The following is a 122,543-nucleotide window of genomic DNA, read 5'->3' on the forward strand; positions in this document are numbered from 1 at the left end:
ATAATCAGACAGCCCTGACTTACAGCAAAGAAGCTTTATCAATAAAATAGCACTGAGGGTCAGAGGTAAAAATGTCTGTTTGATAGTCTGGACGGTCTTAAATGATTAATTCCGAAGATCATTGAGTCATTATTGCTGGTATGTTTTGCACAAATATAAACACATTATTTTCTGTTTTCCGTAGCTATTGGCTCTCCATTCAAGCCCATTGAAAGCTACCAGTACTCAGGTGAGATGGTGATGCTAGACAGTAAGATCTGTTCCATGTTTGTATCTATTAATATTTTTATTAAAATCAGTACTAAAATGTAGGTGAAAAGTGTAACCGAGACAAAGTATTTTCTGTAGTTTTACTTCAGCTCACTCCTCTACTGCTGCTGTACATGGTGTATGTTCATGTGTACTTTTCCTCTTGTAGCTGTGGAGCGGAACAACTTGATGCGGCTGTCTCAAAGCATCCCCTTCACCCCTGTGCCACCTAGAGGTAAGAACAGTACTTCACAAGGTGAAAATCCCAGCCGAAAGCTTGATGCAGGCAGTTGCAGAATGAGGAAGTATCAAGACGGAACATCACAGATCTGCTTTCAGTATTGTTTGTGCTTTTTTTCCTCACCCTATATCTGCAGCTGGGTCAGCAATAGCTGTCGTTTGATCGTGAAGCAAATAAGTGTACTTGTGTGTGTTGTTCATTTTGACTTCTCGATTGTCACGAGATTGTCACTACGTCCATCTCGTTATACCTACAGTGTACCCATCTGCTGATGGTTGCTCCAGCAAGATAACCCACCATGTCACAAAGCTCAAATCATCTGAAACTGGTTTCTTGAACATGACCATTAATTCACTGTACTCAGATGGTCTCTGCAGTCACCAGCTCTCAATCCAGTAGAGCAACTTTGTTTTTGAATCTGTCTCTCAAAGAATGAATGGGGGCAAAAGGAAGTCCAAGCTGGTGTTATTCGTGAACCTAATAAAGTGGCCTGTGAGTGTATGTAGTAGAGTTAGATGTGTTATATGGGTAAGAGGCATGCTGCCAGTTACTAATCAAATTTCAGAAATAAAATCTGGTTAAGTTCTATGTGAATTAGTGCTGTAACAGCTGTAAGAGTTGGCCCAAATCACGTTTGACTATTCTTTCAAAGAACATTTAAATATGTTTTACACGCACAGCTTCTCTGTCAGAAGTCCAGCTCCAGTCTGTGCTGCTCAGAGCACAAAGAAATGCTTCTTTTTTTTTTTTACCCCCGTAATCAAATCTAGAATATTTGTTAACAGTCCTAGTATGAACACCTCCAGGATGCAGCACGACAGCCAAATGAGTCTGTATGGTCTTTTAACCTTTAACCATTACTCTAGTCCTATTCTAATCTCTAATCTAATGCCAAATATGTTTTATTTTTGTTTTCTTGTTGTTGTTTTTTTTATTATTCTCCCAAATCAGCCAGTGAAAGAAAATAATCACATAAAAAACTACTACTAGGTTTCACAAAACATCGAGCCTCAAGGCTCACATTACCAGACTGTATGAATTTATTTCCATGTCCTGTTCAGAGGCTTGTTGGTTGATCAATATCTGTTAAATTTATGTGATCAAATTGCTAAACTAATGATTCCTTCTTTTTTTTTTTTAATCAATCCGTCACTACAGTTGAATTTTTACCTCTGTTTTGTTGTTCTGCATGTTGGCTTTGTATGGAGATACTGGTACAAACTAAATGTAAATACTGGTTCTTAGAGAAGTGGATGTAAACTCTAAGTGGCCTAAGAGCATTCAAGAACCTGCAGTTCTTGTTACACCTGGATTTACTGGGTGTTGTTTCCTGAGCCCTTGTCTGCTCCTAATGAGGAAGAGGAAGAGGAAGAGTGGAACAAAGGGTTTTCAGGCTCTCACTGACACACCCAGAGGAGCTCTGTGCCAATTTTCCAATGCACGAGTTGGAAAAAACCCCGACTCATTCAGTAGAATAAGTTTGATAAGTCCCTGACGAGGATGCATCTTGTAACTGCACTGACTTCAGTTAAAGTCCAGCCCGAAGACATTGTTTGTTTGCCTTCTTTGATATAAATGTCCCAAGAATAATCAATCGAAAAGTGACTTAAAGTATTCAAATACAGAACAGGGAAGAGAAATGTGTAGCAAATATGCATCCCTTATTTATCCAGGTGAAAATCTATTAAAGTGGTAGCAGAGATTGACAAAACTTTTGCAACTCATGCACCAGATTGCGCCCCCCCCCCCCCCCCCCCCCCCAAAAAAAAAGGGTGCATTGACATGGAGCAAGAGTATTACTGTCAAACAAAGTGGGAACAGTGGCCTGTACATTTTACACATGTACAGTCAGAATATGTTAGTTTGTCCAATGATCTTTTAGCATCTGAAAATTGGGCCTTTATATTAAAATGGCTGTAAGTGGTACTTTTTTTTTTTTCTTCTTTTTTTTCTTTGCATTAATGGAAATTATGCCATTTACAAAAAGATTTGACTCAAGTAAAAATCCACAAATATTATGGTGAAAACTCAAACAATTAGAAAATTTGGAAAAATGAGCATAGAGCCTAACTAGCTGCTCGACCCGCAGCTACTGTAGTTAAAGACACATTGAATCAAATCTGTCGAAAATAAGCGCCTGTCACTATTAGACCAATACGCCTGCATGAATGAGTTTTAAAGCTACTGTTTATTTTAAGGTCGTGACAGTGTGAGGTGTAATCATCACCCGCTGCTCTGTGTTCCTTTAGGGGAGCCGGTGACCGTTTACCGTCTGGAGGAGAGCTCCCCGAACACGATCAACAACAGCATGTCTTCCTGGGCTCAGCGGGGCCTCTGTGCAAAAATAGAGTTTCTCAGCAAGGAGGAGATGGGCGGAGGACTCAGACGGGCCCTCAAGGTGCTCTGTACCTGGTCAGAGTACGACATCCTGAAACCAGGACACCTGTATATAGTCAAATCCTTCCTTCCTGAGGTGGTCCAAACATGGCAGAGTATCTACAAGGAGGACACTGTGCTCCATCTTTGTCTCAGGGTAAATATTTTGACCTGTGGATTACTCTGGCATATTGGGGGTAGCAAAATAATGTCATTTATGGCAATATTTTAACATTTTTATTCGTTTATCACTGTTGGCAACCCTCACATGCACTGCTTTGTGTAACGTTGCGTTATGAAGGTTATTTGAAGCTTTTCATCCAGTGCTGCTTTGTGTCACTGCAGGAAATTCAACAACAACGAGCTGCTCAGAAACTGACATTTGCTTTCAACCAAATCAGGCCGAAGACAATCCCCTATTCACCGAGGTGAGTGTGCCTGACACAGAAATCCCATTCAACCATAAAGTACAGAACCACTTTCAGGCTTTATTTTTCATATCCTACCATTCCTCTTATTTCTGTCAGTCATTCACTTGGGTGTACAACATCCTACATCAACTTTGATGAGCATGTCTGTCACTGTGTTATCACTGGGTACTAGTATCAGTTCTTTAAAAATCTAATTATATTTCCATACAAATATTTTTGAGACCTTGACTACAAGCTTGTTCAAGTTTTCCATCTGCGACATGAACTTTAAGTTGTTCATGAGCCTTGTTGATCGTGCGTCATGGTGACAATTTTTATTTACACTTTTACAACCACTGAAAAACACCCCTGTACATCTACATAATAAAAATAGTCTGTTGGAAGATGGTGGCTAGATAAAGCCATTATATTCATCCTCTGTTCTTATTTACTGTCATAGTCTGAACTACAGGCCAGTCGACATTCCTTTATTTGTTAAGCAAATGAACCCTTACTATTCATCTGTATCAGTTTTGCAGGCCTCAATTTCCAGGACTTAAAGCATAAAACTCAAAGATTTCACTTCCTTTTTTTAAAAGTTTGTTACAGCTTTAACAGTTCTGGTCAGCTGGACAAACTCTTGGTTTTTTTATTAAAGCATTAAAGCCACAGTCAGCCTCTTTTTCCATCACAATGTGTGTAATCTGATATCATTCTGGTCATCGCAGCAGTCACAATAATTCAAACCAATGTCTAAAAATGACCACTGATGAGTCATAGCAACAACAACCAGACCAGTATTTCCTGAGTCCACTTCAAAATAAAAGTCAGCTTATATTAATCCAGTGCAGTGCTTTCACAAAACAGGAAGAGTTTCGTTTGCACTGGCAGTGAGTAGAGTTTGTGTGCGTCTTTTGATCTGTTTGCTTTTTCTTTCTTGTACAGTGCTGCTGTTGTTCTCATGTGATGTGCTCCGTGAGGGCTAAAAGTCTTTGTTAAAATGTTTTTAACATAGATATTGCTTTATTTTATGGGTTCAGTCACCAGCGTCACATCATTCAGTTATTTGGTGGTATTTTCATATCATTTTTTTGAGATCCAACCATTTACTGAGCTTGATATTTCTTGTGTTATTGCAGTTCACCTGGCTTGGCTGCTTTCCAAATTAAAATGCAAAGCAGCTGCCACATTTCTGCTGTTAATATTTGCATTTTAAGAAGGCAAACTAATGTTTCCTGGAGCACCAAAGACTTTCTGTCATTTGAAATGTTTTTGGGGGGGGGGGTTGTTTAACTTTAGATGCAGTTCATTTTTCAACTAATACCAAGTCTCCATAATGAAAACTTAATGCATGATATATTTTGTTGCGTCCTTTCCAACAACTTCAAACTGCTTTTGAATGAAGCCTGTTCTGCTATATGCTTTCAGGTTCCTGGAGGTCTTTTTGCTGTATTGCCACTCTGCTGGACAGTGGTTCGCTATAGAGGAGTGCATTACCGGCGAGTTCAGGAAGTTCAACAACAACAATGGTGATGAGATCGTCCCCACCAATCTCCTGGAGGAAACCATGCTGGCCTTCAGCCACTGGACCTACGAGTACACCCGGGGAGAGCTACTGGTGCTCGACTTGCAGGGTAAAATGTCTTCACACACCCTCAGGACATGTGATGGGTCCCACCTAATACAACTACAACTCATCTTTCAATGCCTCAAAAACTGTCAAGTTCATTTATTTAACAATAGGATCCATCACTTTCAGTACATGGATCCATCAATAATCAGTTATGGAGTTCAAGACAAAGGGCTCGTTTAGAAATGATGACATCTGTATTTGTAGTTGACAAACGTGAGCAGTTAGCTGAGGTGTTCTCATCTTCTTTACTCTGTCAGCTGTGAAACAAATCTTGTGCCTCCTGTAGGTGTCGGGGAGATTTTGACGGATCCTTCAGTTATAAAGAGCGGTGAGAAGGGGTGAGTGCTCCATTTCTCACATAAATCAGTCGCCCTTTTAATCTGTGATGTTATTTCAGAATTAGAATACTTTATTTTTCTCAGAGGAAATGTAAGAAGAGCAACTAGCAAGTTAAAGTTAAATAGTACAGTATATTACAAAATAGCTCTAATTTGTCTTCATATTTAATTCAGTTTTAACATTACTGTCAGTTTGTCCTAAATGATGTCTCCGTGCCTGCTGCAGATCTTACGATATGATATTTGGACCCGCAAACCTGGGAGACGATGCTATTCGAAACTTCCGTACAAAACACCACTGCAACTCCTGCTGTCGGAAACTCAAACTTCCTGGTGAGAGAGATTTAATTGTTGCTTTAGTTAGATTAATTTTCACTTTAATCTTACACGAAATGAGTGGTTCGCAAACAGTGGGGCCTGCAGCCATTACAGGTGGAGTCCAGGGGATTGTAGTCCAATTTAACTTGATCTGCTTCTGAGGTGGGAAATCCTAAGAAAAAATCCAAAGCCCAGCTGATACATGATTTTATTGACATAAAGTATTTTTTTTTTCTGCTGGCCAGACATTGTGGATCATGGAAGGTGGATGAGTGCTATTGTAATGGGTGTACACCGACCCCCTGCTGCCACACAGTCATCAGTAATATCACAGGAGCTACCACAGAAGTTGTATCTAAACCTTGCAGTATTTCACAAAACAGCTGTTCTCACATTAGAAAAAGATGCTTTGTTCCACATTTAGCTTCTTGCATATTTCCATTCCTAGTCTCTGGGCTGGAATATGTAACACTAAATGGGTTATAAACAAAAAGCAAACGCATATCAGGCATACAAGTTCCAGTCATAATCAAATGCACATGCAAACCTTCAACCCTTACATCACCTCTCCACCCACGGAAGATACTACTGTGAAACCACACACGTCAATTTGTGCGTACACATCCTTTCATTGGTCGCGTTATAACGTCAACAGAATAAAATTGGTGACAAACAGGGTTGCTTACTGGCCACTGACTCATGGTTGTTTTTGTTTTTTTTAAAAACCCTCACACCTGATGATGATAATATTAATATTATTAATATTTATTTACATTCTCATTTTATTTCGACTTTATTTTCATTTACGCATCCGTAGATTTTTAATTGTTATGTATTTAATGTACTCTTATTCTGCTTATAAGCCAATTAAATTTCTACTTTAAAAAAAATTTATTCTACATTATTGCATACATGTTTCGTTATTAGGTTGCCACTTATCTGTGAAGCTTTTTGCCTGCGTGAATTCTGATTTATTGACCACACTTTAACTTTGTTCCCATTTTTCATGTTCATCAGATCTGAAGAGGAACGACTACACACCAGATAAGGTGACATTCCCACAAGAAGAACCTCCGAGCGCCGGGGGTGGCGTTAAAGAGTCCCGCCAATCAATGAGGCTGATGCTGTGATGCGTGCGAGGAGACACTAACCTGATTCATTATAGTCATAGCCAAGGAGCAGGAAGGTGCAATGAACTGGAATAGCTATGTTTCAATCGAAACTGGTGCATGCAGACTGTGTCATGTTTTTCTGTCCCACCCACCAAAATGCTGTGTGAACATAAATCAACCATCTTACTCTTTGTTTTTGTTTTTTTTTAGTATATACATGGGAAGGGTGTGGAGAAGGTTTTAAAATATTTTGTACAATTTTATGAATATATATATATATATATGTAAACTGGATATATCAACAGGTACAGTGTCATTGCAAAGGATTTATTTATTAAGAAGTCTGAAAAGTTGCCTTGTTTTACCAAAAAAAGAAGAAAAAAAAAGAACAAATCTAAGTGCATTGTATATCTGTTACAGCAGCTTCAGAAGAGATCGCTTGCTGAAACCGAGTCACTGCTACACGGCGGATTGCCACCAGATCATTTTTACAGACTTGTATCAAACGTTTTGTCTCTTAGTTATTGAAAACATATACACGATTAAAGATCATGTAAAGTATGGGCAGATTGCAATGCAACTTTTACAGAACAATGTATGTAATTTTATTGTATTGAAAGTGTGTCCAGCAAAATATCGATAATAGTTTTTATTGTTACAAAGGTACTATTGCTATATCTTTGTCATCAACTATTGTATGAGCAAATTACAGTCTAGTGTATCTTATAGATACTGTTACCTGGCATGAGCTAAACAGATAAAAATATTTTATTCAGGGGAAGTGACAAACATAAGGGTATTACTGTATACATTTTGTACTGGATATCATTTTAAACAAATAAAATGTTAAAGTTTTAGCAACATCGCCCAAGTCTTAAAATAATCATTGTGTTAACATTTGTGGTCTCTATTCAGATTCTAACTCTTATGTTTCTGCCTGCAGCTCTTACAGTAAGTACACATCAATATTTTGCTCTTTTTTTTTTTAATTCTAAGTTATGATATTATTATTTTTCAACCAAAATAATTATGAACATGGGGATTTTGTGCTTATTCTGAAAAAACAAATCTAAATATATTCAGGGTTTAGACAGATGGTTTGTTAAAACGCACTTTAAAACGCCGTTAGTGACGGCCAGTCAGGTGCATGGAGAAATGACCTTAACGAACCTTAACATTTTATGATCAAACCTAAAAAGAAAGGTAACAGCTTAACCAGAAAGCAAAATTTAATTTACAAATTATATTAATTGATCGTCATCAATAATACGAAAAAATAAAAGTGAAACCGCTAGTTAAAATTATAACTTAACAGTTGAAAATTATTAACAAGATTTAGGTTAGCCAACTGTAGTGGTTAGCTAAGGCTGAGTAGTAAAATGTTAATTAAAAGCTGGAAATTATTAGCCACTGCTAGGTTAGCTTATGGAAACTGTTCAAACTCGTATATAATAGTATCGGAGACACTGAATCGTTAGCAAACATTGTACATTAACGGTTATTAAAGCTGTCTAAAATTAGCAATAAGCTAGAAATTATTAACTCACGGTATTGACTTCAGAGTTAATGTAGCTAATTAGTAAAACGTTGGATAATTATTAGCCAATATTATAGCCAGCAGCTAAAATTCTTGAAGTGGAAGCTGATTAAATTATTATGTAATTAATGGCCAATTTATTGGGTACATTTTGCTAGTACAGGGTTGGGCTCGCTTTCAGAACTGCCTTAATTCTTTATGAGACAGTCAATAAGGTGCTGAAAACATAAACCCAAAGATGCTAAAGTTATTAGACTTAGATGTTACGGCTGGAGACTATTTGAGTAAACTAAACTCATCGTCATGCTCATGGAACCAGTTTGAGACGATTTGTGGTGCCGTGTGTTATTCTGCAGCCATCAGAAGATGGATACACTGTGGTTATGATGGACATGGCATCAACAATACTCTGGTAGGCTGTGGTGTTTAAGTGATGCTCTGTTGGTGCTAAGAGGTTTAAAGTGTGTCAAGTACAACATCTCCCCGCGTCATTATGCCAGCAACAGCCTGAACTAGTGATACAAGGTGGGTGTATTCCTTCATGTAGTGTAAACCACAATCTACCCGCTAAATGTTGCAGCAGAAATGGAGACTCACGGGGCCAAGTAATATTGTTTTCTCAATCTTGTGTTGTCCAGTTTTGATGTGAATGCACCGCTTCTTGTTCTGAGCTGACAGGAGTGCGGTTCCCACCTGTTGAAATTTTAACTGATAGTGTGAATAAAGGAGTTTGTTGCCAAAAAATGGACAAACCGCTGAAAGTGTCTATAAAACATAACTAAAAGGAGTGGAATATTGAAATAGTTGTCCTGAACTAATAACTGGGAATGTGTAAGTGTTTGGAGCTACTGACATAAGTATATTTCTACTCTAAGAAATACAACAAGCCAAATTCAGTTTTGTAACCTTTTCTAGATAAAGTGAAAATGATTAGTTCCCATGATAAAGTCTGCCACCTGACATTTAGTTATATTCCAAGCATGCACATCTAACCAACACGGGTTAAATTACTCTTGAAATATTGCCGGTGCGCTCAAGCTACCAGCAGCCCTGCCTGCAGATGAAAGGCATAGAAATACTTGATTGTCATTCTGCAAAAGGAAACAGTAGCTGTGCTGTTTTCACAGATTCCTGAGGTGAGAAGCGGCTGCTTGTTATCAAGTCCGCACACAGAGAAACCTCTGTGTAGCTGCCTCTGGTCACACTCACCTGTGCCATAATTTGATACTTGAAAGGAGAACTTTGACTGCAGATAACTGGAAGATTTGCATTTTTTACATTCTTAGCTGAACCTTTATCCCCACAAGTCGGACATCAGGTGTGGCTGCAGTCATTACAGGACAGAGAGTCACTTGAAAACTGTATGAAAGAAAGAAGTCTCATCCACCCTCCCACTGGGTGTGGTTTGCTTCTAATATAGTCGACTGTGATCGTGACTAGGCGTTTCACTTCTTGAAGCTGAGCACTGAGTTTACATCTCAGCAGCTGCAAACCATGGCCACCGTCACTGTTGAATACTGGTAAGTCTAATGTATTCTGTGCACACGGTATCAGCACGCTTGCTTTTCTTTCTACTTATTCATTATGCTTTTAAGATGTAACTTTACTTTGAGATGATTTTTTGTTTTTAAATGCATCATTTCATTTATCATTTATGTTGCTTATTTTTTTCTGTATTTCAAACTAGAGCTTAAAGGTGTGGTAAATGTTGATGTTGATGTTCCCTTGTTGTTGGTTTGTGGCACAGTAAAGGATGAAGTTATGCTTTTCGCTACCGGGATCTAGCTGGTCTCCTCCGGCAGGTTCCTGGTGTGAAACTAACAGGACTCACAGGAGAAGACAGTAAGCTGCTCTGGTCTTTATGTCATACATTGTCTGTGGAAATCCACTCATGCCATTTCAATTACAGACATATTTCACTGTCGCTTTTTAAGTTTCGTGCGGGGGAAAAAAGTGTACATATACAGTTTTCTTTTATTATTATTTACTTATTTCTACCTACCCATGAAACATGTCACAGATCTGTATTTTGGTGGTAGATGGAATAAATCAGTATTTCAACGTGGCATCCTCCCCCCACACAAAAACAAACAGTTTAGCCAGCAGTCATGCTGACAGTATGTGTGTGAAATGATATGAACACAGTTTCATTTTTGTGAATTTCTCACCCCATCGCAGACAGTTTTGAGGTGTCAGTGAACGGTGAGCTAATCTACTCCAAGCTGGAGACGGGAGAGTTTCCTGATAATGAAGAGGTTAGTGAAATGTAGATCTACATCTTATTCAGACTGTAGTGTCCCTTTTTTCAACTGAATTTATGTTAATTTGAACACTGTGCTGTTCAAAAACAAAGCCAGCTAAGTACAGTTTTCTTTTCAAGCTGAACAAACACATGATTTTCATGAACATAAATTAGCTTCCTTTTTTTTTTTTAGTGGCACGTGTTTTCAAGCCAACTTTTGGCATGTCATTCTAACAAGGAAGTACCTGGGCTCTGTTTACGAAAGCAGGTTTATCAAACAAACTCTGAGTTTGGCACTGAAATCTGGATTGAATAACCCTGAGATGAGGACACAGCAGATCAGAATTGCTTCAAAACCATTAGTTATTAATTGGGTTAGTGTTTGTCTTAGGCAACTTGCACACGAGTTATTTTTAAAATTTTGATTTTGCGCTTTCTTTTTGAAAAACATATCTGTCCGCATTAAAATGCAATAAATGATAAGTGTTGTTTAGATCAGAGGTGGGCAATTCATTTTCTCATGGGGCCACATGAGAAACTTGGGACTGTTGTAGACGGTGGAACATTTTATCCCTTTATAAACTGATTAGTGCAGCAATATAATCTTAATTGTATAGAAGTGTTGGCCAATCAGACGTCTAGAAACAACAGCACAGCATCGTTTGGCCTCATAAAAAAGACAAAGATGGTTTCTGAAGGTTTTTAAAAGCTCACTAATCTAAAACACTGTTTAGATGTGAACCAAAGCTACTTGTAGAAAAGGCTCCATTTACCAAAACAGCCATGTATGTGTGCAGAAGGCTTTAGCCACGTGTTATAATGAGGCACATTTTCAGAAACTAGAAGATGTGTTTTCACTTAGGCAGCAGAGCTTTGTTCTACATGTCTATGTTTGTTCTGATTAAGGGAAAAAGTCTACATTAAGCAGAGACATTAACCTAACCCCTAACAAAGATTAAGTGATTGCTAAAGCGATGAAATGTTTAGAGATGGCACGATACCACTTTTTTATGTCCGATACCGATACCGATATCATAAATTTGGATATCTGCCGATACCGATATGAATCCGATATAGTGTTTTTTAATCAACAAAACTGTTTTTTTAAATATCTTGCTGCATTTTGTATAAGTTCATACTCAAGTTTAAAACAACAACTACACTAAAGCTATTCTGTTATACCTGTATGCAAAAAAAAAAATATTTCATAGTTCAGCAATACTGATCAATCTAATAAACTTCAACCTACACCATCCTCCCTATTCTGGTATTTTAAAGAGTACTTAGCATAAATATTAAGCAACCTAACTAATAGGGTTCCAACTCCCAGCAACAACAAAAATAAATAAATAAAAAATAGGGAACCACCCCTCACGCTCCACCTCATGATGCTTAATCGACGTAATCAACCTTAATTTGATGCAGTGTGGAAAAAATGCACAGAAATCAATTATTTTTCAAGAAATATTAAATAGATTCAACATCTTTCTTCAACAAAATTGCAGACTGCACAGATGGTACCTTCCCAAAGGAAAAAGTACTATAGCTTACTAGGGTATATATTAGACTTAATAGTCACTATATACAGTAATTGACTTCTATTCATTTTACATCAAATTAAAACTTTGGGTGTCAGATAATTATTTATTAAAAGCTCGACATTTTAAATGAGAATAAGAAAGAAAAGTATGTCTTTGTGCCCCCTTTTCCCTGTTAATGCCCTATCGGCCCCCCTGGCTAAACTTTGCTAGATCCGCCCCTGCACAGTTACCAGCCGTCAGCTATGTAGAAAAAGATCCTGGTGTAGAAAGTAATATTAAATAAATTCTAACAACAGCTGATCAAGCTTAAATGTGCTGCTATTGTTCAGCCGCTGGTTTCCTCTTTCTGGTGCAAAGTGGGCCAAGAGCAAACAAGAGACACGGACTCGAGACAGAAAAGCCGATCAGCTGATCATTAAGCAGTTTCATGATTGAAGTAGCAGCAAGAAGAGGCAGTCGCTTGTTAAGCTTAACGCAGGAATGCTTTACAAACATTCAGAGATGGACTTACACACTTGCTTTACTTCTCTCGGGGATAACTTTGTCGGAGATGAAATGTCGGGTTGCTAGCGAAGCTCCAAATGCTATCCAGACCACCGACAGGTCCCGCATGCCACAGCCGCTCTATCACGTGATGCATACTGCTCCGACGTGCTAACGTTCTGAGGTGAGTTACGGCGTGTTGCAAGTTTTGTGAGGTGCTTTCGTGATATTTAATGGATCGGATTACATTTTTTATTTTTCTCCGATATCCGATCCAGTAATTTAGGTCAGTATCGGACCGATACCGATACGTAATATCGGATCGGTCCATCTCTAGAAATGTTTGAGTGCAGAGCAACCTAATAACACTTGACAGCTGCCTCACAGTCCACAGAAAGATGTCGATTATATTCTAAGATGAAAACAAGTCCACAATGATTGCTCTGTTCTCATGCTGATAACAGACTGGTTAAAAAAAAGAAATGTAACAAATAGCAAATACATAACTGGATAACTGGGTTTACAGTTTGTGGAGGTGTTAAGCCTCAACGGAAGAAGCTAATTTGGTCAACAGTAAATAGCACTGTCCTACTCTACTTGCGCACTCAATGCACTTTAAATATAAATATTTTTAGCGACTATCATTCTGCTCAATATTAATTTTATCCCTCGTTCTGTTCACATTTATCACACTTGTTACTTTGTTTCTATATGAGAGAGATTCTGAAATGGTTTTGACTTATTTCTATTAAAAGAGATTTTAAAACCCACACAAATGTACATTCATCTCTGTAATCCTCGTAGTTTTTTCTTATTTTAAAAATGTAGATTTTAAAATTGTTCTGAGTTATGTATTGCAGTAATAGAGGCCCTTTGTTGCTGCCTGCAAACTTATAATACTTTATAATAATTTGATTAACAACAAACTAATAGCTTTTTATTTTATCATATTTATGTTTCGACTTTTTGAATTCTTCACCCTTTTGTAGTTTCTGTTGAACTCTTCACCCCTTAAAAGCCTACAGGGCGTAACCCTTCAAGTTTTTGTCCTGAACTGAGGAGTTTCTGTCATATTTCTGCTTATAGAGTTGCATTAAAAGTTAGTAAGTAGGGTGTATGCCTTTGCAGCTGCCCTTGAAAAAACTTGGAACTATTTGAATGATTATCAAACCACACTTTCATTAAGATTTCCGGAGATGTCAGAGCTCGTCATCATGGGTACAGGGAGGTCATCAGATGTCAGTTAACTGAACTCCCTCTTCAGTGTGTTTTCTTCTATGATATTGTTTTTTTGTTTTTATTTTATTTAACCAACTCGTATATTATGTTTTAGCTGCAATAACACACAACCGTCCCGACTCTTTAGTTAAAAAACTTGCTCACAATGAAACAAAATTTAAACGAAATAAACTTTTTTCTTTTTCTTTTTTTTACAACTTCTGTAAAATGTTGCAGGCAAAGTAGGCTGACAAATCAACTGTAGCGCTGCATTTGTAGATACTCGACTGGGGTCACAAATGAACCCCCAGCTGTGTGAACTTTGATGTCGACTGTATGATTGAGGAAGTGAAGCTGTGTCAGTCATCTGCAGGAAGGGAGGGCTTAGAGAGAAACTCAGGCTTTGTTGAAGTGAGCAGACGAGCGTCACAGACTCTGTTACTGTGGTAACTGACCCATGGGTTATTTCTGGAACTGAAAACCAAGAGGTTTTTTCTCATAATCAGGGTTAACAAACTCAGAGTTCTCACTAAACCTGCTTTCTAGAACAGGATGTGTTGAATTACTAACTTGATGGGGCACGTTGACAGCTCACCACACATCAATGTTAAATATCTTTGTGTTCAACCAGCTGACAGAGAAGGTGAGAGCGATGGTCCCAAAAACGAAAGGAACGAAAAAGAACTGGAAACAGAGATGCTCTACCCAATAGGAGGATGGATGGAGGATGAAATGCCAGCTGTATTTGCACTGACTGTATTTGACCGATGTTCTTATTTGTTCGTGTGTTTCCCTATTCTCTATCCAAACAAATTAACATAAGCATCAAAGAAAGGGACATTAACACATTTTCTTAATTAAAAGTGTCACAGATCAGACAACTTGTTTGCTGTGAATGCACACGCAGATGAGATGCTGATGGGAGCCCATCAGAGGACCTGACTGCTGAGCTGCACTCCTGTTTATGAATGCACACACTAAAAACTGCATGTGGTGTGTGCACGATGCCACTGGAGAAGCTTTTCAGTTGACCCTGGCCTGAAGATGTGCTCTCATCAGGTCTGTGTAGCGCAGGTTATTATGAAACATATCTAAGTTTAGTTTACATTCATCATTTGGATTTTCCCTTTTTAGATAACAAAAAACATTGTTTCTGTGCCTTGAATAGAATAATTGTGAATGAGGAGACTGATGTCACTCTCATGTATCTGCCTTAGGATAGCTCACACAGGTGAACAGCAGTCCTTGTTAGCCCCTTGATTATTATGCTTGTTTAATAGAAACCGTCGGTTTATGGAATAAACGAGTATCATGTTTTAACTACGAGCTGCACGTCAGCTGTGACAAAATGGTTTTTTGAACACTGTCGAATACTCGCAGACTGTTTTAATTCAGATCTGCTGCTGTGGTCTCTGCACACTTCCTGTCGTCTGTGGTGCTCTGCATATATTCCTGAAGCGCTATGTAGTAAATGTGTCAAGCAAACAGGAAGTGCAGGGAGTTTTAAATAGTTTTGAAGTGTAGCTGAAAAAACCAAACACATTTTATCACATCTTTGAAACGTGCACAAAGATCTGATCATCACTTTTGTGCCTCACAGTGTATTGTGTGAAAAAAAACAAACAAACCTGAATGATGGGTTACAAATGGACTCTTTCGACACAAATGAAATATAAGATGTTGATTATGGTATGTTTTTGTGATTTCCTGTCCTCTCTATGTTACGCTGATAAACTAACTAGCGGCTGGCTGCAGCTTCATATTGATGGTGCAGACATGAGAGTGACATCCATCTTTTAATCCAGTGGGTCTCAAGCCTCTTTCTACTGTGCCACAAATCCCACAAAAGTTTAACGTTCATTAAGAATAAGAAATATCTACGCTGAATTTGACTTAAAATAAGCTTCAGATTAGCATTTGTAGCATTAGCAACTTCAGCAACACTTTATAATAATGTCACACTATTAAGCATTAATATAGCAAATTCATCATTTATATAGCATTATCTGCCTTGGTATGTCATTTATATACACAAATGTTTATCCTTCTGTTACTGTTACCCTTGTATAGCTAACACTGTTACCACATACATCACTGCTAACAATAATCACAGTCATAATAATATGTGTATTTATAAATGGCATACTAAGTAATGCTTCATAAATGATGAATTAAGCACTTGCTAATACCTTAATAATGCTTAATAGTGCAACATTATTATTAAGTGCTACCACAAACTGTCTGTTTATCCCCTCCCCCTCTCAACTGGCCACTCTAGTGCCCTGCCCCACTGTTTGAGAAACACTGTAACATTAGCTGATAAGCAAAAGAAGTTACAAGAGTCTAATAGTTTTTCTTTTTTATCTTTCTTTTATTTAGTGAGCCTTGCATTGTAACATTTTTAAAGAAGCTAAGACAACATCAGATACTTTGTGAACTTTTTTTTCTAGGAGGTATTTTTTATTTTAATATGTGGTGTATATGTTTTATGCTTTGCCACACATAAAAAAATCACATGGGACTGTTATTTTGATAGACCTGTGTGGTGAGTGCACTGTCATCTGATCTTTTTAAAGGTTTAGACAGATTTTGAATTAGTGACACATATTTAATATATGTTTCAAACACGTTAGCTTTTTTGTTCATGTTTGCAGCTCTTTTTTTCAAAAATGAAATAAAAACAAAGAAATCACTGTTGAATCTCTGATTTGCTCGATTGAAGCGATTTTCACACCCGGGCTGATGTCATCCGCAGGATAATATTATCAGTCACTGTAATGAAAGGAAAAACTTTCTCAACTGATTGTCATATCTGATAAATGATATTAGTCTAAATATACACAAGCTGTGTTATATGATATATTTGTTTATATATGATACAACAAACAAATATATATTCAAATATTTTATGACTTTTTAAAAATCTTATTGTATCATACACCTTCAACCCTGAAATGAAGCATTATCAAAGTAAAGTCTCACTGTTGTCATTTGTTTAAATGGAGTCTGTGTTTTCCACTGTGTGAAAGGATTAAATCTAAAGCTTCGCCTCTCTGCTGTGTAACAAGTTTTTCTTTAATTAAACATGCATCACAATGACGCACCAGATTGATGTGGTGTTTCCTATTGTCACTGAACCACTCCAACTTGCTATTGTTTGCTATTGTTTCTACAGTTCAGAAATTCAACAGCTATGTCCTGTTGAGGCATTTCTAAAACCAGGAACAAAAAAAGGCGCATTAGCTGGAAACTATTTTCCTTGATGGAGTATTTGGTGTTTGGTGGAACTGGGAGAGGCTGACATACAATAAACTACAACTGAATAAAAGGCATTAATGAATTCCTGAAAAATACAACATTTTAAACTAAAATATATCATTATTTCCTCCAATTTTACCTTATTTCAGCTATTTTCTTATAGTATGTGTTGATTGTTTTGTGTGCAGTAACACAGTACGTGCCCATCATTTATATTTTATCTATAAAAAAACAAATTTAATGCACAGAAAGAATAACCAGACACCATCTTTTAAAGGACATCAGACAGCTGAAACAATGCAAAGCCATGGCCCTGTTTGGTCTACTTTCAGAGCACTTATAGAGGTCGCCATCTGTGTAATCTTTGTAGCTTATAATCCATAAAATAAACAGATCATGATAATAACTGAGGATTTGTAAGCAGCTGCTTGAATGCTCGGGTTCACTGGAAGACTAAAAAAACTATCAACAGGAAGCATAAAACCACATCAGAGGGTCAGGGTTTTCTGTTTCACAAACAGTGCGACTGCATGTATGTCATGGCTGTAACGGAGAAACATGCACATACTACACTGAGAGCAGAGTTTCGGTGCCCCATTAATGCTCTATTGTTAACGCTGTAATTGTGTGTCTCTCAGCAGAGACATCCGCATCTTATTTATAACAGACAAGTTGGTCTTTATCTGTTTTCTGTGATTTCTATAAACGCTGTCATTCTCTGCTGCTGGCCAGTTCCACTCTGTTAAGCCTAAACTCTCCACGTCTTTGATCCTGTTGTTTGTGATTGCTCCTGTAAGCTGCTTTAGCTGGTAAATGTTTACTGACTGTTAAATGGCTGCGATAATGTGGAGGAACCTCTTTAACGCTGAAGCTTGTTGAGTAAAGCAAAGTTTTGGGGAGCTTCAGGCATCTTCAAGCTTCAGCCTGCTGATTGGTTGGGCTTCTTCTGTGTTCCTACAAGGAGTCTGCAAGCTTTCCTGACGGGTTTCTCCCACAGTCCAAACAGATACATGTTTGGTGACCTGGTTATTCTAAACTGAGATGAATAATTGCAGATTTTTTTTCCTAGTGATTATGATGGTTGAAAGAGCTTGCGATATCACAACAATGGCCATATAAATAATTGTCCTTGTGCAAAATGAATGAAGTTCAGAATACAACAGGGCAAATATTACTGTAAATAATACAAATACAGTCAGATTTTGTGTTGAATTACAGGATGTGGGCAAGTTTGGTTTCTGGAGAAAGGAATAGGTACTTTTATGATCAAACCTGAAAGTCAGAGCTTGATCAGATGAGCTTGAACCATCCCTTAGTTTTGCTGCCTTTAGCGTCAGAATGATGGGGTACTTCCCATGATGCACTGAGCATTTTTTCTCTAGTCTCTGCAGTGTTGTAGAGGTCAGATCAGACCTTGGGCAACTTCATGAAGTAATCCATGGCTGCAAAAGATGCAACTTTTGCTGGAGTTGGTGACTGACAAAAGTCCCAAAAGGTGTCCTTTGGCGCTCAGACACTCTTGCTGCAGATATATCTGACACTGAGAGACAGACAGCAAAGTCCTTGTGAGGAGGTTGGAGGAGTGATGGTGGCATAAGTTCTTGATGGGTCAGGAGAATCTTAAACTAAAATATTTCTAAAAGTCATTCAGGCATAAAAAAGGAAATCATAAGCACAACTGCAAGAAAGAAATGGACTATTTTGCCTGCAGGATCATTTTTCACACACACAAAAAAAGTCACTGCTCCCCCCCCCACACACACACACACCCACTCAAAGTGTCACAGTCGTCTTGTGTTCAGTGCAGTATCCTCATCTGCTGGCCGACACTCAAATTATCCACTGAGACCTTTCGTGACTGGGCACCGCGGTGGTTAGCACTGTTACCTCACAGCAAGCAGGTCCTTGTTTCAAATCCACGGGGTCTTTCTGTGTGGCGTTTGCAGTTCCTGCTTGTTTCTGTTCCACTGCGTCACAGAGATTAAACTGGTGAAACGTTGCTCTTGAATGCAATCATGCTCTCAGTTAAAGAATAATTCTGAACAACATCAGAGTTGATGGCGAAAACTGATTTGGATGCAGTTTTAACAGAGCTTTTTTTTCATACTTAAAAATGTCATGTGGATATCTTCTGTTCTTATGACGTTACAAAAAAATTATGAAAATTATTTCTTGGTATGAAGGTAAAATTTTGCATGGCTTCAATAAATACACTAAAGGTATTGTACAGAAAAAAAGCGACAGATTCTGAGGGACTTTTTCTAGATTTGGTTTATTTTATTTTGAATTAACGTACAGTGATTTGCCATAAAAAAAAAACACATCAATTCATGTGCAGGCCAAGTTTCGGTTTCAGTCTGGTCAAACTGTCACGCTGCGCTAGCCCTGTTTAGTCAGTATACAGCTAATTCACTGGAGGTCTCCATCTCCTGAGAGCGTAACACACCCACAGTTTAATATTTTTGGGTTTGATACACTTTCCATGATTGCCTCGCTGTTATGTATCTAGGTTAACAGCAGGATGTACTCACAAACACAGCCAGATTTTACCAGAAATCTGGAGTGTATGTGGTTTACATCTTTCTATTTTCACTCATTTACTAAGAAAAGCTCATGTATAGCTATGGCCTCAGCCCACCACAAGCCTTTGACCTGATTTCCCTTCCTGGGAAATGGATTTGGTGAATTCTGTATCTGTGTTGAAGTTGCTGTTTCTCATGGCAATAATGCTTTTTTTGTCACATGATGAAGTGGTCACATTTGGTCCAACTCCCAGTTCCCACGAAACCATTTCAGGGGCCGTGTTCTGCTCCCTTGAAAGCCTTCGATCTTCAGATTAGACACTGAGAAAGCCTCGCACAGTTTAGAAAAAGAAATTGACCTCTGACATTTTCTCTAACTTCTTATGTTTCCCACGAACGCAATCATACCCAGAAAGCATGTTTTGCTAAAATCTTGAGAGGGCCTTACTGGTATAAACAGAGTTGGTGGGGGGCAAATTCTCCTACCTCCTCCTTCTGCATTTTAGCAACGAGACATGTTTCATGACAAACTGGGGTTGATTGTCTGTTCCTGTTGAATCAGAAACCTGGCCATGCTTTTCTATACAAACCTAAGTTTTAAGAAATATGTAAACAAGGCTTGCAGTTTCTGCTGCTACCATTTCAGAGGTATTGCAATAAAAATTCAATTTTAAGATTTTATTTGTCAATCTTTGGTCGTACCAATTGTTTTGGCATAACTTTTTCCCGCTTTCTGTGTCAACATCACAAAGCTTTGAGTTTTTGATTCCTAAAACAGAGTTTTGTTATCTTCTGCTGTCTTAATCACAGTCGCATTTTACTGTGAGATGGCATCGTTCAGTCTGTTTGTGGAGATTTAAAAAAAAAGGTATTTTCTGGTCTTTTTTTCCTTACCGGGAGCGTTCTCTCTACATGCACAATTTATACATTGTACATGAGGAATTATTGCCCTTTTTCACCTGGCGCTTCTCTTGCTGTAGCAGGAAATATAGTTTTGACACAAATTACCACAGAAAGCAGAGTTCATGAACTACTATTAGCACTGAGACGCTGTTGTTCCTTTACCAACCAGCGTGCATCCTGAGATCCTGAGGCAGGAATCTGCTCAATGGTCCCGCCTCACTAAAGTCGACTCAGTTTTTTTCTGTTAGGGTTTTTTTCCGTCTTCTTCTAATTTGGTAATGGCCCAGACACACTAGAGCAGAAATAAGATGGCAGTGTCTTTGACACCATGACTAACTTGGTTGGCCAGTGAGTGCACTGAATCTCAACTAATCACTTGGTGGCTTGGGGTGGTTTTGATCACAAGGCAGTTGCTAAAATGCATGCGTCTCTTTTTTGTACGCACTTCTGTAATCTACATGTGCACTAAAAGCACTTTTCCGATTTTAAACTGCAATCACCCACATTTAGTATCTTGTGCACTTGTGCAGATGCTGAGGATGACCTGCTTTACCTTCAAGGCACAGCTGCCCCATTGATTTGTATATTTTTATTGTCCTACTTTAATATTTTATTTAATGACATTTAATAGTTTTACTTATTTTACATTTATTTTGATTTAAATAATTAATTAATTAATTTTCCCTTACTGAAACATTTGCTACAGGTTTAATGTTTTGCTGCTGAGCATTTTAGATTTTTCGGCTATTTAAAATTTGTTCTTGATCATTTAGTGACACTGTTTATTCTTGATGCTTTAAATTTAAATTGCTTTGTATATTATAATTGATCCTTTTTGCAGGTCTGAATCTTCATTTAACTATTTATTTGCCACTTTGGTGTTTTTGTAAAGCACTTTGTAATGCTAATTCTTATAAGTGTTGTCCAAAAAACTTTATTGTGGAACTGAAAAATAAGATAACCCTTTAAACTTGCTGCGATGTCTCTGCATGATTTGTTTTGCACTGAAAGCTTCTTTCATTACATGTGGTTTTCACAGCTATAGCTTCCTGATGCAAATATCACACCTGAAAAGATCTCCAGATGTCTTATCTACCTAACTTATGAATGTCATTTGAATTATTTTTGTCAAATTACATTTGAGCCTCATTGCAGATCATCTCCATGTGTTCAGTGATTCCTTCAGGTGTTTGTGAACCTGGCTTTGAAGACAGTGGATGTGCTTATTATGTTGTGTAAACAGATGAAGCAATGAAAGCTGGCAATGTAATTTCCTGCAAAACATTAATAAAGGATCTAAGTTGATAATATGCAAACCTACAATTTCCTTCCTTATTTAGAGTGATAAGAGCATCACTTTGCAGCAGCCTCTCACTGCTAAGTGGCAACAGTCACACCCAGAACATCTACTTTGAACACAACATGGCAACTAAGCAGCCTCTCGTTTTGTATAGCTTAACTTTGAATTAGGATACTTATACATTTTAATTGATGACATATATGAAGTAAAAAGAAGGCCTTGGTGTACACCTATACATCTACACGTGATCGTGAAATCAACTATTTATACTGTCTGGATTCAACTTCTGTCCCTCTGGTCATTACTATTACTTCTTTCTCCTAACAATACAGAGAGTAGTCACTTTACTAAAATGTTGTTTTTTTAATTTCTCTTTATTCAGTGCTGCACTAAAACATTTTTTAGTGCAGCACAACAGGATTTGAGTTTGAGCGTCCACCAGTGGAGGAGCACAGGAGAGACGGCAGGATATATCTTATTTATGAAAATGTGTCTGCACATGAAAGGAGGGACTGTCATTTACATTTCCCTGTCACGCTCCTGACCTCCGGCACAGACATTCAGGGGAGGAAAAAAATAAAACATGACAACATTTAATAAACACTTTTATTTAAAAAAGCAAAATAAATTAGAAACAATGTAAAAATATAATTTGGAGGAATTTTATTTTTTTCCCAGGAGTAATCTATTTGTATTCAGAATGGTCCCTGCTTTTTGGTAAGTTGACAAAGAAATGTTTTATCTAGCACCGTTGCATGGGAGTACAGAACAGCGTTGCTGATCTTGCAAAAATTATACAGTTCATATGAATTCAGGACAAACGGCAGACTGCAGTGTACTGGTTTCATATAAATACAATATATTAAATTTTACATTTTACTCTGGAATGCCTCTATACCATAAAAAAAGAGGGGCAGAGGATCATGAAATCAAAATCTGAAGCTTTTTACCTTCACTGCAAGAAAAAGAAAAGAAAAAAGAAAAAAAAAAAAATCAGCCAGGATATGTAAACTGATCTCACTCACTGCAACATTTCCAAAGGCATTCAAATTGGTTTTACAATCTTTAGGGGCAAGCGACGAATGTCAGTTTTAAGGGGCTCCGAGACTGTGCAAACATTACCGTAACATCGTGAAATAACGTTCTTTCACTACAGAGGGCCCTTTTTTGCAGAGTGGTCGCCGGACGTTGTCCAACGTTTACGAAATCGTGCCGAATTTTAAAATATGTGGATGCATCAAGTGTGGAGAATGCCAGCTAGCGCACCAAGAGGAAGGTAAGCCCAGCAAGGCCGACACCGGCGGCAGCAAACAGCGCTTTCTTCATGGATGAGTCCTGGCTCACTTCTCTGGCACTGCGGGAGAACTTACAGAAGCCTTCCTACAAGAAGACAAACAGAAACAACATGTTCAGTATTATTACGAGTGCTGCTTCCAGTTATCCCCCCAATGCACTGTTTTAGAGAAAGCAGCTACACCTCTGTACCCCCCCCCTCACACACACACACAAAGACTGTATATAAAAGATGGAGGTAGCCACCACGCTGTAAACAATTGGTTTGTTAAGTCTTGTTATGAGCAATACTGCTGGGTCTTTACCAGACAGTACAAAGGAACTGCTGTTGTGATTTGTCGCTATATAAACAAACCTAAACTGAAGCCTCGAGCTGAGTGTTTTCATCATTATGTTTTTAAAGCAGACACAACAAACAGGGTGCAGATCTGTCTGCCAAACCACACACCATTGAGCACACCTGGATTTAATTACCCAAATTTACAAAATGAACTCCATGTTCATAATGCGGGTTTAAAAGCACGTCCGTGTCACTGGTTTACTGGTCAGACATCCAACTTTAATACCATCGACATCATTTCATTTGTTAATGTTTTATGATGATTGTTATGGTACATTAAAACTAAAACTAGGTGTGAAAACTAGAACAACTTGAATCAGGAGGCTTTGTGATGTTTGTGACACAAAATTTACCAGCTGCATCAATTTTGTTCTGGCTAAATGTTGGCCAAGGCCAAAGTCTTCAAAATCGATTCATTTTTGTTTGTTTGTTTCCCCAGGAGCAAAGAGGACATAAAAAAAATGTATAAAATAAATGTATTTTTAATCTATTGGCTGATTTGTTTTTGCCTAAGTATCAATGTCGACCCTAAATTCCTATTATGTTAATTATGAACAAATTTAGGCATAAACAATGATAAATATTGGCTACTGCCATCAGTAGAAGTCATCTTAATTGTTTGGGCTGATATCAGTACATCTTTGTGTATAAAACTCAAATAAATGTACAACAACAGAAGTAGTATGTTGGAATTTGAATTTTTCCATCTCTCCATCGTGTTTTCAGACTGAAGACATACATTCTGACCAGCGAGTGCACCTGCTCTCAGCTCCAGGTGTTCTCGCTGCCCGACAGCTGCTTGTTTTTCTAGTCATACCACGCTAACTTTCAATACAGCTAAAGCCAAACTCAACACACACACAAGCTTTGACTGTTACTACAAAAAGTCCATCTGGCTGTGTCTGTTGAAACCAGCTGCCAGCCAAAGAAAGGAGGGGTGTGTGTGTGTGGGTGTGTGTTGGGTAAGCCCATTCATAAAAGCCAGCATCTGATGTTCAGTTGAGGCTTTTGGGACTCAGCCAGAGGGCATTATAGTTCACGTTTTTCCAGTAAATAAGCAGCCTCCCAGCAGGTTTAACCCTGCTAAGTCATCATCTGTGATCACCCTAACCTTCTGCTACTGGAACATGTTTTATATTTTTCTTTTTTTTTTTTTTTTTAATTTTCCTCCAAGTCTAATCCTTCTAAGTTGCCTTAATTACTCTTTTTCTCCACTTTAAAATCTTTTAGATTTCTTGGCGAGACAAACTTTACCTACCACCATTATTGAGATCTTGTTGTTTTAGCATAAATTCCCCAGCATGTTGTCTACAATTACTTTGTAATTCCCAGAATCACAGTAGTCTCAACACTCATTGTGATGCCAAACAAAGTAATAAACAAGAAAGAATCTAAGAGATTTGTCCCTGGTTGTATCTTATGGCATAAACCTAAACAACAGATCAATCTATCAGACTGGTGATTTCCAGTGACAGTAATTCAAAGAAAAACAAAACACAAAAATCCCCCAGACAACTACCACTTTGAATCCACTGTTTTGCTCTTGACATAATCAAAGCCTCCCATATCTTCAGTTTTTGTGTTGACTCAGTTTCAGGGAACACCTACCCATCCATCATTATCCAACAGCCAGTCTTTCTTCTCTTCTCCCAGGTAATCAGCTATGGTCTCTGCCAGCCTTCTGCAGCTCATGGGCTCCTGTCCCAGTTCCTGCTGTTGACGAGGGTCCAGCCCCGGCTTCTGCTCCAGGATCTTTCTGGCCAGCACTCCAGTAAAGGCGAAAAGAGAAACAACCCTCCCCCAGTTCAAGTGTCCATCTCCAACCAGCTCCTTCATCACCTTTCTGAGGCTGAGGCAGTGGTCCGGTCCACACTGCACCAGGAAGGTCTGAGCGAGGTTGTCGAAGCGAGCTTGGTGCTGTCTTTCGATGTCCCAGCCTAGACGCCTCATGGCAGCGGCTGATTCGCTGGGAGGTGGAGGGGCTTGATGTGGACTCGTGCAGCAAAAGGACAGGTAGTCCTCGGCCAAAACCAGGGTCTCTTTCCACAGCCCACAGAATTTCATTTTCTACAAGTGAGGGGAAAAGAAGACGAGCTTAAGGAACTTGCCAATCAAGACACTGAACTACTATGAAGAACAAATGCTGATGATCTGGTTTTATCATCAGTAAATCTGCCGACTGCTTCCTAAACTGTGTGTTTGGTTCTGTATAATTAACAACTACAAAGCCTCACGGTTATCCCAACCCTGGATAACTGGGAGGGTTATATCAGGAAGGGCATCTGATCTGCCATGCTGTGGCAACTCCCTTGAGAAATATGGAAGCAACTGAAAGTACCTTCTTCATTTGAAAAGTGAAAATGTGACACTGGTTTTTCCCGGCATTTAAAACAAGGTGCTAACACTCACCTTCTGGCAAAGGGAAACAAACACGATCATTTTTTCCTTTTAAAAAAATGTGTATAAAAGCTACCAAAAAATATGGTAAAATGATTCAAACAACCACGATGACATGGTCAAATTACCAAACTGTCTTCTTTGTACTGTATTCCCTCTCTGTACTACAGTAACTAAACGGTTTTAAAGCCTTTTAGCTCTGAACTGATGTCATATAAATAATGAATACTGGCTGCTGACATCTCCCAGAGTCATCTTAACTGATTACAGCCTCTGTATAAAACCTAAATATAAAATTATGAAGGCAAAATCCTTTAGCTTTCGCCTCCAGCTACCTCAATCGTGTGATTAACAACAGACGGTCTTTCAAACTAGTTTCATCAGCTTTGCTTTTGCACCCGCAGCTGTTTTCATATTAACACCGGCCAACCTAACGTAAGGGTTTTTCCATTCTCGACATAAAAATGCGTAAAAGTCAAACACTATGACCTGTGAGTCGGCTTCGGTTTCCGCGTCAGGTGTCGTTAAACGCAGGCAAAGAGAAACTGTGGTGTTAGCAGAGTATTTCCGTAGGCTGTGCTGCGGTTTAGCTTTAGCTTTCTGTTAACGGAAGCCACAGCGATGCTGAAGACGCACAGCTATCTCCACTTAAAGAGTAACGAACGGACACGCAGATCAAACAGATTGTAGTTTGGGAGTGGGGTCACTTTACGTGACCGTTTACTGTAGCAGCTAGCCGTCGGCCGGGTTGTTGGCTTTAGCTTCGCTGAGTAATCGTTGATCTGTCACCAGAGCAATGGAGGACACAAAGGAGCGCTCGCGAACGGAGAGCGAGCTCAGCTACGACAGCCACGTCTACGCAGTAAAAGCCGGTTTAAACCGACCAAAAAAAGACACTCCAGTGTGGACATTTTCCTGTAGCTCTCTAACAAGACACAAATTAGCAAAATAAACACGTTTTTCTTAAATATATTAAACAAAGACTCACCCTCCCAGCGATATCAGACTGCTCTCTGCACATACAGACGGCGGAAGGAGAGCGTCGGTACAGTTGAGTCTTCCCTTCAGCTGATGCAGAATGCGTGACTCCGCCTCTCGACATGATTTTTGTGCTGGGAACGTCGTGTGGACTGTGGAAAGAAGACACCACCGCCACGGAATAACCAGCGGAAGTGTGGTCATGGTTTGGTATGGTACAAAAAATGGTGACAAATAATCCATAAATCATTGTTTTACGTTAAGTAGTTGTCATGAAAGATGTCTTTGTGCCTAGGTATTTTTTAAATTTACATTGCCACAAATGGAGACCATGGATACAATGTAGAAAGTTATTGTAAAAACAAAACAAAACTGGATGGTTAACTTGTTTGGTGTTGTGTTTTACCAGACGAGAAAACACTTGACATGATCAGAACATAAAAGGATCATTCTACAATTCGGGGACAATTTAGGCTTTCAAATGTTGTTTGTTTGTTTTTTAATTAACCCTATGTTTTAACATTTTCTGCTGTCCGTTAAGAAACTCAAATAATAAACCATCAAAGTGACATTTTTTTGAGATGCCATACTACAGAACCTTATAAAGTAGAGTTTAAAAATATAGTTTAATATAATCTTGACCGTTAATTTAAAGGAAGTTACCATCATACTGAATACTCAGTTTTAGATAAAACTTGTTTTATATCAACGTTTGAAAACAAGCTAGCACAAATTAACATGGATGAATAGATATATAATCTAGCATTATTTATCATAATTTACACAAGTGTATAATACTTGTTTTATGTGCATGGTAACAGGGTGTGTAGATAGCAGTGTTACAAATCAGTGCGATCAGTAAGTCTTGGTGTTTTCTCAGAGAAAGGTTGAGCTGAAAGTAAATAAATAAGTGTAGTTATATAAATAAAGGAAGGAAACTGAATTTAATGTCTTCTGGACACCAAGTATTACAAACTATGCCAAAGAGAACTGACCTCAGAGAACTGCCACTAGCACATGACTTATGTCACTTCCTTTTTCCAAGTTTTTTCTCTTCCGTTTCCCAACTAGATAGGTTTCATTAGAGAACAGTAATTATATACTGCAAGTTATATCCCACAACACTTGTGGACTTCTGTTAAAGTATATTGATGATTAAAATATCACTTAATAATTGTAAAAGACATGTCAACAAAATTTAAAAAAAAAAAAAGCAAAAAAGTGGATTCATAGTTTATTTTAACTGTTATACTTAACATGCAATTTGGTTATCAAGTGTATGGATTTTCAGGGAGTCCAGGACTTCTGACTTGTAGCTTTCAATTATTAAATCATTTACTAGCAGGGACTTAACAGAGGGGATTTAATGTCTATCAGAGAGATCAGCAAGTAAAAAAATTAACAATTTTACTTTTTGGTGAAGTCGAGGATGTTATATTGTTCTTTCTTCAGTGTGTACGCCCTATAGCTTACAGATTGCTTCTTAGATGCAATGGACGGTGGATGTCGTATATTGTGTCTAAAAAAAACAATGGACATCCCTGCACAGGCTCTTTAAAAATTGGTATGTCCTCTGAGCTTTCACCTTCCTGCTCTAATGTCTGGAGCTCCTCCATCTCATCTGCTGACAGCAGGAAGTCTTTCTTTCCTTCAAGAATTCTGTGAAAATTCCTTTCTGCATCACTCAGTCCTCTGCCTCCTGAAGTGGTTGAAAACAGGAGTTGGTAAATCCTGCTCTCCACCAAATAAAATATTATAATATTTCTGAAATCCTATGAAATTGAAGTTACGAGTCTCATTGGACTTTTTGGACCCTTGTTGACATAAAACGTGGAAGCTGCAGTCCCCGTCATTAAAAAAAAAGTCAATGTTGCCTGTTAGTCAAACCCCCTCATTATGCTGTCATTAAAAATCCCAGGATATCATAAACTGTGATGACACAGAGGCCACAAAACTCATTTTCCTTAGCTTGGTTTGTCTTTTGGCTTAAAAAGTCCAGGTAAATCTACAGGTGTAATTTTGATAGCAAGGATTAATTAAGTTAATTGTTAACATTTCCCACGGCTCAGAAAGCAAACTTGCGGTTTATGGACATTTCTTTTTCGCCACTAAACAGTGACATCTGTTACTCGTTCCAAATCCATGAACAGCATGAGGAAGTGAAACATACAGAGGATATGCATATAATCACTATGATGATAAACTCAGTGTTAATTTTAGGGACTTTCACTTCATGGTAATACCCGTTGTATGCTTGTCCTTCAATCTCCGTTTCACCTTCCCTACATCATGGCCTTTCTCTGTCTACACTGGTGTTTCCCCCTGGGTGATTCCCACTATAAATTTATGACAATCTGAATGCAGGCTAGCAACGAAAGTGAAAAAAACACACGTAAAACAGAGCAACCTAATCCCCAGAGTGCATGTTTTCTATGACATAAGTTCAATCATCTGAAATGCAAAGTTAGTGGCTTTCGGAGAAGGTCGATGTCACAGAAACACAGTGATGCAGCTGTTATGTTATTAAAGTTGGATGCTGCCCTTCCTACAGCAGAAATACCACCCCCCCGCTGTACTGACTGGACTTAGTGGCATTGTGGTAAACATGTCGCTAGATACATAAAGTGATGATGTGGATAGGGTGGCCGACCTTTGACCTTTGTTTAGAAAAAACAGAGACGTGTAAGAACGGCATCAACAATGCTTTGAGGTCAGAGACTGAACAAACAGTAGAGGGTCATGACATGAAAAGTCAGTGAGCGTCTCCCACCTGACGCCCTCAGAATCAGCTTATTCTTTGTCTCTTAGGCTATTTAATGAAGCCATGCAAGGCTTTGATGCATAAACTTGGAGGGATGGATAAAAATTTGGGGCTTTTTGATTCATTTGATATTTCTCAGAATTTGAGCCCTCCTAATAAGCACAGGAGATTACCACAGGGCGATTTTATATGGAAACAATATGTTTGCTTCCTTCAGGGGAATAATGTCACTGTTACAAAATGCTGTTTAAACGTTATCGTTCTGACGTAAAAGTTCTTTTTTTTTCCTTCTAAAATTATGTACACTTTACGTCATCGTGGACCTTTGCACATGCTTCCTGCATTACAGCATTTGTTTCCCTACCATACAGAGAACCATTGTTCACCCTTCATCGTCATAGTCCATGAAAATCAAATATCAGAAACAGGAAGAGATGTGTGAATCTAGAAATGCCTCGATAATAAAAAAAAACAAACAAACCACCAGATGAAAATTTAACTTAACAGTTTTAACTGGGATTCCAATAAGAAAGGAAACCCAACTTTACAAAGACTCTCATATAAGACCATAAAAAAGCTTCCATGTGTGCTTATTGTTTTACTTAGCAAGGGAGTCAGGAATGTTACATTCAAAATAAAATATATATTTGGCTTTCACATACCAATACCAAACCAGTAACTTAAAGTTAAAGTAACTAAAGTTAGTGTATCTTTTTTGGTGAGATGGTTAACATTTGTTTTGTTCTGTGTTCATTATATTCTTTGGTGTTTATTTTGGTCAAATCCAGATATAAAAGCGTTGCAGTTTAGATGGAGTTGTTTAAAAAGGGTAGATGTGCTAGGCTAAAACTACAGCTTTCACATTTTTAGTCAGTAGCTTGTGTTATTTTCCAGCTGTTTTTGCAGTTTGTATGACACTAAAGATAAGATTTAGCACTATGTTAAAATTTCAAACATCCTGTCAGCATTAGTAATGTCCTGCTTTGACCTCCCCTCTAGCATACGTTTTGCTTCCCATTTACTTTTTTGATATATGGTCACCTTATTCACAAACAAAGTCAAGTGTCGAATCTTTTTTTTATCTCCATATCCTCTGCAGAGCCAGACAGTTTTATGTTTACTGTGGATCAGTTACGTAATTCAACAAGCTCAGTGCCTGTTAACTGATTGTCAGACAATCATAAAATGTCTGGTATGTGGAAAAAAATAAAATAAGGTAAATAAAACAGACAATATAAATCAGTGCATTCAAACAGATTGTGTACTATAAAGCAATCTGGCATGGTATGTGAGTAGGAATAATTGTGATAACAAGTACCCGACTGAAATGGTCCAACAAGGTTTGAGAATTCAAACAAAACCCTGTCCTGATCTTTAGCACAGGGAACCAATATCTTTTTCTTTCAGGAACTGTTATGAAATCATTCATTAATTTATATTAAAAAAAAAAAGAAGAAACAAAAAGCAAAAAAAAAAAAAAGCCAACAAAAACGTTTTACTGAGCTTTTCATTGCTGCACTACCCTCTTTCTGCTGGGATACAGTGTAAACGCCCCCTAGTGCCACTAAATGGAACCAAAGAAGACCGCATTTTCTTCTGTCTACTTCCTTCTCATTTTCTCTCTACTAACTTTCCCAAAAAAAATCATACTTGGGGATTTAAAGGCTTCAGTGATTTCACCAATTATAACCTTGCAATAAAAGATTTGTGAGATCTCCGCTTATTTACATCTCTCCCCTTCCCAGAACAGAAGAAATGCAAATTTCAGCCACTGGAACCGAATCTAGGTCATCCTGAATGCCGGGAGGCTGAAGTTGAATGCAGCTTGAGAGGCACAATCAGTTAAAATGAGGGGATTTACAAAAGTCTTTACATGCTGCTGTATGCTTTGTTAAGCCATATCAGGTCAACCTTATATGCTTTTGCATTTGCATCTTCAGAGTGTGGTTAGACATGAGTGCATTAAAAGGATATATATAGTATCCTGTGTGTCAAGTAGGGGCCAGGGTAGAAGTGGCTGTAGCCTACATGAAAATTTGTATTTTCCCCACAATAAAATATGCATTTTGAAATAAGAAAACTGAGGTTCTATTCAAATTTCTTTTCTTGTGTTTAATCATGACATCAGCTACAGCAAAATACCAAAAAAGTAGAGACAATATACACAACACATTTAACAGCATGTGCAACTACAGCTTCTTAAGAAAAGTGACAGTGGGCATTATTTACATGACAATCGGTAATATTGTTTGCAGTATGACACACAAGTTTGATCATGCAGATGATTTCTAAAGGTTATTTGGCTCTTTACAGGAATACATATTTCACACTATGTTAAAAAATAACATATTTATTTAGCATCAGTCATCAGGGTAACAATAACAAAGACTGGGAATACCAACTTCTGCTTAAACAAATATCCACTTTATAGATATTATTGAATATTTTCATTCAGAGACATCTGAGGGCTTGGCTGACTGAAGGTTTCTTCAATACACACCTGAAATAGTGCTAATATTTCAGGCTGGGCTTTGGGATTATTGGCCATCAAATGTAGATACCTTTGTTGGAAACTACCACGATAAAAACTCTAGGCCCAAACCTGCATGAGACAGAAGTGCAGAGTTAAAAACATAAATTTTTATGTCAGTAGCTACATTAAAAAAAAAATAAATTAACCAGCCACTTTATTAGATACCCATTCAACTACTTGTTAACACATATATCTAATCGGCCAATCACCTGGCAGCAACATTTAGGCATGTAGACATGCTTTGACCAAGCACTTGAATGGGGAAGAAAGATGGTTTAAGTCTGAGTATTTCAGAAACTGCTGATTTATTGGGACTTTCCACAGAATCATATCAATTGTTTACTGAGAAAGGTCCAGAAGAGAAAATATCCGGTGATCAGCGGTTTTCTGGGTGAAAATCCCTTGTTGATAGGTCAGAGGAGAATGGTCAGACTACTTCCAGCTGATAGGAAGTTAACACTAACTCAAATAATAACTTGAAAAAGAGTATCTTTGAGTGCAAATATGATGAGCCTTGAAGCAGATGGGCTACCGAGGACCACAGAGAATGCTCCTGTCATCTAAGGACCGGCAACTGAGGCTACAATTCACAAAGGGTGACCAAACTTGGAAAAATGTTGCCTGGTTTGATGAGTCTTAATTTCTGTTAGATGGTGCGATCAGAATTTAGCATAAATAACATGAAACCACGGATCCATCCTGACTCGTTTCAACAGTTCAGGTTGCTGGTGATGGTGTGACAGTGTTTAGGATATTTTCTTGGCACATTTTGTGTCCCTCGCTATCAACTGAATATCATTTAAGCACCACAACTTAACCTGAGTTTTCTTGCTGACTATGTCCATCTCTTTATAACTACAGTGTACCCATCTTTTGATGGTTACTTCTAGCAGGATAACACACCATGTTACAAAGCTCTAATCATCTCACAAAGAATTGAAGAAGTTCTGAGAGCAAATGAATGTCCAATCCAGTATTAGCAAGGTGTGCCTAATAAAGTGGCTAGTGAATTTATAAAATGACTCATTCACTAACGGAACATGAAGTATATTTTTAAATTAAAAAGCCACAGTAAATTCCAAAACAAGCCTACTGTTTACCCAAAACAAAAATATAATTTGATCCTGTTGAGAAACTCCAGCTCACCCGTAAAGTGCTATCCCAGGAAGCTGAACAGAGCGCTGTGCCATCAGGTGACACTCTCACTCTGCTAACACGGTTCTCGTGACCAAACAATATGGTGGCACGAGTCCCCTTCAAAACATCCCATACATTGATAGCGTAGTCATTATAACCAGCAAAGAGCAGACGGCCTGAGGGTGGAAGAAAGAGAAAGATATGGTGGAGACATAGATGAAAAGGAAGTGGGAAAACCAGGGAAGCAGACACTCACAAATTATAAGGTGAAATTCCTTTTGAATCTAAATTTGAGACAGAACAGAGAACCAAAGCGTTCTCAAGCTTTCTTGAGCCAAAACGTACTGAACACATTTGTTACAGCAATTTAAAGAGTGTTTGACTGACTCCTCACCGCTCAGAGAGAAGTCACAGGTGGAAGCGCCAAATATGATGCTGTCCTTCTGGTAGACTGCCACTTCACGGTCAGCTCTCAAGTCATAGAAACGGCACTTTGGAAAACCAGAAAACATAGAAACAACCAGTATGTAAAAACATACCAAGGTGGTTATTCCGGTAAATGGCCTACAGTGCAGATTATCAGAGTAAATCACAGCAACGAGGCTGAGGTTGCTTTTAGAGCTAAACTGATGTTGCCGTTGTTTCTGCCACGCCCTAATTAATGTGACCAATCAAATTACAGGGAGACAGGAAAAATAATGAACACTTAACCTAAATCCAACCTGAGAGGTAGCATAAAACTAAACATGTCTCATGACACAGACTACACATGTCTGTACATGTACATGGGACAACTGTTAGTAAAAATGTAACACATGTTTAATGTTTGTAAAAGGACCTTCTTCGTCTCAAAAAAAAAACTCCCTCAAAATGCAACTTAAAGATGAAAAAAAAGGAAATTCGAAATTGGAAAATAAGTCACCTAAGTTTAAAAAAAACAATCTCAACAACGACTATTGTTCAGAGACAATAACTCCAGTCTCCCAAGGGAAATGGATCCATTAATCTGGGACAATCTGCTCTTTATTGTGACCTCGTTGCACTTTATATTATCTCGCCTGACGTCTTAAAGTCTTCCTGCTTTAAGGTTTTTCTGCCAGAAAGCACTGAAGGAAAATTTCTCCCATCAATGGCTTTTTCCTTTCGTCTCAGCCACTTGTCTGCTAATATAAAACCTAATGTAGTTGTACAATTTTATCCAGGTGTAAGCTTTGAACCACAGGTCAGAGTATCAGTGCAGTCCTGCTTTCTTCCATAAACATGAAGTCTCTCACGCTTTCCAGGTTTAAGGAGGAATCATTTCATCCCAGTCCCAGCTTGAGTCCCAGTTTGTTTTAGAAAGAATTTTACTGATGACAATAAGTCTTTATACTAAGGTAATTAATCGATAATAACAATTTTACATCTTAATAAGTCTAAATAAGTGCTGATAATAAGATCACAAACAATCCTTACAGGATTTGTATGTTTTTTTTTTTGTTACTTTAATGATATTACCACATTTTTAAAAATGTATTTAATAACAGTTAACTATGCACTTTAAAACTGACCTACACATTTTTTCCCTAAAAATACCTTATTATGGGTAATAAAGCTATTAATAACTAATGTGCTTTTTAAAACTCTAGGTGTCTGGCTTGAGTACTACATGGTGTCGAGACTGAAAAAAACAAACAAACTAAAGTACAATATTTTAGTGCAATAACATCTCAATGTCTTTTGTTGTCATTGCTTTTAGTCTCTTATTGATAGTTCTGTATTGATTTTCTGCATTTGGTATGTTTCTGTTTTTTTACTTCTATTTTAATGTCATCCTTAAGGTTAAGCTTATACTCAGTTTTATCTTGTTTTGTACTCTTAATGTATCTATTCTGTAGCGTTGCTTTTAAAGCACCTTTCTAATAAATAAAACTATTAATGTTGTTATAAATGCCTTGATAAGAAAAAGCGAATCACAGAGTTCACAATAAAGCTTAATAATGTTCCAAAAATAAATCAGAGGGAGCTCTGTGACTCAATATTACTGCTCCACGCAGGAACTGAGACAGTCATTTATCGTATTGTATCACTGATGGCACAGAGTGACATGAGCTCATCGAAACAAACAGATGAGCAGGTTACATGACAGGACTCACCGTCGCATCATCAGAGGCAGATGCAAATGCATCTCCACTGGGGTAGTACCTATGCACAAATAGACAAAAGCAGGTTTAGAAATGATGCGGTAATGATGTATTTTCCATTGAAGAGGAAATTGACAGATTCTGTTTTTAATTTAAGCTTTTCTTTTGAAGTAAGTAAATTATTTTGGTGCATGATCTGCATCACAGAGCTCAGTCTGTATGACCAACACAAGAACACAAACAAGTCTTCTAAATGAAAAATGTGTTGGTTTCTCAATACTCTCCTTTTGTTCACACACTCAAAAAATATCTATAAGAAAATACAAAAATGTAAAAATAATGTCTCAGAAATAAATTAAAACTATTATATTTATTTTTGTTGAATTGTTTTTCTCTCAACATCAAAAGGCAGCAGCTGTCTTCACTCAATGTGTGAACATACTGTATGTGGTTTTGCTCTTCATGGATTTTGATTTATTCAATTTGCTCCCTTTGGCTACAGCTTTTTAATGTCTGTCAAAGAAATGATCCATTTTTCATTTGTAAAATCAAGAAACTGTGATTCACTTAAGCTTTTTAAAAGAGTAGGACCCACTTCACGCAGTTGATGTCAGACTCGTGGCTCTCGAAAGATTGAATGTTCTGTCCAGAGCGCATGTCCCACACATTGGCCTTCATATCACAGCCCTGACAACACAAACACACACATACAGATAAACAGACACACACAGGCGCACAAAGAAAATATTGTTGTTCTCCAGTAAAATCCCAGTTTCTTCATCATAGTTCAATGAAAACCAAACACAAAGAAGTGAATTACAGGGTTTCCCCTGAAGAAGACCACATAAATCTCAAACCAATCCACAGAATATTTCTCTCTCTCTCTTTCGCTCTCACCCCAGAGACAAAAGTGTTTCCAGTCTCAGATGGGGCGAGGTCCAGGGACAGGACATCAGCTGTGTGACCGTGGAAACTCTGCAGCAGCTGCCCGCTCTCCACATCCCACAATGCACATGTGCCATCGCCACTGGAGGTCAGGAGCTAGCAGACACAAATGTACAGAGATACATGAATATAAGAGCAAGGCCATGCATCTTCTTTATATATACAACACTTTTTATCACTCATGCCTGTTTGTTTAACCCTTAAGCAACCCAACTACTTTAGCAGCTAAAATGATAAGCATCATTTATGACCCAATCATATTTTATGGAAACTTCAACTAAAAGCACAAACTGCAGAACTAAATAATTTAGACAATTGCCATTTTACAAAACAATTTTTTTAACCCAAAGGTATATTTCAGTGAATTGTGTAGTACAATTGTGTATTTTTACATGCTAGTATAATTTTAACACCAAAATATGACACCATCGTCAGTGTGTTTTTTCCATCCTGTTCTAACTATACACAAAGCTCTGATTGTTGATGTGTAATATTATAAAACACTGAAATATAACTAAATGTTAGCAGTCAGAAATAAATACAGTCCTTTCCACAGCATTGGGGAGTTCCTGTAAAAACTCGGAGAAGCAGATTGAAGTAATCATGGCATGAAACGTCACAAAGGCACGTTCCAATATCTGATTGAGGTTAGAAATGATTTTTAGGGAAATGTTTTTAAATATCTTTGCCCAATCGAGAACCTTGAAGCTAGTGAAACCCAGACCATAGAAACTAAACAAAAAGGAAGCTTAGAAATATTAAAATAGTTTGGAAAGCCTATTTTTTGGTTGAAACTGGGATACACAACAGAACAATGATCCCAAGCACACCAGCGAATCTACAGCAGAATGGCTGAAAAATAAAATAATCAAGGTGCTGTCCTTGCAGCACCTTGATTATTTTTGATTTTTTTTTTTGCTGCGAAATGTGGTTCTAAAAACTACTGAATCATGAGGCGTCCATTTTCACATGACTGTTAACTCTAGCACTTGATTAATTCAGAGAAGTGAAGGTTTCTTTACCCTAAACACCCACACAGACATATGATTAGTGGTTTTATCTTTGCTGGGTTTTTTTCCTCCTTCTTTAAAAGTATTTTTAGCTGCTTGGTTTCATTTCTCAGTTCAATTACGTAGAAATGAAACAGATAATACACTAGATAGTGTGCTCCTAATCATTACGCAATTATGGTCAAATAAAGTACTTTTTTAAAAATTAAGCGTTCGGCTTGTTTTATTCTGCTTTTATAGATGGATTGCTCTGAGGGGTTGTCAGTTAATTTGCCAGGAAATCTGACCTAAAGAGGAACCTTTGCCTATTTATTAGTCAAGGCAGGTTTTTTTTCTATAGCACAGTTCATGCACAAGACAAATCAAAAGGCTTTACATAAACATTAAAAGGACATTAATAATAAAAACCTAAAAAAATAAATACATGAATGAAATAAAATTAAAAACAAAACAAAATATCGAGAAACCGTCATCAGAATACATGAAGTGAGTTGCATATGATACAAACAGGCAACGTGGGGAAGAAGAGTACATCCTCTCTGTTACAAAAACTCTTACTATGTATCTGAATACAAAGAAGCAGACAAAATGTCAACAAATCCTCTAATGAAAACAGATTACGGGCACTTAGAGACACATGCAGACATCTGAGGTCCCTGCCGGCTGGTGGATTAGAGAGCTCCTGCTGGATGACCCCAGGCACAAAAAACACCACACATCCTGCCTGCACCAAGCGGTAACTCCAGTTTCAACACGAATATAATTATCAGTAAGCCACAATTACTCCCACACACAGATGGAAATCTCAGCGATCTGACGGAGAGCCTTTGCATCACTTTACGCACCACCAGCCTGACCTTAAAACTTCCATGGTTGGTTCGTTATTACTCAGTGAAACCACACAACAGCACCAGCTGAAAACCTGAGCTAACACACGGATATACACAAATACTACACGATCAAAGCATGTAATCTAGACTTTAAGGGATTTTAAAGCTGCTCAATTGAGTCTCCTACACACTGCTGCAGTAAAATATACGGGAACTTAAAAAATATAAAGACTGGCATGCGTGACAGTGTGTTGAAGGGAGAAAAAAGACGACAGACAGGAAGACGACATGCATGTGTGTATTTTTGTGTTAAATGTTCTGCCCTCAAGTCACTGTGCTCCACTCTTCTTTAGATAAAAGCCACTCAGCGTCTATTAATACACCCATGAGAGAGGATCATACCTTCCCCCCCCCCCTCGTCTCTTTCCGGCCCCTCCTCATCCCTGCCACCCATCTCCTTTCTCCTCTCCTTCCCTGCCCTCATTTTACCTCCACTCCCACTGTGTTCCTGTGCCTCACCGAGGGCCAAAGTGAAGTAAATTATTAATGCCAGATATTTCAGGTCGTCTCCTTCATGTTCCCTTTTTGATTCTCTTCCTCTCCCTACCTGTACAGAAAAGACCCCTAACTTTCAACATATGGAAGCCAGTATTTAAAAGAAAAATGAAGAAGATAACCGTCACTATTCCTTGAAAAAACAAGACTGATTAGATGTAATGAAGGAGGGATGGAGGTGGAAGGGAAACATTCATACGATGAGCAGCTTGATCGGGTAATTATGCCATGTTTTTTCTTTATATTTAGCAGTGCTACAAAAGCTTTTCTCGCTATCATGGCTCAAAGTAAAGAAAAATCCTTGTTGCACTCGTTGGCTGCATTGAATATGCTACCATGTACTTCTACTGGCTATTTGAGAAGCCTGGAGGACCACATCCCCTAAAAGCTCCACCAGCTGATGCGCCGCTCACCTGCATGTCAGAGTTGGTGAAGGAGCAGCCTGACACATAGTTGGTGTGCATAGCAACCGACTTCTTCTTCGCAGCCAAGTTCTCATTTTTGTCCAGAGACAACGGGATGACTGAGCACTTGTTATCCAGGCCACTTTGGGAGAAAGCAAATGTTCAGTAATGGGTTTCACCCCAGTTACAGCGACAAAGTAGTCACCGATAACCATTCATGATTAAACACAAAGATCTTTCCCCCTACCCGCATGCTATAGCACAGCCCGAGGGGGCATAAGCACACGCCAGCACCCACGTGCACGGCAGGGGAACTCCATGCTCCTGTGGGCAACAGAGAACGTAATAAACACACATACGCAAAGAAAAAAAATGGTTATTATGGTTAAAAAAAACACATATCTTCTTTTTTAACATAAAAACAAGCAAGGCAGCTTGTGCACAGCTGTGGTTTAATCTGGATGTGGTGTGTATTAATGAGGATTAAATTCAGTGTACTTATGCCTCCTCGTCACGAGGCATAACGGCTAGAAAAGCTGAATCCTGGCTATCATTTAAGGCCGGACACATACACTGAGTGATTATGGGGGACAGATGGATAGATAATATTTGAATTCATATTTCCATATAGTCGTGTCAAGTCCTCTTTCTCTCTCTTTGAGGATATAGGATGGCCCACTCACACCCTCAACACCAGCACATATGGTGATGGAACATGCATCTGAGCATTCAGAGGAAGAGAAAAATCACTCAGACTTACATAACAGACGGAGATTGATTCTGATCTTTTTTATGTTGAGGGAAATTATTAAGGTAGACTGAAAACATGAGCATTAGCATTAATGCAAGAGCACTAATGGTGCTGTAACAGTATGCATTATATGTTATATTTACTCAAAAAATTAAACTTGTTATTTTTAAACTTGGGACAAGGTTCCTGTAATGTAATTTTTGCTGCAACTTGAGATGAATTTGGACTGAAGCGTGAAAGATTCACAGCAGCAGATTGTCATATTTTGCAAGCCCCTGACGTAAAATGTTCCTCTTTTCCTTTCCAGAAATTTGCAAGGAGAGGAAAAGCACATGATGTTTCCAAGTTCCCAAATTTCATAGACATGAAATTCATAGTTTTTTTTGTAATTTTGCAAGAATAATAAAAAATGCACTAAAAGTTCAAGGAATTCTTACACATACAAAAACGCCACATAAAGGTTTACACACCTTATTAAGAGTGAATGCATCCCAGACGATCACTTTTCCGTCCTAGGATAGAGAAATGAAGTCTTTTAATGGAAAAATAAACGCACAAAAACAAATAGGCCAACACAGAATAACAGACACACTGTTGTGTCATAGAAACAACACAATATTTATCTTTAGATACTACATCTTGTGTATGGATGTATGTGTGTGTGTGTGAGCAGGTGCATACCTGTGATGAGCTGACCATGCGTCGCTTGTCTTTGCACCAGTCCATACACAGCACCTTGTTCCCGTGACCCTTCAGTACACGTCTGGTCTTTATGGAGAGAGCACTCAGCACCTCAACCTTCTCTGCCACCTGGTGCACTGAGGTGTAAAACACACGCGCACACACACACACACACACACGCACGCACGCACAATTTACCAGTGAAAAGGAAGTGAAAACATTAGCAAAACAAGTGGTTTTTATGAATGTAGAAATCTGTGCATTTTGCTGTTTTTTCTAACAATTTCATAATCAAAATAATCTTTATCTAAAAAAAGATAAAGATATTTTTTATATTTCTCAACTGCTAATGCTCTGTTGTTGTACATTTCACTTAAATGCACATTAGCCTGTTATTAAATATCAATGATCTGATGCTCTCACTCTGCCAGTGAACATCACTGTCGATAGGCGATGCTTTTATCAGATAGATATTTAGTAAACTTGGCTTTCAAAACTGCTGTCATGTAATGTTTTTGTAGTTCAAATATGCTTGTTATTAGATCATTGCTAGCTCTGCCAGTAAATTACAGCATTAGTGGGCATAACGCTAAAGAGTTTGTCCTTGCAGGCGCACTGTTGCCTCTGCATGTCAGCTTCATAGACTGTAGCCCTAAATTATTATGATTATTATATATAAAGGCAGTTGTAACATTCAAGTGACAAAAAAACATTAATAATTCTGATCTGCCAAATAAAGTTTTTCATTCCCCAGCACTTTTAACTAACAGCCGTATATTTCCAGTGTTTTCTATACCAGACTTATTCATGATCAAATATCCCCCCCCCCCCCCCCTCTTTTTTTAAGGTTCCCATGCTTTGCCCCTCAATTAAAATAACAAATCCTGGAAACGCCCCTGCACAAAACCTCTCCTTTGCCACCCCATGTAAAATTTCAGAGACAAGTCCAACAGCTGGCAGCTGCATATTTTAAGCAGATAAGAAAATGTTTCATTAGAAAACGAGAAGCAGAGTGCTTGAAGCTCGTTTTGCTGTTTGTTTAATTCATCACTTACACTCCACGTCGTTCAGCTTGTTTCGCTCCTCCTCCAGCTTCTTCTTCAGAGTCTCGCTCTCCCTCTTCAGTGACTCCAGGGTTTCCCCTTTTTGGAGCCCCTGACAAGCCATCTTCGAGAGCAGAGAAAAGAGGAGAGCAGAGGGAGGAAGGGAGCGGGAAACAAGGGAGAATTGGGAGAAGCGGGTGGTTGGCGGTTAGAGGTTTGTTTAAATAGTCCTCGAGCGCGACTGTGATGCTGTTGCGCGTGCTGCACTCCGCTGCTCTGCTCAGCCTCCTCCCCCTCTCTGCTCCCTGCACCGCTGTTCACCGGGAGCTCCTCAGTCTCCACCTTTTGTCTTATTCCCATATTCCAGTTATGGCATGACAGCTGCTTTCAAAACGCGTTGTTATTTAACATAAAAATTTATGCAAGAAAATTTATATGAGAAAATATTAAGATGTTTAAATAATGATGAGGCATTATATATGAGAAAGCTGACAATCTTCAGTTTAAGTTTGTGGGACAATTCTGAAAAGGTAGGTCTAAATCCTATTTTGAGTTTTTAGTTTTTCATCAGTTTTTTTCTGGAAAATGTTAATTAAAGTTAATTTAGACAGTCCGATTGAAGGACTGTCTAAATTCACATTAACATATCTAAAAAATTCGAAGTATATTATACATAATTGTGACTATATAAACTGCTATTGTAAATCTATCCAAGCGCCTGCTTATAAAAAATAAAATTAAAAACCACCACAATCTTAGAAAATGTTGCTATACTTTATTTGTTATTTTTTGTGGTGGAAAATTGAAAGAAATAAAATTGTGAGCCTCTATATGTCTTATATGTTATTTACTGAAATGTCTGCAGAGGGACCAACTCATCACAGAAGGTAAGACAGTCTGCAAACGAGTGGCCACGAACAAAGAAATGATTCAATATTTAAAGCTTGATTCTCACGCATGCATGCTGGCTGGAGTCTAACAGAGTGAAGCCAGATTGACCTAAACAAAGATGCAAGATGCATAAACCAGAGCTGCTCTGCTCGCCTTGAGGCACATGCAAAGGGTCACTGCTTATACACTCCCATTTACGTTAACCTGTGTGCAGACAAACAAAGCTTTCACAGTAAAACAAAGAACAAAGTAAAACAGTTACAGCTCTTATTTTTCTTCTACACTTCTCAGCACCAGTGCTGGAAGTGAGTCGCTCTTCTTGCATCACTTTGCCACTACTGGAGATTCCAGGCTCTGGTTGCCTAGGTAACCCTTTACCATATTGCCGCCCCGCACCCTGACACATGGCTCAGTGGTTCGCTTCGCTCTTACTGATGCTAAAAAAAGTTTTATATTTCTTTTAGTTTGTTTATCATATTCTCTCTGGAGACGTCATCTTTCAGGCTGCTTTTAAATAAAAGGTTAAATGGGTAAAATTATTACTGGTCAGTTTGTTTCCTGCGCCATCTTTAGGTAATAAATGGTATTACATGAAAGTATAGCCCAGCCCTTGTTTAACTTTGCCTGATGTCTCTTCAGCACAATAAAGAGATTTCTATGACTTGAGCTCAGAGCAGCTGTTTCTTCACATTCTGTTAATAGCTTTTTTAGTAGAATTTAATGAGTGGTGGTGATGATTGTGCACTACCACTTAAATGAATTTAATCATTGTTTTTATTTATTTTACTAAGTTTAAACCCATAGCGGTAGCACCTATACATTCATTTAACAACAGCAGCAGGACACATAAAGCTTGATGAATTACCTAGCAGGTGATGATACAGCATGTCTAAACATGCTGCAGTTTCAATACTGTGCCATGTTGATAGTGATTAACATGTTTGTGTGTCCTTTTCTGCAAGTGAATATCAAATAAAATTGACAATTTTTCCCACACTGGCCATTCAAATGTTATTTAACATAATCATTACATCAAACCTCAATAGAATCAAAGTAGGCAGTTTGATCCTTTGTTACAGATCTATTGTTTGTTTAATTGAAGCAGATATGTTAATATTATGTAAAGTACATGTTAGGAAGTGTATTTCTGTCCTTGTTTGGAGATGATCACAGGGGACACTGGTGTCAAGTGAGCTGAGAGCCACTTCCTGTGTGTGTGTGTGTGTGTGTGTGTGTGTGTGTGTGTGTGTGTGTGTGTGTGTGTGTGTACATGTCAAAAGGTGCTGATGAGCGATGGGTCATTAGTTAAACACATGCTGCACAAAGTGTGAGTGTCTTCAAACTAAAGATGTACCTCACATGTAGAAGCACGTCCTGATTTTACCACTAACCCTAACACTAAGCCACAGGAAGAAATATATATTTTTTAAAAAACAGCAAGGAAATTGTTTTACAGACAAGTGCAAATAATTTGTTTACACCCATCTGCTACTACAGCTTTAATATTGTGATAAAATTAAAATACATATTAGAATAGTAGCATTTCTTTCCAGCATGGAAGTACAGTAACTTGGACAGGTGAGCTAACCTGATTTCCACCTGTCAAAACTACGAACACTGGCATTTAGCTCTGTAAAGTGAATAATTTCAAAGTAATAAAATTGTTTCGATATTTAACAAACAAAAAATCTCCAGTTCATCTGCAGAATGAGGCAACTAAATTAATAAAATGGAGCAAGCTACCAAGCTCAAACAGAGCTAAACAATATTTATGTGTTCCCTAAATGCAGATAATACTTGACTCACACATTTTTTTACATTTAAAGGGGAGTAGCAGAATATCTGCCTTCAGATATGCAAGGTTGTAGCATTCATGTTAGTGATGCTGGAGGCAACGAACATTAGTGACAAAAACATCCTGCAGCACTGTTGAGCATACCAAGCTGTCCATATTATCCCTCGATTGGTGAGTTAGGAACACTCCGGGCATTTTTTGCCAGTATTGGAGAAACAGACGTCTCATCATGTGAATTGTTAGGTGGTAGCTGCTCAAGTATAAAGCTTTTAAATCAGGGACAGAGGACTTTTTTTTCACAAGGGCTACACATGACATCTATGCTTATGTTCAATTTAATAAATTTAATAGACATGGTTGATTAGCTTAAAGGCTATTTGCCGGCCCTGAAGGGCGAAGACCTTTTCTCTAAAAACAACAACCTTCTGTTAGAAAATGTTGACTGCTTAGGTATAAATTTGTTGCACAATCATAAGATTACTTACATAAATGCAGTATCAGCTTTTAAATTAGGCTACATCTTGTTAATTGGTATGCATCGCATGAGCCAATAATGAATGATTATGTTATGAACATGGACTCGGGCTGTTTTTATATAATGGTAATGAATAATTCGAGACTGCCACAACAATCATAAGTGGTGCATGCTCTGTTGTATTTCAGGTAAACAGCAGTACACACTCATTGCAATCATTCACAATGGTATTCATTAGCATAATGCTGCCTTTTGTTTGATTTTTGAGGGGAGGTGTAGCGATGAAAATGAAAGGAGAACATTACCATTTCCACACAGAGGGAGCAGTAGTTGGTGGCCTCGTTCTTAACGTAGATGTTCATCAGAGGACTCGGTTTACTGCAGCTGTCGCAGGGGCCAAAAGTGGCCGCCACGAAAGTCTGGTCACACATGGCTGCAGAGGATCACCAGCACACCTGCAGAAACCCACAAGACACACACATAAAGATGACTTTAATCATCAGGATTACATGTTGGAGGGTTTTCTTTGTGGCTCTTCTGGTTTCTTTTCTCAGCTCTGACCACTTGTCTTGTTTTGCGTTTGTGTGTGTGGAGCTGTACAGAAGATAAGCAGCTGGTAATCTACTCCAGCCTGATCCTCCTCTGAGGAGAGAAGCTATTCTGGGAACCACACACATCCAGCAACACCGAGTTCACAGCAGTGCATGATAAAGGACTTCCAAATCTGAACTAAATATGGTCATCCAAAATATGGATCAACATTTTATCGCTTCCCTACACAATTATATACATTTAAACTGAAACTCAAACAGTTTCCCTCATTTATAATGAATTATCATTTCATGTCATTGGCTTTCCATGACAGTATAACTCATATAATGAGTAAATAATGTATATATAGAACAGCATAGTGTCATATTGGTAGATTGCATTGAGAAGTTTGCACACAAACTCAAAAAAGTTAGTTTTCATTTGAACTTCTTACTGTCCTTTGATGTGTGATGTAATCACATATCAACTTTCTGTTTAAGTTGTCCTCATATGATCTTTTGTATCAAGTGTCTTAATCATTTGGATACATTTAAATACCCAACACTGTCTTTGATGATTTTATCTAAACTGCAGAGTCAAACATCTAAAACACCAGCTTCCAGTCAGTCCACACAGATAGCTGCCATATCAACAAATAACAATAAATCTTACCTTACAAAATACTTTTTCCCCTCTGTAGAGCAGCTGCTTGTCTCTGGAGATCTAAGTGGATGTTTTCTAGTGAAGAGGATTGTCAGTGAGGGACAGAGAGGGAATGGTAAGCTTCTTAGTGAAGCATTTAAGCCCCAACTCTGCTCTGCTTTTACCACCATGCTTTATACACTCCTGCAGCATTACCTGTAAGGCCTGGGAGGTTACTTTTACTGTGTAACCCCAGTGCATTAGTCTTTTGGATCACCACCAGCTGCACAATTACTTTATGGCACCAATTTACCAGTTATAAGCACAACCGGATTTGCAGAGGGTTTTACAGAAAAAGTGAAAATATTTCAGTGAGCAGCACTTCTGTGGGTGAAAATGTCTCATTAATGTCAGAGGACAATAGCTGGAGTGCTTCCAGCTGATAGGAAGGCAACAGTAACTCAAACAACCACATGTTACAACTAAGGTATGCAGAAGAGCACGTCTGAATGTTCAATGTGTTGAACTTTGAAGCAGAAGGGGCCCTCAGTATCAGCTGGTATCAGTTGGCCATCATTTAAACCCACAGTCTGATCACTTATTTCAGAGTGAAAACACACCTTCTGATGACTGCTTCCAGAAGGTTGACTCACCATGTCATGAAGCTCAAATCATTTAAAAGTGTTTTTAGACTGTGACAGGGAGTTCAGTGTACTCAAATGGGCTCCGAAGTCACAAGATCTCAGTCCAGTAGAGCACTTTTTGGGAACCGATTTGCACCACGGGTCAGCTGACATCTGCAGTAAATTGTGTGTGATGATGTGATGCCATCATGTCGATATCAAACAAACTCTGAGGAACGTTTTCAGCAGCTTGTTGAAACGGTGCCACAGAGAATTAACACCAAGCCAAGTGGGTACTAGCGAGGTGTAACTAATGAAATCTGCTGTTCAGCAAAATATTGATTTGAGTTTAAGCATAATAAACATTTTTGTTCATCAAAAGCTCAGAAAGTACAGTACCCTCAACAGATTAAAGGCAATGACATCTAAATGAAATCAGGGAAACTGTGTGTAAACCTTCCAATTTTCAGGTTTTGTGCTTTACCTCAGAAATCAGACTGCTTCACCCCCCAAAAGAAAAAACAAAAATTCCACATCTTATTTTGTTTCATGATTACGCTTTCCTAAAACAACCCAAAACTCTCAAAAATAAGAAACACGGAAACCCAAACAGTGCGGAATTCTTTTATTTTACTTTTACAGATTTGACAATTTATTCCAAGTTTCTTAACAGTGAACACATTCACTAAGCACAGCTACCAGAAACTACAAACAGTCCAGTTTTTCCAAATGTACACATGGGATCGGAGAGGAAACATCATGCTTCAGCATGTTCACACCAGTACCTCAAGAGCTGGGGAGGGGATGTATCTCTTTTTAAGTTAGTTTTGAACATTTCTTTAAAACGGCACAATTTATGCTAGTGCTGATGAGAACAATGGTAATTTATAATGTCTGAGTCATATCATACAGCCGATTCTCTCTTTAGTATGGAAATGCAGAGTGAATGAATGACATTTCTCTCCTGTTTGAGAGCCCAAGAGAAGCCCAGGGGAACAAGATGCTGCAGCAGCTCTGCTCAACTAAGAAAGTAACACGAACCACTGAATGAATGAAGATGCTTTTTGTTTTTACTCTGAAACTAGCTAATCCTTTGCAGTGTCCTCTGACTCTGAGCTTCATCTCTGACACCTGTGCCACACATCAACTTATAATGTTAACAAAGAGATGTTAGTCAGTCAGGACATTACCTAGAGGAAGGTCAACAGGCTGCACTTGTGTGAAAAGAACGGGGAAGTTTGATGGATTTCTTTTTACAGTCCATACCCATCTATCGTTTATCAGATTTCCTCTGCAGTGTTGAAAAAAAGTTCATTTTGATGTCTGTGACACCAACTGCAGGACCGAATGACACGCAATCAAAATAAAAAACACATTTCTATTCATTTTACAGTGAAAGAAAAAAAAAATACTGCACTGACAGAACAAAACAATGCCATAATGTTCGTTGATCATGTGTGTAAGTCATTCAGATAGCAAGTGATTCAGATAAGGCTTGGTCTACAATGTGCAGCTAAAAATCATGATACACTTCAACGTTTTTAAACATTCATATAATTGATTAACTCCTTCAGTAACCATCTTTCTTACGATTACAAGATATGTTCTCTTTGCACACAACATACACTAAACCAACTACAAATCCAACCAATATAACAAAAACATGGTCCCAGGAAAGTGCAACACAAAATAGCTTTACATAATTACTCCACTTAAAATTAGAGTTTGGCATTCGTACGTCACCTTGATAGTTTTTTCCCCCCCTCTGAATGTAAATTTTACATCCTTGAAAAGGTTTGAAAAATTTAAATCAAAACTGCAGAATCCAGTTCATGTGTGTAAGGAGAAAATATTCCATCAAAGTGAAATGTGTTTTTTGAAAGGGTAAGGTCACCGCGCAAAATAAGGTTCACATCAAGGCGAGAGGCAGCCTAATACTAACGGTACAACAAGAAGTAAACTAGAAGTGCCAAAAGACGAGGCAGCGAACAAAGGAAAAGCTGTTTTCACACACAAACTCTGAATAATGGCTGGTGAATCGGGTCACTGCATCCTTTTACTTCTTTTCCACTGTGCCCAGTCTAAACTGGTTTTATACATTTTCTCAAAAAGCACTTGTGCCCAACCCCAACCAGTGATGTCAGTGAATATAGGAGGGGCTATCACAAGAAACTGACCAATGACTGGCCTGATTTCTTCACATGGAAATGACCCAAAATCTGCTGGTAACACTGCATAATAACGGTTTCTCACACCTGCTGAAATGTGAGCTTATTCTCGGAACTGTTTTCACATCAGCACTGGTTCCAGTACTGCTGCCCACGTAAGTGGGAAAAGGGGATTTTGTTTAGGTGAGGATGCCACCTGGGTAATGTAGGAGGTTGGACATGATACACCCATTTAGCTCCTTTTTTTAACGTGAGCTGGCAGGTTAAATATATTAAATATCTCATGCAACTCTTCTCACAAATCCAGCAGATGCATGTGTGAAAACTACTTCAATCCCAACATGGGCAGATTACCAGACACTCGTCCGACACTTCACCTGTGCCTGGGTTTCTCTTCTTTAAAATAAAAAGCATGCACTTGGATTTTGCCAAACCCATGCAGTTTAAGTGGGGGCAGCAGGAGTAGCAGTGCATGCAAGCAAACAATCTGAGCTGAAAGAACATGTGCACCAACAACAAAATGACAAAAAACAAAACTTCTTTGTCACCCTTAACCCAGCTGTGAAACTGAGAAGAGGAATAAATGAACACATTCTGTTTTTCTGGTAATAAAAGTCCACGTTGGGACATGCTGAGTGAAGGTGGACGGGTAGGAGATGTAAGAGGAGTCGAACAGAGCTGTGTTTGTGAGAGGATGCAGCAGAGGGAATGTAAAGCTCAACAGATTTTTGCAGCCTTTTGCATCTATTCTGCTCAGTAATACATGGCTTTAGATTATCTTAAGAAAATAACAATACTGAACAAAGTAAATAATCACACAATGACAACAGTAAAACATTTTTATGGCTCTGAGCCAGATGACATGAAAAAAAAAACAGTAAGCAGAGTGTAAGGTTGGTACTCATACAGTATGTGTTCATGTCAGTGTTTCCTGTGACGCTCGGCTTTGGTCACAGCTGTAAACGGTGCAGACTGTCGCAGGTTAAACCCTTTGCAGAGTTTGAACCTTAAACCTTCTCAATCTGTCCTCGCCTATAAAACCTGTGCTACACTTCATCTGCCAGACATGCAGGCTAAACATGACAAAAAAAATATCTCAAGGTTTAAGACGCGACCTAACAAATAATTATCTGTGCCGGCACTCATTAAAGATACTACATATTTACCTGATATTGACATAATAGCCAAGGAAGCAACTAAAACTGTCTCTAAGAAGCTGTTTGCCGTGGGAAAGAGTGGTCCCATCCTTCACTTCGGACACATTCGCTGCAAGGGGGAAGCTTCTAATCTTAAAAAGGGATGTAGCTATAAGTGCAATAAATAAAATACAGGATATATATTATTCATATTTATATAGATATTTATTTATGTATAAATAATATAGTACAGATGATGAATTTTGTCTTGGCTTGACGTGTTCAGAGAATAAAACGTACAAAGTGAAATCTGCTCAGTGGTCACCTCAACACGGGGTGGAGAGAGCGCTGACTTTTTCACCTCATCATTCAGCTGCCCTCACACAGGAGCTCAGAATTTACCCGACATGAGGGCGGACTGCTAGACTGACAAATCATAACTTGTTTTGAGGCTTCAGCTCCACCTGGTGGGCCTGCTCTCGTGTATCGAGACAATAACAACAACAACAACAACAACTATCTTAACGATTACTGGAAACGCAGATGAAGGATCGATGGCGAGTACTGGAGGCATTGATCTGGTCCTGTGGCTTCTCTAAGAGGCGGGCGTTTTGTACAAGCAGCGGATGATGCTCAGGGCTTACGGCCAGATTTAAACCAGCGGAAATAACCACATGTGTGCGTATCTGTGCGTTCGTGAAAGAGAGAAGGCGAGTGTGCGTCTGTACGTTCGGAGGATGAAAGTACTTTACAGATGTGACGTGTCTGCATTTTTCATGTATGTGCGTGCATGTCTGAGTTTAAACTAGAGAAACTGCTGAACCCTTTCACCCGTTTATTTAAACATGACTTCAAATCGTGTTAACGTGAGTGAAATTTGCGAGTGTTTGTGGTGTTTTAAATTTTTCGGGGAGACGGTGACTTGCAAATCCGACTGTGGCCACTAAGACAAATTCGCCGCAGGGCTCAGAGTGCTCTGGTGGGCTCGCATTAGACACGGGTGAGGAAGGCCAAGTTAAGCGAGCTGGGGATCTGGATGGTTTCCAGTGCGAGGCAAGAAGGGTTAAACGGGAAGGTGACGGGATAGATCATCTTCGTGTCCATCAACAGCTGGGGACTCTCACAGCGGTCCCGCAAGCGAGTCTGGAGAGAGAGATGATGGAAAAAGTTCATGTGCATTAAAAAAAAAAAAAAAAAGGTAGTAGACAGAAAATATATTAAGCCAGTCTGTTTGAAGACTCGACAAGTAAGAAAAGTTATCTTGGTGCAGAATCGATTGCATGAACTTTAGTTCGTAAATACCGATCAGTGCAGTGACTCAGATCTGAGAGGACCCTTGAGCTCAACATAGTGCCTATGGGAAGTGTCAGGGAACTGTACTTGTTATCAAATTTACAGCTCTCTTATTACAAGATAGCTACCACTAAAAAGTAACCTGTTACTTTAAAAATAAATTATATAAACACCGTCTTTGCAATTATCTATCCAGCTACTGTACATCGACTTTACTACACTTCACAGTGAGTCGATCTTGGCAGCACCCCCTCCACCACATAAACAAGCGCATTCATTTCCATCAGAGCGACGGCTTTAGGCAAAGCCAAAGCTAGCAGTTGTGGTTTTGGAGCTGTAGCTACATATCGTTCTCTTCCTCACCAGCATTGTTGCGAATGTAGTTTTAACTTGACGTTACTTCTGACATATTTCTCTCACATGACATATATTAGCACAAAGGAAACTGAATATAAAAGCCATCCCCATCCAATGCTGACCTTAACATGCACGCTGACACTGGATGCATTCATCTCTGCAGCTGTGTTGCTTGGCGTTTCAGTTACTCAAGCAGAACAGAAGTTTCTGTTTATCAGATGCCCAGAAACGCCAGAAAAATGCTGATGTTTTTCAAAGCAGCACACATTCATTGCCTTTACGGTACATGCACTAGTTAACAACAACAGGTGTCTCAAAGACCTCACAATATTAGTGACAAAACCCAAACAATCAGACAGTTTTCTACGAGTGACCGCTTTGAGGAAGAACTTCCTTTTAACAGGAAGATAACCCGGGCAGAGCCAGCCTCACTCAGCTGCAGCTTGCCTGGAACCAGAAAAAAAATGACCCCAAAACACTGAAGATAAAGCAGTATAGACTTGATTTAGCCAAAAAAGAAATTACCTGTATGGTTCGTATGAATGCGACTGACACTCTCTCCTCAAACTCGTTGACGGGGGTGTAGAGGTTCAGGACTTTTACGATCTGAAAGACATAAGACAGAAAAGTTAAAAACACAGAAAGAGAAAGGTTTTAGCTGAAGCTTTAGCTGATAATAATTTTAAAAATATTTTACCTGAGCAGTGGTGAGAGCGTGGCACATGGAGCAGATGGCCTCTGCATCCTCGTCAGTCTTCTTCTTCACCTGCAGCAGCTGAGCGGCCTGGATCAGAGGCTCCAGCGTCTCTTTGGCTCCGCAGGTCATCAGACCTTTGTCTCTGAGCCACTCCTCCAGCTGACTCACATTGTACCTGCAAACACGCATGATGAGATAACGCATCCGGCCTCACTCTGGAGATCTTCTCTGAGCAGCGACACCTCATACCTGATCTGCATGCCTTTGCTCCAGGAGCACATGTCTTTGCGTAGCAGCAGGTTGTTGAGTGTGACAGCGCCGATGATGTAAAACTGCTGCTTCACCACCTGCTTGATGAGCTCAGGGTCGGTGCCGTGCTGGCACATGGTGGAGTGGAAGGCGCTGAGCTGACGCAGGATGGAGTCCAGGGTGTAGGTGCCCTCGTCGGCAATGCTTGACGTCCGTTTACGCAGACCCGTGGGCTTAACTCCTGACACGCCCTGAATGGTCTCGTGCTCCAACATGCCAGAGACTGAGGAAACACACGCACACAGGAGGTGTATAAGTACATGTGCTCTACCCGCTTGTTAAATGATGACCAACCGACCCTGATTATAAGTTCAACCCTCTCAGCATGTACTTACTTCTTTTGCATCGAGTCTTGTGAAAACTATATGTCAGCCCAACTACATCTCTGTAGCTAGCTGTGGGTGCCTGAACATTTTATGGCAACTTCCTAACTTCACCAACCATCTAAAATCTTACTATTTTTAAATCCTCGTCTATAATTACATTTATAGCAGTAAAATTATAGTATCACATGGATTTATTTCAGAAATTCCTCAGCTAGAATTTAGCATTTTTTCTTTATTTTGATAGCTTACAGTTATGGCTAACTCCTAACTGCACCTCGTAAATCCTCTTTTTCATGGATGCGCAACTGTAACATCAGTAAGAGCAGATACAGTGAGTACTTTGGACCATATTGAACTGTCAAAGGTGTCTTAAAGCTTGTTTGCATAAAAGAACCAAAGGAGCAGGAAATTACTTATCAAGTGACACACACACATCACATGTACAGGGACAAACCTATCATGGGCTGGAGGATGTTCTCCATGCATTTGATCAGCTGCTGGTAGATCTGGATGGCCAGGTCGCTGATCACTTGTCTGTACTCTGCGAGGTCGAAGTTGGACAGACAGTGCTCGTTCTGCCTCGACGTGTTGTGTTTCATGAATTGCTGAGACAAGCACAGAAAACAATGTGTCAGAGAAGGTGAACGATGTCAATATTAATCCACGACACAGTCGGTCAATACAAAAAACAAACAAACAATCAAAACAACAGCTTGTTACGTCAAGCTTTATATTTTTTGTCCTTTTGGTCATTTTTAACAGATTAGTATATAAAGGACTGTAACAGCAAGATAATAAAAGAGATTCCTTCTTTCCCGAATATCTAAATACAGTGATACCAGATGTCTTATTGAACTGACTAGAAAAACCTTGTATGTACTGGAATGGGACATTTTCTGTGTTTTGTGTATTGTTGTTGGCCTCACTTCGTCTCCGCTGTACTGTTTCAAACAGTGCAGGAAGCGGCAGGTGTTGGCCAGCCAGAAAGAGACGGTCTCAAAATCATCTCCTCGTTTCTGATGAAGAAGAAAACATCAGCAGAAGTTTGTGTTCACTGCAGAACCTTTTTTAGTTATCTAACGCAAAAAAACATCCAAAAATGTAATTTAAGAACAAAGGAGCTGGAAACGCAAAATGTGAACTTCATTCAAATATTAAAAGCATACGTACCTTTAAGATCTTTTTAATGCTGTTGATGGTTGACGTGAGCAGAGTGCGGACCTTCTGGTCATCGTTGACGTAGTCTGCATGTCTCAGACACATGAACAGGATGTAGGCTGGCAGACCTGGGATCAGATTCACTGCTACACCACGAGGTTTTAGTTCTGGAGAGATGGAGGAGGGGTGAGTTTATTTGTAGATTTTATTTTGTGCAAACCGTGAATTGAGGCTTCAGTTTCCAGGGAGTTTCAGTAATTTCAGGACTCCTTTCCATCTACTTTAATGCTTTAGATAGTGGACTATATCATTAATTCTAAATTCTTACCCAGGATGAGGTTCTTAACCAGTTTCATTTCATCCTCCTTCTTGTACTCTAGCATTCCCTGGAAGTCTTTCTCCCTGCGAGGAATGTTGACAGGGTGGATCGGCTCATCCACCATCTGTCCCGGAGATGTCTGGCCTTCGGTTTGACCGGCTGGAAGAAGCATGGCATGTGACAGTCAGCTGACATGTGGTGGAAACGAGCATATATGAATAGAGATTTTCAGGCTTCGGTTTTTCTCGCTTTACCTCCCATCTCTCCAATCCTCTTGGAGTAAACTTTCAGCTGCTTCTTGAGCTTTCGGATTGTTCTGTCCTGCTTCTCTAGCTGCTCCATTAGATCCTAAAAACACAGCGAGGGACACAGAGGAGAGAATAGTGAGGACTAACAGACAGCATCATCAGACACAGACCGCTTTGCAATGTCGCCCTCCAGTGGCTACAAGGAGGAATCCTACTCTTCTGTTAGTGGCTTTGCAGTGGACATCAGCTCAAACACGGAAATCAAAAGGTTAGAAGATGAAGAGAAAAGAATTTAAAAACTTCCTTGGTGTGATTTATAAATCAACGTTAGTGCTGCCGTACTGGTTTTTGTTTTGGGGTTTTTTTCAGAGGAAGATTGCAGGATTTTTTGGCTGTTAGGAAAAAGAAGAAGGCGCAGTGCTGCTCCGCTGTGAGTTACAAGACACTGTTGCAGAGAATTAGAGCGACACCCTGCAGCATTTCATTCAGAACAATCTCAGTTAGTCAGAAACGTGCAAACACGCAGGCAAACACACACGCGGTCTCTACATACAACCATCCGCCGTAAAATGACGACTCGAGCCTCTCGGGATGCCGTGGGGTCGTCTGCCATGAGTTCCTGTCAGGTGACACCATCCACACAAATGAGTGTGTGGGACGCAGCTCTGTAGCGGCTGGTTTAGTTTGTGTATGTATGGCCATGAAAGTGACTCAAATCACACAGTCGAAATGCTGTTATTCACATTTCTACCACTGGAAGAGTTTTTAGCCGTGGTCTTATTATTAGTGATGTAACGTATTAGTCAAATGAGCTGTGGCCATCTTTACGGATAGTGTAATATCCACACTGTTGACCGTCCCCCAAAGTCTTCGTAGTCCCAGTTTTCTCAAACGTGGGGTGGAATGATTATTTCAGAAGCGTTGGTTGGGGGTGTGACCTTTTCTCAGTGGTGTGTGGTAATGTATTTACAGCAAATTAAAATTACTCTGTGGGTTTTTGGCCTGTTAATAATAAATAATGTGATTGCAGATTTAATATGAGTGTAAGATATACAAATTGTCTGTAGCTGTCAGTAGTTATATGGATATATATCAAGAAAAGTTTGTGTATACACACACCTAAAATCCATTCTTAGGTGTGTGTATAAGTGTGTTGTTTTTATTTTTATCATTTAAAAATTATGCTGAATTTGTGAGACAAAGTTTAGCTCCTCCCCGCATCTATGTGTGGAAGCTGCAGCGTACCAGGTTCTCGTTGGTGAGCCGGGTGATCTCGTGTTGCAGACTGGCTTCGATTCTGGCCTCTGGAGGCAGCTGCAGATTCTGGGCTAAGAGCTGCTGCTGCCGGTTGTTCTCCTCCTTGACGTTCTGCAGCTCGCTGCGCAACGACTCCACCTCATTATCATAAGTCCTCCGCTGAGTCTGCAGCTGGTGCTCCAGTAGCCTGAGAGAGGTAAGAGAGAAAGAGACAGAAATCAGCATCATACTGTGAGGGGGAGAAAGGCAGTGAGACGCCCAGTGCAGAAGGGAAAGAGAAGCTGTAGTTTCCACCAGAAAGTGGTGATTGAGGACAGCAGCAGCATGCTGTGCAGACACTACCAGCAGCCCAGAGTCCGGCCTTTCTGAACAACGCTCATTCATTCTCCTCCTCTCTTCAGAGTAAAAGTTTCTCTGAGGAAAACTGAACCGAGCCAAATCAGTACTCAGAGATCAGGCTCAGGAACAGAGCAGGTAGAGCTGACAGAGGTTCAGTTTTCATTCAACAACCAACATGCAGTATTTCTATCTTTTTATGAAAACTACAGTAGCAGTTAGTACAACAGGAGCACTTCATACACTTTATTAAAAAAGAACTTTGACTGCCTTTCTTGGTGGATAGACATTGTTTTTCTGTTTTTCCATCAATTTCTCTGATGCAATCCTTTCTTGCTGATGCCTTTTAGGGATCAGTCATTTTATGTACTATAGTTTATACAATGACTTCTATTCTTTTACTAGTTTTTATGATCCAATTGTTTTTCTGCATGCATAAATCATTTTATAATACATCTGTACGAAGATGATTAGCAGATATTTCTTCTTGAGAGTTTGTCCAACCAGTCTACATGTGTTGACTGGTTGGAGAAGACATTCGCCCACATTCCTCGAGGTGTCCTGTGCTTTGGGAATATGGGGCTATCGGCTGTGGTGGGGATTGAACTCGTGTGCAGCCGCCTGTTTGTCACTGATCCTAAACCGTTTTTAAGGTTATAGTAGTCTGGGTTTTATTTCTAAAACTTGTTAAAATATTCCTCTGGATGTGTTTGAACTCTTTATTATGTATTTAAAGTACTGCACGCACACACATCACAGTGCAACCCCCTCAGAGAAAAATAACTGCTCCATGACACTACCAGACCTCTCAAGATTTAAAGGCAAACACTGTAAAAAATAAAAAGCATGCAGAAAGTGATTAACCTCAGTCAATGTCTGTGAACAACACTTAAGAGTTTTTTCACAGCTTTTTAACGATAGTAAGCAGTTATTGAGGAAACACTTGAGTGGATAAAAATTTCAGCCCATCTAACTTCACAAGCCGAAGGCATCACAGCATAAAAGGAAGAAAAATTCCAAGGTCACCTGACATTTAACAAGCTTTCATAGCTGCATAAAACATGGTTAGTACAGTACGAAGACACATCCTGCTTCACTGTCAGAAATAAATCTAGAAACTCAAACCAAAGCTTTGCATCAGTGACTGTACATTACACAACACCTAAAGAAAGTTTTACATTATAGCACCCTGCGAAGTGTGTGGCAGAAACAATAAGGAAGACAAATAATCAGAAGGCAGTCAAAATAAACAGACTGATGTGAGAGAAATGAAGTGTGAGAGAGAAACGTGAGCGAAGAAAACCAACGGGTCACATCCTTTCCCGTGAAAAAAGGCAAACGTGTCATGCTCAAAAACACTGTTAAACCTGATGGTCTCCTTCAAGCCCTGATTAACCAGCCACAGCTCTCCGTCCTCATTCAGCTTATGTAAGTCTGGAGCAGCAGATCTGACCGACACACAACACAAAGCAACATGAACATTACAATGGCACAAAGAAACGTGATCGGGTGAGCGGGACCACATGAGCAAGAATATTTATCTGAGGTGTGATAACATCCTGCATCTGGTCTTCAACACAAAATAACAATAATACTAATTTGTGTGATGTCATAAAGTTAAAGGAAGAAAACCTGTAAAACCTGATGTACTGATGATGTGTGAAGTCCTATTTCTGACTCAATGCATTTCAGTAATACATTAAAGTGCACCTATTCCGCTCGTTTCTAACCCCTTCTGTCTTTTACAACAGCTGCATCAATCTTGCCGCCTCATTAACAAGGTTAGAACAGCAGGTGGCGCTTCTCTGCCTGAAATGACCAAATTAGAGATAACTACTTTCACAGGGATCACAAAGAGTAAAAAAGACAAAGGAACATCTGGAACAGAGCCTTTAGTGTCAAACCTGAGATTATGGTTGACAGAGATGAGATGGACATATGCAGACCTCATTACTGTAACAGTATGTGCACAACAGAAAATAAAGAAAAAGTCCACTTTAATCATTTATTCAACCACTGCAGGTAACAGTGGTATAAACCTACTGATGTGAATTAGCAGTATTTTATATGTGTGTGAGTGAATGAGTTTGTTCTTGCATTTACTGAGTGATCCAGTGACCGAACTTTGTAGTCAGTGGGAACATAAAAAGGTCAAGAAATGGGACATAAACAGAGGGATGAATGCAGCGATACAAAGTTGAACTTTTAGGGAAGCTCTACTGTAAAACAACATTGTCGCTGTAGATATTTATAATCTGATCTCATTGATCTTATCAGCTGTCAAACATTTGGCCTCATTCAATAAAATGTGCACGTGTTACTGTGCACAGTAATGTTTAAACTTGCAAGATTACTTTCAAATTTAGCTCCCGCCGCCTCCGTGTGCAAATCCAAATCATTCTATATTGAATGGCATGTGGCTGTTTTTTGCCGTCTAGAAACTGTCATACTCCGTTTCTCTATGAAGTCGAGAGTGAAAAGGGAAGCACGGTTGCTAAAAAAACAAAACAAAAAAGTAAAGGGAGTGAGAGCTTTGAGGTAGAAGCCAGAGAAGGCACACTTTTCTGAAGTGTTTCCTTAGGAGCGAAAAGCTTGGACTGCAATAGCCGAGGCAGTAAATATTGTGTCTCCAGAGACTTGGAGCGAAAGGTGACACGGGCAAAAGTTTCGACATCAGAGCTGCTGTGAAAACTTGGAAACAGACCAGAAGAAAAAGGAGGCAACGGTGAAGGACGAGCACCACCTGATCCATCACCCAAAGCCATTTATTATGCCGAAGTAGCATTTAGTAAAGAGGCGATGTTAACTGTCAATTAGGATGATCTCTATTAAATTAATTGTGCCAAATATGCTTGGATTATTTATTTTTTAATAAAGCCACCTTAATATGCTATGCTTTCGGCAAAAATGTGTGAGACAGAAAGGCCCTCATGATAGTCTGAAGCTGCTGTAAACCAGCTTTCAGGAAAAAAAAATATGGATGAATTTGGGATTTCTGCACGAAACGTTTGAAATGTTCACGCGCAGATTTGTGAATGAGGCCTAATGTCTGCACTGTTCTGAAGCCAGTAAAATTATTATGAGGAAAAGTAAATTGACTTAACATTTTAAAATACAGAGATTGTAACATTTTACCCTTTTCCATTTTAGTTGTGCACACAGACTGTATATAAAAGATGGAAGCCCTGCTGTGACGTGTTTTGGACTTTACTATCTTCGTGTTTTGAAATTGGATGAGCAGGGGTCAAATCTAATTAACCCTTTAAAGCCTGAACCATTAAATAATAATTACCAGAAAATTTACATTTTTTGAAAATGGAAAATTCTGTGTTGAACTTTGTGACAAAATTTTTAAAAAGATTATAAATTAAATATTAATTTGCAAACATGAGCTTTAATTTTTGTCATATTTGCTACATCAGGTATTTTTTTCGTGCAATGTATTGTGTAAATTAATTTGTTTTTTTGGAGAGTGGAGTGGGGAAATCACAGTGATACAACATGTGCAGCATATGAGGTCTGAATAATAATAAGACTTGAATCAAGTGTTGAGACAAAAACCCCCAAAAAACATCAGAAGGGTGCTCATGTGGCCATTTTCCAATAGATTTCTCTCTACAGTAACTTTTTTGCAATCAGCAGTCAAATGTTTGCAAACCTCTTCTGCATCTCCTTCCTTGCTGCCTCCCTCCTTTATATACAGTCTGTGGTTGTGTGTAAATGCACGCTTCCTTACAAGTACGCTGTGCATCGCTGTTTTAGCGTAATAATGAAAACAATTAAAACATAAATGAATCATTTCATGCACCATTCATGCCAAACTCCTTCTATAAAGCTGAGGCTGAAGCTCTACATCGGGATCTAAACTGTGGCACGGTTAGTCACTTTGGGCGTAAAAGTCAAACCGAAACTCAAAGCCATCTCCCTCGCTGCTCAGATACTTTCATGCTGTTAAGTGAAGCAGGTCCTGCAGTAACTACAGCACCGTGAATACAGAGATAAAGTCACAACAACTATAGAGCCACTAAAGTTACAGAACTCTTGACCCATGCAAACCATTTTCTCACTTCCCTCATGAGCCACATAAATATTCTTGATGTCAGTAAGTACAGCTACATATACACAACGTCCTCTTTCTGTTAGGCCAAAACAGAATCTAATACTTTATTTTGCAGCGTGTTCTCACTCCTGCACGTCAAATATGCCGTTTTTGCCGTCTGTCCACCATTATGTACAAGAAGTTACAAAGACCTGCTTTAGGAAGCTGAAGGGTTAATCATCCAGAAAATGTCTTCACGTCCTACTTCACTTTTTAAAACCTTTTTTCACTTTCTTTTTTTAAACGTTAGAAGTCAGTCATATGCATATAGTATTAAAGACAGAAAATTAGGGGACTAGATTAGTTTATCCTAATAAAGTTCTTTCATCCTAAACATAGTTCATCGTAATGAAAATGTCTTCATGAGCTTTAGTTGTTTATTTATTACTCTAAAGGGCAGACAGATGCAGCAGTATTATATTTTTCAAACAAGTTCAAAACAAAAAAAATCAATATAAAATTAACATCCATCCATTTTTTTTCAGTATTTTCAAAATGTTTTGAGTCTCAGAAGGAAGTTCAAATGTTCAATTTCACACATTTTTTTGGAACTATTTTTAATAATTCAATTATTTCTGTAACATTTTTCTATCCGTTATATTTTTCAAATCCAATCGGCACACTTCACAAATAAATAACACTGAACCTAATCAGTCAGCTAGTTTCCAATCAGTAAGACGAAATTACAGATCAGGCCCACAATATACCAAAATGATGTGAACTTTTCTTTTCTCCTTCATCTTTCCCTTTCAGTTTTACTGGAAGATTTGGTTTAGACACTGAACACATTAGTTTTAGGAAAAACTAACGATGAGTTGGGTAAGACACGCCGGCGGCATTATTTGACGCTGTGATAATGAAAATAGGCGCGTTATTCATCATGCTTTTAGGGCCAAAAAAATGTTACGCTCTGCTGCTCAAGCTTTCATCAGCACTACAGACTGAAATCAGCTGCAGTAACATGTCATTTATAACCCAGTATTTCAGCGACAGTGTGGCCATGCATGCTCTGCTCCACGATGCATCGGCCACGTCTCATCGGTTACCTCAGCCTACTCAGGAGATCACTGACTTCCAGCTGCTGACGCATGAACCTAGGAGATCTGACAGGACAAACAGGGATTCACACACACAGAGCACACACGGCGCTCACACATACACGGTATCATAATGGCACTAGAGCATACAAAGGTTGATGTGAGCCAGTGGAGGACAATGAGTAAAGACATGGAGGTGAGGAAGAGAAGTGGCTGTAAGAAAGTACCTGTTGGTGTCTTTGAGGCCTACGTAAGCTTGCTTGACTTCGTCGTCCTTCAGTTTGGACACGTCATCTTTATACACTGAAGGCTCCGTCATGGTCTCCTGGAAATAAGCAAAGAGACAATAGAGAAACAATACTTGTCACTTGTGATCAAAAGTTTTGATGTTTTTTGGGATACATGACTAAGAACCATTCACCTAATGAGACACTGGTAGCCAGAATATATGTATATCTGATACATATAATATTTGCATCTACAGTACTGCCGTTATCGCCTTTTTTTTTTTTTTTTTAAACCATCTGAAACAACCTTCAATCAATTTTGTTCAAGTATTCATGACTAGGGATGGGTATCGAAACCCGGTTTTTGTTGAGAACCGGTTCCCACTGTTTCAATTCCTTGGAATCGTTTGCCATTTTTGCAAACGATTCCCTTATCGATTCCAGTCGCCCCGAATGACATCACCACGTTGCGGAGCGTCATTTACCTGGCAGGGAACACGGCGCCTAAGCGGTTCACATGCTCAAAAGTTTGGTTATACTTTACGAGAACGGATGACAACAGGGCAACTTGCAATACTTGCAAAGTAGATATTTAATTTAAGGGAGGAAACACTACGAATATGCAAAAGCATTTGCTCACAAAACACGCGATGACCTTAAATGAATGTCGTGTTTTTAAATCCGCTCCGGACTCGTGAATCTCAACCCAGCAGCAGCGGTAACGTTTGCACGTCCTCTCCCGTTAATGCGGCAGGTAAATAATCAACTAACAGTGCATATTATGTTAGCGCGATCTGCCTTATTACAAAACCTGCCATTACTGTGCATTTAGGTGACCATGATGAGAGAGACAGACAGAGTCTGGCTGCCTCAGATGCTGGCAGTTCTCACTGCAGTCTACCGGTAGCGTCTCCTTTCAGGCCAGGATAGACGAATGTCACCGAGCAGTGACTCAGTTTGTGGTAAAAGGCTGCCACAGCAGATGCCCTCGATTTCACTTTGGTAAGTGAATGTGTTTAATTGTAGGCAGGGACATTACTGGATATTCTTGTGTAATTGCTACAGAATAATTTATGTTACACTTTGTTATTGCTACAGGAGAATATTTATTTTATTATTTTACATTTACAATTTTTTTTCCTGGGGACCCTGTGACACTCCATTGAAGAGCCGTAGGCTGGATCTCTTAAGATGTCACTGTTGGGTTTGTAAGGCCATGTTACTCCTAAATTTCTACCTTGTTCAAAGAGAAGATATAAAACAAAGTTCTAAGCTAATCGACCTTAGTGTTCTCCTTTTTTAAAAATAAGAATCGATAAGAGAATCGAATCGTTAAACAGAATCGAAAATGGAATCGGAATCGTTAAAATCTTATCAATACCCATCCCTATTCATGACAAACTCATATTATTCAAAAACCACAATTTCAACTTGCAGGGAGCTTTCATACTGAAGTACAACACACACACACACACACACACACACACACACACACACACACACACACACACACACACACACACACACAAAGACAAAGGACAAGACAAATGTACAATACACAGGTGAAGACAGTGTCTGATTATAAATATGACTATTATGTCTTGACTCTTTAATTTTACTTCTTTTAATTTTGTAAATAAATACTGCTTGGTGTCAGATGAGCCCCAGTCTCCTCATAAATCTGAACTTGATCTGATATTAAAGTGATTTAGATCTGTTTACACCTCATTATGTTGTATTGAACAGTTAGAGTTAAGGGCGGCTTAAACTCTGAATTCATATTAACATTTAAAAGCAGAACCTCTATGCTTCAGTCAGATATCCATGCTATTCAGGTAAATATTTATATATTATATAACGCTCCACTAATTCTACACATGTAATTGTAGCCAAATATGAAATTTTAAAATCTATTACTTATGTCTTCTTAAACTATTACTTTTTAGCACATCTATACTGATCACAGATTCACTGGCCACACATTTAAATGATGCTCAAGTGGTACTAAAGGGCCTAAAGTGTGTCAAGAGAATATATTTCGCACACCACCACCAGCCTGAACTGTTGATACAAGGCACAATGGGTACATGCTTTCCTGTTATTTTGCACCAAATTCAGAATTTTCTGAACATAATTTCCTCTGGGATTAATAAAGTATTATACTTTATTAGGTATTAAAATAAAGTATAAAGTATTTTCACTAGTAAATTTGTGTATATCAGCTTAAAATTAAGCAGGCTGTCTTGACTATGTCTACACCCCTAAAGGCACTGAGCTGCTGTAATGTGGTCGGTTGGATATTTGATTAACAAGCAGTTAAACATCTTTGTACCTAACAAAGTGGCCATTGAGGGTCTATCCAATATTAAGCTACACTGATTCAGTTATCTTTAGCAAAGGATTTCTCACTTATTTTCAGATTCTTACCCACTTACTTAACTTTGTATTACAACATTTTATAACCGGTCATACTTGCTCCACACGGAAATATCAGTAACTTCTTTGACCTTTCTACTTTAGTCTTCAATTTAGGTTACAAATGTTCACACAGCTTCAAGAGAACGGGACTTAATGTGTTTCACTGAGTGTGTGAAAGCAGACAATGGCAGCGAGTCGCATCTCTTCATTCCAAAAAGTTAAACTAATGCAGAATAAAAGACAATAAAACACAACTGAATCAGGAAAGCAGTTGTTTTATGTTGTTTTTCATTGCTGATAGCGTCCTCGCTGAAAATGGAAACCAGAATAAATGCTGTAATTCTGTGTTTCACTGAGATGCCTGAGGATGTTTCATACACAGCACAGACCATGAAAAAACATGTCAAATACTCGTGGTTGATGCCATTTTTCAACTGTACCTTCTCATCCTGTGGGGAAGCATGAATGGAGGAGAGAAGGTGGAGACGGGGCAGTTAGGCACGATGGACAGGTTGAAGCATTGTCAATACGCAGTGTGAACAATGATTTTACCCCCAAAAAGAGTTCACGTGTCGAATAAATAAAGACTCGTTTTACGATCCTAAGCTCAATGAAGTTTTAGTTTTAAACACAACAAGAGTTATAACTTAAAATTAGAAAAAAATTCTTTGGGTCAATAGAGTTGACCCATTTTTTTTTGTTATCTGCTTACTAACAACAACAACAAACGCAGACAGAGATGAAAACACACAAATATGAGAAGGTGGATGTAAAAAAGCAGCATTTCATCCACCTTCACAGTTATGAGACCTTGTAAAACATGACAACATGCCAAACACATGTTTGTTTTTCTCTAATTGAATGTGAACAAAATAAAGAATATCAAGTGCTACCTTGTGGTGCATGGCCTCCTTCTGACTGACCAGCTGGGAGCGCAGGATTAGCACCTCCTCCTTGCGGACCTCCAGTTCCTCACAGGAGGCGTTGAGCTGTTCCAGGAGCACCTTGTAAGCTGGCGAGCCCGGAGCACCGGCGCCTGTAGCAGCGTTACCGAGCAGACTTTTCCTCATCTCCTCCAGGTCATGTTTCAGCTTCTTGTTCTCTGACTCGAGCTCCTGACGCTGAAAGATGAAGTTACAGTCAGAAATACGAGCAGAAAATTTGACTTTGTTTTCATTTGCTGTATAAGACGCATTGATGATGTCATTCAGAGGAGTGAGTGGAGGTTAGGACACCTATGGTCATGTTACTTACCTTCAGGGACTCGTACTCCAGCTCAGCCCCACGAGCCTGAAACGAAAACACGTTTATATACTTTTAATCTGTAGTGATAATTATTCATGTAGATGATTTTGGTCTGAGTTGTATTTTTTTACCATAACCGTCAAATTTATTTTATAAGTATTGAGGAAGACCTGAACCTGAACAAGCTCTAATTATATTCTATATCATCTCAAATATCCATTATCTGACTGAACTGCATGTTAACAGACCTTTCAACTTTTGGTTTTAGATCATCTGTTTTTCAGTGAGTGCAGTGAAAATGGGTGAAGGTACCATGGCACTAGCCCGCTGCAGCTGCTCCTCTCTGTTTTCCAGTTCGTTGCGCAGCAACTGCTTGTCTTGCTCCAGCTCTGTGACACGTTTCTGCAGCTTGAGAGTTAGCGAGGTGTCGATTCCTCGTGTCACATCCTGCATGTGAGAAGAACGATTACGAATGTGCCACATGAAACGTATTGAAATGCAAATGCTTAAAGCACATAAACATCAACTATAATAACATTTTCAAACACTAATATTAAACATCTCCTAACTTGTGTTCCAGTTAGGGTTATGCTTCACTTTAACTTTAATGATTTGTTTCCCTAATGGTTGAAACTCCATCTTCAGATCACAATTAACTTTCTTACTTCGCGGCCACGGGTACCATCTTCCAACTCGGCGTACTCGGAGTTGTACGTGTACTCTGATTCGTTGCTGCTGTGGGTAGAATCTGTTCTCCTGTGGCCAGGCTTCGAGACGTTCTGCAGACAAAAGAGGAAATAAGCCTTTTAATTTGAACAAGTATTGACTCGCACTCACTCTGCTGCGCTTGCAGATTAAAAGTGCAGTTAGGCACTGAACACTACCAAGCATCTGCCTTCCACAGAGTCTATGAAGAGTCAGTATTTCTGCTGTTCTCACCTTTTCTGGAAGCTTAACATTTAAACAAAGGTGTAGAAATGTGGCTCATTGCTCGCAGTACACGAGCAAATGTGTTGCTCACCGAAGAAAGAGCCATCTCCTCCTTGAGGTCGTCGTATTTCTCCTCGAGGCGAAGGTGTTCGCTCAGGAGATTCTGGTAGCGAGAACGCTCCTCGTTCAGGTCGGTCTCCAGCTGTTGAGTCTCCTCTGCTATCGCACGAGTCATTTTCTCTGAGGGGTAAAACATAAAGAACAAGTCGTTTCAAACTTTGCAAAGATGAAATTAACTGAGCTGTTGGATGTAACTTAAATGTATGCGGTGATGCGTACCTGTCATCTGCTGACTCTGTTCCTGAATCAACCGATTCAAGTCGTCCTTCTCTTTCTTCAGCAGCCCGTTCTGATGCTTCAGCTCTGCCACCATCTAAAAACACACAAATGTGATCCTTACATCACAAATGATTAAACCTTTCTTACAGAACATACTGTGTGGGACACATTTGTTGCTGAGATTTTTTTTAAACTAGACTCTTAGATTTGTGAGAATAATCTCATGAAATGAAATGTAATGAGAGATGTTATGATAGCGCTGCAATGAGTCTGACTCGGTCTGTGCTGTTCTCCAATGTCTCTTTGCAACAGGGGAGTCAACTCAACTGTGTGCAGTGGTGTGGGTTATTTTTCTATCTAAAAGCAACATTTCCAACAATTACATCCCTTTAAACCTAAATCTATGTCCTGCAAAAAGCACATCAGTATTTTTGGAGGGATTTCACTCTAAGGGAAACTAAACATAAGTAAAAACAATAACAAAAATATGTATCTTTGATACAGTAGCTCAACCCGCTAACAGTACTTTGGCCTAATGAGCAAAAAGAAAATTAAAAATACGAAACTATCACAACTCTTTGGGTCTTCAGTCTAATAGCCTTCACTGGCAACAGTGTAAAGAAAGACAAAGCAATGTAAACTAGAGAAAACAACACACACACCAGCTGTCTCACTAAATCACTACTCTCCTGTGCTCACCTGCCCTGGGGCAATACCGCCCTCTGAGCCCACCATGTGCCCCTCTCCCCCCGGTTCGCTCTGGCTCCTGAATTGCCAATATGTGTAGTCAAGCAAAAAAGAACACACAGTTTTGTGATAAACATGATATATTTCTCCTGGAGACTACCGGGGACTTTACTTATTAGGGGTCACTGTTGATTCTAGCTTCAAACTAATAATGTGGATTTTTGAAGTAGTCTGAGAGACATGAGAAAGAGGAGGGGAAAGAGAGGCGGCGAAAAAAAAGTGATGTGATTAAATTCATCCGCAGCAAGCGAGCGTTCAGTATGCAACCAAAATATGTGGAAATTAATAAAGGAAGAGAAAGAAGTGAATGACAATGAAGAGAAATATGAAGATGCTAAATATTCATGGTGGACAGAGATGCGTCAGTGGCTCCTGTCTTACTTTCTCCATTTCGTCCCTGTAACTTTGTGCCCAGTCCTCGATGGTCTTCTTCTCCTGCTGCGTGGCACTCAGCTCCTTCTTCAGCCTCTCCAACTCCTCCAGCAGAGAGGACACCTGGTTGGCTTTGTTCTTGGCATCCTCCTCCACCCCACGCAACCGGTTCAGCTCGCCGCGCATTCGCTCGCTCTCCACTGTGTAGGAACTCTCCAGGCCGACTAGCCTCTCGTTGACCAACCGGTTTTCCTTGCTCTGGGTGTACAGGATAAAAGTTAAGCTAAATAAAAACCCTCATAGAGAACAAAATAAATAAATAAATGAATAAATAAATAAATAACACGACAGGTCAATGTGTTACCTGCTCGTCGATCTTCCTCTGCAGCTGCATGATTTTGTTCTCCATGCCTTTGTTGAGCTTCTTAAAGTGTTCGACTGAGCGAGCCTCAATCTTCAGCTTCTTCAGCTCACGCTTGGCCCTCATCCTGCGGATGCAGCACTGCAGGTAGACGATGGCTTCCAGGCAGCGCTTGTACCAGCACCGGGCCAACCAGCCACGAATGTGCTTCTGAATGATTACCGCCTTATGCTCCCGCAACAGCTACAGCCACATACAAAGGCAGTGATAGAGAGGAAAAGAAATACGAGTACATTAAAGTGAATTTTAGAAAAATTACACTTCCTTCTGTCCACTGAAAACTGTGCAAACATAGAATAACAGAATATAATATTAAAAACAGGAGTGTTTTCATGACTCACCGCCTGATACTTCTGCCGGGCCATGTAAGCTCTGAGGATGGTTTGCATGGCCAGAGCGGCTGCCTGCTTCTGCTTGTAGCGTTTCCTCTCCACGTACATCCTCTGGTACTTCTGGATGATAGTGGCTGCCTGAGTGCGGCGCAAGAACTTGGCCAGGCTGAGGAGAAGCAAGAGTCAGGATTCAAATTCTGCACACCTGTAGTTTTTAGCTGGATAAAATGTTAAGTGCCACAGTTCTCACCAGCGGGCCTGGTATCCTCTGGTGAACCTTTGTATGGTAATGGCAGCACTGCGCTTGCGCAGGTACTTCTTGCGTGCCAACCAGCAGCGGATGGTTTTTTGGATGCGGATACAGGCGGCACGCAGCTTGTCTGCCCTCAGTTTCTCCAAGTAAGCCACCTGACCGGCTCTGAAGAAGATCTTAGTCTTGCCAAACTGATATTTATCCTGATCCTGAGGGACAAAAGAAGCAGTGATCAGAGGTGAAACGAACTCAGTCATGATTTAAAAGTTGTTTTAATCTGTTGTTTTATAACACAGAACTGTAAAATGAAGCAAGGGACCAACTATCTGACCTGCACTAATTTTTCCAGAACGTTCTTGCAGGTCAACTTTTTGTCAGCGAGGACGTCCTTCTGCTTCATCAGCACTCGGTAACGGCTGAAGAACTCCTGATACGTCCATCTGACAAACAAACACAGATGCTTACAATCTGATCCTTTCAATTTATCAAATTTTCCTCTGAAATACTTTAAACACCAAAAGCTGGAAAGATTCAAGTATTTGGAGTTTTGGACGGCAGACTCTTTGATCTAAGAAGTTATTTTGAATTTTTTTTTTGCATTGAGCATCACATTGAGGGAGATGGTACTAAACTGTCTACATTTTCATATGTAAAACAATTTATTCAGTAGTGCTGGGTGTGTGACGTTTTGCTGTTCGTTGTATAGTCGTCTCTTTACTTTAAAATGTATTTAATACACTATGTTTTGGTTTTGATTTGGCTTTTCAACCTTTATTATTACCTCTACACGTCTCCTGGATTTTCTGGGGAAAGTAAGAACTGTGCACATACTGGGGAAGCTCACGGTGAGATGAGCAGTGACAGCATTTTTGAGCCTCTTCACCGTGTCTATGTCTATTTGAGTGAGTTAATTCAGTACTCATCACTTCAGCTGATCCAACTGCTTGCACTGGCCTTCTGCTATGCAAATGTTATATTTCTTCTATATGAACACACATTAAATAATTAGACGTTTACAGTGTGAGCCAGTCACAGTGTTGCTGGGGTGCATCAGTACCTCGATGGGAAACCTGCAGCAGAGATCCGGATGGTTTCCAGGACGCCGCAGGCTCTGAGCTGCTGCACCGCACGTTTGGGATCAAACCTGCCGATATCGAATAACCACAGCCAATGTGAATCACGTATACACAGTTTTGTACAATAAAACACTGCATAAACACGCAGTGTTACTGGTGTCTAAAATGTAAACAGAGAACTTGAAAAAGAGATAAATCTTCCTACAAAAACAGCAGATTATAAAACAACGCTGAAACTCACGAGAAGGCCAACTTGAAGTCATTGGGTTTGATACAGCGTACGTAGTGAGGAGTGGTCGCGTTCAAAGTGTCCATCAGCTTTTGTAGAGAGTTACGAAACTACAAGAGAGGATCACCATCATCATCATGACCTAAATCCCTTTTGTAAAATTAAGATGAAAGTCTTTAAAGTTCATTGAGTCACAATTAACAGGCTTCAGATTTCCCAAAATAAACTCATAAGAAAGATAAAATACTGGCAAATGCTTGTGCTTCGCCTCCATCTCCTAGTAGATACGTCTATGATAACAACTTGAAACTCTTACGTCACCTCGTTCTGGAGTTATCGCATTCACAAACTTACGTGTCCACGCCTAATGCCCACAGACACCCACATAAAAACCACACAGAGTGTCTAAGTTACACAAGTCCAGCTAAGAGTGAGACAGGCACCTGACAGCCGACAGTCTTCTTGTGCTCTTTGCTGCTCGTGTCCCGGCTCTTGTCGGGTTTGATGCTGAGACGGGTGCGGCCCCCGGTTCCCTGGACCTGACCAGTGGGGCTGGTTGCCTTTTCCTCGTCCTGGAACAGCTCCACCAGCAGGTTAAACTAAAAACAACAGCCCACTCATAGTTACCAGCTGATAGCGACATGAATCCTAAACGATAAGATGCATCTCTGCTGCTGCCATATTGCTCAGGGATTCTGATTACTGGTTGTGATGTGGTTTTATAAACAATACCACGCTTTTCTGCTGCTTTTCAATGTCCCAGTGGAAATAATAAATAAATAAATAAATAAAAACACAGATAATAAAGGTTGAACATGTGAGAACTTATCTTACCGTCTGAAATCTTACTGTCCCCAATATGTTTAATTTAATATATCACAATATGCAATCCTTCTTTTTAGATGACTTAAAGTTCATAAACAAAGGCTTATATCTAACATAAGCATTTGGGTCATTCTAATTTAGCAGTGTCCAATATTGTAAACGCACGTCTACTATTTAAAACAAACCAAACAGCCTCTGCCTTTGCCTCCATAGACAAACGTACTTTAGGAGGTCCAGCTGCCCCTGAGGAACACGGTGCCTGCAATGATGCATCATTCCTACATTTGTGCATGGCATCACACACTGCAGATAATTCTGACTTACTGATATTTCATTTTGTTTCAGTAATTAGGCTTTAGTTCAACTCCTACAAATCACAAATTATTTTTTTTATGCCGCCATGCGTTCTGATTTTTCTTACTTACCGTGCAGTGCATACTGGCTTACAAAGCAGGACAGCAGCTCTATTTTTGCGACACTGAAAACCATCACTATGAGCACTTACTGTAAAACCGAAAAATGTTTGGACACTGTGTTTGCAAATCTCATAAACCCATATTTTACTAACAACAGAACATATCAAACGTATCAAGTGTTTAGATATCTGAGAGATTTTACTATATCGTGAAAAAACATTGGCTCATTTTGAATTTGATGGCAGCAACACGTCTATAAAAGGTTGGAAGTAGGGCTGCCACGATTTGTCGACTAGTCACGATTACGTCGACTATCAAAATCGTCGACGACTGATTTAATAGTCGACGTGTCGTTTGAAGCTTTGTAAGATCACAAAAGACGCAGGAATAAGTGGCAGGATTTAAGAGTGTAATAACGGACTGAAACAGAAGATGGCAGCATTGCATGTACAAGGATGTCAGCTACCGTTAAACCCCGAAGAAGAAGAAGAAGAAGCAGCTGTGTCCCAGAATTCATAGCGCGGCCCAGCGCAGTTTCCAACAATGGCGGCAGCTGGTTAGTTTTAATGTTACTCTTATTATTCTTTCTGGGTCACAAAATAAACGTTTAACATATTTTCAGGCGAGAATGTAGCTGTGTAAACCTCAAATATCTGCTCAGTTTATCAGGACACCACATATTTTCAAAAGCGCTCCGACGTTTTCGGAGACATCTGTTACCCACTAGCTCGTTAGCGAGCCGGGGGCTAGGCTCACTAGCGCCGTGAGAACACCGGACTCCCCGCAAATCGTTTTCAAACCCACCGCCGTCTTTCGCTACTCAGGTTAAATATATATGAGTCACTTAGATAACTTAAAATGTTATTGTTTGGCTTTTTTTTTTTAGTATTTTATTTGTTCCTGAGTAAATCAGTTTGTCTGAGATTAAAGTTATAGTTTTTACACAGCTGAATAAACATCAAGCAGACAACTGATTATCAGAAGTGTGAGATGCTCCAGAATATACTCCAGTGTCCTGTTATATTTTAGATAGCAAGGAGTTTATTAAACTTCACCGAAACAATCCGCAAATTTCATTAAAATTTAATAAACTATCATCTTGTCTTTATTTTTAGTTAGCACAGACCTTAAACACTTAAAGCTGTAAGCTAATGATAGTTATATAAGAGCAGATGCTGCTGGTGCAATAAGCTGTAGTTTTGCGTCCAATGGATGATGATCTGATTAGTCGACTAATCACAAAAATAATCGGTGACTAGTCGACTATCAAAATAATAGTTTGTGGCAGCCCTAGTTGGAAGCAGTGCAGCAAAAGGCCGTTAAGTAAAGTGGTACTAAAAAGAAACAGCTGGAGGATAATAACAATCAGGTTAACTGGCATCAGATCAGCAACGCGGTTAGGTATTTAACAAAATGAGCATCTTAGAGAGGCAGTGTTTCTCAGAAGTAAAAGCGGCCAGAGGCTCACCACTCTACCAAAAAAATGCTTCTACAAATTCTGGAAGAATTTCAGAATAATGCTCCCCAACATAAGATACTGAATATCTCATCATCTACAGTACATAATATCAAGTAATTCATCTGAAGAAATCACAAGGGACAAAGCCAGAAATATCAATACTGGATGCTTATGGCGGCACTGCATTAAAATCATGCATGATTCTCTCACGAAATCAATGCATGGGCTCGGGAACACATCCAGAAATCTGCGATATCCATAAAGCTCCATAATGCAAAGAAGGAGCTGTATGTGAACACGATCCATAAAGTCCACCGTCTTCTTTGGGCCGAAGCTAATTTGAAATGGGCTGAGGCAAAGTGGAAAACTGGTCTGCGGTCCGAACTAAAAAGGAGACGTGCCATCTTACTTATTCAGCACCCCCTGATAATATGAAGGTGCGGTACAGCCAGTGAAATTAGCAGCTTGCACATGTGGAAAGGCACCATCAGTGCTGAAAGGTTTATACACATTTTAGAGCAACATATGCTCCCATGCAGATGATATCTTTTTCAGGGAAGGCCTTGCATATTTTTGCAAGCTGATGCTAAACCACATATTACACAGTTATTACAACAGCATGGCTTCGTAGTAGAAGAGTCCTGGTGCTGAACTGGCCTGGCTGCAGTGCAGAGCTTTCACCAACTGAAAACACTTTGAGCATTATTAAGTGTAAAATACACCAAAGAAGACCCTGGACTTGCAGACGCTTACAGACCGTTGTGGTAAACTTTGTTTTTTTCTTATACTGGCACATTTGATATGTTTTGGCTGATTAAAAAATGGGTTTATGAGATTTGCAAATGATTACATTCATTTTTTATTTACGACTTTTTTTGGAATTGAACTTGTATGTTTTCAATTTACAAATGCAGTGTGGAGACATCAGAGTGAGTTAATTAATTAAAACTTCTACGGACAAAACAACCAAAACAAAACAGCTCGAACGCAGTTTGAGAGTTTAAGTAGAAGAGCAAAAAGATTGGTTAATTTGTTAATAAGTTTTGTTAAATTCAGTCACAGTCAGAGTTGTTACAATGCTTTACAAACAAATGTAATTAAAAGGTTAAGTTTTGTCATATATGACAGTATGCAGTGGCCATATATGAGTGTACGGCATCATTATGCCATGAAATAATATCACAAACATGTCATGTTCCATATGACATGAAGGTTATATGAGAAGGATGCTGTGTTATGTGTCGCTGCAGTGCCATGCTGCTTCTAACTAGCATCATTAAGCAGGACAGCCACATCCACAAAGGCTTTACGTGCTGTTCGCTCTCAGATAAAAATACTTTCCTTTCTTCATCCCTTTATTTTCAATGTTGAATCCCCCCTTTTAGTGCTTTCCATGCAGCAAACAAAGGCATACACAAAACTCAAATCTCCTCAGTGCTGTTAGAGTGTATTAACTCACAGACAGAGACAAAGAAGGAGGAAAGTCAAAGGAAAAAGCTAAAGCTAAATGAAGAGCTACAGGCAGACTAGCGTTGTAAGAACGCTTGTGTTTACCTTCTGCTGGCAGTGAAGGTTGTCATGATGAGGACAGAACCAAACATACATGGACAACATATGGAGACACAATTACAAAAAAACAAAAAACAAAAAAAAAAACCCACAATGAAAGGTTAAAAAGGAAAGCCAAATGTCAAAAAATCCTAAAGGTCAGTTTCTAAATCACGATCTTCCCCCATCCAAAGCAATCACACACAATTATGATTCAAATGAAAAGGAAAAGAAAACCAGGAAGACAAATGAAGCTGAAATGGATGGAAGGAACCGTGATTTAAAAAACAAACAAAACGAAAACATTTTCATTGACATCCAGCAGACATGCAGTATAAAACACATCTGTGGTTGAAAGGTGGCTGCATTCAGACCCAATTCCTGCAAAGACATCTCATTTGGGTTGCTTGGAAAATGAAAGTTTAAGAGATGACACCTTTTAAAAAAAATTGCAAACAAATGTAACGTGAAACTGGCTTCCCCATCACAGTGAGAAAGAAGAAAAAGTGACGTTTTCCCAAACGCTGCTTATCTGATGCTGTGCGCACACGTTTCTCAACTGTTCTCAACCGTTTGTTGTAGAACAACATCCAATTTTTGAATTCATTAATTTTTTTTAATCAAAACTTTGTCAATACCGACAAAACAATAAAAATAGAGAGTAAGACACAGGCCATAATAATTTAGGAATTTATGCTTAAGAGTTGAAGAGCCTGAAATCTTCTGAAAGATTGGAGAGGAGATGGCATTCAGTGTGCCGGAGTGCATTTCTGGATGAGAGACCTAAAGCAGAAATGCAGATTCTTCAGAGTCTTTATGATACTTTATCTGTTAATGCGTTAAACTACACAAACAGCTAGCAGCTAAATGTTTATGAATCACTTCAGTTTTACTGGCTGTTGAGGGCTGGTTTAAGAGCTGGTTTTAGACGCAGATACAGACAATATTACAGATGAATAGAAGGCTGTTCCTTAGTTAATTGCAATATTATAAATATGTATTACCGTATTATTCATATTAAGTATTAGCTCAGTAAAAACAAACACGCACACACAGAAACATTAAGAATGATGGGATAAGCTTGGCAGAGAACCTTAATTTGACTAAATCTCATTAAAAGGTAAACCCCAATTGCTTTAATGCCTCTGATTTCCATTGCAACTATAAGAATACACATCTGTGTGTGAGAGTGAAAAGGTCTTGTTAGATGTTAGAGCGGACTATATCTATATTTCAACCCTTACCCACTTCTGGCTTTGCTGAAAAGGTCTATAAAGGAACAGCCGAAGGTCACTGTGAGAATTTTAAACAAACACACTTCAATAAAGTCTGCGTGTGTGTTTCTGTGCGTACGTGTGTGTGTGTGTGTGTGTGTGTGTGTGTGTGTGTGTGTGTAGCCAAAACAGCGAAGAGGATTTAAAGGCTTAGGCCCCTTTTAACCCAACAGGGTTTTACACAGTGATCTCCAGCCAAGACCAAAACACGCACACACACAAACACACACGTGACGTTAATTCAGCTGCGATCTAACTAACTTGGACTTGCAGCTATGTGTGTAGAAAAACTGGGTCTCTGAGTACTGCTGCATATATAAGGTTTTGTGATCTACTATAACATATACTTACATTTAACTGAAGTCCTTAACTCAGGTATAAAGTTGCAGAAAGGTCTTTCATGTGTCAAACTTGAATCTATCCTGCATTCAGGATAAATGTGTGGCACACATTTAGCTTTTTTGTGCCACATGCAAGTAAAAACCTACACAACTGAGAATTTATCTCTGCTAGTGTCACTATCCTCTTCACCAGTAGAGGGCGCTGTTCCCCGTATACGTTAAGTTGAACAGCATGTTTGGCCAATAAACAACTTTCTATTTTTTCCACACAGAGACCAGGTGGCACATCTCTGCAGGAGCAGCAGACGTACATGTCAGTGGATGCTTCACAGTTCTTGAAGTCCAATGTGTTTTAAAGGCTTACATTTGGCTGATTACATACAACAAAACATATTTTCATTGTTGGTGTTTGTGCGTCTCACCTTGCTGGCTTTCATCACATTGATTTGCTCTTCATTCACCGTGTCCTTGTTCTTTTCCAGGAAGCCGTCACACTGGTACTCCACCTGCCCAACGACACAGCAAAGCTTGTGTTACACTTAGGACGAGCGGGTGCCCCACTTTATGTGGCACTGCACAGCATTTCCAACCCACATACTGAGAAAATGGTCCAGTTTACAAAACTCAGCACACATAGAGGACACCTTTAATGAACGGTTGTAAGGGAAGCAGGGAAGGCTGCATCATGGGTCAAGTGCAAGTCAGCAAGTCACAGTCTTTTACTGCTTAAGTGGCGCTCAACAGGGAAACTGAGCTATTCAGTTAATCATCATGAATGACACTAGCATCAATAAATAGAAATAGAACAAAAAAGCTATTAAAATGTACATGTGAGTGGGTGAAGCTGATGGAAAGACATTCTCAAAATTTTCAGCCTTTAATTATTTTTGCTTTAATAGATTTTTTCTATATATTATTGTTTTTGAATGCGGTGAGAATAATGACATGGAGTAACAGTGTACATGTGTGTCTGACAAGAAACGGGTAGCTCAAAAAAAGATATTAAAAGACACAGATGATTACCATAAGCTAAGAGTTTTATAATACAGGGAGCGAGGAGTATCTGGATACAATGATGTGCATTTGTCCTTTACATGCCAGAAATCAAACCTATAAGTTTGCATTGTTTGTAATTTTGTCTACTGTTTAATCACTCGTGTCAACATCTCAAATCACTTGTCAGCATTAGTCTTGTGTTCCTCGTTGACTTACACAATGCACTAAGTTTATCAAATCAAATGTATTTGTATAGCACTGTTCAAACACAAGGCAATGCTTTACAGAGGGAAGAAAAGAGAAGGAGAGAGAAGGAAAAAAAATCATGCAAGACATAAATGTACTGAAGAAGCACTCCAAACTTATTCATTTTATTTTGGTTTGCTATGATTCTGGGAGCGACATAGGTGACCTCTTCCTGGTGACGCGAGAGTTCCACATGTTTTGTAAAGTATGTTTGAAGTGTAATGTCGTCGGAGATCATTTAGTGCTTAGTGAAAATGTTTTAAATCTGTCTTAGGAGACGCATAAAGTTTTTCTGTATATGCTTTAGAGAGGAATATTTTAATTTTTGTTGTTTTTTTTAAATGGTAATAGACTTTGTCTGGTCTGTTGAAAATGCGTTGTTCCACAATTATTCTGGCCTGATTTAAAAATGTAACCATTTTTTTAGAACCTCTTTTAGAAACTCCAGCTATACAGACTTATTCAAGCTCTATGATCATGTGGTGACACTGATATGTAGAGTTGTGTGTCATAATTATGGTAAGAGATTTTATAATATCTAATAATTATTATAAAATTATTTTATTTGTTGGATCTGTTCAGCCCGAGTTACTCCTGTAAGAACTTAAGCTATAGGATGTATTTTTCCTCTTGGTAATGAGTCAAACTGAACTACAGTGAAAGCACATTTCATCTAATACAAAAAGTATAAATATTGGAAATCCTTAGACTTATATGGCTCTAGGTATCCTAATATAACATCATTTGGTCTTTTAATCCGCTTTCTCAGTAACCTTATAGTGAAGCTGTAAAAACAGAAATGAAAATTAATGCTTTGTCACACAGCATCTCAGAGGACAAAAAAAAATTATTATTACACCACTACACGAACATGTCATTGCTAAAATGCTCATTTACGTTAGAGCACCGATTATTTTTTATTTTTTATTTTTTTTTAAATAGTCCATCTTCCTACCCTAAAAATACCTCACACGTGCAGTTAATCTGTTCCCTCATGCTGTTAAATCTTTTAAATCAACCTTTTTAAATGTACACAAACACTTATGATACAAAAAAAAAGAAAAAAGAAAAAGAAATGTAACAACCTAATATGTAACAGTGTGGAAACACAAAGCATACAGTCTGACAGACCCACCTTGTCTGCAAAATGTTGGATGATGAAGGCGCGGTTGGACATGCGAGGCTTCTCAAACAGGGAACAAGTCTTTAGGTGGGTGTTGTACAGCTTTTGAGCCCAGGAGTCATCCGAACCTTTAGGCATCTGTTACAGAAAAAAAGAAACCATGAATAATGCATTTTCATCTTTTCAGAAATTACAATGTTTATTTCAGTTGTTTGATTGAACTTTTTCTTGTCATTCATTGCATACTGACAAACATACGTCCTTGCCATAATGTAAGAAATGCGTTCCCACCTCAAATGTCAACAACCTGTAAAATGACCTTGCAGAGTTTGAGAGCGACAGAGAGATAAGCTCAACAGACACAGGACAAGAAACTGGAGCCTTTAATATCACAGCTGCCACAGCATTAACTAAAACAAAGCTCAATTCTGTTTATTTCATACACGCTCAATATTTCATTCCAGTCTTACTAACATGAATGAACATAAACTAAAAACAACCTCACGTCCGCCTCTTGTTTAGTTTCACAGTGAGAAAGAAGAAAAAGAGAGCTGTGGTTAATATTTAGCTTTGGGTTTCTCAGTTTTAGGTATTGGTGACTTTAGCCTTGTGTGTGGTGGGAGGCAATGACAAGCTGCAGGCTGACGTCAAAAAATGGAAAGCAGAATGTGGGTGTGAATGAAGAAACCCACAGGCCTCTGCTTAACATGCAGCATAGGCTCAGTTTACTTTATTTTGCTTGTTTATATTCATGAGAAAGTTTATGTAAGTAACTTATGTAATGTAATTCCTTTCTTTTTCTTTAAGATATGTAGTTGGAGAAAGTCGGTTCTTAAAAACTTTTGCATGAAGAGCAAACTGCTCAAATAGAAGACAAACGTGAAGAATGATGCAACCTAAGCAACAGAATCGCTGACCGTGATATAACTGATCTGAAATACACCGGTGAAGTAATCAATCGGTGTAGTAAACAAGATTGATCGCCTTGTAAAAATGAAACGCTCTGCTGGGAAAACTGCTGTTAAAGTAACATGTAGCACCAACCACAGCATTGCTGTATTAGGATGATGCACAAGCCAGTCCACAGAAACTGCTCGGGAACACAACAATTACCCTGTATTCACCCACGCAGTGCTAATCTAGAACCAGTGCCATGCATTTCTACAAATAAAACACTGACACCTGTACAAACTAGCACCAGCATGGGACCACAGAATTGCTAGGTTCAGAGTTCAGTGGCTAAGGGAGGGATTATCATCAGACCTAGCCCACAGATTCAACTCCCATGATTTACTTCTCACAGAACTAGCAGGAACTCTACAAATCGAATTAGCTCGAACCTAAGAAACTGCAACCAAGTATTTCAATGTTGTGCCCGTTCTGCATACACTATTTGTCGGGTAAAATAAGACATACCCTGCACTCCTCGTCCAACAGGTCCAGGATGCCCATCTTAGCTTCTATGAGGTTGATGCACGGCTGATTGTCATAGAAGTCGATCAGAGTCCAGGGGATCTGCTCCTTCATGTACTCCTCCTGCTCCAGTTTGAACACATGCTGTGCAGACAGAAACACACAGTTAGGTATTTAACTTTATTAGTATTTACAACCTTTAAATATAAGGAGTGGCCTAACAAGAGTTATGCTGCTCTTTATAAATTATTTACATTGATTTTTTTCATGTAAATTGTCCATTATTTAGTTCTATTTTTAAACTCTGAGGTTTTTCATGGAATTTGCATATTTTGTTCAGAACCACCACTGACATGCTTTTGAAGTTTGTGAACTGCCACGTTTTGATTGAGGGCAGCTATTGATCGTTTGCTTTTTGCTGCTGCTTACCATGTTGAACTGTTGCTGCAGCTTCTCATTAGCGTAGTTGATACAGAACTGCTCAAAGCTGTTGATTTCAAATGTCTCAAACCTTGTGAAGAACAAGAGTGATGTTAATGACCTGAAACACACTTTTTCACTGCTGTGTTTTAATTTGATGAGCAAACTCAGACAAATCCAGCGAAAGAATGATGCTAAAAAGCTCAGACTGATTAGCTACCCCTTTGTAACTACTACATACTTTGAAAGTACTACACAGACATACCCGTAGATGTCGAGGACTCCGATGAAGGAGTGCTGTTTAACATTTGTCACCAGAGCCTTGTTGACGTGCTCCACAATCCAGTTGAAGAGCTTGGCGTAGATATGTTTGGACAGGGCATCACGGGCATTCGTGGCCTGCAGACGAGGGAGGGGCTTGATATACGTCTCTGTGGCCGTCTTCAGCTTCCTGTGGCACAGCCACTGGGACATATCCTGGTAGGTCACGCCCACCAGCTCGCAAAACGCCATCAGGTGACGGTTGTTGGGCTACATCAGAAAGAAGAAGTTTTTATCTCCACTATCCAACACAAAAGTGATCCATCTATGATGTGGCTCCACATCACAGATGGATATGATGTGGGGCCACTAAATGCATCTTTAGGGAGGAATAAGTGGGGAAAAAAGTGGCTTTTATTAAAAAATTCTAAAACAAAAGAACAAATAGATCCCAGTGGAATTAATCCAAACAACTAAAGCTGCAGCCTCATTTCTGCCTCTACCTATTTACTAATTTTAAAGCTTCTTAGCTTGTAAGCACGTGATAGGCTCATGAATACGCAAACTGTGAATACAAGGTACCTACAGGTATAAGCAAGCAAGCTTTTGAAAAACCCCTAAAATTGAAATTCAGAACAAACTGGCTGGCATTACCATGTTCAGAGTTCCTACCGGGGGATTTAAAGCACAAGTATGAAGGATTCTTCTGTTTTCAAGGCATTCTTTAAGGAATGACCTACATCATTAAGTTTGATCAGGGATGCAAAACTCATTTTACATCAAGGGCCACATACAGTCCACTTTGATCTAAAGTGGAGCTGAACTGAGAAAGTCCCTCCTAATTACGACACTTATTTATGCAACAGCCCAGTGATACGCTCCCCCTTTTCTTTATGCAGTATGAAGAGTATCCTCACAGGAATAACGCTGCTGTCTGCATCTCTGTCCTTAATCTCCACATTTCCCAGATGAAGAATGGCAGCCAAAACCTGGAACAAACCCATCTGATAGGACTCATTAATACCTGCAGAGGACACACAAACACATCCCTAGGTTTTTACTTCCATTTTTTCCATACAGATTTCAACCTGCGTGTATTTTTTAGGTGTGTGAGTTACCCAGCAAGGAAAAAGCATTGCGTGTGGTGCAAAGCTCCTTGGTGTCATCCACTCCGTCGATAACGGGGCTGCGGCCCTGCCTCGTGTACAGGAAGTCATTTGCACTGCCTGAATAGAGACACAGAGGGGCAAACATGGAACAGTGAGTCTTACATTGTGCTACTTGGACACGTGTGCTACTAAAACCTCAGCCACTAACTAGGAAGGTGTGTATTACAATCATATGCTGCGACATTGTGTCCAGAATGAACTCAACGTGCAACCTTGCAACTAACCAGAGCTGCAATCCTGGTTTGCTGAACTGAAGGATCAAATAAAACAAGGACACAAAATTGTGGTCATCAAACGAATCTCATGGTCAGATTTCAGAAGATTTTCTACAGGCCCTACTACTTCTACTTTCTAAAGGCCCTGGTCTCTATTTAAGGTAATACGTCATATTCTGCTGAGCTGAAGTTTTCTGTTTTTGTTTCATTGTTATTAACAACTTATTCACTGTATCTTCCTGAGTTTAGGTAGAAATGATCATAATCTGTTTTTATTCTGTGACACTGACTCACTCAGAGTGATGCTGGGTGTTTGTTCACTGTCAGCTCAGGAGACTGATAACGTGGAAAACTCTCAGTTCTCAGAAATAAACAAAATCAAGAACGCTTCTTCTGCGTATGAGCCCAACTTTCTTACAATCGGTTTCTTTATACACACTTAACACCGAATTAGGGCATGGTCTGTTGCCTGGCAACAAGAGTCAGTGACATGACTGTGACAACCACTCCATTAACTGAGCCAGGAAGTTAGCAGGAGAGGAAAAGACAGCAGCTGCGTGCGTGTGTGTGTGTGTGTGTGTGTGTGTGTGTGTGTGTGTGTGTGTGTGTGTGTGTGTGTGTGTGTGTGTGTGTGTGTGTAGGAGATAGAAAGAGTGCCAAGTGAGTGGCAGTAAATGGCGGTGCCAGCAGAGAGTGTGTGTCCATGACTAGGATGAGCAGGTGCAGGTCCACAGTGGGAGCGCTCTATAAGGGAGCCTGATGAACCAGAGAATCAATGAGTCACAGTTCAGTTCCTACAGCAGGAACTTTGCCTGATGCATCTAAGCTGATATCTTACTAATAATTTAGAGAAATCTCTGACTGTCCATCTATGTGTGTTTCACTCATCTCATCAACTGCTTGTCCAATCATACTAGTGCCAGACCATTACACTAACCTGAACCTATATATATCTAAACGAGATCTAGATCTTTGGGCAGGATGCTTTGCATTTGTCGTTTCATTTTTTTTTTAATGCTCTAAAACACATAAAAATCAAGAAGCAATTTCAATCTAAGCCTAATTTTTATTGCTCATTACAAAGTCAGTGACTTCTTGAGCCAATGGATTTCACCGTTCTGGCATACTGTCTACAGCAAGAGTGACTCACAAGCCGAAAAAATAAATACACTTGGGAAAGGAAATTCCCCCTGTCTGTTAAGTCATTTTAATGAAATGCTTTCACTTTACAGCATAAAGTGAAAGTCTAACCATTATGTTCCATTTGTGGGTAAGTTTCATTCACAAAAATATAACAGACGAATGAGGAAGGAAGTTAGTTCTAGTTACAGCTGGTCTTTCGTAGCCTTAAACAAAAAACAAAAAAACCAATAACCTTTCAGCATATTGTAAATTATGCACTTGCCTCCTCTTGCCTCGTTTTTAAATGATGACTTTGTCTAACATAAGATCTTTTTTAGGCATCATCAGATTACGAGTAGAATGTAGTATATGTGCTGAAAGGGTCAGAGGAGGAAGTGAGTAGTCTGGGGTTGAATCCCAGCTGTGTACGCACGTGCTCATCTGGTGATCGGTGCTTAGAACAGGGAGCGTTTTTTTTGCCTCTCCTAGTTTTCTGTTCTGTAACATATTTACAGGAGTCCGATGCCACCACCAGCATGACTCATATTAGAGGTCTGGACTGCTTGTGAAATCTATTTGCACCTAAAATTGAAGTGAAAAAGAAAAAGATCACTCTTATGTGGCACTTAATGTTTTTTTTCATGAGGTCTAAACAAGTAACAACCTCTGGGGCTGGAAAAAAAAAAAAATAGCACTGAAGCGTTGAAGTGCCATAAACTGCATTTCCTCTGCTTCCTCCACTTCAAGGCTGCTTTAAAAAGTGAGTTTATCCCCACAGACGTCCATATTAAATTGCCCCACATTAAAGCATTTAAAAACATGCTTACACCCTGGTACGAAAACAGTTGCGGTCTCTATGGATAGTCTCCCCCTTCAGCGAGCAATTTATTTATTTATTTATATTTAATTAAGAGGTGTGGCCACTTTGATTGGCAAATGTACAACACAAGACTCCTGTATCCCCTGGCTGTCTTCTAGGCCTCAGCTGTGCTGGCTGAACAGTGGACTGGATTTCTCTTCTCTGTTTGTGCTATTGGTGCCTTTTGGGGCTTTTAATGGCACAGTCTGTCTAATAATACGGTTTGATTTGTGATACAGACCATCCAAGAAGTTTGTGTTTCCATTTTGGTGAAATTCTTGTTTTTTTAATACTCTATTGCTTGGCACTACTTTGCATATATTTATGTGACTGCATGCAGTTCATGCAGCTCATGAGCTTGCTAATCAAGCTAGCTAGCATTAGCTCGCAAATTAGCACTCTAACCTCTTGTCTAAATTAGGAACCTTCTGGCTTTAAAAACACTGACATTGTTAAATGCTGATGTTGAGGCTCCAAAATGTATAGTGCAAACCAACAGCTTTCTATACTTCTTGGCCTGTATACATCCATCTTTCATACAGGTCATTGGTTTGGCGCTCTCAAAATGAGTGAGACCATGATGGCAACTTTTATAAAGTCTGAACCTCTAAAGCATTTCATTAATAGCCATGTGTGTTCAGGTGCTGCAAATGAATTTAGCACTTCTACAGCTAGAGCTTTTGTATTTAATTCCATTGTCAGTATACAGTGGGGCAAAAAAGTATTTAGTCAGCCACCGATTGTGCAAGTCCCCCCACTTAAAATGATGACAGAGGTCAGTAATTTGCACCAGAGGTACACTTCAACTGTGAGAGACAGAATGTGAAAAAAAAATCCATGAATTCACATGGTAGGATTTGTAAAGAATTTATTCGTAAATCAGGGTGGAAAATAAGTATTTGGTCACCTCAAACAAGGAAAATCTCTGGCTCTCACAGACCTGTAACGTCTTCTGTGAGAAGCTTTTCTGTCCCCCACTCGTTACCTGTATGAATGGTACCTATGAGTTCACCTGTTTGAACTCATCATCTGTATAAAAGACACCTGTCCACAGCCTCAAACAGTCAGACTCCAAACTCCGCCATGGCCAAGACCAAAGAGCTTTCGAAGGACACCAGGAAAAGTATTGTAGACCTGCACCAGACTGGGAAGAGTGAATCTACAATAGGCAAGCAGCTTGGTGTGAAAAAATCAACTGTGGGAGCAATCATCAGAAAATGGAAGACATACAAGACCACTGATAATCTCCCTCGATCTGGGGCTCCACGCAAGATCTCATCCCGTGGGGTCAAAATGATCATGAGAACGGTGAGCAAAGATCCCAGAACCACACGGGGGGACCTGGTGAATGACCTGCAGAGAGCTGGGACCAAAGTAACAAAGGTCACCATCAGTAACACACTACAACGGCAGGGAATCAAATCCCGCAGTGCCAGACGTGTTCCGCTGCTGAAGCCAGTGCATGTCCAGGCCCGTCTGAAGTTTGCCAGAGAGCACATGGATGATACAGCAGAGGATTGGGAGAATGTCATGTGGTCAGATGAAACCAAAGTAGAACTTTTTGGTATAAACTCAACTCGTCGTGTTTGGAGGAAGACGAATACTGAGTTGCATCCCAAGATCACCATACCTACTGTGAAGCATGGGGGTGGAAACATCATGCTATGGGGCTGTTTTTCTGCCAAGGGGACAGGACGACTGATCCGTGTTAAGGACAGAATGAATGGGGCCATGTATCCTGAGATTTTGAGCCAAAACCTCCTTCCATCAGTGAGAACTCTGAAGATGAAACGAGGCTGGGTCTTCCAACATGACAATGATCCAAAACACACCGCCCGGGCAACAAAGGAGTGGCTCCGTAAGAAGCATTTGAAAGTCCTGGAGTGGCCTAGCCAGTCTCCAGACCTCAACCCCATAGAAAATCTGTGGCGGGAGTTGAAAGTCCGTGTTGCTCGGCGACAGCCCCAAAACATCACTGCTCTCGAGAAGATCTGCATGGAGGAATGGGCCAAAATACCAGCTACTGTGTGTGCAAACCTGGTAAAGACCTATAGTAAACGTTTGACCTCTGTTATTGCCAACAAAGGTTATGTTACAAAGTATTGAGTTGTATTTTTGTTATTGACCAAATACTTATTTTCCACCCTGATTTACGAATAAATTCTTTACAAATCCTACCATGTGGATTCATGGATTTTTTTTTTCACATTCTGTCTCTCACAGTTGAAGTGTACCTCTGGTGCAAATTACTGACCTCTGTCATCATTTTAAGTGGGGGAACTTGCACAATCGGTGGCTGACTAAATACTTTTTTGCCCCACTGTACATATATGTATATACATATACGTGTGTGTGTGTGTGTGTGTGTGTGTGTGTGTGTGTGTGTGTGTAACGTGTATCTGACCGACTTACTTAGCTTCAGAGCCTTGAACTCAGGCAGATGTGCAGATGCACAAAGCTGATAGAAGATATGATAATTTCTCTCCTCGTCCGCCTGGAAGAAAGCAGAAAGATCATATCTGATTAATCAATAAGATATTATATTTCTTAATTAATAATGAATAAAATGGTTTAATATTAATGTTCACTAAATTAGTTAATCATCATTCAGATATGTTTTTTTTTTACTTTTTTACAGCTAACATTCATGGGACAAGAAAAATCAGCTGCTTGTTTCTTTACATACTGCTTTACAATTATACAGTTTGACAGTTTGACAAATGTGAGGAACGTAATCACGTTTCTCTGCCAACATCCTCATTCCTCAGTAGCATTGTCTATAATAACTGTGTGTGTGTGTGTGTGTGTGTGTGTGTGTGTGTGTGTGTGTGTGTGTGTGTGTGTGCGCGTGTGAGAGAGAGGGAAAGTGAGTGAGTGAGATAGAGAGAGAGAAAATGTTTCTTTTTCCAGGCAATAAATGTCCTTGTTCTTTTATCATCTAGATGCCACCCTACAGGTTTCTCCAGTAAGAAAACACACCCACTAAATACATAAGAAAGAAAGATAACAGCTTATATAAGAGAAAAACTCTATTTATAGAATATTTAAAGACAGTATTCAGTAAACTTTTATGAGGTATTATGAAGTATTTCCCTGAATGTGCCCATAAAAATGAAATGAAATCCTTATTTGAAATGAGCTGGCCAATCTCTAGTCCAGGATCATCTGCTCGGGTATGTTGAGACAGGTTCCAGTATGGCTGCTATTTTGAATTTTGTGAAAAGTGGTCTGGAAGTTTAATTCAGACCACTTACACTGTGTGCACTGTGATTTTGCCATGAACATCAAACTTACAAAGCTTACATACACAACAAAAGTCAACTTCACACAAAACTGATTTGACTTTTGTGCGCAAGGTCACTGCTCATCTGATCGGACTCCACAGTTTCCAAACCCAGTGGTCAGCCAGCCCAGACAAAGAGATGGAAGGAATAGGAAAGGAGGAAAGGAGTGCCGTGCTGTCACCCAGTGTGACAGATGAGCAGTAAAGGGACGGGTTTACTTGGTTTCCTTTGTCTTTGTGAAGGAGGAAATGATTGTTGCATACCTATTCTGTACTTACAGGGCAAGTTTTTCATGATCCCCACTAATGATGTTACGTAGCACAAGCTGCTGAGGAGTGACTGCATTACAAAGAGTACCATCCTCCTGTGTAACAGCATTTCACAGTCTACCCATTGTATCACTACAGCAGGGTTAATGTTACATAAGCTGTAGGATCAATGATTGAGACTTTACTACTCAAGTGATGATATTATTAAAATCCTTCCAGTGAGTTTTTTTGAAGGGCCTGACTTTTTTACTGCCAGTGCAGTTTTCTTATGAATGACCTGAAGAATGTTGCTGTAACTCTAGCAGGGCAACAGCTTTCATTATAATGCTGTAAAGGCCGACAACAAGCTTTTCCCCAAAGCACCCCTAATATTAAGGAAGCAAGCTAACGACAAGATGCTCACGCAGAACAAAGCAAAAGTGATGCTCAAAAACATTCAGGAAATTCAGAGTAGAAACTGAAAATGTCTAAAGGTTAACTTTTGAGCATTAATTTGTGACTGCTGAAAAAAAACGTAATGAGGGAACGAATCAGTACACAGAACAACAAACACAGCATAGGCTTATCTTGTGCACTCACCTGAAATACCACTCGCGATTTCTCCAGCAGATATGTTCTCATGTTGGCACCGATGATACGGTAACGGTTGTCAAAGCCGATCTCGATGTATTTCCCAAAGCGACTGCTGTTGTCATTTCTGGTGGTCTTTGCATTTCCGATGGCCTGGGTAAGAGAAGACAGACACAACCAACAATCATCACAAAGTGCGTCTTTAGGAGAGGCTATGCAGATAACCACAACTGGTCCGCGCACTGTAAATGCAAAGAGTCTGTGCATTTGGATAGTGGAAGAACCCCAATCATGTTAAGAGTGCTCAGAGTTTGACTGGGTAGATATTAGAGCAGCAAGGAAACACAAGAAAAGAAAATATACAGCAGAGTGAACGGTCATTTTTACTGTGGTTAAAACAGGAAAAAACACATTTATCTTACAACCTGGAGAACCCAGTACTAGATGCAAAGTATACCTGTTATAAAACTGCATCCTCCACCACTTTTGATGGTTCCTAAGCGCAGCATCATTACTAAAGAGGCCAGTAAGTACAGTAAGGGCTGAATGTTGATCCCTGATTAATTATGTATTGCAACATATTTGTGATCATCGGAAAGGAGGTACTATCTAGCAATTTCCACAAAAAGCTGACAACTGGTGTATTATTATTATCATCATCATCTCCTATGTGTCTCTTGTTGACAGCTTCTTTCAGGTTTTCATTTTGGCCTCACAGTTCTGCAGATGACTCCATTTAGATGACATTCTGGTGAAAATATGTACATTAAAAAATAGTGTTAGGCTTAAAAGGCTAAATGACACTTTTCTACAGTTGTGCACATATAACTCCAAAAAAAGCAACTGCTGTCATGTCAAGTAAGTTAAGGTACAAAGTAATGTCTGAAGCTGGAAAACAACATTACTGTGACAGTGTCAGCGAACTGATCCGTCTGAATGTTACAGAGTTGATGATCTGATTTGCGTCTTCTGATTGGTGGTGTTGTGGACATGTAGCTTTTTTTGTGATGAACAGAAGTGACTTTGAGAGGTTTCTGCCAGGAAACCATGTTTTGGAGGAGGCTCAGCGTGGGATTTAGCACACACATTTTCTAGGTTTTCACAGAGGCGGCTTTTAGAGGCTCTTGCATCTAAACTCTTCTTTTCTTTTGACTGATATTGCTTTTCTTTTTTTACCCCATAACGCCACAATGAGTTGTACCAGGTGTTAATCAGTAGGCAGGTTTTGTTACCTTCTGATAGGAAACAGCTAAGCTGGCTCTATCTGACTGCTGGCGACGTCAGTTCTCTCATCCTAAAGGCTGATGTACAACTTGCACATAAAGACCAAAGTTTCTGTATTATGTTCATCTTACTCTAAAACCAAAACAGTACATCAAGCTCTCAATCAGCCATATTGATGTAAATAGACCATTGAAGCTGCCCAGAGACAAAACAAAGTTAAGAACCAGCTCCGTTAAATGTAGTTAAATTGTGGGTTCTTGTTGAATTAAGGTCAAACACAGTCTTTCACTGCAGACAGAGGGACTTTTATCAGAGCAGGTATTCCAATTTCTGCCTGCATCAGCCAACACGTACAAACACCTCGTTCAAACACTCTCCCTCTGTCACGAACACAAACAAACACACACAGGTTCTGTGAAATCGATGCAACAATCTACTCTGCATCCAGGCTGAAGTGACATCACCGCAGCAAAAGAAGAAAGCTCTCTATTCATTCTGTCAGCCTGTTCCTGATTGGCTGAAGGGGAGAGCAGCAGTGGTCGAGGAGAGTGATGTTAGCAGACGGGTAGGAAAGAACGGATAAGGTGGGGGAAGGGGTGGGTTAAAGGAGTGGCATAAGGGGCAGAAAAGAGCTCTGCAACCTTCCTGGACTTATGAGTCCATGGGAACAAATACACAAACAAGCACACTTAAGGATAAAACCTGTGTTATCACAGCACAGAGCAGCCTGAGACCACAGTCTGGTGAAGAAACAGAACAAAATAGTGTGTAAAGACGAGTAAGAATGAAAGCAAGGAAGAGGAGAGGCCCTTTTCCACCACAATTTCCACAAGAGGATTTTTCTTTTTTGCGTGACCACAGTGAAAACCTCCCTGACAGGACTTCTGTCTAAGACTTTTTTCAGGGGAGAAAGACGTACCTACTCTGGGAAGTAGCCCAGAAAAACGTTTGGGTGAGGCTTACAGCTGAAGACAACCATTTAAATTACAAACAGATGAAAAGTAAAAATTGAAATTGGAAAATGATGGCAGCTTTAAACTTACTGTTCAAAGAGAGTGAAAGAGAATGGGACAACAAACGGCTGTGGGTGACCGAGGAAGAAAGTGAATGAACAGTATATAAGAAGTAGTAAATAAGAGAAATAAAACACTATTTTTGTGATTCATATAAAATAGATACAAATCACTAATAAATACACCATATTCATATCTCCACATATACCCAAGGGAAGGTGCTTTTTCTAAATGAAGAGAAGGCTTCTTCCAGTCTGCTGTCAATGCTTGATGTGTGTAAGTGCGGCCATCGCACTGCCCTGAAGCTCTGATGCAGACTGAAAAGAAAAGACAGACGCAGACAGCCGAGATACAACCTGGCTGTTACGTGCGTAAAAACAGCTGTCAGGACTAATTTGCCTAAGCTTCACAGGTCTTCACTGCAGTAGAAACACAGACAGACAACAACAATCTGAAGGAAAATTTTAATCCCTGAAAAAAAAAAAGTTTTGGAGAGACAAAGATTCGAATAATCTAAACAGGAAAATTCTTGTTATGAAGGGGAAGGAACCTAGCTTCCAACGATAAACTTAAACTTTGTAAGACTGTAGTGCCGAAGCACAACGTGTGTTTTGATCTGTAATTTTAAGTATACAGGTTAGACAAGGTCACGTTTAAGTTATTTAACAAAGTCTAAGTAGTTCTTCTTCCCCATCATCTCCAAGTGCTTGCTCCCAAAGGATCATCTGATCATGGTGTTTATTTTCTTACTATTACAAAGTCCTCACCTTACAAGGTAAAATGCTGTCAAATGACTGGTGTTGTGAACCACCACTATATAAACAAAAGTGAATTTAATTAAATAGAAAACAGGTGAACGATCAGGATCGAGTCCTCACCTCCATGATGGGGTTGGAAGCCAAGACTTTCTCCTCCACATTGGCCTCACTGGCTGAGCCGCTGACCGTAGCAAAGTATCTCATGGCGTATTTGGCTGACACCGTCTTTCCTGCACCAGACTCCCCGCTTACAATAATCGACTGGTTCCTCTCATCCCTGAAATTAAAAAACGAAACAAAACAGCCTTTATAGTTCATGCATAACGATGCTGATAAAGTCCAGTTTGTAGATTACAATATAGTGTTGGGATCATATGGATGTTTTTTTTATGTCACTAAATGAAACGATAACACAGGTCTGCAACCAAATAACTGCACAGGATTTTTTGACTGTTTCAGATTTTTACTCACTGAAACCAGGAAATATTTTTTAAATTCCATTTTTCCAGGTTTTCTTGCAAAACTCATATTTTTAGTTTAATTAAGCATACAATTCCCTTTTTAAACTGAAATCGGGTATCTTATACTTGAGTCAAAAAAAACATATCCAATAATGATTTCTCACATTAATTTAATATTTCTAAGAGCAAGAATCAAGTGAAATGAAGCAAAAGTGTGTTCAGAGGAGCATCGAAGAGAAGAAGAAAAGGTTTCACAGACAAAAATAGTAAATGTAGTGTTAAACATAATCACAAAGGAATCGGTTTTTTACTTCTTTGTTCAATTATAAGAAAGATTATGCATAGTTAATTGTAATAAAATACATGACGGAGGGAAATGGAGATCATTTTTGGATTCAGCACCCTAAAAATCATCAAATTTACCAAAAATATCCCATGCAGCTGATTTCTTTTTTGCAGACCAGTGTAATTAAGAGAATGGAAACAGTTGGATGCAAATTGCTACAGCTTTCAGTCCAAATTAAATATAGTTTCATAATTAAAAGTGTGACACACACAATTTCAGGAGCCAGATAGGAAGTGTCACATGCTATCATCATCAATACTTTTTCAGCCTGCTGACAGAACAAGCATCGCAGGTCTGTACACTTTAATGTATCTGCAGGTCACTTTCCTTGTTCTATGCATGAGACATAATCCTTACATACTGCTACTTCCTAAGGCATCACCTTTCTTCTGTAGTTCCAGTTGCAGATCCTACTCCACTTCCAGCCACCGTTTATCCTTTTTGCAGGCTTTAAGGGAAGTTTAATTTCACTCTGATTTGAGTTTACATACATTTAGTTTCACTTCAATCAGTCTCAAACATATTGCATCAGTTAGGACTCTGAAGCTTTGTGCAAATTTCACTTGAATAAGAACTTGAATAGAATACTAACCTACAGACTTACCCTAGTTTACAATAAACATATGATTATTTAATGATTATAATATAAAGAGGATTGCAACCATGAGATAGTGGACATGTTTGTGGCTGCTGCCTCTGGCCCTCCTTCACTGCCCTGTGGTCTGAGTAAACTTAGTGCAACATCCTGTCAATATTCAATGTGTTAATGATATGAGCCCCCACCAGGAGAGTGCAAAGATCTACTAGTTGGCTCCTGCAGAGAGTCTTTGTGGGCTACGCATGTGATTAAAATAAGAGAGGGAGAGTCAGTGAGACCACCGTGTGGCTATTTCTGGCTCCGCTTTGACCTACAAACTCTAATGAGAGAGGCAGGGCTGAGCAACAGGGAGACTTCAACCAAGCCTGCTCAGGTAACACACACATGCTCAGACAAACCTGGCCATCTGCTTGTAAGCTTCCTCTGCTACAGCGAAGATATGTGGGTCCATGTCGCCCATGTTCTGACCGCTGTAGGCGTTGATGATATCTGTTCCATAGATGGGCAGCGTCTCGTACGGGTTAATGGCCACAAGCACGATTCCTACGACGCGAGGAGAAAAAAAAACGGAAGAATGAGCTGAACAGCAGCAAGACCACATAAAGAGGAATTATGCTGTTATGATGATAAATGATTAATATAGTTAATTATCTTTTTATCTCATGTGAACTGAATTTGTCTTACAATAATAGCAAACATGTCTTGAGTTTATCAGTGAGGATAATGGAATAAAGTAGCTAAAATGCTGAAGGCAGACAAAGCTTGTTTATTTAAATTAATAAATCTTCCATTATTAAGGTGATTAAAATAAGCTGAGAAATAAAGCTTATATTACTTTCAGCTTTAAAAAGGAACTCTGTGACAATTCAATATTTATCCCTTCAATGACACCATTACTTAACGCTGTAATTTTAAACTTGCAAACATACAGTCTGGCATCTTTGATAGACGAAGCACCTGCTTACCGCAGTAAGTGTAGATAAGCTTCGAGTCGATGAAGCGGACTTTGAGGTTGTGCAGCACTGCTGGCTCGTGGAGGTAGCTGAGCGCTGTGAGGTCATTCTCGCCCACCAAAATGTCAGGATTTCGCAGGTAAGGCAGGTTTTTTGTCTTAGGGTCCAGCTTGTGCTCAATGTTCTGAGGACGACCACAAGAACAGGACTTAATCAAGAAACAGCACATTATTCAAAATATGGCACAACAAGGTATTCGTTTTATTAAAAGATGGTGGATTGGTACAAAATCCTGGGTTAAAATATTAAAATGAGACTTTAGATTTGTTAGAACTTGCAGAAAAACATTCACCCATCTTCTACTCGTCACCAAGGTCCAGGTCACAGGGGCAGTGATGCCCAAACCTACTTCTCTCCAGCTACCATTTCCACCTGTTATGGAGGGATACCGCAATGTTTCCAGCCCAGCAGAGCTGCAACATCCCTCCAGTGTGTCCTGGGTCTGCCCAGAGGTCTCCTCCCGGTTGGACATGACCCAAACAACTCACCCGGGAGGAATCCTAGTCAGATGCCTGAACCACTTCGACTGGCTTCTTTTGATGTGGAGGTATGTCAGCTCTACCCTGTCTCACCAATGACTCGTCAAAAGCTTGTCATCCAAACTCTGAGTCCAGACAACCTCATTTGGACGTCTGGGTTCAGTTAAAAAAACGAAGACACAAATATTCGACTAGGACTAAAAAAAAAATGAAGGGACTCGAGCGATATAAGCTATATTACAAGATTTACAGCACTTAAATGTGCTGTTTCTAACCATAATAAGGAACTACCAGCCAAGTAGATTATGTGGTTCTATACAATACAATGTCACCATTAAACTCACTATGCCCACTGATCAAATGATGAGAAGAGAACATGTTTTTTAACCCACTGCTAAAAGGAGAAAAGATCTGCTTTGCTAACATCAAACTAAATTAAGTCCTGCAATAAAATCCACTCAGAGATTTTATCTTTAAACTGTTTCCATGCTGCTGTTTTCTGTCTGGGGCTTTCTGAAGAGATCAGATCATTTATATAACCACTAACAGAGGTCCACGCTAACAGGGTATTTGAACACTATTTCATATCCACGTTCTCAGAAATGTCATGAGACAGGCTACTGATTTTCCACCGCTCAAAGCTTGAGTATAAATGTTGTTTTCATTTTCGCTCCCCTCTTTCTGTGTGAAAGCTTCTGCTGCTCGCTCCTTTTATATCTTTGTGAGATGGATGTACTGTATTTCAGATACTTGTCTGATAAGGATATTTGGTTCGGTAAGAGGAAATCTTCAGGAAAACAATATCAAGATTGAGACAGATTAGCTACATCTTTCACAGAATAATTGAGTTATTATGATCAGCAGAGGTCATCTAACACACATGAGCATATTGCACCAAATCTGTATAACTATTCAATTTAATCAAAATCAGAATTCTTATCATTTTGCATATTTTAATTGCTTTTTGGAAGAAAAAAAAAATTAGTTTCGGTTTGAGTGGATTTGCTCATTTAATTTTTTGGGTTTTTTTTGAAAATGCTTTGTTTTAGTGTCGACTTTAGTCTTGTTAATTAGTTAATTTGGAGGGTATACGGAGGGTAGGTGACTCAAAAACAACAACATCTGCCTCATCAGACAGAAGACGTCTTCTATACATTTATCTTATTTTTATATTTTTTCTAAGTCTGGTTTTGAATTGAGTTATTTCATTTTACTGAAAGAGGTTTTTGCACCTATTTTCATTTTTAATTTATTTTTACTCAGCTATAGTAACCTTGGCTAACCTGGATTGTTACTACTTTTATGGCAGCGTAAAGCCCAGGGATAGGTAGTTTGTGACATTTAGCTTGAACAAAAAGGAAAAAACCTCATGAACCTCCCTCCATCTGACCTTTACTGACACCCAAAATCTGTTGATTGTTCTTTGGCACTTTTCAACAAATTAAATTTTAAATGTTTGAAGTTTTAGTGATATTAAGCAGCTGAGAAGCTAAACAGAACAAAACCTTTATCCTATTCTTCATGCCCATCATAAAAACAACAAATTTTGGAGCATCTTTTGGATGAATGATGCTTCATCTCCACAGACTTGGAGAATCGATACTAAGATGTGTTGAAGCTGTTCTGATAGGAAGCAGAGGCTCAACACACTCGAGACACTTTATGTTGGTGTTTCTTTCGATTTGTTAATAGTCTGTGTTTTTAAATATGACTGCATAAATCTTAAATCACTACGGGCAATATAGTAAATGGTTCAGCCACTATCAGGCATTCATTTAAATGAGTGCCTCGTGGTAAGGAATAGCTTCATGCTGGTAGCTGTTTTTATTCTAAGCCAACAAATTAAATGTACTGAGATACATTAAAAATGCTCCACGGGGCATCTTTGCTTCTGCTACATCTCATTAGTGGTTATTGGTTTTATCATTAGCGCTCTCCATAAAGGAATCCTGCAGAGAGACAGAAAAACCAAGAGAAAGAAGAGGGGGGGAAAAACAAAGAGGAAGAGGCTGTTTCTTCCCCCACCCTGCTCCTCTTCTTATCATCCTCACCTTTCCATCTTCCAGCATGAGCTGCAGGGAGACATCTCCACTTTTGTAGTCCTTGGTGAGCTCAGCAGACTTCCACACCTCCTCTACATCAGGTATCCAAACCCGAGCACACTGAGACACAGAAAAACACACACAAAAAACAAAAACAGATAAAGTTAGAAACCAGACATGTTATTTCACATCAGGTACACAATAAAGTGCTTTAATACTTGCATAAAAACTGCAGAGATGCTGCTGCGTTTATAGTATTAAACACAGGACCGTTTCTATGGACATCCAAATTTCTATCGTTTTCCCAGCCATGATTTTTAAATGAAATTATCCATCCATCTATCACAGGGTCGCCGGGGGGTGCTGGAGCCTATCCCAGCTATTGTAGGGCAAGAGGTGGGGTACACCCTGGACAGGTGGCTTGTCTGTCACAGGGCTAACACAGAGAGACAGACAACTATTTACACTCACATTCATACCTATGGGCCATTTCTATGTGTAATTTAAAATGAAACAAACAAACAAAAACAACCCATGCTTTCTGCCCTTTTTACAAAATAAGGTTTTTTCTCCTCCCTGGAAGTTATACACATATAACCATCTTCGCTGTTGCAGAATTCTTCCATAAATTTGAACTCCCGATTCACTGAGTGACATATCTCCCCTTTTCTCACATCTCTGGATAAACCCACTCCACCTGATGCTCCATGCCAACACAAATCACTTAGGTTTCCTTCTGCTCAATTCAAATGGAGGAGGACAACAGGACAGTTTTACTAAAACGCCTCCTTTTTAATATATCCAATATATCCTTTTAATATCCGTGACCTCAGAGAAAACACTGGGTTCTGTGTTTCACAGTCATGAGAACTCAGCTCCTAATGGTCAGTTAAGTTATAGAAACAAACAACTGAACAAACACTAGCTTATACTGACTAAAGAAAGCAGCAGTGGATCTTGCATGATAATAATTTCAAACCCACAAACACACAGGCATCACCAGAAAAGTGTTTCAGGCCTTACATACATGTGACCAGAGGCAATCAGCTGATCACAGAAATGTGAGAATACAGTGATGGACGCTGCCGGTCACATGGCTGAAGAGACTAGCTTATAAATGGTGACGCATGCCCACACTTATGCAAGGAAGCCCAACTGTACAGGAGTCAGCTGGAGAACCATGCAGCATATTTAACATTACAAAAGGGGAAAAATGAACAGGAATAACTTTTAATACAGAAATATTAAAAGTGCCAATTTTTTCCAGAGCATCTAATGAGCACATGACGATAAAAATCCTTGTTGAACTTTCAGGAACGCTCTCAGGCCTAAAGGATTTTTTTTAACCTTCATTACGTAAACTGCTCATGACGATTTCACAGAAGCAAAAGACAAAGACCTCACTGTAGAGGAGCATAACGGGAGAATAAGTGGTTAATTTTGTCTGCTGCTTCACTACCGATCATCTGAATCATGACCTCATAGTCACACAAATCCTCATGAACCCTCCCTTCATAGTGCATGAGAGTGGTGGGGGTGAAATGGCAGCTTTAGCAGAGAAACTGTTGAGTCTTAATATTTTAGAGCCTTGTGAACCAATTAGGGGTTTTTTCACCTGTAAAAAAGTGCTGATTCTCATTCCAGCCCCGTCACAATTGTCTGCAAACCACCTCAGGTGCACTGGTAAGTTTTGGTAAAGACAGAGCTGACTGTGAAAACAAAACTATTGGTTTATCGGTCGATCCAAGTCCTCCCCTCATACCCCATGGTCCCAAGCTTGGGTAGTGACCAAAAGAATGAGATTGCCAGGGAGAGGGAGCCTGCCATCGCTGCTGAGAATGCTGCCCCATGGCCCAGACACAGAAAGGGATAGATGATGGATGGAAGCTCTATCAAGTCCTCAGGTTATGCACATTATTCCTATCTCTCTCTCTTTTGGTGCAGAAACACTAAACACTGTGACCTGTATATTTAGGCTATGTATAGTGTGGCACTTAAGAAAAATGAGAATGGCACTTAGAAATGAGCGAGCATCTTTGTAAGTTAGAGGATGAAGAAAATTTGAAAAAAAGAAAAAGAAAAAGATATGCATGGAACACAGTAAATAGGGAATATTTAAGGTGTGTAAAAATAGGATACTATCACATTAAAACGAATAGAGTTGTGTTCCCAAGAGGTTAAAAACTAAAACTCTTAAAAGTCAACTCTTCCATTGAAGCAGTGTTGTTACCCAAACTGCCAGGTTTTGGCATCCATATAAAAGGGAACCAGTGCAGGACACAAAATTACTAGGATGAAGTTAGAACTTGTATAGGTGGCCTACGAGGTTAAACCACCAATGGCACCTACCAATGATTGGCAGATTCAGCCCAGAATCCCCCAGGTGGAAATTACTAGGGCTGTCCTGAATACCATCTTTTAAATGTCTGAGTTAATAATGATAATAAATAGGAAATATTTAAAGCTTTGCCCAACTAAGGGGGTAGCAGGGTCAAATTTGATAACGGCAATGTTGTCTGACAATGTGCTACACTTGGAGAGAAAGGCAGAGGCAACACAATGTCACACAGGGAGTGCACAACTCTGTCTGGGTGCTGCTGCTTGCTGAATGGTAGAGAGGAAGTTATGCGTTACCTCAGAGTGACCCCACAAGTCCCAAAGGTTTTTCACAAGAAGCCCATTTGAAAGAGGGAAAAAAAACAAAAATACAAAAAAACAAAAAAAAACAAAAACGGGACTAATTAGCCGCAATAAAGTGAACAGATCAATTTTTAACATTCATTACAGTCTCAGAAATTACAGTTCTCATGTGGACTGGTTCTCCAAACAGCACCAAGCCTGGATATGCAGCAGCAATCTATTAGTAGAAAAGAAGTATATAAATGCTTTTGTGACAGTGGATCCAAAGTTGGATTTTTAAAGGCCTGCAAATGACCATTTAAAGTCTGCAAAATGCACAACAGCTACTTCTACAGTAGCCTTCTACAGCCTTATAGTCCCCGTGTTGTGACATTTTAAAGTTGGATATCTTTTGCATTTCTGTACTGCAATTACTCACCAGCACCTACTTTATAGCAATACCAGCATGTCTTAGATAAGCCAGTACTAGCTGATAAATCTACAAATATGAGCTAATTTATGTATCACACAATAAGTGTTATGTTTGTTGTATTCAGTATGTTTGAAGACAATGAGAGACGGAGAAACTGCACATCTATGCGTCTGTGCCGAGTTACACATGAAACAGCAGCTAAAAGGAAGAAGCTCTCACACACCACCCAAATGATCAAACCACAGGATTCAACCACATTACTGTCTGACACCGATGCTCGCTATCATCTGCAGCATCAAACATCCTGCCTTATCTCTCATAAGAGACACTTTGTTATTTGAATTCCAGTGGATTTACAGTAAAATAGATAACTCTCTACAAGAGAACAGAACAATTTTAGTAAAAGTGACATTCTTTTGGGATGGCTGCTGAGATCATTTTTAGAGAGGCTGCTGGTAAATTCTGCTACGTCGCTTCAGATGAGCCACTTTTAATGTTCATTACTGGAAAAAAATCAGACATGATCAAATGCATGTTTTCTTAAATGAAAGCATGAAATAGAGCAACATTCATCGACATGCCAATGGCCCCTACCAAGCTTTCTCCAGACATTTTGATCCAGTTTATTTACACAATCACAACAAAAGTGGCCTCAAAACCTTTATACTGCAAGGTAAAGACTATAAAAAGAAACCTCTGGCTCACGGAGAGGCAACCATCTGCCTAAGACAAGTATAAACACCACTCTGCAAGGCAAAAACTTATCAAACAGAATAGAATAGAATAGAATAGAATAGAATAGAATTCAACTTTATTGTCATTGCACATGCACAGGTACAGGGCAACGAAACAGCATGTTTGACTGAGCGGCACAAAACTCCTAAAACAAGAAAGAAGGTAGATTTAAATGAAACGTCCTTTTTAAGCTTTTACTCATGAAGGTTTAGGTTCTTTTCATGTTTATATTGGTGTTTTCTCTCCGTTTAGTCTTCTCAAAGCAGCACAGGCTGTACAATCATGTTAAAGATTGTGATCTTAATATTACAGGTCAGGTTATTGGCATAGCTGCTGGAAAACTGGCCTTACTCTACCAGCCCGTACAGCAGAAACTGTTCCTCCATGCTCAGCTCATGTAAACGCATAAAAAGCTTTCCACCATTTTCCTTCCAACTTCAGAGAGATTTTGCTTTGTGCCAGATAACGACCACCATCATTAACTCATGGTCGATATGTTTGGTTGTGGCTTTAAAGTTGGCAGCTGTAACTTTCTTGTGAGGAAAGTTTGTTGGAATAAAAAGTGGGAATAAAAAGAGGGCATACTGCATAGGCTGGATCTCGGGAGGATAGTGTATGTAAGTTTTCTATCAGCCAAACAGAATATTTTAAAAAAAGGAGGAAATGATGAAAAGTTTTTCAGTATGGACTAGTTTTATTCTAGAAAATAAACAAGGGCTTGTTGAACCCATAACCTTTGTATTTTCTCTTATTGAAGTCTTTTTTTCTTATCAAAAATATTAATCCAAGAAAAACAGAGTCCAGTGCCCCTGGTACAGACAAGAATCAAAGTTTTTCAGTAACATCCACCCAACACTGTCCTTTGATAATTAGCTGTATTCAATGAGCAGGATTTGAATGAGAATGTAATTTACGCATTTCTTTTTTTCTGTGTCACTTGCAAAACTATATCTCACTGCATACTCTGGTAACAAATAACAGAGCAACAATACGTTGGCTCTATAGTGAGTTCCTCATCCAGTGAACAGACTCAAACTGCCTCATCTCCTCTGCAGCCTTGGTGAGTTTGGCGTACCTGTACATAAACCAGTTGTTCACCTGATTAAATTTCTGGTTAAAGTGATCCTCCAGCGTAAAAGTGGATCTTCAGATGACCCAAACAAAGGCTACCGTTTCCAGCTGCAGTCCATGAGTGTGGAGTTGGAGCCTGTTCAACTGCAGTATGAGAAACTCTCTGCAGAGTCTATTTGGTTCGCAGCAACTGAAATTTCAAAGTAGGAGCGAAGGGATTTTCCACTGGCATGGCAATCACAGATAAATAAGACACAAAACACTCATAAGTGGTTGTTAATATATATGATTTCTATACACATAAAGCTACTTAAAAGGAATTAAGAGAGACAGATTGGATGGAATTATAAGCAGGTGAATATAGGCTTTTACCATCTTCCTCCTCATTCCAACATGTCATCACTCCCTGTGTTAGACCATCCCAGCAGCCAGCCTCATGGCAACAAAGAGGCAGAAAGAACGAGAAGGAGGAGGAGGAGGATGGAGACTAAAAATAGCAACAGCAAGTTCTGAGCATCATCACACCTCACAGAGGCAAAGCTGCACACTTTCTGATCCTGGTAATTGTCACAAAAAGCACACACACACACACACACAGAGCACTTGTTTCACACACCACTAGGTGTGAGGCACGATTATCCTGAATTAGTTAACACTGAAATATGCTCCCAATTTGCACATTAGCAGACATACATGGAGGGGGAAAGGAAAGACAGCACTGTAGTACAGCTGCAGAGGTAATGAATCATATTTATAGTCCAACAAATTCCCCTGGGTTCGGAAATAGAGGAGAGATGTAGGTTGAAACCACGCAGTCTCTCTCACACACTCGCAATCACACACAGAAACTGACAGACATCTACATGTTTCAAGGACATCATCGTCCACAGTGAAAAAGAAGCTGGAAAAGAATAGCATCTAAATGCTGGAGAGAAAAATGTGATGAGTCGGGGTGCAGCGACTGTCTGCCTCAAAGACAGACAGAGAGACACGGGTGGATGGTGGAAGGGATGGATGGAGGCTGGTTAGGCTAGGCTGGTGTCTTCTGGGGTGGCAGACAATGAGGGGAGGCATGACAATAAAGGAGCAAAGACGTCAGAGCATGTGTGACATCAGCAATCATGTGACTACAGTGTCTCTACTTTCCCCCCACATGCTGAATGCAAGACACGTCCATGCAGCACATCCTTGGTCGCAGCAAAGCAAGGATGAAATGTTTTCTGTGTGGCGATTTAAAATGTGTTCACTCCTAAAGAGAAAACAACATCTCTTATCAATATCACAGTATAACCAGCACATAAACATTGCAGCATTAACTTCCATTTGTCCCTCATTGTTGTTCTAATTTGAAACTAATCCTGGCGTATCCAGTTTATTTTCTTACAGTTCAGGAAAAGACAGAGTCACTGACTTGTTTATTAAAACAGTTTAAAGGGAACATATTGTGCTCGATTCCAGATCCATTGAGCATAATACGTCCATACACTGATCTGGCGGTCATTCTTTGACTGTCAGTGAATCAAAATAAAATCAAATAAGCAGCAAATTGCCGTGAAATAGATTCTCGTGAATTTGGAGGCAGCAAAATGACCTCCACTGGCGGTTTATTCCCCTGACCCTTGGCATGCAGGAAGATTTTCCATGTATACAAATGTAAGTATGAAATATGAAGGGAACACTTTTTTTAGACATAACACCTTTTTCTAAAATGAACCTTCCCCATTTTAAGCGCTCTCTGAAAATAATAAATCAAGCTAGTACAAGTGGAGCTATGGAGGGTCTACTCTGAGCTCCTCCTAAATGACTGAGGCCTTATATCTAAGAGTGAGCAAAGCCCACCCAGGGTGGAGCGCCCACTCCAAGATGGGAATGAGTTGCTACCCCAAGTGGAAGAGGATACTTCTCTGGAAGTATCTCAGGGTCAACTTTATTTTAATTACTTTTTTTTTTTAAATAGATTTGTAGTATAGGTTTCATTGAATACCACATGGACTACTAGAGCAGCTTTGCATGACTTCATGGATGAAAGTAACATATTTATCTCATACTATGTCTTGGTGCAGCTTCTTATATCGTCTGCCGTCTAAAAGATGTTGCTTTAGCTCTCTTCCCTGCTCCAAACATTGATGATTGGCTCATAAACCAACAATTTAGCTGACACTATATATACTTTATATATACGGGGGGGAGAGCATAGCAGATGCTCCAGCTGTTTCATATTGGCTACATTCAGAAGACAATGATTTAAAAGAAGAAATCCTGTATTTTAGTTCTTTTTAAGGGTCAAATAGCACAATCTTGGGATTGGGTTTGTGTAACGCATTTTTAATCTCAAAAATGATTTCTTCCTGTACTTAAGGTTTTCAGTACACAGTAGGGGTCAGCAGGTCAATTAACAGAAGGGAAAGGTCTTGAAGTTTCAAGTTGAGCTGATGCTAATCCTGGTTTAATTGAGACAAAGGATCAGGAACTGATTAGGCTACCTCTGGCTTAACACCAGCTAATCGTATTTCACTCAATTACACCGCAACTTCTTTACATGACGGCCAAAGTTTGTGCTCTTAGCATCTAAAAATCAACAAATGAAAGAAGTAAGAACCTACTGAGATGAAGATTAAACCTCTTCCACCAAACACTGTGGAGCCATTGTGGTACCTTTTGAATATGACAGAACTGATGTTATCACAGAAGACCTGCAGACGTCCTGAAAGTCATTTCAGCTTTAACTCTTCCGTATTCGACTGCAACGCCTCTCTGTATTAAATAATTTCTGCTAATGCAGAAACTGGAGGTGTACTGGAGGTTTTCAATGTCACAGAGATCAGGAAGCTGGGAGTGTGTAAAGCGCAACGTTTTGGGGTTGCAAGGATGTGGCGATGGGGCGGGGCATCCATCAGAAGTGTTTACTCTCTGCTCAGAGTCAACAACAGATTAAAGAGATGCAAATACGGAGCTCTGAGCTTTCGCTCTAGAAGTGGGCACCTTTTGGCCTACTGCAAGTCTCTTTTCCCCACTTATAACTCACCTTCTCATAAAGTGAGAGCCTGCATGGCTGGGTTTGTCCTCTTCAGTAAAGTGATACATTTACTGCATACTGCAGTTGCAGGCAGAAATATTAAGGAGCCATAGACTTGCTAAGGTAACACAAGCCTACTTCTTTATCTATCTATGGATCAATCATGCTTATCATGAGAGGTTCACCCCTAACTGCCTATTTGGAGCCAGGAAAAATCCCTTCATGATTTATACTTTTTTCCCATGCAAATGTAACTGAAAATCTATTGATTTTTGTGATATTTACAATTTTCCAAATGACTGTATTTCTCTGGGTATTTGGTTTTTGGGTGTAATCTACCTGCTACAAAAAGAGCAAAAAACTTCAAAACTATATTTCAGATTCTCATAATTTTCATTTCAGAAGGATTATGGCTGAACAACCTGAAACATCAAACACGCAGCTAAACTGTCTTCAAATAAAATATCTATTCCTTGGTCTAGTGACTGAGACAATGTTGTTCTTTTGACCGAACAGAGGAGCAAAAGGAATTTAGACAAGTACACTGCACCTCATAAAAGTAAGTCAAGCGGAAATGGATGAAAACCTTAATATATTTTGTAGCACAGACTGGCAAAGGCGACCTTCCAGACAGCCGCAGCGGTATGCGAAAAAGTGTTTTGCTCACATATTCTCAGTAAAGCGGTCAATGGAGACTGCAGAAACCTCATCACATGATACCACTCATGTGAGAATCTGCTGTTTTTCTGCTCAGCTGGGCAGACACAGCATGACGCCAAGATTTAGAGAGATTTCAGCGCTGTTGGAGAGCTTGGTAGGAAGGAACCTTGATTGTCTGCGCTCCCAACTAGACCATTGGCACAACTAGCGTGCCAATCGTCTACTGACTGCCCAAGATCTCTTACTAAGAGGCTGTGACGCTGATCAGCATCTAATCACATTAGTTTGGCCAGTGCTGACTCTTGGCATAGTGTAGGAGTAGTGTTGTTTGCCTCTTTGCACTATATAAGAGCAGAGAATGGGACCCACAATTGTCCTCTCTTATATTTACAACACCATAACACACCAACAGAGTAAGTGGAAGACAGTTCCAGCTGTTATTTAAAATAGTCAATAAAAAGCAAATAAATCTATGTGATAGCAATGACAGTGCTAGATAAGTTATCCAGAAGAACATATTGCTGGTCCATCCAACCAACAAAGTTGTACTGAAGCCTGCAAAGCCAGATGTGCATCCAAAACAGGCAGGAAAAACTACAAGCTACTTCCACTGATTCAATTTCGTCAAACCATAACAAAGATGTTGCTGTTACTCTGATAACAAAACTCAGCACAGGCTAAAATCTGATTTGTTGCTAAGTGGAAGTTATTACTGTCCTTCTGATTTCAGTGACATAACCATTTCAAAGGGCGTGTCAGGATTGGGGCTCCACAGCCACCATTACAGAGGCAATGTAATAAAACCAAATTCAAAATCACAGCATAGAAAGGTTCTTTATATGACATAAAGAGAAACACCAGTTTATCATTAAAAGCATCCATCTCCTTAAAAAATAATGACACAACTATTTAATCAAGAGGGGAGGAATTTCTTTAAAGCTTAAAAAGGAGCAAAAACTTACTTTCAGAAACATATACTCCAACTCCCGGTTCATTTTGACTGTTGAGCGAGCTTCTAGCTCATGCTGTGACTCTGATGGTTTTGTGGATGCCTCCAGCCACACGCGCCACAAGACCAGACACTAACTGATCGAGCAGTGAGCTCCAAAGCTCGCTGGCAGATGAAATCTTCCCATTGTGTCTGCAGACACAAGCGGCGTTCAACGACGTTCCCCAAACTTCCTTGCCTCGTGGCAGACGACTGGCCTTCCCAGCTGTCTGTCAACAAAAATCTCAGCTTCCTTCATTGATCACATGATCTACGAGGCAGATGGCGAGTAAACAGGACCGTCTCACAAGCCGCTCTGAAAAACAACTGCAGGCCGGGAGCTGCAAAGATGAAAACTGAACCTGGATGATACATGAAGGGAGCTAGCCTATTCAAGGAACGTAATATCTTCCCGTAAAGCAATATTGAAATTCTGTAATTATTTATTTCTTTTACCATTGAATTCTGGTCATTATTTATGCTTTCTGGTCAAAATCAGATGATACATCAACACAGTCACATTAAAAGGACTCGCTATTTTACTCACGAACATTCAGCCATAGAATACTTCCATGTATCTTGGTTTGGATTGCAATGACCTCATGCATGAACGAGTACAACATGATTGCGCAATTACTTTAACCAGGTCATGGCAGTAACTGAATGCACATGCTCTCAATTACAGATAAAGGGGAAAAAATAAACCCATGACGTTGAATAATATAAAACCTGCCACCTGACGAGTTGGAAAAACACCTACAGATCTGACTATTCGTGAAGTTTTTTTAAATCAAACTGGGTTTTGTAACACGAGCATGCTAACGTATCATTAAAAATGTCACATTTAATAGGGGTGGCAATTACACTAACTCACGACAGACTGCGATACAATACTACCACTATAGTATCACAATGGTATTGCAGTACTGTGAATAACTGAAACAGAAAGTCATCTGCATCAATGTTAAACTGGAGTCCAACATATCACTTTAGGTTCTCAGTAAACTGTGGGCCACCTGTTTGCAGCTAAAGTGTGCATAATGACAAACACACTAAACTGCAAGCTAACATGGTGGCTAATACACAGCTGCACAAAAAAGCAGCCAAAACTAAAGGTTGTGGCGCTGTCTTGTTTTGTTGTTATTGTTGTTTTTATTTGCAGGCAACTCTATGCAAGAAATTAGTGTTTTAAACAGGTGAACTTTTTTTTTTTCCTAATATCCTGTACAATCACTGACTTGCCATGTTCAGACCACTGAAACAGGCTAGAGCAAAATGAAGGTACCAATATTCTGTCGAACTAACATCTGCAGCGTGTTTGCTAGTTATAATTCTCCATAGATTGACAAAAATGTAATAAACATATGTAAGAAATAAAGACTTTGATACCAAGTTTAGGTCAGTTCAGGCTAATGCCATAAGGGTTAGGGATATCAGCATATAAAGCTACAATATGCAAACTAATGGTTTTCTTTCCACTAAATTAATTAATTCTTAGACTTGAGGTCATAAAATAATATTTTCAAAAAAGGTTTGTCCACATTTTAGGTCTCTTAGGTAGTCTGCGTCTTGATACCAGAATAAATGAGACAAAATGATCATTCAGTTATGGCAGAAGTGCAACAATGCACGGCTGTCAATGGGTTGAAAAGGTCAGACATGCTGGCAACACCCCAACCAGTGATGTAACAGCAGGTGTTTTCCCTTCCATCATCTGCTCCTGACTACTCTCACTGTGTGACTTCACTAACTAGCACGTGGCCATATGTGCAGCTTGCTCAACAGGTTATCTCGTATCATACAGCTCTCATTTTCGCTGAAACAACCTGCAGCTCTTTGAGCTTAGGACCCATGTCAATTGAGACAGTGAGAATTTTTAGAGGTGAGACAAGCTGGACAATCACAAAAACAATACAGAGAATAAAAATATGACATTTTTTAAGTACCTTTCCACTGCAGCAATGCTGGGTAGGTCTGACGTGCCCTATAATAAATATTATAATAGAAATAAGAAGAATATTTATGTTAAATATCCTTTTTAAAGCCAGCCTTCCAAAGACCCTTACAAAAACATTCAGTGTAAACAATATTTCAGACTCGAAGGATAAATTACAATTAAAATATCAATATAAAATTTAAAAACCAGCCACTACAAGTCTTGAGTTCAACAACAACAATATAATTAAGTGTGACTCAACAGTTAAGATTAAAAATCTATAATAAGTAATCTAAAAATGTAAAAATTGGGAAATTGATTTTCTTTTTAAATGACATAAATCCTTAACAGTGATTTAAATGTAACAATTCTGCAACTATTTTGACAAATGAAAAAAAATTATACCAACTGCTGGAACTGAGACATTATTGTTCATTCTTGTTGTTTACATTGTTGATCATTTTGCTTTTAGCATAGGTTTAACCAATCAGCGTCAAGCCCCACACAGCAGCTTTTCAGGGCCGATCAGATATACCTACTGCGAAACAAGTACTGTGTTCTGATATGTCCCTGAAGAACGGGCAGTTCCTGCAGTTCCTGCAGTTTGACACACTACCTTAAAGCTCGCTGCAAGTTCCTACAGTAGAAAACATTTACATTTTAACTGACACTTGAATTATGAACCCGCAGCCCTTTGCTGTACGTCTTCCCCCACTTTCATATTGTCATTGCTTCACTATCCAAAAAAATTATCTTAGAAAAGAACAAAAGCATAAATAAATACTGTGCTGTAATTAATATACAATATGCAGACTAATTTGAGCGTTGTGAAAACCTCATGTGGGAATAATTTTCTAATCAGCTACAGAGAGATCTTTTTGTAACCGCCTCATAGTATAATCACATATTTTAGTGCCTGTGTGTGATACCATAATCAACCAAGAAATAATAGCAGTAATGACCTAACCTACTATTAGCATGCCTATCTTTTCCTCCGTTTTTGCAACTTAACCTTTACTATGTTTTACTATTAAAGGAAAAACTGGATCTTACGCTGGATCATTCAACGAGCCCATATAAACACAACTTAGAAAGACTTTGTGTTGTATTACACTGACCTTTTTACATGACTTTCTTTTGTATTTTATTTAGATTGTTCCTTACTGAGTGCTTTTTTAAAATTTTGCTTATTGAGCTTCTTATTGCATTATATGCAACAATGCATGGTAAGAAAAGTCTAACCATGTTCAGCTCTCTAACACGGCGAATCATGAAGCTGTTTCAGTGCGGCTGGAACACGTTCGTTTTCTTTTCAATTCTGATCTTCACTGGTTTGTTGGTTTGTTTGTTTAAATATGAAAACTACCCAGCAGCTCAGCTCAAAGTGCATGACACCCTTCTTGCTCTCAGCAGAGAACTTCAATCTTCAGTTCACTTCACTGTTGCAAACTTAGCAACTTTGCAAAAAAAAAAATCTATGGCACTCTTGCTTTAGCTGGGAAAGAGCCACACCTCCTCCTGTAAAGTCCAGTGGCTGTATAGGTACACTGCTTGTAACTTTCTGAGTAATCGTAGCAGAGCTGATATTTTTAACTTTCTTTATGATATTCTCAGACGCCCCCTTCTTGCTCAACTGCTCACTCTTGGTCACCTCAGCTCAAAAAAAAAAAAAAAAAAAATGCTATGCGGGGTAGCCCTAGTTCTGAGTTTAGTTTTACAAATCAATGTTGAGTCTAGCTATTTTAAAAACACAGCACATGTGCCTGTTATAGTGCAGCAAACACTCAGCTGTATGACACTCAAGTGTATTTTTGAAGCTTCAGTTGTGCGGTAAAAGGCCTTTTCAGCTCTGAGTCATCTTTTTAAGGTGCAGCTTGCTTTCCTCTCCACGAGAGCGCCCTCTCTTTGCTTCTCTTTCCCTCTTACTAGTTTTGATCTTGATCCGTTTTATATTGTTGGTCCGAGTTACAAACAAAACCCAAACAAAACAAAACAAAACACAGACTAGAGTCTTAAAGCAAAGAACTTCACCCCTGAGTCACCTCTCTTTAAACAGGCAGTCAGGTCACGCAGGAGACAAACACAGATTGCTGGTGTGTGTGTGTGTGAGTGTGGATGTTTGTGATAACATATGCACAGTAAGCGCCTATAAGGCTGACTCGTGTGCACAGAGGGCAGACTGTTTCCCGCCCCTGTGCTGGAAAAGCAAATCACATAGAGAGTCCTCCTAAAATACACTGTGCCATTCAAAGCAGAAACGAACTCTTGTCAGCAGCCATGCAAGCACATACGACCAAACACTCACCTGCATTTAAAGCCATTTCACCGCTTTAACAGATTTTTATGGAAACAGGCAGCTCAGTCGATGCATGGCTATAAGCCATATCCTGCTGGCAGAGGAAGCAAACTCAGCAGCATCTATTGGTAGCTGGTTGTAATCGAACACCTAAGTGCTATTTAAGCAGAATCCATGCATCTTAATGTGTATTTTTTTCTATCCCAGCAGAACCCTTAATTAATAATCTGCCAGTCAATTTCTCTGTTAATCACTTTATTGTTTAAAAAAACAAAATTAGAAAAGGAAAGGTGACATCTTTAATCCCTGTCCAGATATAAAGTGATTCGCTTTTTGCATTTGACTTTTAGCCCACTGGTTGTCATTGGGAACATTCCAGGCTTTATAGGTAGCCCTCTAAAGCCGCAGACACACTCTAGAGATTGTTCAAGAAATCTCTAGCAACCTGAAATCCTCATGACCTCTAGGAAAGTGCTAAATGACAGAAATTCAAAGTGGTTTCCTGAGTTTCTCACTTAAAAGATGGAAAAAAATTAGAGTTTAAAGTTTAGATCCATCCCTTCTGAATCAACGATGGTTATTTCAAGCTGCTAAAATTCATTTACATTCCTGGTTTCTGGTCGCCATATCGCTGCTCATCTTTTCCTGTGTGGACATCCTTTAACACTCTTTCCCTTTTGCAAAAGCCTGATCATGTTAATTCACAATCTCAAGAAAATGCAGTAAATTGTGACAATTCTGAAGGATGTCTGCAAAGACCTATTTTGCTTTTCCTTATTTTCTTCTATGTATTGATACTTTTGAATGGTGGTGCTCTTCCTAAAAGTTGTTTCTATGAGCCCAAAGCTCAGGTTTCAGACAGTTTTTTTCTATTCTTTGCTCTGTCGGATGTCAGTAAGCGAATTCAGGCACATAGCTCTAAGCTAAAAGCACAGAAGCTCCACCCACCTGCCATTCAAACCTTCTGTTTGTGAGGGGCAGCCAATTAGAAGAAAGATGGCTTAAAGGAAAAAATGAAGGGAGCTAAAAAAGTTAATTCTGACACTGGATGAACTGAAGGGCTGAACAAAGGCTCACTACAAGATCAATGGGGATTATTTTAAATCATGCAAAGCTACTCTAATACAATCCAAGTCTACGATAAGGAACAATAGGTGCACAAAATTCAAACATGATCAAGTCTAACCAGCAAAAGTTGACATTAAATAGGATCTAATCAATGCAGAGAAGTGTCATTCTTTCCAGATGATTTCCCATCAGTGCTTTAGCTCTACATGCAGCAATTAACACATGCCTTTTTAACTGATTCTAGAAAAACAGCCCTGAGGATACTTCAGTGTCCTTTTGGTGACCAAAGGTTTAAAACTGTCTCCTCCTTGGAGCTTTGTTTAGGTAACAGAGACTGCAAAAAGGTCCAGAGATTCACTTAAAAGAAGAGTTTAGTCCAGGTTTGAAATCATTGCACCGTCTTTGTACCACAAACGTTATACACACTAAAGACACCAGCTGTCAAAGTAGGGGGATGGGTGACTCATCTCCCCTCCCTCTCCCTCACACAAGCACACACACCACTTTCTTGCATCTCTGCCTCACATTTACAACCACCAACACGTAAAAGCAAAACAACAGCATGACCTTGAGAGTTAAAAGTGCAACACAGGCCTCTTTCTAGCAGCAGTATCATGGTGTCTTCAGGGACTATTTGGGTCTGCACAGCCACACCGAGGCTTCAGGGCCTTTGAGCATCCTGGATGCTGAGGGGAAGGATGCTAAAGTGTCCGGATGCGGCGGTCTTTATGTGCATGAGCCAAGAGTACATAAAGAAAGGGCTCATACAACTGAGCCAAGAAGCTAAATCCAAAATAATCTCTGACATTAAAATATGTCGATGCAAAGGTTTGAGCTAAAGCTTAAATAACAGGGTTTAAAGCCGAAAAAGCAGAGCCTCCATGTTGGCTGGCACCGCCTTTGCATCATCCTAGCCCCCTGGCTTCCAGAGAGTAAAATTAAAATATGAACGTAAAAAATAATATATGTGTTTTTCTCTTTGGAGATCCAATGGCAAAGTAAATCTTTTGGAAGATGTTTCTGCACGCAAAGGAGGACTATGAAGGGAGGAGGAAGAGGCGAGGAAACGACTCTGTGCTGCATCTGTCAGCTGCACCCATTTCAGCTGTTCATCCAAGGTTACATGTAAACACCTAAACACGAGATTTAAGCGGTTTCAACCCCGTTTTCATTCATTTGCAGCCGCGGACACAGAGCCTGCACATTCTCCGAGGTGCAAAAATCAAACTTTCAGCGTTTTGTTCGTCGGGCGAACAAAACGCTATAAAGCTATTTTTCCTAGAGGGTGAAGCCACGATTCGGACATTTATTTAGCGGACCGGCTACAAAAAGCAGGCACCTACACAAAGCTACACACTCGCGTTACCTTTGTGTACAGCTCCTCCGACGCTGCCATGACGGTCACTCGCTATGTCCTTCCTCCAATCTGGGCTGAAAGTCCGGCAGGTCTCCGCGCTGCTCGGGGCTCAGCGTGTGTTTTCATGTAGCGGGAAAGCAAAGCGTTTGTTGCCACGGAGACTCAGGGGGAAGACGTGCCTCTTATCGCCATGATAACCCAACAGGCTCCAGGCTGCCGAGGTTTCGCTGTCTCTCACTTTGCATTCTGGGTATGATGATGGATAAAATGATTCAGCCAAACGGAGGAAAACTGCTGCCGCGTGGGAAACGGCGCCCCCTAATGGTCAAGGCTTTATACTACACATAAAGGAACGCAGGAAAGAAAAGGAAAGGAAACACTCGAATAATTTGCACAATGCAGAACTCCAGTTTCTTTTTTAAAATAATGTTTTTTATTGCATCTCGTGGTGTATGACGTTTTGAGCACACCAGCTCTTCATCAGACAATGAAACACAGGACAGAGCCACGTTAAATCACCTGTGATAGTTCACAAGACCAATGGCAATAATATCCAGTCAGAATCACGACTTATATAGGACAGATAACTGATAAATAATCTACATGTAGTGTGTACTACCCTAGCGTGAGTCAGAAAAATCAGTGCCTAAGAAGACAAGTAAGGAAACAGTAAGTGATCTCTCCACACACCCAGCAGCCAACATCAGGGATATATATAATATAATGGCATTGATGCAATTGGTTAGGCAGATATAAAACCTACTCATGTTCAGTGCATTTATTGCATCCAGCAATGCAGGCACCTCTTTGAGTTTTCATACACTTGGTGACAATGCCTCCTTAATGGTATATATTTGTGTTTCATTTTCATAATTGTATATACTGTACATATAGCAAAAACCTTAGGTGACATATTCTGGTTAACTAAGTGAGTCATATATTATTTGTGAATTGTCGATGTAAAAACCCACCTAGGGGACAAGGACTGGAAATTAAAAATAGTTGTATCTTTACAGCACGTCACTGTCAAGGTCTGTATTGTGTCATTGTTAAATTGCATTGTCCCTATTAAAATAATTTTGATCATAATGATGATTAAAAAAACATTCTCTGTCAGTAAAATACATTTTCTGCAGTGACTGTGATGTATAATGCTAACCACACAAGGTGGCTGTTGTGTCACTCACTCTGTTGATGTGATAAAACCCGCTGTGCACACCCTGTAAGGGTGAGGTGAATACTAAGTTTGATGTACAGTTGTGCTCATAAGTTTACATACCCTGGAAGAATTTGTGATTTTTGGCCATTTTTCAAAGAATAGGAATTATATTACAAAAACTTTTCTTTCACTCGTGGCCAGTGGTTGTGTTTGCCCTTTTTAAATCAAAATAACGACACAAACTACCCAAATGACACTGATCAAAAGTTTACATACCCTCGAAGTTTTGGCATGATAACACACACACACAAGTTGACACAAAGAGGTTTAAATGACTACTAAAGGTAACCCTCCTCACCTGTGATCTGTTTACTTGTAGTGTGTGTGTGTGTGTGTGTGTGTGTGTGTGTGTGTGTGCGTGCGTGCGTGTGTGTATAAAAAATCAGAGAACAAAATGGTTGCAAAGTGCTTAGAAGTAATGCAAAGAAAAGACTTGGTCTGAGTCTGCGTGTGAAGAAGCTATTTGTAAGTCTGGAGGTGTGGGACCTGATTGACCAGAGGCCAGTGGGCCAAACAGGTGGTGAGAGGGGTACAAGGGGTCACCTGTGATGGCCCTGGTTTTTCTGAGATAAGAGTATGTGGTGATGGTCTCAGAGGGGTACCCGCTGCACAGCCTTCCTGTTCTTAGTAGTGGCCCCTGTACCAAACACCCAGCCAATCGGAGAGCCCGCTGTCCACTGAGGAGCGCTAGAAGGTCAGCAGCAGGTCCAGTTTATCCGGTCCAGTTTATTCTTCCTTAGGGCATCGAGGAAGTGCAGCCACTGCTAGGTTGGGTTGGTGTGCAGTTATAGGTGTACAGGGTGTACAGTAGGGGGCTGGGAATGCAGCTCTGCGGGGATCCGGTGCTGGAACTAGGGTATGTAAACTTTTGGTAGGGTATGTAAATTTCTGATCAGTGTCATTCTGATTTGAAAAGGGCAAACACAACGACTGACCACGAGTAAAAGAAACGTTTTTGTATTGTCATTCATATTCTCTGAAAAATGGCCAAAAATCACAAATTCTGCCAGGGCACAACTGGAATGACAACAAATATGAAAAGTGGGGCTGAAATTTAACAACAGATGAGTTTAGACATCTGTTAGATCAGAATCTAATATTTAAAATTCACATTGAAAACTGTGTTAATATTAATAATATACTAATATTAACACTTATGCATGCATGTGTGTGCTTCCTTCCTCCTTATCATCATCATAAATGCATGAAAACCACAAATGCTCTCTTGGCTGTTATAATATTTTACACATTTGTCCCCAGAGTTGGCACAAACTGAAGGCTCAAGAAACTGGCTTGAGATGATTTGATCTTTGCGACAATGTGTGTTATCCTGCTGTACACTGTGTGTATCCACAGACATGGTCAGCAACAATACTCAGGTAGGCTGTGTTGTTTAAAACCACCCATGAGTGGCACCTGGTGTACTTTTTTTGCTGCTGTAGCTAATCTGCTTCAAAGATTCGACATGTTGTGTCCAGAGATGCTCTTCTGCGTACCTTGGTTGTAATGAGTGATTATTTTAGCTTCTGTTACTTTCCTATTAGTTCCAAGCAGTCTGGCCATTCTCCTCTGATCACTGGCATCAACAAGCCACTTTCACCCAGAGAACTGCTGTTCACTGAATATTTTCTTTATTTTTTTCAGACAATTCTCGGTTAACTCTAGAGATGGTTGTATGGAAAAATCTCAGTACATCCGCATTTTCTGAAATAGTCAGATGAGACCATCTAACTGTCATAAGTCCATTAAATCACCTTTTCCCCCCTCATTCCGCTGTTTGAAATCCAGCAGGCTGTCTTTACCATGTCTTAATACCCAAATGCAATGAGTTTCTGCCATGTGATTGATTAAATATTTGCCTTACCGAAGAGTTGAACCAGTGTATAATTCATATTCATCTTCACATGACATTGTATTGTAATTAGTTTTAAGTATTTAGCTCCTTTTTGTTCTACAAAGCTGTTCTTGTATTCTTCACCCCATTGATGTATTCATTCTGTTGTATTTTAATGACAGCCCAGGCTCCATTTTGTTTGGAGTTTTTGGCCCTGGTTAGGTCTCCCAAGGCAAATTAGTCCTGAGTGAGGAAATGGAAAAGAGAACAAGGGACCAGCTTACCCTGACTGGGATAGGGCTACCTAGGCCTCACCCTGGAGTCAGGAATGGGAGGGAGCTTAAGGGAGAGCACTTAGGCCTTAACCCATGTAGGCCACCTGGAATTGCCCTTAATGAGAGGCGGTGGGCAAGGGTGGGTATCCTTGTATCCCTATTGCTTGCTGTATGCACCCTGGGGGGTTTCGCCCATGGATGAGGGGGTTGCTTACCTGTGCCAGTGACTGGGTTTGTGCCTATGGACCGAATGATATTTTAGAGAACACAGCCTTCTGGGAGTGACGGGGTGTGGCTCTTGAGTGTCCTCCATTTAGTGACTTTGTCATCCTACTGGTGGACTTGAATGCTTACAGGGGAAACGACACTGAGACCTGGTGGGGCGTGACTGGGAGGAACGGTCTGCCTAATGTTCTGTTCGAACACCATGTTCGAACAGAAGGGTGCCCCTAAGTGCACATGACACCAGGACACCCTGGTTGCATGTCGAGGGTGGATTTTGTAACAGTATCATCAGATCTGCAAGTATATCTTCTGGACACTTGGGTGAAGAGAGGAACTGAGCTGTCAACTTATCACCACCTAGTGGCGAGTTGGACAAATCTGGCGTGCCTAAACATTAAGGCTCCTCTGCTTGTGTGACCATATTCCAAGGTAAGCAGAAGAAAATGGATGCTTGAATATTTATTCTTATTTAAAGCTGTACTTAAATTATGGCTCCTGGAACACAGAAATATTCTAACTTCTAGAAAATAAACTATTTTAAATCTTACTATGTAAACATTAGATTTACCATGTAAACATTAGCAATCTGAAAGCACCTTAAATACATCGTAGGTCTTTAAAGATTACACAAAAGTATTGTGCAAAACTACTTTATTTACAAAACAAAATGGCACAATGTGACAGCAGGGCAGCCATGTACATGCACAACTTGGACAGATGTCCTAGCTTTGATTTATCACACCACAAGTAAATTGCATCTGGCCAGTAAAAACTTCTGGAAAAGCACTATGCAGGGCTAAAGATAAAACTACTTTAAGTCATGATTACACAAGATTATTTCCCCAAAACTTACACTATTTGTTCCTTGTTTTTGTCCACCAATGTATACAGCATAAAGACTGGTCCCTCTGAAGGATTTTACCCTTCAGGTCCTGTATCCCCTCTAACCCTTTAAAACCTGATTCATTCATGATGACTCCATCCTTAGGAGAGGACTGTGTCGGCATATAAAATGGAGCAGCACACAGTGTAAACTTAAAAACACTGCATTTTGCTCTTTTAAGAAGAGGATCTATTTCTGACACTTCTTGAAGGAACTACCTGCTACCAGCATTTGAGCCGCACCCAAGCTTTTTAGCATCTCTTTTAAACATCTGCTCAGTGCACCTTGATGAATAAAAATGCAGTATGTGAAGCTTCACCTTCGGGAGCCCAGCATCACACATGCAGTTCAAAGTGACACCCCAGCCTTTACTGCAAGGTCCTTTAATGCAGACACAATCATAGTGTTAATAAAATGGAACTTGGCCTCTGAATTACTATATTCAATCATTCAAGCATATTGACAGCATAATTTAGAGTAAGGTCATACAGTGAATAATACAAATCTGATGTAAAACATTCTGCCCCTGTGCCAGACAAATATATATCAGATACATACACACACACACACACAATCATAATCTCCAGACTGAACACCACACTAAATCCCCCCCGCGCCCAAACCTCACAAGATGCAAGCTTCTGCTGCTCGCCCCTCACTTCAGCTCGTAAACAGTCATATCTGCTGTCCATCCATTGTTCAGAGGCATCACAGACCGTTTCTTCAGTGTACATGGACAAACATGGAGGTAAAGACAAGACATGAAGGAAATGTAGGAGGACAATAACAGAGGAAAGGATGTGGTGGCAGTAGAGAAAAAGCCAAAGGGTGGGTTGAAACAAAAAAGAGGATTTGACATGGTTGACCTGGAGGTGTGGAATCCAGTTGGGTGGGGCCCAGGCCAGTGTGGAGAGGGTGGAGTGATAAAGTGAGACATAGGAGAGGTAATATTAAATCTCTGAGACTTAAGTGGAGAGGATTAGGGGCTGGGAGGTGCTGAGGGGGCCATCTGAGGCTGCGTGTACATCAGCCTGCCAGTTTACTGGCCACAAGAGAGGGTTTCCTCTGGGGCAGGTCCTGGGGGGTGGGGATGTGGTCCCCTGTGATCTCGGTCTTCTCTGGTGCAGCTGTTGGCAGCTGTTTGTTCTTTATCTTCGCTTTTGCCATGTTGTAGTCACCAGAGTCAAAGTACTTTTGCTGCAGAAAAACAGAAGATTCAAATTAAACAAAAGTGGCACCAATGAAAATAGACACCAATTTAAAAATGTCTAATTTTTTAAATGTCAGAGTAAATCCCACAAACTGCGATCTACAGGGTGGGCCATTTACACCGTAATAAAATGGGAATGGTTGGTGATATTAAAGTCCTGTCTGTGGCACATTAGTATATGTGAGGGGGCAAACTCCTCAAGATGGGTGGTGACCATGGTGGCCATTTAAAAGTCGGCCATCTTAGATACAACTTTTGTTTTTTTCAATAGGAAGAGGGCCATGTGACACATCAAACTTATTGGTAATGTCACAAGAAAAACAATGGTGTGCTTGGTTTCAACGTAACTTTATTCTTTCATGAGTTATTTACAAGTTTCTCTTTGTTCACAGCCATTGACATGTCGAAGAGGTTAACACGTGAGGAGCGGATTGAAATTGTGTTGATATCTGGTGAACGCAGTAACCGGGTCATTGCAGCAGATTTCAATGCAAGACACCCTACGAGACCACCAATCTCACATGCTACAGTTAGCAAACTGCTTGCTAAGTTTCGTGAAACTGGTTCAGTGTTGGATTTGCCAAAATGTGGTCGCAAGAAAACTGTCACTAATGAAGAAACATCAGTGGCTGTCCTAGCTTCATTCAGCAAGAGCCCACAGCGTAGCACTCGCCGCATGTCGCTGGAGAGTGGCATTAGTCGAACATCTCTTCGGCGGCTATTAGCTACTCACAAATGGCACCCTTAACAACTCCAGCTACTGCAGCATCTCAATGAGTTTGAGTCTAAGGTTTATTTTTTAGCACCTGGCGGCTCTTTTTTTACTTCTCATCTGTAAATAATCTGCTCTTTCACGTGATTGTTTATTTTGAAAAGTCTCAGTATATGGGGTACAATGATAGTGGGTCCATTCTTCATCAATGGAAACCTCAAGGCCACTGGATATTTGAAATTGCTACATGATGATGTGTTTCCCTCTTTATGCACTGAAGCTGGCACGTTCCCTGAGTTTTTCCAGTAAGATGGTGCACCACCACATTATGGGTGCCAGGTCCGAGCATTCCTAGATGAACAGTTTCCTGGAAAGTGGATTGGTTGTCGTGGGCCAGTTGAATGGCCCCCAAGGTCTCCCGATCTGACCCCCTTAGACTTTTATCTTTGGGGTCATCTGTAGGCAATTGTCTATGGTGTGAAGATACGAGATGTGCAGCACCTGAAACTACGGATATTGGATGACTGTGCTGGCATTTCTCCTGCGGTGTTGCTATCAGTGTGTGAAGAGTGGGAGAAGAGGGTTGCATTGACAATCCAACACAATGGGCAGCAAATTGAACACATTTTATAAGTGGTCAGAAACTTGTAAATAACTCATGAAAGAATAAAGTTACATTGAAACCAAGCACACCATTGTTATTCTTGTCACATTACCAATAAGTTTGATGTGTCACATGGCCCTCTTCCTATTGAAAAGACAAAAGTTGTATCCAAGATGGCCGACTTCTAAATGGCCACCATGGTCACCACCCATCTTGAGGAGTTTGCCCCCTCACATATACTAATGTGCCACAAACAGGACTTTAATATCACCAACCATTCCCATTTTATTACGGTGTATCTATATAAATGGCCCACCCTGTAGATCAAAAAGGTACACTCCTGAGATTTTATTAAGGAATTTTAACCAGGTCTTTCTTTTTTCTTATTGACAACTGGTGGAGGCTTTCTGTGGTCTCTCAGGGTATCACACAGGAAATATAAATGCCAAATTGCCAAGACAAACTTTCCTCAGAGAGGACCATGCAAACACTGAAAGAAAAACATCCACTATGAGAAATACACACAGTATAACATTAGAACACATACACTCAGTAACAATCTTGATCAGCAAATTAAATGCAAAAACTAGAAAAAGAAAAAACTAGTGTCACCCAAGTAAGGAAATCCCAAAAAGTTGATTCTGTTCATCTGGACATAGCGCTTTAAGTGGGAGAAAAGTTTCATCACTCATCCAAGTGACTTCTTCAGTTTCAGCTGACTGCAGGTTTCCCCACCCTTATAAACAGTACTTCTGCACAATGACTGAAACTAGCATCACTTGCGAATAATAATTTTAGGGAACATCAGTTTTTCAAAAAGAAATTACTGCAGCAGGTAATTTCTTGTGAGAAGTACAAGAAAAATATTTATTTATTCAAAGAAAATTAATCTTGGTTAGTGTATTATTATCACAACAAACATGATTACTAAAATGTTCTAAAAGAGAATGGAAAATTTCCTGGAAGCTGACCACACAGGTTAAATCATGCTGTGATATATTATTAAGCCCTTCAGCAGATATTAGATGGTCTTCTACTGACAGGTGATTACTTTTAAAAAGTCAAGTAATTATTACGGTGCCAATCGCAAGTTATTTAAACCTAAACCTATTTTCGATTCTCTGCTGTCCCAGATTTTACAACATGACAGAAGCAGAAAATCCTTAAATTGCATCCACAATCAAAGTTGATTTTCCCGAGACTGAACTGTTTTCTATGGAAGACAATTCTGGAAATATACTAATTTTATAAGTTAAAAAAACCAAAGAAAAATAAAACAGAAACCCCCCAATATGTGTCAGTTTCTCAGTTTAATTTCCTGATAAACTGGGCTGGACATATTTCTCTATTAACTATGTCCAACACCAATAACTTGCTAGTCAGGACCGTGTAGCGCACCTATATAAAATAGCAAAAGCTTCAAGGACAATCCTAAAGTGAACCCTTTATGTTTTGAAGACAAACACATGAGATTACTCACCCCTTTCTGAAGGCGTTTCCGAAGTAAATCCGACCCTCCGGGTTTATTTCCCAAATTTGGATATCTTGCTTTCAGTTTAGCCTCTTCTGCCTTCTCGGGGCTGATCGTCTTTTCCTGAACCTCCTGTAAACAAACAGAAGCATAAGATTAGATTAATCAGCTCTCGGTCAGCTGGTAGCTCCAGACAGCACCACACTTACACAGACGTTTAAGCCCGTAAAACTATGAATAAAACCTATCTAATGACGTTTGAAGGCTGCTTATTGAACAACTTTACTGAATACGTTGGTGGCAAAGGGTGGTCCTCCATGGAAAAGCGTTTAAATTCACCGCTCCCGCTAAACAAGCTAGACAGAAGCATTAGCATATCCTACTAGCTAGTAATGTGTAGGTTGGACCACCGGTTGGGATACCCGTTTCTGTTTTAAAAAAATAAAATAAAAATCACGCTATCAATAGCCAGGCTGGCAAGACAGTTAATTAGACAGGCCCTGATTTAGCACTTCTAGTTTAAAGAGAACTGTCACTGTGCTGAATGAGCTAAGCTAATTTTTTTTAGCAGCTAAGCTAATAGACGCTTTGAATGTCACGTCAGCTAGCGTCAAAACACTTCCAGCTGAAAGACAAAGCGCGAATTACTACGTAATAGAAGATCGTTAGGATACCCGACGAACAATATTAATCTACCTGGGTCTCGGTAGCTAGTTGTGATTTATATGTCAACAACGAAATAGAGGAAGAGGAGAAGCTAAGCTACAGTGTTAGGTTACCACGAAGCAACCGTCCCCGGGGCTCGTGAGGAAAAGCCCGCGTTTACCTTCTCTTCCACCGGCGTCTCCTCAGCTGTCTGAGTCTCTTCGTTATCCCCCGACATGTTTAAACAGTTGTGATTTTTGTCAGGAGACCGCTCACCAGCCGAACAAGTGTTCCACAAATCCCCCGCTCGCGTGTTGCTCGCCCGATTCGACTCTGACTCACCGAACCCAACCGAGAGCTGCCGAGCGCTCACTCCCGCACACAATACTACGTCACATGCGGAGACACCACGCGCGCTCCCGCCATGCACACGCACCGGGTACGGAGTTCAGATTTAGGTTGCATAATGACACAAAGATCAGCTGCTGGGTCCATGTGCTGTGTCACAAATCCAGATCTCAGAAAATAATCCGCAGATCTGGAGGATGGAGAGCTCGGCACCGCTTAATGCTGGCCGATTTATTTTCCGTTTCCTCACTACATCTCATTGCACAAAACCAAGAGGAATACAGCTATACAAAATAAAGTGTTTTCTTTTTATACCCACCCCCAGAGTAATTTGTTTTTCCTTCTGATTAAAAAAAAAAAAAAAAAAAAAGAGCCAAATATGAGCACGTGCAGCGTAAACGAATAATGTTTCAGAACCCATTTGTCATTTTTTAGAAATGTATTGACATGTTTAATGAACCAGTTTGAAATGATTTGAGCTTTTGTGACATGATGCGTTATGCTGCTGGAAGCCGCCATTAGAATATGAGTACACTGGCCATAAAGGGATGACACGATCAGCAGCAATCAACACGTTGGATGTGGGATTTAGCTCAGATCATGCTAAGGGCCCCCACAGTGTGCCAAGAAACAAGTTTAAACTAGTCTACTTGAACAAGTGTACTTGCATTACTTCTTAAACCCTTTTACTTAAAATCAATGATATTCACACTACCCCTTCAAAAGGATCTTATTGTATCAAAAGTAAAACTTTTCTAGTCATCTCCAATCATTGTATTGACAACAAAGAGGATCCTTCAAGCTGTAAACGACCAGTCATTTAATCTTTGTTATGATACCTCAGATTCCAGAAATCTATCATTTTAAAGGCAAAATACCTGGAAATACCTTGCATGGTGGATCCGGTGGTTATGTAAGCTGGAAGTCATGTCAAGTCATTCTTTCAACAAGTTAATTAAAAGAATTTGGTGCAATCCATTTATTATTTGGCTCTATATCTATCTATAGATAGATATATAGATATCTATATATGTCCCTATAAGCTGCACGCACGCAGCTTATAGGCAACATTGCTCTTAACATCAAGTTTTCACAGATGCCATTCACAATTTCCTTTCCTCTTTCTCAGACACACACTGAAGGACAACAGACCACAGGCCTAGACCCTGACAGTGCCCAACAGGTGTGTGTCAGATACAATACAAGCCCCCAGTTTCTTAATAAAAAATATGAAAAATTATGTAATTTTCTAAATAAAGTCCTCCAATATAGGAAACTATTCAGTTGGTTTGATTTTCAAAATAAAAGCCCTGGAAACAGTATAAAAGTTGATCAGGATTCTCTAAAATTTAACTTTTTCAGAAAAGAAAAAGTTAGTTTTCATCAGAAATGTACGATTTTCAAAAACATCGCAGTTATTTATTTTATAAATTTGGTTAAGTTTAG

General features: G+C 39.6%; 5 protein-coding genes across 11 annotated transcripts in view; 1 reads left to right on the top strand and 4 right to left on the bottom strand.

The window, feature by feature from the left end:
- The window catches only part of trpm7 (transient receptor potential cation channel, subfamily M, member 7), an 81,057-nt gene extending 73,514 nt beyond the window's left edge, over positions 1 to 7,543 (top strand). For all 3 annotated transcript variants that reach the window (XM_080303420.1, XM_080303423.1, XM_026172452.2), the window contains 8 exons: positions 185 to 229; positions 419 to 484; positions 2,740 to 3,023; positions 3,212 to 3,294; positions 4,705 to 4,910; positions 5,196 to 5,247; positions 5,474 to 5,580; positions 6,583 to 7,543. In XM_080303420.1, coding sequence (XP_080159546.1) covers positions 185 to 229; positions 419 to 484; positions 2,740 to 3,023; positions 3,212 to 3,294; positions 4,705 to 4,910; positions 5,196 to 5,247; positions 5,474 to 5,580; positions 6,583 to 6,695 — 956 coding nt within the window. In that variant the 3' untranslated portion in view covers positions 6,696 to 7,543. The remainder of the gene's footprint in view (positions 1 to 184; positions 230 to 418; positions 485 to 2,739; positions 3,024 to 3,211; positions 3,295 to 4,704; positions 4,911 to 5,195; positions 5,248 to 5,473; positions 5,581 to 6,582) is intronic.
- Positions 7,544 to 22,269: 14,726 nt separating this feature from the next.
- Positions 22,270 to 26,872, bottom strand: bcl2l10 (BCL2 like 10). Of its 2 annotated transcripts, none has more exons than XM_026172587.2 (3): positions 26,700 to 26,872; positions 24,923 to 25,381; positions 22,270 to 23,061 (listed from the first exon to the last, which is right to left on the bottom strand). In XM_026172587.2, exons 1-3 carry the CDS (start codon positions 26,811 to 26,813, stop codon positions 22,939 to 22,941), a joined length of 696 nt encoding a protein of 231 aa, XP_026028372.1. In that variant the 5' UTR covers positions 26,814 to 26,872; the 3' UTR covers positions 22,270 to 22,938. The 2 variants fall into 2 exon arrangements, with proteins under 2 accessions (XP_026028372.1, XP_026028381.1); XM_026172596.2 differs by lacking the exon at positions 26,700 to 26,872 and adding an exon at positions 26,201 to 26,222.
- Positions 26,873 to 31,541: 4,669 nt separating this feature from the next.
- gnb5b (guanine nucleotide binding protein (G protein), beta 5b) lies at positions 31,542 to 45,962 on the bottom strand. Its single transcript, XM_026172573.2, has 13 exons — positions 45,827 to 45,962; positions 44,929 to 45,078; positions 41,475 to 41,586; positions 40,420 to 40,556; positions 40,209 to 40,250; positions 39,235 to 39,311; positions 38,997 to 39,129; positions 36,141 to 36,284; positions 35,839 to 35,930; positions 35,256 to 35,304; positions 33,515 to 33,611; positions 33,130 to 33,296; positions 31,542 to 32,052 (listed from the first exon to the last, which is right to left on the bottom strand). The coding sequence occupies exons 2-13, from the start codon at positions 45,052 to 45,054 to the stop codon at positions 32,041 to 32,043; spliced, it is 1,188 nt and encodes a 395-aa protein (XP_026028358.1). The 5' UTR covers positions 45,055 to 45,078; positions 45,827 to 45,962; the 3' UTR covers positions 31,542 to 32,040.
- A 3,967-nt stretch (positions 45,963 to 49,929) lies between these two features.
- myo5aa (myosin VAa) lies at positions 49,930 to 111,907 on the bottom strand. 4 transcript variants are annotated; one of them, XM_080303441.1, is made up of 41 exons: positions 111,681 to 111,907; positions 95,502 to 95,612; positions 92,924 to 93,095; positions 92,357 to 92,501; positions 90,674 to 90,830; positions 87,568 to 87,711; positions 85,848 to 85,929; positions 81,189 to 81,296; positions 80,988 to 81,094; positions 80,075 to 80,340; positions 79,819 to 79,900; positions 79,393 to 79,533; positions 77,989 to 78,114; positions 76,034 to 76,117; positions 70,192 to 70,347; positions 69,761 to 69,858; positions 69,501 to 69,587; positions 68,775 to 68,883; positions 68,441 to 68,652; positions 68,200 to 68,356; positions 67,802 to 68,041; positions 67,447 to 67,695; positions 66,319 to 66,412; positions 66,071 to 66,219; positions 65,715 to 65,828; positions 65,362 to 65,496; positions 65,059 to 65,094; positions 64,698 to 64,925; positions 61,387 to 61,484; positions 57,391 to 57,471; positions 55,676 to 55,874; positions 54,984 to 55,049; positions 54,437 to 54,530; positions 54,192 to 54,341; positions 53,876 to 54,030; positions 53,632 to 53,721; positions 53,160 to 53,310; positions 52,320 to 52,602; positions 52,071 to 52,245; positions 51,899 to 51,979; positions 49,930 to 50,866 (listed from the first exon to the last, which is right to left on the bottom strand). In XM_080303441.1, exons 1-41 carry the CDS (start codon positions 111,708 to 111,710, stop codon positions 50,714 to 50,716), a joined length of 5,595 nt encoding a protein of 1,864 aa, XP_080159567.1. In that variant the 5' UTR covers positions 111,711 to 111,907; the 3' UTR covers positions 49,930 to 50,713. The 4 variants fall into 4 exon arrangements, with proteins under 4 accessions (XP_080159567.1, XP_080159571.1, XP_080159568.1 ...); XM_080303445.1 differs by lacking the exon at positions 57,391 to 57,471; XM_080303442.1 differs by lacking the exon at positions 54,984 to 55,049.
- A 3,951-nt stretch (positions 111,908 to 115,858) lies between these two features.
- arpp19a (cAMP-regulated phosphoprotein 19a) lies at positions 115,859 to 121,158 on the bottom strand. The gene is made up of 3 exons (XM_026172624.2): positions 120,931 to 121,158; positions 120,114 to 120,236; positions 115,859 to 117,304 (listed from the first exon to the last, which is right to left on the bottom strand). The coding sequence occupies exons 1-3, from the start codon at positions 120,985 to 120,987 to the stop codon at positions 117,134 to 117,136; spliced, it is 351 nt and encodes a 116-aa protein (XP_026028409.1). The 5' UTR covers positions 120,988 to 121,158; the 3' UTR covers positions 115,859 to 117,133.
- Between the last annotated feature and the right edge of the window lie 1,385 nt (positions 121,159 to 122,543).

Source organism: Astatotilapia calliptera, chromosome 1 (genome assembly GCF_964374335.1).
Source record: "Astatotilapia calliptera chromosome 1, fAstCal68.1, whole genome shotgun sequence".
Lineage (NCBI taxonomy): Eukaryota > Metazoa > Chordata > Actinopteri > Cichliformes > Cichlidae > Astatotilapia > Astatotilapia calliptera.

Excerpts from the sequence above, each read along its gene's own strand:
- myo5aa (XM_080303441.1), bottom strand. The coding sequence starts at position 111,710 with ATGGCAGCGTCGGAGGAGCTGTACACAAAG. Across the intron at positions 90,831-92,356 it reads GCTTACAAGCAGATGGCCAG|GGATGAGAGGAACCAGTCGA; the intron begins GTTTGTCTGAGC and ends TTTTAATTTCAG. Across the intron at positions 66,220-66,318 it reads ACAGAGTCAGCAGATGACAG|AGAAAATGACTCGTGCGATA; the intron begins GTACGCATCACC and ends TTTACCCCTCAG.
- bcl2l10 (XM_026172587.2), bottom strand. The coding sequence starts at position 26,813 with ATGTCGAGAGGCGGAGTCACGCATTCTGCATCAGCTGAAGGGAAGACT. Across the intron at positions 25,382-26,699 it reads AGTCTGATATCGCTGGGAGG|AAAATGAAATTCTGTGGGCT; the intron begins GTGAGTCTTTGT and ends CCTCACTTGTAG. Across the intron at positions 23,062-24,922 it reads TGTTGGATAATGATGGATGG|GAAGGCTTCTGTAAGTTCTC; the intron begins GTAGGTGTTCCC and ends GTCTTCTTGTAG.
- gnb5b (XM_026172573.2), bottom strand. The coding sequence starts at position 45,054 with ATGTGTGACCAGACTTTCGTGGCGGCCACTTTTGGCCCCTGCGACAGC. Across the intron at positions 39,130-39,234 it reads GGCTGTGCTATAGCATGCGG|TGGCCTGGATAACAAGTGCT; the intron begins GTAGGGGGAAAG and ends TTTCTCCCAAAG. Across the intron at positions 35,931-36,140 it reads GAAACACTTTTGTCTCTGGG|GGCTGTGATATGAAGGCCAA; the intron begins GTGAGAGCGAAA and ends TTGTGTTGTCAG.
- arpp19a (XM_026172624.2), bottom strand. The coding sequence starts at position 120,987 with ATGTCGGGGGATAACGAAGAGACTCAGACAGCTGAGGAGACGCCGGTG. Across the intron at positions 120,237-120,930 it reads AGACGCCGGTGGAAGAGAAG|GAGGTTCAGGAAAAGACGAT; the intron begins GTAAACGCGGGC and ends GTTTGTTTACAG. Across the intron at positions 117,305-120,113 it reads GGAAACGCCTTCAGAAAGGG|CAAAAGTACTTTGACTCTGG; the intron begins GTGAGTAATCTC and ends GTTTTTCTGCAG.